The sequence below is a fragment of the Acanthaster planci genome, linkage group LG04 (genome assembly GCF_054643075.1).
Source record: "Acanthaster planci isolate LZ-2023a linkage group LG04, COTS_SCS, whole genome shotgun sequence".
Taxonomy (NCBI): Eukaryota; Metazoa; Echinodermata; class Asteroidea; order Valvatida; family Acanthasteridae; genus Acanthaster; species Acanthaster planci.
In genome coordinates, this window is record NC_141780.1 from 7,290,329 (window position 1) to 7,406,996 (window position 116,668).

A 116,668-nucleotide genomic window follows, 5' to 3' on the forward strand; every position below is an offset into this window, starting at 1 on the left:
CTGTACGTCGGCCTACGTGAATACTGTGCAAGGCATTGGTTAACCATGCATACTATGCTCATAGGTGGCTGCAGAACATGATTGCTTGAAGTGTGCAAAAGCACAAAAGTTGTGTCAAGTTGCGTGGAATGCAAGTAAAACAAATTGCCTAGCCTGGGTTAACAGGGTTATGATGATTTTATAAACAGAAGTACGGCTTAAACTGCCAAAGGCTAAAACTGCATATACATGAGGATACGACTTGAATATGAATGAGATGAGGACGCTTATCAATGACGCTCAATCGAAAAAAACACCAAAATTAAAAGGCGAATTTTCGTGGACATAATTTGACAATTGTTTATTACAAAACTACATTTTTACAACAGAAGTGACAACCTTTGCATTTCACTGATTAATGAAGTAAACAATACTTCATGACAGTAAAAATGTTAACTTTTCGGTGGAAAGTAAAACTTTTTCCGACCAGCGGATTTATTCGAAGAGTACAAAATGTAAGGACACTTTCTCACAGGGAATGTATTGTAAAATCACAGTTGCAAAAGGCATTAAAATATTTTAAATACAAATCTGCCCTCCCACCAATATACAAAAAAAAAATGATGTACACGGATATACCTAAATATTCTTTAAACATCTCATTAAGTTCGAGTGGTATCCAAGGGCTGTGTATAAACTACCTATTCTTCAAATATCTTTCACAATTTTGCCCTCTCAGTACTAAAACATGAAAGACACTGTAAATGCAATATAAAATGATCACCTGGTAATGTTACAAAAATGATTATTTTGAACGGATACATTGGACACATGTAACATTACGTAAAATTGCATATAGAACTATTCAACACTTCATGTGCAACCAACTTACGCACTGTACAAATGTTTTCATATCCTTATAAACAATGAAAAACTTTGATAGCAAGCGGCAAATTAAGCGCACAACAAAATGTTGCTGAAAGAGTTGGCCGAAGGTTTGCTTCAAGATTTTATGTCTTTGAAGTACGTATATGTATTGGTCACAGAACTCAGAGTCTCAATGGCTGCTACTGGTGTGTTCTACCATTACTTGTAATTGTTAGGTAAAGGGAAATTACGCTGATGGCATCTAAAAGGTTAGAGCACGGCCAAGGAAAAAGAATGCTGACCTACTGGTTAAATGCTATACAGCGAGTAAACACAGAAAGGATGTGATAAAAAGATTACAACATTACACCAGCAAATTGCTGCGAGCCTGTATTTCTTCAGCTACGTAATCAAATTCTCCCTTGGTACATACAGTAGCTTAGTGAAAAGGAACACTTAAACAGTCAATATGGTGAAAGTGAGGCAGTGTTATGAGTACTGTATAATGTGCTTAAAAATATTCTGAAAAAACGTGTAGAAGCACACATAGACGTTAGTGTGGTTTTACAAAAAGCTGTTAAAATGCTGAATAATGTATTAAACTCTTTTTCAACGGGGATAAAATAAAAACAATATCTGAACTGACAATTAAGTTCATGGGCCTAAACATTAACTCTGACAAGTACTTGATAAGTCAACTCAGCAATGGCAACTTAATATCAGTGCTTCACAAAACTATGAAGGAAAACACCTAAAACATAATGACGGAACACAATGTTTGCTGCAGTGCATTGTGGGTGAAAAGTGGCGATAGAAATCAAAGATGGCAGACACGATCGTCAGTCATGCAAGCCTTTGCGTGACTTTACAAGAACCAAACTTGCAGTCTTTTGAAAAAAAAAAGGCAGCTCGTAGTGTGCTTTATACATACAATGGCGCACATGTTACCATGAACCATATTGAAAAATATAGGCCTTCTCAATCTCAGGATCTTTTTGACAATTCTCTATGTGGATGATGTTAGGGATAGCGGGCATACTCTTGTCCCCACCTTTCACCCACAGTGCACCACAGTAAACTTTGCATTACATCAATGTGTTTTAGGTCTATAAGGTGTTGAGTAGTTGGAGCATTTCTGTGCAGTGTGCCTAGACACGGCCTGTGACTCCCCGGCAAGTGGATGTAACACCCTCCCATTTATCAGGATTCTTGCGGAAATAAAAGACCGAGCCCGCCACGATGACCACCAGCACCACCAGGGCGATGACCACCCCGGCCACAAACCCACCACTGACCGTGCCCCGGGCCACGTAGGCGCCTCCCTTGTCCACTGAGAAGACCACCTCCCGCCCCTCCACCTCGGCATCCATCCGCACCCAGTTGGTCAGGTCGTCTGGGTCACTGCGGTAGACACCCACCATGTCGGTGTTGGACTCCAACAGCTTGATGCGCACCTGAAACATCCGGTCGCCCACCGTGAACTTCTCCACGGGTGTGATGACCACAAAGTTGGTCTCGTAGTAGGTGCCCGGGAGGCTGGCCTCACCCCCTTTGGCCTGGACAACCTCATGGCCCCGTTCCGGACCCCACTCCTCGATCTTAATGTCCTCCAGGTGGTCCAGAGTTCCTTGAGTAAAGTCCAGAGATCTGTATGTACACAAAAACAATACAAACAGAACATAGAATCAACCTTTCAGATACAGACTAAGTTTCATAATTGAAACCTGGAACTGATCTTTTGTAAGATCAAACCCCTATTTTGAGCAACAGAATCCAATGTACATCCTATATTTTTTTCTTGGGGGTCTACAAAAAAGTTGGGGGGCAAATGACACGATGTCCCACCCACTTTAAAAAGTGGGAAGGCCATGTCCCCTTCCCAACCCCAACTGATTGATGCACATGCCCCCCACAAATTCCCAGTGCCCCCCCCACTAAAAAAGCACAGATGAATGGATATTGAACGAGGCTAACAAAAGCTTGCCCCCAAAAACACGCCACTGAAAGCTGGTGCCCCCTTGTGCCAGCCCACTAGTAAAATCCTTGCTACGCCACTACCCTGGGTATGAACTAGTGAAGGTTATAGAAGCACCATGTGACTAACTCTCTTGGGAAAATGAGTGGGTTATAAAGTGAATTGGTGAAGTGAAACTTGATATTTCGTCTTCAGGAAAAAATGTGAGTAGATAATCCATGAAATCTCTCTCAGCAGGATAAACATGCAAATAAACCCACCCAGTCTGTGACTCCACTTGGCCACCGGTCCAGCCGACGGCAGTGTATGACACAGGCTCACTGCGGCTGATGATGCGCCCCTTCTGGCTCCGGTTGGAAAAGTTATTGTTGCGTGTGCACATGTAGTGGTAATGCCCCGTCATGGTGACGGCCAGCGGCTTGGCGTCGTAAAACGTTCCCGCGTCGTCCAGTTCGGACATCTCCCCCCGGAACTGATCTATGAGCAAAGAAGGAGAGATCACTTGTTATGGAAGGGAAAGTAATGGACGCAGCACTGTTTCAGCAACTGTGATTACAATTATGAATTGGATGACAACAAGGATAGAGGTGAACATGGTGACTGTGGTGACAGAATGACGGTACTTTTGAATTTTGATGGTGATGATTGGGATGGTGAGAGTGGTGGCAATGACCAGAAAGGTTTCAAAAAATGGTGAATGACGATGACGCTTAACCACTTCCTACCAGGTTGAATTTGCATATTTGGGATGAGTTCCCGGGCGATTTTCAAGATTTTCAGTTTTTAAAGTTCTTCAAAAATTCAAAACTTCATTTACTGGATGCTTAAACAAACACGAATGACTGTCTGGTGGCTACTCTAATCTGACAGGCAACCTCCACTGACGGCTAAGTATTGCAGCCGGGCCTGTCGCCCAGTAAAGAGAGCCCAGATTGTGTGGTGTTGCTTGATTTCCTTTGCTCCCTAAATTGGCCAGTGCGTCGCTGAATGGCAGTGGTGTCTTTTCAAATGCAGCCAGATTAGCGTGCAGCGGCACTGTATCACTCATCATTGGAGTGCTGGAGCACTTTTGTCCCCGCTAATAATCCGTGGGCTCTGAATGCCAGAGACAGTGGTATACTGTCTCAAAACAGTGACGGATTACCTACGCTAAAGCCAGCTGAAAAATTATGGCAATTCCCAGCAGCTCAGTCTTTTGTTTCTAGTGCTGTCTTTTGTTACAAGGCCCAACTCCTTTGTCCGATTTCGGGCACCCCGGCTATGCCTAGAAACCCAACCCCGGCACCAAGTGGTTAATACAAATGAAGACAATGATGATGGTGATAAAAACAATTTTTGAGAAGGTAAGGCCAACATGATGATATGATTTTGAAAGTCCAGTGGCAGAAACAGCATGTGAATTGAACATTTGGACATTGAGTAACTTTCAGTAAAAGCAACATGTAAATTAACCCACCAACTTTGGGGCTCGTCTGTTTGAAACCTCCCCACTCGAAATGGTATTGAATTTGTGTTATTCCCGTGCCCAAAGAGAAACAGTGACAGTCAACAATGAATCCGCTTACGACTGCTGAGCACGGCCATGTCCTGCAGGTCTTCTCGACTGAAGCCCAGGAACGTCGTCCCGTCCAGGTAGCGTGGGTAGTTCCTACCCAGGTGGCCGTTCTTGCTGTAGGGGGAATAGTACCCAAGACCGCCCTCCTCATACGTCTGGCTCTCCAGCAGTACGATGTTGGAGCGGTCGGTTCCCGGCAGGCCCTGGCCATCGTTGTTGTTGGGGTTGGTGTTGGAACCAGTCCATCTTGGAAAGAAGAATGAATAATAAAATTAACTGGCATTTTTTGCACAAAATCCTGGTCTTCACTGTTGAAGCCGGTCAGAAATTACCCCTTTACAACAAGTTCCTTGGGACGCCACATATTACCTTGCTGTAACTTGATGCTTGTATGACATTGTCCCAGAATACAAGCACTCGGGACCTATTTTATTCCTTCTTCCTTGTATGCGGGATGTTCTGTTGAGAGTGGTCTCATTATCAGGGTCCAACCACATGTACATCTATCCTGTGGGCTGTTGACTGCTGGCTGAGGGTGTAATGACTACTGCAACGTGTACTTTCACGTACATTTCATTTGTTGCTGTTACCTTGTTCCTTTTAGAATGTGCATATACATGTAAGCCTACATGTGTGTTTATTTTAAATTGGATGTTTTGCCTTTCAATAACTTATATTTTACAAACGAGTCTCTCTCAAATGATGTAACTTCCAAAAGACTGCCACGTTCATCAGCATTTTAGACTTCAATTTTTTTTAACATGCATCGGCTGTGCTGTATTTCAAAGATATCTGGGTGAACACATGCACGAGTATGGAACATTGCCACACCGCGCACACACGGACCTATTTGCATTGTATACGATGTTATCATTTTCCTATAAAAAGGGCGTCTCATGGGAGAGATCTATACTCAGTGTTGCCTGAAGGCCTTGTAGAAAAATTCACAAGCTTGCTCAGAGTGGGATTCAAATCTACCATCTCCTGCTTCACCAGAGCAGAAGTCTCACCGCTCAAGCACCAAGCTTGCCGGTGAGTGTTTAGCAAATCAGAAAATACGAAAAAAGGAAGAAAGACTTACTGAACGTGGATGTACTCCCCGGGCATGGTTTCAATTCTGTTGGGCACAAAGTCATACTCCACAGCTGGGTACACCTGCACGATGTTCCCCCGCTTACCACGCACGTTCAGATTACGGATGGTGGCGGTGGCCGGCACGTCTGCCGGACGCCTGCGGATGGCGAATGTGTGGGACCTACGAGCGAAAATTCCAGGTAGGTTTGAGCATGGCTTGCCAACATCCTCTGGATGACTATGGCAAAAACTTGGACAGTGTGCAACTGGACTCACCACTGACCATTTTCAGCACTATCTGAATTAACACTCCCGTGTCATGAGCTAACTGAAGATCATGTTTGCTTTCTGTGACTATCAAGATTTATGGTACGTGATGTGACAATTCACGTCTCTTTTTGAACTGAAATACAATTATTGCTTTACATTGAGGGACAACATGCCAGGTAAAACAATACAGAAGTACACTTTGCTCAAGGTTTGATGTACTCAGGGCAAGGTTTTTTTAAACTAACTTGCAAATGCATTGTTCACAATGTTGGAAACAGTTCCAATGATTTGAGTACCTGTCTTGAAAAGTTCTGCCCGTTTGGGCTGTGTTGATAGCCAAGCGCAGCTCAAAGTTTTTGTTGGTCCCCTCGACGCTGCCAAAGACGTCAACTTCTGGGTTGTTTTCAAACACGTAGCCACGGTCCTCCCCTGCTTCCAGATTTGCAAATCCATACCTATAGTGATGAACAATGAAAACAGACATGGAAATAATAAACTATTTGGCCATTAGTATTCTGTTGTATAGGGGCTATGTGTGGAGCCATCTTGCAGGACAGTAGGGTACTTTGTTTCACAGGGAAACCTCCTTTGCACAGACCCTATGGAACAAAAGGTTTGGCCTGCAAGATGGCAGCCATGTAAACCCTCTATATTGTACCAAGATACATGTCGTGTTTTCTGCCCATCTGTACTCTGTTATCTGCTTTTTAACGTAAAAAAAACACAAATTCCTCAAGTTCTTAATAGACCAATTGTACCCGTTAAGTCACCTGACTTATGGTGGGTATCCAACATCAACAAACATAGCGTCCTACCACAGTGAATTGTGTTTTAAGTGTTGTTTACCCAAATTACGCTGATTTTCGGTACAGTACTGAGCACCTCAGTAGTCCGAGTACTGTACCAACCCTCGGCTGTATTTTTTGGTAAATAACACTTAGAACACATGTGCTACGAGAGGCCGCCATGTTTGCTACCCACTATAGGTCACGTGACTCAGCTGACGCAATCTATTGATTGTACCACGCTGCAAACTGCAACACTTAGAAGTTTCTTTGTCCTAAAGCCCAATGCAAGTAAAAAACCACTTTTTAATAATGAGCTGATATCATACATCACATCAATGTACATGTATTTCTCAATTATTTCTAGTGTTCCCAATTTTTCAGAAAGACCAACTCACACACTGCTCTTGTGGCTTATTAAGTGAAGGTCATAAACAAAAATACTCAGTGGTACAGTATGTATGTATAAACAGGTCAATCACTATTCTGTTACGATGCCAAACCAAACAACAGCTAGTCAACCTAGCGTGAAAATTAAATCCCGACTTAAAAGTGATTCATTCCTCCATGTGTGAAAATCTTGCAGAAAAGCCAGTCAATCGACATACTTTGTTGCAACATCCAAGGTGCTTTCCTGATTTCTCCGTGCATTGAGGGAGGCATTCACATTGCCAGACCATCCATCATATTCACCTGTTGAAATATTGTACCTGTAGTGGCCAAAACAAACCCAGAGATTGGGGAAAAGAAGAAATTGACATGACAATTAATGCCAGTCTTAAACGAATATGTAAGTAGCGAACATGAATAAGAACCTAAGAGAATCTCTGTGCACGTGCACAACTTGATGAGATCATAAAAATTTCAGAGCACCAGATTAGGTCAACTCGACATCACATCTCCCATAATCCTTTGCCATATGCCGTTATCTCAAGGCAGCCGCAACCAAGCTTTTGTTTTTACCACTGTGTCCTGAAACATGTTTCGGCTCTGGTTGCTGGTCAGGCTTTTGCAACCTCAGTTAAGCCATTTTAATGCAACTGACATGTACAATTTACCATCTATTTGCCACTTAACATATGCACACCTGCCAAATCTTCCGATTTAATTGGCCTGTTCCAAATTTTAAGTTTTCAGACCACAAAAATGGGAACATTCTGATTTCCATAACACTAAAGAAAAGAAAACCCAAAGTCTCAACAAAAGAGGGCACTGATGCAGAAGAAAGAGGACACTATTTCTAAAAAACAGGGTGCTATTTCTTATGCCCAAATGGCAGTTGGTGCAAATACTTTCATACATGTATGTTCTGATTTCTGACTTTCCAATGTCGGCAGGTTAGTGTATGCCGATAACAACGAAAATTTCCAGTAACAAAATTATGGGTAATTCTTTAATGACTATGTGTAGTTTTATTTCTGGTAGCTAGCAAAACAATGGTTGACTTAAATAAGTCAGAATCCTTGGGTGGTACAAGTTCCGCATAGCACATCTCATTAGTCAGGAAAAACGTCAGAGCACATTCTAAAAACACTATTAACACCTACCGTATTCTCATGACGCATCTTTCGTGCTCAATATTTGGCAGGGTCCAGTTGTACGACAGCGTCTCACCATGGACACCGTTGCCCAGGTGATTGTCACGTGACCAGTGGCTCTCCCGGCAGTCCGGTGCCGCGATGCCGTGGGCAGGGGCTTCTTCCCAGACTCCTCGGGTGCCTGTGCCATCCTGGGCATCGGCTGGATAGACAATGGCCTAGTTTTTTTAAGGGGGGGGGGAAGGGAATGGGAAAAGCCAATAAATTTATGTAGAGAAGTCAGTTTTGATTTGGATTCAATGTAAGACACATTTCAAATAATCCATGTGGCATGCAAACATAAAATTAAGCAAGTGTAAATTAAATTAAGCTTGGAATTTAAGCAGTTTAAAGTTTATGATAAAGCCCGGTGTTTAATCATAATGAAAAATCAAAAACGGCTGGCAAATGTTTTCCAGAAATTAATTGTAGAGCTTTCACTTCACTTGGAAAAATAAAGCCCAAACTGCGTTAATAACTTGCTGTGGACATTTTGTAACTCTACTGTAATCCTGGCTGTGAGAAAGGATTCCTGTTACAGCGTAATAACCAAAGCAAATCGATCCCATCAACGTAACAAAAAAATATTTCTACGACGGCAGTGGTACCTTGCTTGTGCATAGGTCACACACACAATCAGTGCTCACTGAATATATAGGGAGCAGGCTGTTCAAGCATTGAAAAACTGCATACTTATGCGAATGCAACATGCGCCATGTGTACAGGGCAATGCTACCCGTATCACCTACACACTGAACGTGCAGATGTACATGTCATTAATTAGCTTCGAACTGCAGCTGGTAGATAACCCCAGTTACATGTACCAGACACCATATCATTAAGAAGCTGCAACTTGGGGCGAAAGGACAGGAGCTAAGGATTGGTTGATGGTCGTAGAGGTGGAAGAATCAAACTTCACTGTCACCAGGAATGACACATTTGTATTGCTAAGTGCATATTTAATATTTCAAAGCACTGACGTGGAACTGCATGTGTGGTGATGATGTTCAAAGAATGAAATTTCAAAGCATTCAGTTACATGTATGTTATACATGAGACGGCAGGGAAGGGCTGAGCTGGCGCTCCAAGTGTTTGCATCTTTTGCATGAAGATACGGTGAGGATCGCTTGCTTGGTTGGTGCATGCATGTATTGGGTCAGGCGTTTACCTCGCATTCTTCCTGGGTGATGGGGATGATCGGCTGACGAGAGTTGATGTTCTCTGCAATCATCTCCCGAGGCAGGGTGCAGACAAAGCGGGACTTGACGTTGGCACTCTCCGCCTGGTAGTAGGGGCACCGTGTAGCGTCGTTTGTCAAGACTGCTATGTCCTACAATTCCAATTTGAAATAAAAAATAAAAGAGCAATGGTGGTTGGAAGCTAAACGACAAGTCTAAACATGCATGAATGTTCCATCAGAGATTTCCATTCACTGATTGAGAATCCAACAACAAGTCTCCCACGGCAAAAGAATTGCCATTCCAGACTTTTGAAAAGTGACTCTGTACATCACTGTAGGTACACGTAAATATACAACACAGACTACAGGAGTTGTTCGAATAATACACCAGGAACTGTAGGTAATTTCACCGATTTTTACAAAAGATTATACCACAAATCATGCATGATGCACACATGTACCAAAACAAGTACAACACATGTATTCAATACTTACACTTAGGTATGGTCCCCATGTACATGTACAGGTATGCATAAAGCATGTGAATGAACTAGACTTGACTTCGGGGTAATTTCAGAAATTAGGGGTCCAGAAGTGTGACATTTTCGTGTCCTTGTTACATCTGACCTTTGTTGTTTGACATGGAAATATCACCGGAATTGATTTTCAACTATTACTATTTGTTTGGCAGGTAATTTGCATTAATGTGTTCTGAACAAATGAAATCATATGTCAAATGTGACAGGGACACGAAAAGAATGGACCCCTAATTTTTACATGTTGCTTGAAAAGCATTTACATGTATAATACAAACTCAGATAAAGGCAGGGGAGTTTCTCTATGCAAGCAAAACAATGCTATGCTCATCAGCCTTCATCTTTAGGCTCTTGGATCAGACCTACTTGTAAGCACAAAGGTAATCTAATGATCCTGTTTTTCCCGAGTGCAAGCCTTCAATGGCAACCTGACAATGCATGCATCTATGGGGCTTATCTCACCCACCCCTCTTTGCTCCAGGTTTATAAGATTACCCACTTACTATCAGCTGTCACATGCTTTGCTGAATGTTTCAGATATCAGTGAATAAATACTCGGGATAAATAGGGTAACTATACCACCATAAATCCGGCCGAGCATTATCTAAAAAAGTACATGCCCATTTGATACGAACAATCCTGAAACTCTTCAAGAGATTATGCTGTGACGCAAAACAAACTGAATCAACCTGAAAACTGTTAACCTTACTTTTACACCTGCACATGTACAGGTACTCATGTAGGCCTGCATGTACCGTATAACTAACACATGTAATTAACCATGTACCATGCTTGATTAAACTAAAGACACTTGTTGTAATGGTGTGAATATCATGTGTGCAGGTGTTTGTTTTCCATTGCCTTGCAGTCGTTTTTACTTTCCAGACGAAAATGTACACATTTTTACACACAAAGAGGAAATATGAACTTCTCCCGGATCTCGCACAATTGAAAGTACAACTTTAAATAACCACAATATCAAAACACTATTTCAAATCGAACTGTAACTAACTTCACTCCTATCCTGATAGCGAGTGTCTTCGCATGCAAGCTACGTGGTAGCTTCAAGAACTCATGTGACACCTGAGTTCTTGGGGGGGGGGGCAGGGAAGGCGTAATGCCCCAAGATGGGCAAATAACAGAATTCATGAATCACATAAAACACTTTTTACAATTTCATGCTTTCCAAATTCTTCTTAACCAAAAGTTTTCCTTGCGGACACAATTTAGTCCAAACCAAAGATTGAAATTTGTAGTATTTGTAAGTTGGTCCCAACAAAGTTTATATGTAATGGCAATAGTTCTTTCTCCTTTGGCATGGTACCAGTAAGATGACGAAAACAGCGCCAAATATCAGGGAACACTGAAAACACTAAAACTACATGTACATGCCTTACAGTGGTGAAGTCATGAGCAACAGGTATCAGGAAACTTTGGCCAATAACTTGTTTACAAATGACTAGGTATATTTCTCAGTGTTCAGCGCACTTTCCTCGCTTTTTGGCTCAACAAATATCAGCGCCATGGCGTTTCAGCTTACCCTCCATGGCGATGGCCCCCAGTAAGGATAGTAGTCCCTCTCCTCTGGGCACTCATAACCCCTCCTGGTGCCCCCCGGGTTCTGGCGGGTGTACCTTGCCGAATTCCCTTTCAGGTTCTGTTGGGAAAAATGGTCAGATGAAAGACTTGACATGTGATTCACCTTGTAATACACTCCGATTTCAGCCTCTCAAACTGTGCCGCTTGTAATCTTTGCCCCTACTTGAAAATCTGTATCCCCCTTTTTATGTTTTTCTTTTCTGAAGGGATTTATGTGTGCATTCTGAATGCTTTAGGCTTTTGCCCCATTAACACATGCATTACAGCTACGTGCATTGACTTGTGTTGTCCATGTACATGTACGTGCTCCCCACGGTGCTCATAATAATGGACCAGTACTAAGTGTTTGTGTTTCTGGATGTACGGTGCATGTTCGATAAATATTCACTACTTCAGATCCCACCGAAATCTGAAAAGCTATTTCCATGACTTTCCAGGTTTTTTCCATGATAAAACTAGACAATTTCCATGACATTTGACACCATTTTGCCGCGCAAAGTTATTTGGTATTATGACCTGGCAGACTGTCACAGCTACTACTGTAGACAGATAATTTATTATCATTCTATAATCACATCAAAATTGCCCGTCAAAAATGGGAACCTTGCAGAATCTCAATTGACAAAAAGGTTTCCAGGACACTCTATTTTCTCCCAATTTTCCACAAGTTTTCCTTGACTTTCTAGGACCAATTTTTAATTCCAGGATTTTCCATGACCCGGGGAACCTTGTGTGATGTTTTCTTTTCAGCATTTGAGCCCAAGTCAATATTTCTGTTTTCCATGAAAGCATTTTCAGTAAACAAAGCATCCCCTATAAAACACGTCCAAATAACAGGAACGGGATATCTGTTACATCACGTTGCCACATGAGGAAAATATACCCACTTCCTCATACATGCACCTGTAACTGACAGGTAACAATTTCCTGTTACATCAGCGTATTCTTCTCAACCACACTGTCTCATCATTAAGAGATATCAAACAAGACCAACAGACGAACAGGGTGGAGACAATATACATTTATCCTATAATCTTAGCACAAATGTGGCCCCTCCTGCTTTCAAGATTTCCAAGACAGGGTAATTACACAATTGACAATTGACAGGGTCAATTACACAATGCTTAAGCAGCTTACTTCAGACTATATTGTATTTTTATTAGGGATTGTGCTGGTGAATAAGGAAGGTTTAACAATGTCTAATGATGTGGTTGACTGATGATGGTACATGTAGATCTGCTTCAGGGATTATACTGAAGGCTGGCTTTGCACTGAAAAGGGATTTGCCTGTCTGGTCAATAGAAAAGCACCTGCTGTACAATGTACTTCCTGCTAGCTGACCTTCAGTGCTGTACTATAGCACAGAATTTTGGGCAAGGGACACTTCCTTATACAAGCATAATATGCACCTTGCAAACTCATGCTTCCTGAAAAAAATCCAATAATGGTGAAATCAAAGAATGTACATTTATTATTTGAAGCTTAAGTTGAAGTTGCATACACCTTATTCAAAATAATCAAGCATCATTGGGACCCTGGCAGGATGCGATTTGATTCTGGTTGTCAATTTTAGTCATTTTGGCAAGGCTGCGGTTAAAGTTGGGTGGGGGTCCCGGGGGGTGACGTCAAGACTAATATTTACAGATGAGGAGCCATCACACGTACCTGGTCAGCCGTGAAGAGATTGGCCTGTCGCTGTCTCAGCTTGCAGTTAAGGTAGTGATCGTAGGATTCGTGCATGCCGTATTCAATGTCCTGATTACAGTCATACTCAGCGCAGTTACTGGGCCACTCTGGTATGGTGCTGGAAGTGTCAATGTTACAGTTAAAATCATAAAAACACAACAGACATGGCGGTATCAACACAACATTTAAGACGGTGGAGAGCAGACAATATAGTTTCCAGTTGCAGTGATCTATCTTAAGTAATTTCTTAGCAGGCAAGAATCTCTGAATAAAAGAAATGTACAAATAATGTTCCGAAGATCCCAGTAACTACATCAAGACATCAAATACTCATCGAGAGCAGATCGTCTGCGACACTATTGTCAGGATTGTGTTCATGGCTGGGGGAAAGGGTTAGCTATGTGCGACACCTGTTGGACTGCAAAGCATGCCTTATTAATTCAAACAGAAGAGGAACATAACAAAGAAACAAGAACACAAATGATTAACTACTTCCCTCAGGGGTCAATGCTTTTCCAACCCAACTCTGTTAGGCCGTGGGCCGAACCCTCAAAAGTGGCACATTCACCTGGTCGTAGATCCATCTCGGACGAGGTCCCCACACATGTACTGCAGGATGATCTCGCAGTGGGAATTTGGGTCAGAGCAGCTGTGCTGGTTGGTCCTACAAGTCACAGAAACACGATATATCTTGAACAGCACAGCTGACTAATTATCCCTGAAAGAGGGGTAAGGGGTGGAATGGGAGGAATCCTCCTGCCTTCAACAATTTTGGGGAATATCACTGCCATGCATTTTTATTTCACGCCAAGCCTTCAGGAGTTTTTCCAGTCATGTCTTTAAATCAGTTTGACCCCAATGTTATCAAAATCAGACAAAGCATTCTTGCAAAATGCCCATTTTTTCAGTATACAGTAGGTCAGCCAAAAATGTTCACTCTTCCCTTTGATGAGCTCAATGCACCTTCAAATCAACACACACATACATGTACATTAAGGCAACATTTTATTTTCAGATGCTTTATACTGAAGATGATCAATCCTAAATACTGTACTGTACATGTACATACATGTACATACATTACATGGGTAATGCAGTAATGGAAAGAAATTTCAATAATACCACCCATTTCAAGTCTTTCCATGGGCACACTGAGAACTACATGCACATGTGTGCACTGTTTCCATCTATCGAAATCTGTAGCCAAATTGAATTGGACTGGCATCAGTTATTACTGCTATAAGTTTGCCACCCAACTGAATAAAAAGGATAACTGTACACACACAAACCCGACAAGTAAAGTGTGTTGATTAGTGCTCGATTTGCTCACAGATGTCATGCATTTTTCTATACGGTTGACAGGCCACGCGCTTTGCTTTTAAATTACAGCTAACTCTTTTCAATGGAGTATTCTACAAAATCTTTCCAAGAGGAAATAACGAGCCCTGCCTACATGTAAGGCAGTAAAAGTATGTACAAAAAGAGGGATTCAGAACAACAGTACCATTCCACTTGCAGCACTGAACCAGCCATGTATGCCAGACTGCCAACATTGTAACCTCCTCGGTTGTTATTCTGCGAGTCAAATAACCTGGGGAAAAGATGGGAAGGGTGTAATTACACATGGCAGACAGCCGGCGACATCCAAGAACTTTGTATAAAATGTCTTTTGGCCCCTACACAATTCCAAATCTGTATTCTCGTGACTGAAGGATTCCTGCGTGTGGAGTGAGAATATCTCATAGCATTTCTAGCAACCAGAGAAAATGCATACTCTCATCCATCCACATTAGTATAATTAAACCCTGACCTCCCTCAGTCCTCAAAAATCATAATGCTGGCTTTTGATGATTTTGCAGAATTGAGGATAAATAGCAATTGAAGCAAATGATGATTTTCGAGAATTGAGGATGAACGATGATTGAAGCTGATGATGATTTAGGAGGATTGAGGATGAATGCATTTTTGAAAGATAGCAATTTGATGATTTTAAAGGATTGAGGATGGTGCCCAGTAATTTGGGATTAGGGGGTTAGGGTTAACAGAGGTGTAAGTGGCCACTTAAAATAAAATCTAAAAACACCTACAAGTAGGAAGCTGAAATGTAAAAAGTTCCCATACTTTTGTACGAAGACCAGGTACAAAAATGCTGAAATTCAGGGTCAACATCTTACCAAAAAAGCCAATATCAGCTAAAAAGCTGAATTCTCACACCCCTGTATAAGGCCCTAATGAAGAAATACAATTTTTACAATCGGAACACGAAGGGCATACAGGCTTACCCACGCAAATAAAATCAAACACTGAAAAATTACCTCCCTTGTGGAATTCCATGTGTGATGCTGAGGGACCACACAGAAAATGACAAACAAATAAAACAATCTGATCCCCCTTTGAACACGATGAAGAAAGTATCTTTTCTAGAATGTCCCCAATCAAACAAACTGAAACTTACAATTAATAATAATCCTTAAGAATTTGAGAGAATGGCAGTGTCAATTATTAAGTTCCTTGGCCCCTGTTCATGATTTTGTCAGTTGAGAGATCACACTGATTCTGACCTGTTTCCATTGTTTCGTTCTCTCTTGGCCTCATCAAGTCGATTATTGCTCCCCCTATAGTCAAATTCACACAGAAAATCCATTAAAAAGATATTAGTTTAATAAATTGAATACATGTACCGACAATGAGCTTTGGTACTCATTAGAATGGCATGTGACACTGTACAGGTATGTCTATGTGTATAAACTGATGCAAGAGAAGTGAAAGGAATCTTTCACTTTCCGTGACTACATGTACGTACATTATTACACTGGTTAGCACAAAGACATGGCATTTTACATTCCTAAACAAAAGTTGGGTTATTAGCTGTTGGCTTTGGGGTAAACCAGAGGAAACCAAGATAATGTGAATTGAACAAGTAACTTTGGTTTAACACTGGTGTATCATCCATGATTATTATTCAGGAAAAAAATCCTAATAAAGTGGACCCTCACAGTTTTTGAGTGTCAACAAAACCAAGTTTAAAAAGGGGCATCATAAATTAAGGGGGATATTAGTGCAAAAATGTGTGGCTTTAATAACTACAGGTACATGTACTTGAAGGGGGCACAAGTTGAAAAAGTAAGGTTAACTTTACACTGCATGGCACTAAAAAAATGGAGTTCCATGCTTCAGGGAATGCTCTGAATGAAACATTCTAAAAATAAGAGGAGTCACAACAAATTAATGAAGACAAATGTAAATTTGTACAAGTGTATCGACTATCAAATGGTTGCAGGCTCACGTTAGTCCTGCACAAATGTCAATGTTAATGAAAAATATACAAGCACAATGTACGTGTATCTGGCTTTATCACACATACTCATCAAGATCCTTTTACTGTAACATGTCTAATGTGCTATAAGGAATTTCGAAAGACCCATAAGGATTGTAAATCTGATGCATGTTTTCTGGTTTTGTTTTAAACTTGAAAGCTTGAAAGAAAAAAACTGAAAAGTAGAATTTACAAGTAACAGTAACATAGACAGTCAGCCAAGAGGGCTTGTGTGGATAGGACATTCATATGAAAAAACGACAGACAATATAACATGTTTTTTATCGTCATTACATACACACACATGTACAGTACATGTACGTAGCATCTGCTTAACAACAGCAACCAATCACTTGAAAACATAATAACGGAAAGAGTTCAACATACGGACAACACTATTCCCTTAAAATACATGTATAACAACAGCCATCAAAAGGTGGTGACATGTCGTAAAAAGCAAAAACTAGCCTGTTAGCTGAGAAAACTCTGAAACAATTTACTTAGAAAACACTTAGGCCAAGGTTTTTTAGGTAAGTCTCATAGGTCTGTGTACAGAGGCATCAAGTGTTGTCCATGTATGGAACTATTTCAGTCATGTCAGTGGCGTACATGTACTGTAGCTAGGATTTGGGGGGCACCAGCTGACCAGCTTTCAGTGGAGTGGTTTTTGGGCATTGGGGCAAGTTTATGTCAGCTTTGTTGTTCAAAATCCAGTCATTAATTTTTTTCAGGGGGGACAGTAATTTGTAGGGGGTACGTGCCCCCAGCCCCCCCCCAGCTACGCCACTGAACTCTTTCCCAAAATTACATTAATTGTATTGATTAATCATATCCATAATCAAGTATCAGATTTGAAGTTTCAATTAATCTAGGCCTATTACTAGTATTAAAAATCAACTGAACATGCTGAAGGACGCCGGACATTGACGCATGAACATGATGATTGAGGATCCAAAGAATCAAATCCTTCATTCTTGTACCTCTCCTTCCTCCATGCCAAGACCTAGTTCATCCCTATCCATAATGAACTGCACAAATTTGTCAACCAAGCTAGGCCTACATCATGATATATGAAATAAAACGTTAAATTTACCTCGGGTTGTGAAGATACATGTCACCATTCACTCCAACCACTGCCATCAAAAGCAACCCTAATACTAAGCTTTTCAACTTCATTTCTGACGTTGCCCGACACTAATCTACGAATTTAATCAACAGGATTCCTTTCTCTGCGAACCAGCGCAGCAACCTCTCCGAGGAATATGATCGGGCCGAACTGCCAGTGCTAGTGGCAAACATGCAAACAACTATTTTTGACCTGTGACCCTTGTGTGCAGTGAGACGTAATACTAATGCTGGTGCGCAACAAACAACAGCTTTTTGTACCCCTCCGCAAATACAGTGCCATAATCAAATACAACACATTTTGCCATTTAGTCATAAAAATCATGTTTATTTCGCTACATGTATGGCTACATTTTAAATGCATACCCGTTTGTATAGACTATCAATTTCTCAGGCTAATACAGAAATTCTGACCTTGGCGGATTAATCTTGAGTAGGTCGTATACGGTTTTTGCATTGACGTAAAGAACCATTTCAGGAAAAGTGAGTCATCATGGAGAGATATAGTTTATCAGGTGGGTTTACCTTTTCCTAAAATTTTAAAGCAAAGGTTCAATGTCTTAAACGTATACACCCGAAATGAATAACTTTTGTATGTGTGACCCATTTTCCCGTAGGTATTTCCGAACTTAAAATCCTGCATCTCTCCCCCACATCATACAAGGGGGAAAGAGGGGTGCAATTCTGCGCCGCAGTATTTTTGTCACGCTTACGTCTGAAACTTTTGTTTTACTTCTCTATGTTATGAAGTAGTAACATTAAACAAGGCATATGATTCAATTTATATTAACAACTTCAACGATCCCTCATATCCTCTTTTTGGTTTAGAATATGACAAATATTTGCCAACATCCAGGAAATGTGGGATCTACTTCATTCCAAACATGCCAAACCAAAGGAAGCAAAAACGAAGTTCCTCAAAATCACATATTTCAATTTAAAAAGGTACATTCAAGAACTTTTCAATCTACCTTAAATTAGTATCTAGCTTATTAATTTTGGTCTCCTTCCGTAGGGCCTAGAATACCACAAACTTGCTTCAGAACCAGGTTTATGTAACAAATTGAAACGTATTTTGTCGTCACTCCTAAAACTAATTGTTCAGTGCGGGAGTAATGATTTCTGTTAATTTAAACATGGGGCTATAAAAAGGAAAGATGCGTCAGTAATATGTCGGTGAACAAAATAAATCCTTATTTGGGAAGCCTGAGTGGCACCCAGCTTGCGCTGGAACTACTTTTTGGTTGGCTTGCAAAGCGCTTGCGTACTACGTACTAATTACTCATCCATATCAACATTGGGCACAGGTGGCTCCGATGCATGAGAGCTTGACATCCGAACTTCGAGGTATTTTGGCGACTGTCATCATCACTGCCAACTGACTGCATCACTACCGTGATGGCATACTAGACGAAGGGGACAGAGTTTGTAAGTACAGTCTTGGTTCACCGTCTTGTTAACTAGTGTTGCACACATAAGGCTAAGCCGACTTCGTCCCTTCAGTTTGTGCAGTAGTAGGCCTATTTGTAAGATCGTTGTACATGGCCTATGGAGAAATTTCTCCATCATAAGATAAACCATGGAGAGAAACCCTTCATCCCTAAATAGACCCTGCGAACTTGACCGAATCCAACAGTTGACAGAGAAAGTGTGAACCCGACCAAATCCAACTGGTAGACATGCAAGCAGTACTAGAATAACCATGACAACAGGCCTCTTAGTCTTGTTTTGTTCAGCACTTACATCAACAAAATCCCACAGAAAGTGACCAGCTGACCAGTGACACTGTACTGTGGGACATCGTTGGGTTTAGCATGGTTTTAGGGTTGAAGTTTTTCCGTTGTCAGTTATTATGATGTATACATCCAAATTTAAAACAATACTGGAAATTGACTTATACACACCTAAATAGGCCTATGTACATATATATATATATATATATGTAATTTCTAACACTAGATACGCACATCAGAACTCAGAGAGTGTTCTTGAACTCAGCAAAAGTTTTATTTAAGGACAGAACCAGGGGTTGTAATAGCAAAATCTTGCCGTTTTAAATTGTGCACACAAAACATTTGGCTGTTTGCTTGTATTCAACATGGCTGTTCCTCTTTACTTGGTGAGAAGTTTGTCTCAAAAGTCCATTTTTGGAGGAAAACACACATGTGAAAATAATAAAATATTACAAAAACAGGGCAGGTGTGAAAATTGGACGGGCTGTCGGTGAACCTGACCATTGATTAATTTTAAATGGCCTTATAATTGCTAATCTTAAATTGAACATCTCCAGACAAACTTGGACTCTCAAGTATGATTAGTTGATCCATGGCAACAACAGTGTGACATATATAACTATATGTATTGCACATTTCACATCAAATCAGTCACTATTCCATGCTTTATTCTAACTCGGCACATTGCGCTTTATGCTAAAAGCAAAACACAGCTGCGAAATGTACTGCAAAATTTCAAAGCTGGCGTGGTTGCAGACATACATGTAGGCCCGTATAATAATGCGCATCAACTGATTAAAGGCCGAGTGGTATACCGGACACAGACACACTACATTATTCCGTGTTCCACTCACACTGGTACATGTACACAAATGTACATGTCAGGCTCTTTGTGATAAGCATACAAACTGCCAAGGATAAAATCTTCTTGCTAAATGTGAAGTAAACTGTTGCAGGGTTGAACTCGTTCGTGTACATTTATGTACAACATATAGCCTTATAGGGGTATTAATGTTCAACTACCTGTATACGGGTACATGTTCTGATACATATTTTCACTTCATACCATTGTCTGGTACATACACTGTAACAGCTTCACACAATTTGTGAGCTGTTTTATAACATTATACAAACTAATAACCAGTACACACAATGTATACATTCAAAAGGCCGTACATGTACACCTTTTGCATTCCTACTTTGTCCACTGCATTCATGAGGCAGGTGAGGTTTAGTTGGAAATAAACACTTGATGTGAAAAAAAAAATCAGTAGAATGTAGTGACATCCATATGAAACAGCAATTTTGTCAACCTAAACCCAACAGTAATGCAAAAACTTCTCCAAAGGCTAGTTTTCACAGAACGTCAATTATTTACATGTACACGTAGATGTTATTATGTCCAGTTCTACTGGGGAACCGGAGTTGGGCATGGCCAACTATGTTGCTGTCCCAGTCTGTTCTGCCCCAAGTGGTAGGCACCATAGCAGTTGTGGTGCTACTGGAGTGATGGTGTCTCCTTAGAAGTCTGTAGAGATAACTCAAGTATCGCCACTGATTCCTTTGAAATTGTGAAAACTTAATATTGGTAGTTTCATGCATTGTTGAGTGTGATTTTGTAGATTTTCTCCTGTTGTTAGTGTGTGGGGCGGGTGGGGTGCAGTACATGTATTATTATTGGTTTATTAAAAACAGAAATATTGCAGCTAAAGGCTGAATTGCATTTTTTCTGTAGAAAATACTCCGTGGATATTCCGTGGATGCAATTTCATCATTACTTCAACATCAGTTGTGTCAAATTTCAGGCAATATCCAGGAAGAGTGGAAGATCCTACTGTACAATCTCAATAGTGTCTGGCACGCAACTATAATCATGATGCGCTGTGTAGCAGTGTTCCTGCTGGTGGTGTTTGTCTGCATTAAGGCAGACGTCTACATGCACAACCCAAGAGGATCTAACAACAGACTTAACGAAAGATCTGCCAATCGCCAAAATGGCAACAGAATGTTTGACTCCCAGGTGAGCGGTAAAGAAACCTCAATTGGTGTTACGGGCCACCCTGAATTATACATTATTTCCCTTTTCCCCTGTCAGAGTGCACAAACACAAGAAGGCAAAAATTATTTATTATCATTTTTAGTATTTTTGAAAGAGCACAAGGCCCATTAACCCTCCCCCCCAATTTGTCCCCATAGTGTTTTGGCTATCCACGTCAACCACAAATGTGTTTCAACATGCGGAGTTCCTGCACTTGTACATTTGAGATACATGTTCACATACATGTATGGGTGTGCACGGGTACATGTATGTATATGAGGCACTGTACCCAAATCTGGGTTCTCCCATCTGTTTGGCTACTGGTTGTCCACTAGTAGGACTAGGAGATCTCCATTGGAGGTGGAGCTACATGTGTACATGTATGTTGTAAAATCTCTCTTGGGCCACTTGATACCAACTGATTTTAAAGCAGTAGAATCACGTCAATGCAGCATGTGAAATAAACTGGACATGGGATGCGCACGCAGAATCTGAGACAAGCCAAACCCAATGCACCAAATTCCATAGGGTTACCATCTGAGGCAAAACAGCATCAGGTCAATTGTCATTTGTAGCCTTTGTTCAGGTATATGGTATGTAACCACAGTGTTAACAAGGGGACAGCAGGTACACACATGATGATCCTGCCATTCCGTCAACAAGGAAGTAAAGTTTCAGAATTAAACACCTGTAAATAGGTGCTACAGATAACTGCTCTGGTGAATTTCCTTGAGGATTAACTGTTCATTTCAAAGGAAATCATCAGCGTACACGATGTATAATTGTTCCAAACAAAAAGGATATTAAAGCTCTGACGTCTCTCCTTCCTGGTTCTTTCCTACTACCTTGACAAAGAAGCCATGCACATGTATTTTAAGGAAGTACACACACTGTAACAGTGCATAACATGTCCTTACGTGGAACTGTAGGTTATACAACAGGCAGTCCTTGGTACATGTACTTCTCGTCATGGTTATTGGGCACCTGGTGTAAAAACAGGAAATGGGTTGTTCATGTGAAATGATTCTGAGAATAAGGAAATTGCCAAATTTATTGTGCTTCATTGCAAAAGTGATCTTTTGTACTGTTGCCGTTTTTGGGTTGTTAGTTTGTCGATTTTTTTTTATTCCTTCAAAGGGTTTTGGAAGTATTGAGAGCTGATACAGGCTTGCAATTTCTGCCATTTTGAAGGAAAGGAATTCCTTTTCACTGAGCAGCCCGAAAGCATTTCTCATGCTGCCATACACAGAAGAGAATTGCAATATTTGCCCGCACCACTTTTTATTTTTGTTGAATGTACATGTACATGTCTTTGTTTGCATCTCAAACTGACGTACTGTTCATCTCGATAGTTTGCTGCAGCACAGACTGTCTTATCATGTTTAGTTTATGGGAAATACGTGACTCAGTGGTACACAAGACTTTGTAGTGCAACCAGCGACGTGTTCCACATGGACAGTGTACATGTACATGTACCTGTAGGTTAAATGATGCTAGTGATGACTTTCTTTGGCAGAAAATGATATTGTGTGTCAACAGTTGACATCTATATGTACATGTACTGCTGTGACACAAATAATGCCAACAGACTGTTTTTATCAAAGTGTTATTGCAGGACACACTAATTTGCAAAAAGTGAGAGATACTACTAGAGAGACAGAGAGGGAAAACCCAAACAGTTTACCCCAACAAGCAGTAGCAGATTTCTACCCAAGTTGAAAGGATTTCTGTATATTGTACCATACATGTACATGTCATACCTGTAGTACATGCAAATGAGTGGGGTTTAAAATCATAGTATGATAGTGAGAAATGTGTATCTTTCCTTAACTGCCCAAAACCTGCCATACTCCAACAGCAGGTTTTGTGAGATTTTGGCAGATTTGGTACCGTACCTGATGAACTTCTTGTTGAATTTTGTGAGACTTAGGATGAAAGGCCCAGGGAGATGGTGTTGGATTCTGTGTGAGTTGGGACACACACGGGCCACTATGTGCAGTGTCTGGCTTGCTGTACCAATTGTTGGACTATGCTTGATTTTGTCAGGTTTGGTACTATTCAGTGCAAGTCATCCTATACTGCATAGACCCATCCAAACCATATCACTCAAACTCCAACGGGCTCATTCTGTTGGAGTTTATCAGGTTTGGTACAGTAACCTGCATGTACAAGTACCGGTACATAGACATGTACATGAACCTTATGGATTTGGTGAGGTTCAGGATGCTTTCTAGTGCAGGAGCCTAGGGGGTTACATGTAGTGTGGAGCCTTCAACGTCCTCTATAGTGCAGAACTACAAGTCAACAAGCCAGTCGCCCTTGCGTTGCACCTTGTTAAAGCTTAGCTTTGGAGGGACACCTGTCTCAATCAAAGTCCTTCTCTACCTCCTGAAGACACCGATTACGTACCTGTAACCTGCCCTACACATTGTACAGTGTAGAGCAAAGGTGGTACAAATTCAAGGCGATGGCATAAAATGAGCAATACATACATGTACCAGTAATTTAAGGTGCCTCTTGGGGATGGTTTTTGTTGTGGGGCAAGTACATGTACAAAAGGTATCGTACATGTACAGTGCACAGTCAACATGCCATGGGACCGGAGTACATTACTGTGCAGTGTACATGTTTGCTTGTCTACACATACATGTAGTGATTGTCTTCGGTAATTTTGTGTCTTTTTTCCCACCCTGATTTGATTTATCAGAATAACAACAGAGGTGGTTACAATGTGGGCGATTCAACAAGCCAAGCATCCAACAATGAAGATCAGCAGTATCGAATGGTAAGTACAAGATTCATGCACCAGTACATGTATGCAGGCCCCCGCTGGCCTGACTGTGGTTCTGCATTGTATGTGATGTACATGTATATAGAAGGTTACCTATATAATACATGTTATCTTCTGATCTTTGTAAGACATAATCTGGTGTTGCCTGATAACCTGTTCCTTGCTCCATGGTGTACATGTACATGTACACTATATGTACAGGTACATGTTCATGTACAGTAGCGGTACATTCCAAATAACTTGGAATAAGAAATTATCTTCGCATTTTTTCTCTTCCAAGGGAAGTCATTCTCATTTTCACAAAATGTGAAAAACTTTTCCCTAAACGATTCTAGTGCTTTTTTCACAGAAGCAGGAAAACATTTTCACCCACGTGGGAAATTCTTTTCACACCCTGTGAAATATCAATGTGAATGTTGAATCTTTTCTCAAAATTTCCTATTCCCACTCAAAGTGTTACCTTCAACAGCTATGTACATGTACCTGTAAGTGTGATCCTTTAAACCCATTGCAACTGCTTTTAGTCAGAGAGTTTTCTTTGTTGTAACACAAACTTATGACACTGATTGTTTACTTTCATTGTGCAAATATGTGACATATATGTATTTAGGAAAATGATGAAATACTGTCTTTCCACAAGATTGCTGTTGCTTGTGTTTTCCATCTGACCTTTGCATCATCAGTTGTTGCTGTGTGCGAGGTATCTGCTGTTTAAACATGTTCCTTGCACTTGTCCCGGCCTCCACAGAAATATTTTGAGAGTGGTCCCTACAAGACCATGGTCGCCAATGGTCAGCTGACCGGCCAGGGACAGAGCCTCATGACCGTGGAATGGACCAATCAGCACGGCTGCGGGGGTGACGAAGACACCGACCCCCACAAGCTCAACTGTAACATCGTCTTGCAGTACATGTGCCAAGACGATGCAGCTACTGCAACAGGTAATCAAGACATGCATTAATGACGCGAAGCACAGCGTGAACCTACGGTCCACTGTCGGACATTGTCTGATCATTTGTATCATTAATTTGCCCAACCCCCAGAAAGCAGAGGTGGTCTGACCAAATGTAAGAGATGTCAAGGTGAAAGCCTCTCAATTAAGCAAACTCCTGTTTTTTAATCTGGTGTCTGTACTTCTGCTGTTAAAGCTGCGACTGAGAGTGTTTTCTCATGTGACCTTGGTACATGTACGTTTCTGGTGAAAACCACGTATTTGGCCTTGTTTGGTGCTCTGATACGGTGTGTGATAATACTTAATAGCACTTTGAGAGAAACATGTACGGTACATGTACAGTTTGCAGCATTGTTCATAACTGCACTACTTGATTCTATGGAAATCTTGACAGAAAGGTATGGTAGCCTGTTGTTTCATTCTTATGTACGAGATGATGGGCTTTTTTTTATGTAACACATACCGGTACATGTACGTAAGTTACGCTCTATAATGGATTTTTGAGATTGAGTCAGCATTGTGGAAGTCAGCTCTATTCGAATCCATTGATAACCGAGCAAAACCAGGTTTTTTTAGTTTGCTTGTGTTTGGGGTTTTTGGGGAAAAGTAGTAATTAAAAGACTAATCTTTGGACGGCATGTGCTAATCGTGTGTCCTTCTGACATTCCCAGGTGATGATGACACAATCCGCAACGGACGCACCACCCAGACCCAGAACCACCAGCGCATCAACAACCTCAACGAAAACCAGAATCAGGCCAACAACCGCAAGAACAACGCTGTGAGGGATGACCGCGGCCTGCACGAGACCTGGGACTGGTATGACAAGTGTTACAACAGGGAACGCAACATGGGTAAGAGTAAATCAAGGTTAAACAACAACTCAACTCAAAACAACACAAATAAATCACATGGAATTCAGTGGATTTTGCCACTTTAATTTACAGTTTTCTTTTTGAATTCTTTGCCTTTTTGTGTTCTCCCTCGGAGATGAACCACGAAGTGAAACTATGATATTATGTTTGCAGCACATGCAAGGTGAATCATGTGTGACGTGCATTGTTTCAACTGTTATGCTGGTTCCCGGTGCAAAATCAGGAGAATGTTTGGTATTTCTGAATGTTTGGTGTAGTGGCGCTCATCATGGCGGTGGGCTGCCGTACATACTTGTACAATATAATGAGGGAAAGCTTTAGTGTTGATTCAGCGTAAAGGTCACCATGCAGCGGGGGGGACAAGACTGGCAACTTTGCCATGGTAGAATGTTATTGGGCACGTCATCTCTATCTACGTCTCTATCTACGTACTCTCTACATGAAAAGGGTTACCATTGTCATGGAAAATCCTGGAAAAAACATTTCCCAGGAAGAACATGGGATATGGGGGGAGGAAGTAGGGTGTCCAGGAATCTTGTCCTAAGAAAAAAGTCATGGAAAAGTCATGGAAATCAAGATCATGCAAGGGTTATTTTTGAAGGCCTGTTTTTGATGTGAAAGTACAATAATAAAGTTTTAGTTACTGTGGTAGTCTTTTCTCAGTAAGTGAAATATCATGGAGATTGTCTTTTCTTTTAGTTCTGGAAAAACCTGGAAAAGGCATGGAATTTGATTTTCAGATTTCTTTTGGAACCCTTCATGAAGCTAATTAAATCCTCTGAACCGGCTGTTCTCTTTCCAGGGCTGTTCACAGCTGACCAGAAGCTGAAAACCAACAACGGCAATGGCTACAGCTCGGCCATCTACACCCGCCAGAACCCCAATGGCAACCGGCGTGGCTACGAGTGCCCCGAAGAGAGGGACTATTACCCTTACTGGCACCCTTCCCCCTGGAGGGACATGGCCCTCCTCGTCAGTAATATGAGTCTGTGCGAGTAAGTGGCCATGGCTCATGTCAGAAGGCTTGGAGAGCATTCCTGTTGCACAGGAAAATAATCAAACCCTTGTTCTAACCACAGTTCAATTTGAATAGATCGACTCAGTAGAATCACTATTCTGTGTCAACCTGAGTGCTGACATCTCCACCTTGCATTTCACATACACTAGACTTCCCATCCTTGATATTTGGAATGCATGCTCACCAATGCAGGGATCCCAGGAATGTTAACTTAGCATTATGCTATCTCAGGATATGGGATTTAGGGAGGAGACTTCTTTAATGATCTCTTACATATTCCTTGATTTAGGATTTATACCGTCAGAAAGTCAAGCCCAAGATTTTATTTAATATTTATTTTTTTTACATGAACAGGTTCTACCAGTCAGAGAGCTTCAATGTCAAGACAAAGTACGAGTGCGTCGAAACCTATGGAAACGGTCAAGCCAAGCACTGGTCCCGGTGGAACAACGAAGCTGACTGCACCGAGAATGGCGGCCAGTGGCTGGCTTTCACGAACTACCTGGAAAAAGCTCCCCGTATGTGTTTCCTGTTGGGTTTGATCAAAATGCCCCGCCCCCAACTATGGCACTCATTGAAATCATGTGCATAGAAGGACACTGTGATAGTATGCTGATTCTATTCTGTGTATGCACATGTACGTCCTTTGTACTGGTTTGCTCAAAAGTTTACGCACTCTTCAACTGTATAGGTTTTATTACAGGGTTTCAGACTTCATCTGTTGGCAACCATTCCTCTTGTATAACTGATCAATCCAGGTGTGTACATGTACATGTGTAGTGTGTACATGTACATTTGTACTGTGCATGCATTTCAAAATGCCATTTTCAGGTTAATCTGAAAATTATGGATTAAGCAGATTAGCTGGAGGATAAGCTGTGAAAAGAGAATCGACTGCCAAGAATTGGCACAGTCTTAAAAATCCATGCCATTCCAACCAAACTGGCTGATTTGAGCAAATGAGTTAAGAGCAATCTAAGAAAGCAGTGTACATGTACATTGTATCCTCCTTACAAAGAAATGCCCTGCTGTATTGAAGACATTCTTGTGTTTGATATATGAGATGACAGTCAGGTGTTAAAAAAACAATGGTAATGACCATTGTGAATCACTGTTTGTGACCTTAAACTGTATCAAAAAGTTAACCGCTGTTTTTTTTTTGGTTTTTGTTTTTATAAGTCTAAATTTTCACCAAAAAGCACAAGATTCCAGACACTGTTACTTGACTGGGTCCATAAACCATCCATGTTCATGTACCGTACACTTTCCAGAGTATAACAACGAGGCAGCCTGTGAAGCAAGGTCTGGAACCGATGGGGTACGGTACGTCTGGGGCCGGCCGGAGGGAGAAACGGCTGAGCAGTGCCTTGTGGCCCTGGACCCTCCAGACTGCCAACCAGCACCCTGGACACGCGTCAATCACCTGGGCAACACCAGAGGCGGGAAGGCCAGCCGCTATGAGTGGACCATACCGTACTTCCCATCTGGCAATGATCAGCGATGCGTCATGCGACTGAGGTACACTTCAGAGACTTATAATAACATCTACATGTATATACCGTAGGCTTGCAGCATATCATCAAAGGTCAGAAGACCAGATTGATCTTGTTTTTTTCAAGTTCATGGCCTCTCTGCAAGTGGTGATGTCAAGTTCTCAAGTGTATCAGACATGAGGCGCTGGGTTGAAAAATGTCTCCAAATCTTGACTGTCACAAATGAGCTTTCTGTTATCCAGTGAGGACGCTTTGAAATATACATGCCCCCATATGATGGCGTGGCACCATCGCATTCTTTTTATTCCAACATTTCCAACAGATCTACAGTTGACATATGACTGTTTCCTGAAAGGTTTGCATAGACTGTCAGCTTGATTACACTGTGGTGAGGTATTTGGCCTCTCTGATTACAATTCCCAGTTGTGGCACATAACAGAAACTGGTTCGAGCATATAAGGGTATTTTTCTATCATAGTTCACAATTTAACCTGTCCGTGCGGGAGGATTTGTAAACCCATGATTTTCTACAAGCACCTGGCAGAGGAAATTTAATCATGGCATGATAGTTCCTGCATACATTAGCACATAGGGTGTACGTGAGTGTGATATAATACAGTTATACTCACCCCTCATGTCCCGTTGGTTTTGTACAAGCAAGAAGAGACATTGATGCGGCAAGAAATGCCACACGCGTCTTGAACAGATCATGTCTAAAGGTGGTCATCTTTCAAGCACATGGAAAGGCTGTTAAATGCCAATGGTTTTGAAAGGCAGGAAATTCCTGAAATTCATTTCTTGCTCAGAACTGCTGCTAATTTTTGAATGGAAAAAGTCAGTCATACATGTACATGTTCTTGGGTATAATTTCCATTGCAGATACAATATGACCACGGATGACTACGATCCCATCAATACCGATGCCAGTCAAAATCAAGACATGTGAGTATAGGTCTAATGTCCCATTTATTTGTAGCATTGTGCAGGCTTAATTCAAATGGTGCAGTGATCATCACAGTTGGCTTTGTGAATGGGTAAAGGAGGGGCATTGCTCTTGTGCCCTTCCATCGTTAATGGCCCTGGCCACGTGTACTTGCTTTTCAGTAGGAAAAACGCTTCCAGTTGTAGACAGTAAAATGTCGCCGCTGCATGGTAGGGCAGATTGACCCCGATTCATTCTGTAGATTGTGCAATGTGAGAAGGCAGCCCCCCCCCCCTTTTAACTTGTGCCTCCTCTTTTGTAATGTTGAAATGTACTCAACCTTTGTAACAGCCACAGTTGACTTGTTTTCATTGACCCCTTGAAAACATGCTCGCCCCCCAGGGTGCTCTATCGGAAGTTCCATCCTTAGTTACATCACAGAACGTGAGAATAGGAAATTTGTATGAGTCCGTTGGGCACACATGACTCATTACCATTGGCTCCAGTAAATACGTGTGCTTTGAGAACATCCCAAACGGTTTTCTTTCCACAGAAATGCTGGCGTACTGTCTCCTATTCAGCAGAATCCATATGTGGATATCGGCGCTGACAGGCTGGCCCTGCGCTTGGCTATCAACACGGCCCAGTATGGCCGCACCTTCCAGGACCGATCCCACGCCTTCCTGATACGGCAGCGCCCCAATGTCCCAGGTATTGTACTCAATCACAAATCACAATAAGAGAGGTTGAATCATATCAAGAAAATGAAGGAAATACCCCCGTTGTACTTGATGTGAAATAGTTCTTGTTTCACTACAAGATGGCATGTTATGGCGGAGTTGGACCTCATTCAGATTAACTCGATCCAGCTTTGGAGTCAACTCTTCAGTTGGAATGGTTGAGTATCGTCCTAGCCATAACCAAAACTTTCCAATGCAGCATCATAATTGCCTAATTGCCGCCCTTGGCAGTAAGAGCTGTGGTTTGCAGGTAGCAGTGATGTCACCTAGTGTTCCGCCTTTCAGTGGGCTGTCAAGTTGCTCAGACAACTGCAAGCATTCATCAGCCATTCTGTCCAATTCTGGCTAAACTGCCCCAAAATTACTCAAGGGTGCAATCATGTTCAGTGCATGTGGACAAATGCATGAAACCAAATCATCGGCTGTGAAGTTTACTGCTTGGAACTTAGGTAAATTGGCAGTGGAAATTGTGCCCTGATGTCTCATATTCATGCGTTGGCATGTAAAATAATTTTTGTAGTTTCCATGTTTGCAGTTGCCAGTTCATAAGTATGACAGTGGAGCAGGTTTCTGGGAATAGTAATTTGTATGGTTCTGTATGGGTGTGGATGTGGGTGTGCCTCTGACATTTATCATTTCTCCTAAATGTGCCGTAGGATAATTGACAATTTCTTCACCTGCATGTATCGCCCAATCCCATTTGCACACACAGACATGGCAGCGGCCAAGATCTACAACCTCAACGTGCGGGGAAAGCGGGGTAACATTGTTCAAGTGTACCCGGCCGTTGAGTACGACTTCATCCCCAACGACCTGGAGATCAACGAAGGAGATCTCGTCCATATGCAGTGGACAGGTGGGTGAAGAGGGAGTTACGGGCGCACTTGAGTTGAACCAAGTAATTGCTCAGCGTGCAGTCCCGAGCCCAGTTGACTTTGATGGACCATGTGTGTGTGAAAATTAGATGAACAGATCAGAAATCAGGCTTTAATTTGACCCCTTGTGCTTGCAGGTTTAGCCATAAGGACTAGGACGTTTTGGCAGCCTACAACTCGGCTTATTTCTTCAGTCCTAAGTGGATGTCTTCACTGCAAACATCTCTTTGTTATCCAACCTTTAGCCTGTGTAGTAGTGGAGTCCATCAGGTCCTTTTTTCCTCCACAAGTCCAGTCAAAAGCATTTCTTTGTCACTTACCAATATGAGTGGTCTAGTGAATGACTTGTGCCATAGTTTATATAAACAGCTTGTGATTTGAGGCTTGGAAATGGATTACTTTAATATGTTGGACATGTGATGGACTTCCGGTTCCAACTCTGCCTCTAACATTCTGCGTACGTTCATTTCATTACTGTGCACTTGCGAAACGCCAATCAGTGGTAGGCGCCCGTTTATGCTTGTTGGTGAGAGACAAATTTTTAAAAGTTATGTGACCGGATGCCTGAAGTTGTTCTTCCTGATGGTCTCGTATGTGCAGGCTCCAACACCCACAACAACAATGCACCTGGAGGGGATGGTCAGACGGGGGATGCTGGCGAAGGAAGAGGAGGTAAGAACGCCACTCGGACCCCTTGAAGGGTTGGCCCACAAGGGAGCCACATGCAAGCGATACACTTCACTTGGAGTGATTCATGGTTCAGCACCCTGTACATGCTTCCAAGAGACCATTTTTCAACTTAAGGGCAAACGTTCTGTCCTTGTGCAAAGTAGTGCTTTTGGACTGGTGGGTGTTTTCACAGAGCTAGTCCAAAGTGCAGGGTAACAATTTCAGTCTGGAAAAAATTGTCAAAATGCATGAACCTTGTAGCCTGAAATTTAGATGGCGAGGCATAACGTGAGAACGGTTTTAAATCCTTTTTGGAGGACGCGTTTGCAGTTGTGGGATTGAGACATTCATTATTTGCTAACATTATTACACACCAGTCTTTTTTGTTCCTCCCATGTATTGCAGGCACGGATCGCTCCAACATTGTACAGATACAGGACAGGCTGGACAATTTCCCCATGCCCTTTGAGCAGACCACCATGTGGACTGGGGCGCAGGTCAGGTGGATATACACAGGGGATGCCAACATAGCACCCATGGACCTGGCAGTCAATGCTGGCAGCTCTGGTTACTACCAGTAAGTCTGTCACGGCATTATACTGTTTAGTTTCTGAGATGAGAGTATTTTGGGGGCTGTGTTAAACTGCCGTGCTGCTGGGCCTAGTAACTTTCTGGCCCACGTTGTGTAAACTCTCCGACGTGCGAAGGGAAAATCAAATTATGGCCTCGTGGAGAATCCAGGATAAGTTTTTAGCCTGTGCTGCTGGCTCTGTTTTAACGAAAATCGAATCTGTGTTCTTTCCCCATCTTGAACATCAATGTCAAGTCTGCTGTTATTGGTTGGGACTTGAAAATCGTGCATTGGGCAGGGAGGTGTCTCAGAATAGGTCCGGGTAACTTTGTGAAGTACAGGTACGCATTTCTTAGATTGTAATTTTGAGCACTTTAAGTTTGGTAAAACACATCATAGAAGGAGAGTGGCACATTAAGGGTGATACAGCAGCTGTTCTCTTGTGTATTCCTACTGAAATGAGAACCCAGGGGAGTTGGCATGATTGTGCATCTTTGCTTATGGTAGATTAGAAACATTGGACAGATTAATGCAGCCAAGCAGTGTTTGGGCAAAATAGATACAGTGTCATATTATGATAATGAGCTGACTTGATGTTTCATAAGCGAGGCATGGGTGCATGAGTTAGACCGAATGACCTTGGATGCACTTCATTATTTACATGGTCTACTGAAACACTGAACAAGCTCATTGACGAGTGGCAAATAATAACAATAATACATGTAATAATTGATAAATAATAATGCGCTGTTTCCATAAAATGACCAAGTGCAGTACGGGTACAAGTTAAGGAATTAACTGGATAGAATTAAACAAGATTAGAATTTAAGTAATGTTATGTCACTACGCTAGAACCCAAACTGCAGTGTGGGGATATGACTGTTCCACCGCCAGAGATATCAATTTTACCTAGACCTAACCCTGCTGGCATCACTGATGTCTCGATCTTTCCCGGAGACACATGCCTCTAACCCAACCTGCACTATACGAAAGCTGATAACCGGACACGGTGACCCTAAAATTACGAGATTACAGCTAAACCTACATTAAATTGAAAAATAATAAAACCTAATGGATGAAACCGATAAAAATCACATATCTTGCAACACAACATCATCGTGCAAATGTCACATTCAAGAGGCAAGTTTTACCTTTGAAAACGGCAAGACCCTGTTTGCTCCGTATGTGCCATGGCAAGGCCTTTCATAACTTGGGAGCAGCCATTGCAGATGCCCTATCACCAGATGTAGGTAATATTTTTACCACTAGGATAACTTAAAACAAATGTTGTCTTCCCTCGGAAAACAGGTGCATGGAGGCTGCCACCTGCAGGGGCGAATCAGTCCAGAACAAGAACAAGCTGAACAACCAGCTGAACAATGCACCGGCATCCTACGAGGGCGCCCTGGTCCAGTTTGCCAAGGGCGAGTACTTCTACATGGGCAGCCGCAACAACAACTTCAGCAACCGCAGCCAGAAGGGGCGGCTGATGATCAAGTAGGAGTGCTCCAGCCACAGCGGGCCGGCACCTGATCCCCACTGGACACTCCGTAAATGAAACTATGCTATGGCTTTGATGAGCGCTGCTCTGCATGTGGGAGCAAGGGTTTCCTCTGGACTACCAATGAGGATGAGGTGGAAAGAAAGAAAATCCAAGTGCATTGCCGACATGGTCAAAGATAAAAGTTTATCATGAATGTATGCTCATAGTGCTTTTATTGTCTTATCACATTTCCTTTAAATAACTAGCCTTGTAGCCTGTGTTAGTAGCCACAGTAATCCAAATTATAAATTACTAAAATTTCACTTTTTTTGTTTTAGTTTTTTGAGATGGCAATATTTGCCCAAAAGACTGGGATTGTTACCAAAGAGTGTTGTCGAGTCCATCACAAGTCATGTTAGTCTTAAGCCAAGTCACATGGTTTTTCCAAATAAAATGAATAAAATGCATTGCTTTTGGAATTGTCCCACCTGCTTCTGGTGACCAGCCTCATGAAAGACAGGTCTTGTCAACATGCAATCGACTTGACTCCAACACTAAGTGAGCTGGGCAACCGTGTGCCTGAATAGGCATGGGAAACCCTGGTGGGAGCTAATGAGCACTTGACTGTCCTAACCGTGGATGGAAGTGTGCCCCCCCCCATTACGTATCTTATCTCACACTGCCAGTCTCTCCCTTTCTCACTGGAGGTGTAGTTCAAGTGGGATGCTGGCATTCGCTAACTTCATGAATAGACCTCTCTACCCATGACAATAAAGATACAACATTTGTGATTATTGTGATTTGTATCATTCACTAACTTCATGAATAGACCTCTCTACCCATGACAATAAAGATACAACATTTGTGATTATTGTGATTTGTATCATTCACTAACTTCATGAATAGACCTCTCTACCCATGACAATAAAGATACAACATTTGTGATTATTGTGATTTGTATCATTCACTAACTTCATGAATAGACCTCTCTACCCATGACAATAAAGATACAACATTTGTGATTATTGTGATTTGTATCTGTATATTTAAGGTCACTTCATCTAGTTCAAGTTGTGAACATGTTAAGTTTAGCACTTTCACGTGTGCCTATTTAAATTGTGTGTCTTTCATATCAGAGTTACTGTACATGACCTTCTAAATTGTTTCAATGTCACGGTTTGCAATAAATGTATAGATTTATAAACATTCCATTCCTACTTTGTAACACTTATCAGCATTTAATATTGTATACCGTTTTTACTACATATTTTTACACTGAAAATGGATTTGTTTATACTTGTAGCCTTTTAGCTGTGAGTACAAATTGGAATGTACTACCCGTGAGGGGAATTTTTTGTGATTTATACAAGTAATATATTTTCATTTTTGTTTGTCACCATGTTTATTAGATGTAATGAGTACTGTGGCAGTGGGAATTTCTTGGTGAAATGTATTCCTGATGCATTGTATGCTGGATTGTTTTCTAATGTTTACATGTAGTTGATAGATATCAGGAACTTTGAAGATATGTTCAGTCTCGGTGTACATGTATACAAAGGTCAACATTTTTTACATGGTCAGGTCCTACAAAACTGCCAAGGAATGCTTATCACAGTTCACAACTGGTGTATTATTGTTAAAAGCAAACCACCCTCAAGCAATGCTCTCTCTAAAATACACGATTTCAGTGTATGGTATTTTTGGATACATGTAAAGTCTGCTGGCTCAGACATTTTGGAGGAAGATTGAATAAAGCAAATACTTACAAAGATCTGTTTTAGTTTGTGGTCGTTACTTTACGAAAGCCCTGTAGTACCATCAGGTACATTTATTCAATAAGTTAAGTGTATGTGTATTTTTCAAGTTCGTTTTTGTGAAAGTAGATTTTTTCGAAATTCGTTTTTACGAAGTGTATTTTTCTCCACCTTTTTTTTTTTAAAGAATTTTGGAAAGTTCGTTTGTTGGAGACATATGTTCGCCATTTTGTTCTTGTGAGATCTATATTTAGAAACGTTTCTTTTTGAAACGTTTTTACGAGGTAGATTTTTGGATAAAGTTTTTGATGAGAAATTTTTGTTTTAATTTTCCATGAGATATACATTTTTAGGTCTGAATTTATTTCTCCCAAAACAAACTGTTACGAAGCCGCCTCCAAAAGTAAGACTCAACATAAATAGATCAGAAGGAAAAGAACACTCCAAGAATTCAGGAGCAGAATCAAGGCTTTGATAAGGGAAAGCGATATGTTTATAATCCTTTTCACTCAAATTAATTGACACTTCTTTGACTAATAAATCAAGGGTAAATGAATTTATACATTATAAAGTAAATAAATTATTGTGGCTTGCCATGGCTGTGTGAGGGGAGGTACCTCCACGGGTGGAATCCTGAGCCTAGACGGCCGCCGGCCGGGTAACGGAAAGTCACGATAGACTTCTTGCCTTGATCTTGCTGGTGAACTTGCGGCGACTCCGACATCCGGACTTGAACTGTGTGGGACGGTGGACAGGTGGCCGAGCCGGCAGGCGGGTTACTGGCTATGCGTCTAGTTGAGCGGGCACGGCTGCTGGGCGTGGTGCGTGAGGAAGGTGGTGATATAGGTTGGCCGGGTTGACACGGAGACGGGTCAATGGCGGGAAGCCAGAGGAGCTACGGCCAGCAACCAACAAGGCTAGTGAGCCCTGTCGATGGGCACTCATTGGGTCCAAAGGTATGCCTGAAACCTTGGCATAACGGAAGAGCCGAGTGCCGCGTCCACGTCCTTGGTCAGAATCCGACGAAGACCAGAATTCCTGAGCCACTAACTTCAACCGGACATTCCTGTGGCAAGTCCACCGTTGAGGAATGTGGAGTGATTCTTGGCGCGATTAACTGGTCAAGTCAAGCGACTGGCCTTAATTAATAATCTACGTAATCTTTACGGACTATCACCATTACAAACTCTTAACAACAAATTGTAACTCCTAAAACGAACTTCGAAAAATCTAGGCCTATCTTGTCACTATTTCCGTCGCCGGTTACTCGCTGCTCCGTCCACCAATTCCCTTGATGGCAAGCTGTACAATGCATATATTAAAATGTGATCTGTTTGTGTAAGCCATGTACTCTAGTTTAAAGCTGCTGAAAATTGAAAAAGGATGATACTGAAAGCTATCTAGTGCACTGTCTTGTGGTTGTTGGTACGGCCCGTGATGGCACTGTGGTTTTCTAGCAAGCTCTCTAACTTGCGATATAGCCCCCTCGATTTATTTGTATGTCCTAGGCACAGTGCCCACTTTGTATGTGGAATATAGTATGTTATCACATTATGCATGCAAGTACACTAAAACGAATCGCTTACCGTAGATAGGTCTACACAACTTTCTTATAGCGATTTTGTTGACTGTCTACAGGCTTGCACGTAAAGTTGAACACTCACATGGGCCAAAACAAGTCGTCGATAGGTCTACACTGCCATGCAATTTTTTTCTTCAAAGTACGAGCATACATGTATTGATAGTTTGATGATACATCATGATAGTTTGGATGAAGTTTTAATGCACATTATGAATTGTGTTTGTTTTCTTCATTTTCTTGCAAAATCAATTCAAAGAAACTGAATCGAGATTTACAAAGTGCGGCAATATGAGATAATGAAACATAATTGAGTGAATTAGGTACATGCGTATCATCTTTTGATCCTATTGTTATTCCATTAACAAGCAGATTAACGCTAACATTACACTGCAATAAACTGTCAGCTTTTAAAGACTTTCAAAATTAACTTCCAATTTTCTACCTTAACTTTGTGAATTTCCATTCCTATTGTCCGTACTTAATAAAGACACGAAGAAATGCAGCTCCAAACGTTATTGTTCAATGAAATTAATGACGGACCCAGAAGCCCGTCGTGAAGAGATTGGAGTCGTGTGAAACCTTCGAATCAATTGAAGTTCCCAGAACCTTAGCATGAAATTTCTCTACTTCGAGTCGTCTTAAACTCTTCGGATAGCAAAAAATAGCGCTAAATATACCTGAAAGTGAACCGATGAACTGTTACATGTGCGGGAGTTCTGAAACAATACACACAAGCGTCTCAAACCATTTTTTATATCGTTAATGTAATTCTGGCTAAATATTATGCTGATTACACAACATTTTTTCCATCAAATAACAGCGTAATAATAATATGATATACTGATAATATAATACAGCATATTCACAAAGGAACGTACCGGTACACACTATTAACTTCTAATCTCATAAAACCTGTTAAGTCAAAGTATAGCATTATAAGTTCTATCTGAGCTAAGACCAGTTCATTCTAAAATGTGAAAGCGAAGCGTCACAAAGTCACAAAGATTTACAGTAAAATTTCGCTCAAGTTGAAATGGGTTCAACTTTCGCAAATTGGCAGCGGGAATCTGTAATTTTGCGTCGTAAATGTGCGTTTGTGTTTGTTTTCGTGCCAAGTATTAACCAGTTTTAGCCTCAAGGCACCGAAAAGTCATATTTCTCAAGATGTTTCCAGATCAACCAATATTCCTGAAAGCTACTGAAGGTTCTACTAGGAAGTGGACTATCGATTTTACATCAATGTGGATAAGACAGGCCTTTTTCCAGACCTATTTTTAAATGACGCGGCAATGCAGTAGGTTCGTAGTTGCAAAATCGGAAGTCGTCCCTTGCATAGGCCTTCAGCCGAAAAAGTTTGAACATTATGAAGTGTCTGCATCCTTGTGCTTGTTTCCACACTGGATTATTGTAACTGTTACTTAAAGAGCACCTGTAAGGAAAACATGTTTTCATTAGAGTTGCTCTTGAACTGGTTTGCTCTTCCGTTTTACATCTTGTTAGCATGCATTTTACAAAGGTAAGGATGGGTCTCCTCACATCTGTAATCATTCCATCCAGTGTACGTGCCACTAGGACGCCACAAACCGCCGCAGTCCTCCCCTCGCCCCCCACCGTTCGGCTCACTGCTCCCCCAATCTTCGTAGCTCATGGACGCCTCGTCACTCCAACTCCAAGCGAAGCTTCCTTCACTTTCCCGGTAGTGGAGACCGACCCAGACGCAGCGCCGTATGGGCCCTGTGTTCGGGACCGCTGAGGTGTTCCACAACTGCCGTAAAAAGTCGTTCTCTGCAGAGCTGTGGATGGACACAAGGTGCCCCTGGCCGTTGCGGGTGAAGAACTCCCGGCAGTGCTCCTCGGCCGGATGCCAGGCCTTGGGTGGACCGAAGAAACGGTAACACTGGTCACCGAAGCGAGTCCAGAAGGGTGGACAGTCCAGATCAACCCCGGCAGCCAAGCCTAGGATAAGGAAGAGCATTGTGCACGAAATCTGTCGGGCAGCCATAACGCTACGTACTTTGTCAAGCTCTGTTAACTTCACCTTTGTCTTAAGAAGAGGAACCAAGATTGCCATTGTGCGTTCTGTGCTTCCTTTTATAGATTTTTACCAATTCCCTAAATCGCGTCAAGTTGCATGTGTGTTTCAGGTTAATCCAGATCTTTGTTATGCCAACCGGACCATTTTGCGCTGATATTTCCGGAAATGACACTGTGTAGAACCATTATAAAGAAACCTGACTTCATAAAAACAACATTACGGCTAGAACGCAGGAACTGTGTTCCAGTTTTTAGTAACCTTGGATTTTTGAAACAATGTTATATCCCCATTCGTCATTTTACCTGTCCCATCTCCTTGACATGGAATTCCATATCTGCCGTCGCCCGCGGGCGCCGGGGGAAGTCGTGCGTCGTGCGTCGTCACGTTGTCAGTCGTGCGACGGGCAGAATTGGGCACAACAAAAAGCAAAGCACATTAACCGACAGGCGTTCAAAATTAATGTACCCATCGTTTGAGAGGGCGAAAGCAACAGATGTTTCAAGATCAACAAAAGCTAGTCCTGAAATTTGCTGAAGGTTCTTTGCGGTGGGGAAGTGTCTAATTTTACATTTATGAACTCAAACTGATAAGAAAGGCCTTTTTCTAAACAAACACAGGGCCTGTCTCTATCATCAATATGGAAGGCAATATGTGACGAACTGAACAACAGTCAAACGTCTTGGTATTAATTTGTCCCTCTATTGAAGAACTACAACAGAAACTGCATGAAAAGCTGCCTTCAAAAGAAAGCTAACAAACCTAAATAGGTCTGTCTTGTTTCTCGTACCACCTGTTATCCAGTATGTACATGTATGTGGCAGCTTTGAAAGTGCGATGTTTGAAGAAAATTGCACATGATGAGCTCATCATTTATCAGGGAGAGTTTGAATTCTTCCTTGAATGATGAGAGAATCAATTCACTTTCCTTTTTGGGGGGAGGGGGAAGTAGGCTTTAGGCCTTATTTTCGTCTTGGTGTTTGTTTTTTGTTTTGAGATTTTCGCTTTAGGACTTTTTTATTCTGCGATTTAACAGCGGTGAGATGATTTAATCAGAATGTGATTTCAAGTACCGGATTGGGAGATTGATGCTTCAATGTCCGTTTCCAAGAATCACGCTTGTTAAACTACTAACCCCCCTCCTTTCAACACGTTTCAGGGCTTTAGAGAGTCAGCACTTTCGAAATGGTAGTACCACCTTTCTTAGTTTCTTGGATAGCGGGGCGAGGACTTTCTTAAGGGTGAAAAAGCTTGGAGACTGGTTTTAAAAAATACCTCCTAACCTAAGACAAGAATATATTCACTCTTATAAAAACGGAGGTCGAACGGCCATCTTGTGATGGAAAACAGTTTCAACATTTCAGCTGTTTTGCAATAAACCCAATTGGAGCTTGGAGAACTATTCAAAGTACGCCACGGGGACCGTATACCTGACATTAATTAAACAGGTTGGTGGAGACTGCTGGTGATGGTAAACAAGTTTGGTTCACTGTAGCCCTTCACAGGAAACCGTGTTACAGTTTGAAACCGCTAAACCCGGATCTTGTAATATCAACGGGATCATTCTGGGCTGACGTTTCCTTAAATGACATTAGAAACCTTTCCAAAGAAAGCCTATTACTATGTTAACAGTACAATGTAATAGCTACAACGGAGGACTGGAGTAAGTGTTCTAGATTTTAGTAACCCATTTTCAAACAATAATGTGGGCCCGTTATGCCCCATCAGTGACCGGTAGGGCAGGGACTCTCCGGAAGCAATCCTTCCTCAGCATTTCTTGCTATGCCTGCATTTTCACTGCAGAGGACAGTTTTCTTCATCAGCATGGGAGGAAAAGTCAGCAGACGTCCAAATGTTAGTTTTACTTTGTTGTGAAAGAGCGGGAGCAGCGATATACACACTTTTGCAGCAATTGTATCACTGCAAATGCAGTACATCTCAGTAGTCTCCTTTTCTATATTTTTTTCACTTTTAATAAGACGCTAAGCCTTATACTAGTCACAGTAATACTGCGGATAAAAGCAAGCTTATATCTTTTTTAATGTTATTATCACTTGGCACAGAAATCTGGGAAATGACTGGGATCATATATACTTACCACTCAGAAAAACCATAAAGATCACACAAAGAAACCCCAAATCTCCCCTTTTATTTCTTTTTAGGACCGTTGCTGCGATATTCGTGCCTCTGATGTTCCCATTTTAAGCCAATTTATGCACCATTTCCCACTCAAATACTTTGCATCCCAAATAGCATAGTAATGTAGCATCCCGTGCCACCACTGCAACCTGGGGCCCGTCATGAATGATGATCATGCAAATTGACCACCTTGCAAGCCTGCCTCAACACAGACTGCTGGAGACTGCTGGTGATGGTAAACAAGTTTGGTTCACTGTAGCCCTTCACAGGAAACCGTGTTACAGTTTGAAACCGCTAAACCCGGATCTTGTAATATCAACGGGATCATTCTAGGCTGACGTTTCCTTAAATGACATTAGAAACCTTTCCAAAGAAAGCCTATTACTATGTTAACAGTACAATGTAATAGCTACAACGGAGGACTGGAGTAAGTGTTCTAGATTTTAGTAACCCATTTTCAAACAATAATGTGGGCCCGTTATGCCCCATCAGTGACCGGTAGGGCAGGGACTCTCCGGACGCAATCCTTCCTCAGCATTTCTTGCTATGCCTGCATTTTCACTGCAGAGGACAGTTTTCTTCATCAGCATGGGAGGAAAAGTCAGCAGACGTCCAAATGTTAGTTTTACTTTGTTGTGAAAGAGCGGGAGCAGCGATATACACACTTTTGCAGCAATTGTATCACTGCAAATGCAGTACATCTCAGTAGTCTCCTTTTCTATATTTTTTTCACTTTTAATAAGACGCTAAGCCTTATACTAGTCACAGTAATACTGCGGATAAAAGCAAGCTTATATCTTTTTTAATGTTATTATCACTTGGCACAGAAATCTGGGAAATGACTGGGATCATATATACTTACCACTCAGAAAAACCATAAAGATCACACAAAGAAACCCCAAATCTCCCCTTTTATTTCTTTTTAGGACCGTTGCTGCGATATTCGTGCCTCTGATGTTCCCATTTTAAGCCAATTTATGCACCATTTCCCACTCAAATACTTTGCATCCCAAATAGCATAGTAATGTAGCATCCCGTGCCACCACTGCAACCTGGGGCCCGTCATGAATGATGATCATGCAAATTGACCACCTTGCAAGCCTGCCTCAACACACTTTTCCTGGTTAATCGGCTCACCTGTCCATTGTCAAGGTGGTCGGCGACAGTGTAAGGTGGGTAATGGTGTGTAATGGTCAACACCATCTTACACTGTCGTTGGACGCCTTGGCGGCAATAGGCTGGCATTAAACCGGTAAAACAGGCTAGGTGCACAGTGATTGACGCTATGCATTATTCCTTTATGTCAGAACTTCCGAATTGTTCTGAAAAGGAGCGCTTTTGCACATTGTTTTTTATTAAATTGGACATCGGTCCCTCCGGCAGTGAGATGGTCCAAAATAATCTGGCTCTTTAAAATTGCAGGGGTTTTTGAAGAAAGCGCTACAAAATGCTAAAAAGTGGAGAGAAAAATGACCATGAAATTTATGCACCTCGTGTACTCTTTTAACGGTCTAAACTCAACGAACACGGACGTTCAGTTTACAGTGCATTGTTTGCTTGTACGGTTTCTCTGAAAATAAATCTGCACGTGAAGAAGCTTTTAGAAGACGCCTAACGCTGTTGTCGTTATAAGTAGTAGTCCTCAGAGTGTACAATTCTTTCTGGAGGATATTTTTAAAGATGCCCAAGGCGGAACAATGGTTGAAGAGAACAATAAACCCATCACATTCGCTTGCATATTAAAGCCTTAAAAAAGAGCTACACAAAGACAACGTTTTCATGCTTCTAAATTCCTAACAGAATATGATTTAATCAATCAACTTGTTTAAACTAAATGACCACTCTACGTCTACGTTTAAACTAAACGATATATGTCTTCGAAAATTTCAGAATACCTGGAATTTCTAGTAATATTTTATTTAGGCCATTTTACATGCCTTGTTCTTCCACATTCCTGGAGATTAGCAGTTGACCTCGGAGAGTAGACAAATTAAATGATCATGTCCATGGCATTTCGCCCCACATTTTACCGTAAACGATTTTCTTATTGAATAGGTGGGCAAAAGTTCTAGGAAATTTGCATAGACATATGTCATATGAATTAGATTACCGAAGATGTCTAAGATATTCTATGAAGCTCACAGAAATGAGGCAAAGCGACGTCCATACATTTTCTCAAGTTGAGCCAGGACTAAAAAAAATTAACAGAAATCATATGCTGCGGTATCTGGAATTTCCACAAATAGAGGGGAAAGTATTTAGCTTACACGAGCGCCCATTGTGTAAAGGACAGTTGGGTCTTTTTAAACTTCCCAGTTTAAAATCGCTAACCGTTGGTCAATCAAATTTCTTTGCTTTCAGGGTACATTTCTTCAGTAATTCGGTGAGTATATCAAGTTCCTTGTTACTTGCAAGTAGTGTGATGGACTGTCTGGGTGCGATGTGCCAATGTAAAGGCAGTAATGTAAAGTATAATTGAAAATAGTGCCTAGTACATGCATATATGCGTTTCGATAATTCTCGCTATAGCTACTCTAATAATAAACAAACAGCAGTAAACCATACAAAACCAAACACGCAATGCAAAGACTTAAAAAGTGAACCACCATCCATAACGTATATATCTGATCATAAACCTGAAACAAGTGCATTTAAAGCTATTTTTATAAAGAGTCAATAAAATACATAGACGTTGGTAACTTAATGTGGGGAACCGTCGATAATTCAAAGAGGTAGATTGATTCTGATATGAAATCTCATCAAATTATTGCAGAGCTCTCGTCAGCAACACCTCCACTGCAAAGGAGTTTCCAAACGATGAACTATCGTTCATGCCACTGAGAAAGTTTGAAAAAGATAAGTATTGAATCAAAAGTGTTCCTGCAATTAATAGCACGATACTATTGTTACATGGCTGTCGCCGCGTTTCTGTTCACGGACGCACGGTGTTCATTGGGTGTGTTTTTCACAACTCCTTGGCATGGCTGGTTTTGTGTCACGTGGTCCTTCATCTGCCAGTGTGCGTTGTACCGAGTCGTTGTTTCAAGTTCATAATGGAAAGATGCAGTGATGCTGGTTGTGGCCACTTTTCAGGTTTCCTTCGATTTACTCCTTATTAATGGGCATTTTGCAGATGTACGGCAAGGTGGCCCTGCATCGATCGTCATTCCATCCTATCACATTGCCGTGGTTCCAAAAAGTGCCACAGTCTTCTCCCTGCCCACTGTTGTTCGGCTGCCCGTCACGCCATGCCTGGTAGTAAAAGCCCGTCCCGTCACTCCAGGAGAAGGTCCCTTCCTTCGTCTGGTCAGTGTGTCCGAGCCAGACGTGGGTATTAACGTAATTTTCTTCTCTTGGGACCAGAGTCTGCCACATCTGAATCAGGAAGTTGTTCTCTTCTGCAGTGTGGATGGACACAAGGTGCCCCTGGCCGTTGCGGGTGAAGAACTCCCGGCAGTGCTCCTCGGCCGGACGACGGGCAGAATTGGGCACAACAAAAAGCAAAGCACATTAACCGACAGGCGTTCAAAATTAATGTACCCATCGTTTGAGAGGGCGAAAGCAACAGATGTTTCAAGATCAACAAAAGCTAGTCCTGAAATTTGCTGAAGGTTCTTTGCGGTGGGGAAGTGTCTAATTTTACATTTATGAACTCAAACTGATAAGAAAGGCCTTTTTCTAAACAAACACAGGGCCTGTCTCTATCATCAATATGGAAGGCAATATGTGACGAACTGAACAACAGTCAAACGTCTTGGTATTAATTTGTCCCTCTATTGAAGAACTACAACAGAAACTGCATGAAAAGCTGCCTTCAAAAGAAAGCTAACAAACCTAAATAGGTCTGTCTTGTTTCTCGTACCACCTGTTATCCAGTATGTACATGTATGTGGCAGCTTTGAAAGTGCGATGTTTGAAGAAAATTGCACATGATGAGCTCATCATTTATCAGGGAGAGTTTGAATTCTTCCTTGAATGATGAGAGAATCAATTCACTTTCCTTTTTGGGGGGAGGGGGAAGTAGGCTTTAGGCCTTATTTTCGTCTTGGTGTTTGTTTTTTGTTTTGAGATTTTCGCTTTAGGACTTTTTTATTCTGCGATTTAACAGCGGTGAGATGATTTAATCAGAATGTGATTTCAAGTACCGGATTGGGAGATTGATGCTTCAATGTCCGTTTCCAAGAATCACGCTTGTTAAACTACTAACCCCCCTCCTTTCAACACGTTTCAGGGCTTTAGAGAGTCAGCACTTTCGAAATGGTAGTACCACCTTTCTTAGTTTCTTGGATAGCGGGGCGAGGACTTTCTTAAGGGTGAAAAAGCTTGGAGACTGGTTTTAAAAAATACCTCCTAACCTAAGACAAGAATATATTCACTCTTATAAAAACGGAGGTCGAACGGCCATCTTGTGATGGAAAACAGTTTCAACATTTCAGCTGTTTTGCAATAAACCCAATTGGAGCTTGGAGAACTATTCAAAGTACGCCACGGGGACCGTATACCTGACATTAATTAAACAGGTTGGTGGAGACTGCTGGTGATGGTAAACAAGTTTGGTTCACTGTAGCCCTTCACAGGAAACCGTGTTACAGTTTGAAACCGCTAAACCCGGATCTTGTAATATCAACGGGATCATTCTGGGCTGACGTTTCCTTAAATGACATTAGAAACCTTTCCAAAGAAAGCCTATTACTATGTTAACAGTACAATGTAATAGCTACAACGGAGGACTGGAGTAAGTGTTCTAGATTTTAGTAACCCATTTTCAAACAATAATGTGGGCCCGTTATGCCCCATCAGTGACCGGTAGGGCAGGGACTCTCCGGAAGCAATCCTTCCTCAGCATTTCTTGCTATGCCTGCATTTTCACTGCAGAGGACAGTTTTCTTCATCAGCATGGGAGGAAAAGTCAGCAGACGTCCAAATGTTAGTTTTACTTTGTTGTGAAAGAGCGGGAGCAGCGATATACACACTTTTGCAGCAATTGTATCACTGCAAATGCAGTACATCTCAGTAGTCTCCTTTTCTATATTTTTTTCACTTTTAATAAGACGCTAAGCCTTATACTAGTCACAGTAATACTGCGGATAAAAGCAAGCTTATATCTTTTTTAATGTTATTATCACTTGGCACAGAAATCTGGGAAATGACTGGGATCATATATACTTACCACTCAGAAAAACCATAAAGATCACACAAAGAAACCCCAAATCTCCCCTTTTATTTCTTTTTAGGACCGTTGCTGCGATATTCGTGCCTCTGATGTTCCCATTTTAAGCCAATTTATGCACCATTTCCCACTCAAATACTTTGCATCCCAAATAGCATAGTAATGTAGCATCCCGTGCCACCACTGCAACCTGGGGCCCGTCATGAATGATGATCATGCAAATTGACCACCTTGCAAGCCTGCCTCAACACAGACTGCTGGAGACTGCTGGTGATGGTAAACAAGTTTGGTTCACTGTAGCCCTTCACAGGAAACCGTGTTACAGTTTGAAACCGCTAAACCCGGATCTTGTAATATCAACGGGATCATTCTAGGCTGACGTTTCCTTAAATGACATTAGAAACCTTTCCAAAGAAAGCCTATTACTATGTTAACAGTACAATGTAATAGCTACAACGGAGGACTGGAGTAAGTGTTCTAGATTTTAGTAACCCATTTTCAAACAATAATGTGGGCCCGTTATGCCCCATCAGTGACCGGTAGGGCAGGGACTCTCCGGACGCAATCCTTCCTCAGCATTTCTTGCTATGCCTGCATTTTCACTGCAGAGGACAGTTTTCTTCATCAGCATGGGAGGAAAAGTCAGCAGACGTCCAAATGTTAGTTTTACTTTGTTGTGAAAGAGCGGGAGCAGCGATATACACACTTTTGCAGCAATTGTATCACTGCAAATGCAGTACATCTCAGTAGTCTCCTTTTCTATATTTTTTTCACTTTTAATAAGACGCTAAGCCTTATACTAGTCACAGTAATACTGCGGATAAAAGCAAGCTTATATCTTTTTTAATGTTATTATCACTTGGCACAGAAATCTGGGAAATGACTGGGATCATATATACTTACCACTCAGAAAAACCATAAAGATCACACAAAGAAACCCCAAATCTCCCCTTTTATTTCTTTTTAGGACCGTTGCTGCGATATTCGTGCCTCTGATGTTCCCATTTTAAGCCAATTTATGCACCATTTCCCACTCAAATACTTTGCATCCCAAATAGCATAGTAATGTAGCATCCCGTGCCACCACTGCAACCTGGGGCCCGTCATGAATGATGATCATGCAAATTGACCACCTTGCAAGCCTGCCTCAACACACTTTTCCTGGTTAATCGGCTCACCTGTCCATTGTCAAGGTGGTCGGCGACAGTGTAAGGTGGGTAATGGTGTGTAATGGTCAACACCATCTTACACTGTCGTTGGACGCCTTGGCGGCAATAGGCTGGCATTAAACCGGTAAAACAGGCTAGGTGCACAGTGATTGACGCTATGCATTATTCCTTTATGTCAGAACTTCCGAATTGTTCTGAAAAGGAGCGCTTTTGCACATTGTTTTTTATTAAATTGGACATCGGTCCCTCCGGCAGTGAGATGGTCCAAAATAATCTGGCTCTTTAAAATTGCAGGGGTTTTTGAAGAAAGCGCTACAAAATGCTAAAAAGTGGAGAGAAAAATGACCATGAAATTTATGCACCTCGTGTACTCTTTTAACGGTCTAAACTCAACGAACACGGACGTTCAGTTTACAGTGCATTGTTTGCTTGTACGGTTTCTCTGAAAATAAATCTGCACGTGAAGAAGCTTTTAGAAGACGCCTAACGCTGTTGTCGTTATAAGTAGTAGTCCTCAGAGTGTACAATTCTTTCTGGAGGATATTTTTAAAGATGCCCAAGGCGGAACAATGGTTGAAGAGAACAATAAACCCATCACATTCGCTTGCATATTAAAGCCTTAAAAAAGAGCTACACAAAGACAACGTTTTCATGCTTCTAAGTTCCTAACAGAATATGATTTAATCAATCAACTTGTTTAAACTAAATGACCACTCTACGTCTACGTTTAAACTAAACGATATATGTCTTCGAAAATTTCAGAATACCTGGAATTTCTAGTAATATTTTATTTAGGCCATTTTACATGCCTTGTTCTTCCACATTCCTGGAGATTAGCAGTTGACCTCGGAGAGTAGACAAATTAAATGATCATGTCCATGGCATTTCGCCCCACATTTTACCGTAAACGATTTTCTTATTGAATAGGTGGGCAAAAGTTCTAGGAAATTTGCATAGACATATGTCATATGAATTAGATTACCGAAGATGTCTAAGATATTCTATGAAGCTCACAGAAATGAGGCAAAGCGACGTCCATACATTTTCTCAAGTTGAGCCAGGACTAAAAAAAATTAACAGAAATCATATGCTGCGGTATCTGGAATTTCCACAAATAGAGGGGAAAGTATTTAGCTTACACGAGCGCCCATTGTGTAAAGGACAGTTGGGTCTTTTTAAACTTCCCAGTTTAAAATCGCTAACCGTTGGTCAATCAAATTTCTTTGCTTTCAGGGTACATTTCTTCAGTAATTCGGTGAGTATATCAAGTTCCTTGTTACTTGCAAGTAGTGTGATGGACTGTCTGGGTGCGATGTGCCAATGTAAAGGCAGTAATGTAAAGTATAATTGAAAATAGTGCCTAGTACATGCATATATGCGTTTCGATAATTCTCGCTATAGCTACTCTAATAATAAACAAACAGCAGTAAACCATACAAAACCAAACACGCAATGCAAAGACTTAAAAAGTGAACCACCATCCATAACGTATATATCTGATCATAAACCTGAAACAAGTGCATTTAAAGCTATTTTTATAAAGAGTCAATAAAATACATAGACGTTGGTAACTTAATGTGGGGAACCGTCGATAATTCAAAGAGGTAGATTGATTCTGATATGAAATCTCATCAAATTATTGCAGAGCTCTCGTCAGCAACACCTCCACTGCAAAGGAGTTTCCAAACGACGAACTATCGTTCATGCCACTGAGAAAGTTTGAAAAAGATAAGTATTGAATCAAAAGTGTTCCTGCAATTAATAGCACGATACTATTGTTACATGGCTGTCGCCGCGTTTCTGTTCACGGACGCACGGTGTTCATTGGGTGTGTTTTTCACAACTCCTTGGCATGGCTGGTTTTGTGTCACGTGGTCCTTCATCTGCCAGTGTGCGTTGTACCGAGTCGTTGTTTCAAGTTCATAATGGAAAGATGCAGTGATGCTGGTTGTGGCCACTTTTCAGGTTTCCTTCGATTTACTCCTTATTAATGGGCATTTTGCAGATGTACGGCAAGGTGGCCCTGCATCGATCGTCATTCCATCCTATCACATTGCCGTGGTTCCAAAAAGTGCCACAGTCTTCTCCCTGCCCACTGTTGTTCGGCTGCCCGTCACGCCATGCCTGGTAGTAAAAGCCCGTCCCGTCACTCCAGGAGAAGGTCCCTTCCTTCGTCTGGTCAGTGTGTCCGAGCCAGACGTGGGTATTAACGTAATTTTCTTCTCTTGGGACCAGAGTCTGCCACATCTGAATCAGGAAGTTGTTCTCTTCTGCAGTGTGGATGGACGCCAGGTGCCCCTGGCCCTTTCGGGAAAAGAACTCTTGGCAGTGCTCCTCGGCTGCTTGCCAGGACTTGGTAGGGCGGAAGAAACGGTAACAGTGATCACCGAAGCGAGTCCAGAAGGGTGGACAGTCCAGATCCACCCCAGCAGCCAAGCCGATGACTAGGAAGAGAGCTGCACACGAAATCTGTCGGGCGGTCATGATGCTGTATGTACTTTGTCAGATTCTGGAACGTGTTTGCACTCTTGTCAAACTCGATACCGAAGAATGGTCTGACTATAGTTCGCTCAATACCGGTTTATATAGACGTTTAACGAATTCCTCCCTTGTGTCTAAAGTGCATCCAATTAAGTAAGTGGAAAAGACGTCCTCTGAGCCCGTGCATCACAGAGAAATTGAGCCAATGCCAATTGGATCACGTCAGGCCGATTTCACAGAAATCGACCAGATCATTTCTTTTCAACCGAACGGACATTTGGCGCAGTAGTAAGATCTATTCCCCAAAGACTCAAGATTAACCGTGTTCAAATTCTAAGTAACTTTTCTGTGTCGTGTCGGTTAAAGCGACTGCCACCTTGTCACTGTTTTCACGAAGAGACACACGTGTGAATTTCAAAGAAAAGCGGGTTTTCTAGATAATCGCAAGAGAATTTTCTTCTATTTTAAAACTGCAAACACTACCATTTCTAACAACTTTGTGTAGTAAAGAAACCTTAGCACGATTCTTTGAAAGGTTCACGTACTGTACATGATGGTACATTATGAACCCACTAACTGGCCGAAGTCAATTAGCAAAGATGCGCGTCCCTTCGTGAAAATGAAAACACATTTTTGCTACATTCAGGCCCTTCTGTGGGGTTTATTTTTCCACTGGGAAGGTGCAGGGAGGCGTATAGGCACGCACAGCTGAGATTTGTGTCTCTTGGTGCGCTAACCTTACATACATGTACCTAGTGTGGACTTGTGAACAAAAGATGTCCACACGATGCAGGAAAGGAAGACGTTCTGTGGACTTACACATGTCCACAGGACGTTTGTCCTTCTCTGAAAAAGACGTTCAGAGGCATTTTGGGGGTTGGGGTCATCTGTCGTAAAAGGAAGAGGAATAGGCCTAGTCAAAGAAACCTTGTACAAAAAGCCAGCTGAAAATCGTGTTCCCAGTTCAAGAAAAATGAGTATTTTCACGGAGTTTTCTAAACTACACAAACAGAAAGGAATGTCCACAGTAGTTGTGTAAGGTATGTGTGGGTTAAAACGAAAGTGTATTTGCCTTTCCAGGCTGTGCGTTTTGCACGTCGTCAAGGGACAGACATGTTGCGTCTCGCAGCAAAGGCACGAAATGCAGTTGTCGTACCCCTCTTCCAAGTTGTCGTTGTTGTATGCCATTAGTTTGTTGTATGACTGAGTGCAAGTGTAGCCCTCACGACGGCTTTGCCTCAGTTTCCTTTTAATACATCCTTGTGGTTTAACCTCTGTCAAATATGCATGGCCCATCATTCTCCATTCCCCAAAAGAAAGTTTAAGACAATGTGGAAGGCATTGGCCTGGGCTTGAGTGTTAGATTGGGTTGGGTTGTAGCGCGGCATTCCTTTCCTGACTTTGGTGAGGAGGACGACACTTCCAAGCCGACGGGAAGGAATCGCCGCTTCACTATACCAGACCAACCAAACCGCTCTCACACTGGTTGCCTGCTCCTCATTTGACACAATCATCCTAAGGGCTCCTGCTGTATTCAATCTTCTTCTCCACCCTTGTTGTCTGAGACCTGGACGGAACTGTTCCTTATCTGTGATGGAACCCACTATCTTCTCGTGGGATTGTTCTGAATCACCGATTCGCGGGACTCCCTCTTTTCTTATTTCCGTTCGAGCACGGTCGTCTCACGGGACTGGACCCTAGTCTGGCGTTGTCCCTTATCAACAACTCCCAAATTTCTTGTTGCATTTTGTAACCTTTGACTGTAGGGCTAACTGAATTAAATCCTTTTTAATTTGAACTGTAAATTTACCTTAAGCCAATTTGTTTAACATTTGATGAGTTTCCGGTGTCGAACCGACTTGAGAGTAGTCAGTTGGGGGTTTCCCTGAACGGAAATATCACAGTTATCCAGATGACTGTGCCTTGCGTCAATAATGGCAAAGAATGAAAGGAAGAGTACGATGTTTAAAACAAAACAATGATCAAATCGAAATAAAATAAACAAAATGTTACATTTGATATTCCTGTATCTTCTTGAAAACGGTGACGGCCTGTGCTCTGTTGATTTAGGTCTATACTAGGAACGATGACGTGGGACTCAAAATATTTTCAGGGAAAAGGTCAGTTTCAATTCACTTTTATCATTTGGAGAATTTGGGATTTCTAGAGTTATAGATATTTCTAAAGTTTACAAGCACATCTGATTCAACAAGAAGTACATGAATGCGAATGTAAATAATCAAATTGTCAAAGAATTTTTCATGTCTCAAAATTTCCTATTTCGCGGGTGGATCCATCATTTAAATACCCTAATTTGGCAATACTTTATAGGTGTAAAAATAAGTATTCAAATTATAGCCTGCATATTTGGGATTGATGTCCCCGTATCCTCCATCGTTGACATGTTGTTAAGCCAGTGCAATTCGATTTAATTCCTCAAGCCCCTGGGAACGTGCAAAATCAGCAGTTTAGCGAAGTCAAGCAGAGGAATCTTTCCAAGTGAATTTGGTTGCATAATCCTTTGGATGGCATTAATTGAATGGGATTGCATTGGATGAGAATGTTTGCCATTACGCCCTACAGGGCGGGGGGGTATGACCCCTGTTTTCCGGCCCCCAACATTATTTCCGATATCGTCGCAGTGCATTTTTTTCTGGAGTTGAGTCTCAAGGAGATTTTAGTAACTCGTTGCGGTCTTTTTGACACCAATTTGGTGAAAATCAATTGTACCGTTCTTGCGCAGCGCTTACTTTTCCAAGACAGGTCAGCTGAACATGTACTGAAAGTCTTTTTCCACTGCGGCTCTCAATGAAAGCGGGCGGGCTCAAATGTAGTCTAGAAATTCAAATGACAGTAACAACAAAACAATAATGTTTGATTGGCTTCAAACGTCACATTTTCAATGTGAAGGAGTGTCTTTACATATGCCAAGTTTAAAAATATACTATGATCGAGCCTAACACAGTCAATTTCTTGAGGGGGAGAGAGATCCTCCCCCACCTGGCTGTTAGATGGGCCAAAATAACCCTGCTGTTTGAGGGTTAAACGGACTGAGCAGGCCAAAACTGAATTCAAAGTAGCCTTTTGAAAGAAACCTAACATCTTCATATTGGTCGTGCTCGTTACTCACAACCTTGATTTCTGTCTAATAACCCAGGATTGTTTTGTCACGAAGAAGATTTATCAATTAAGATTTTGCACAAAAACCGACAGGACAATTCAGATTCATCCACAATGCTGAGTGATATTCTTTGTTGACATGCCACGAAATTGCTCCTGCCTGTCTTCGAGTATGGGTGGCAGGTTTTGAGCCTGCGATGTGTGCAAAAAACGCACATGATAGAGTTTCAAAATTTCTTCGTAAGAGTATAAATTCTTTCTGGAACGATGAGGGAATTAGTGCACTTTCCGCCCTCGTAAGATATTAAAGCTATTTAGCCTTACTGTCGTGTAAAAAAATTTTGTAGGAGATTCCTCGATTTTAGAGTATTTTGTTTTTAATTTACGATTGAACAGAGGTGAGATACTTTAATTAGAATGTGATTGCAAGTCCCAAATTGGAAGATAATTACTTTCCACAAGCCAAGCTCGTTAAATTGCTTATTTCACAACGGACATATTTAAGCACTAAGCGTGAGCATTTTTGAAATGATATTCCACCACCTTTTTAGTTTCTTGGAAACGGCGTCCTGACTGTTTTAAGGATTAGGCCTAAAAAAACTCCTCATTTCCCCGACCCGAGACGAGTTAATCTCCCCTTCAAAATTGAGATCGAATAGCCATGGGAAAGACTTGGGGGTGGTTATGTACTAACTGTTCTTTGCCCTACAACTAATTAGAGCATTCCTGGAGAACCTGTGGTTCTCCAGTCAGCGGATATAGGGCCAACTAGGGACTGAAGTCAACGTACGCCACCCGAACCGTACCTGATGGTAACAGGTTGGTGGAGAATGCTGTTGGCCAATCCCAGGAAACCGTGTCACGGTGCATATGTTGTACAGTTTAAAACAGTTGAACTCTGATCTTGCAGTGTCAACGGGTTCACTCTGTGCTGGTATTTCTTGAAAATAACACCGTGTATGTAAGCCTTTCCAAAGAAACCTGACATCATGTTAATGGTATAATACGATGCAGGACCGGAGTAAGTGTTCTGTAGGCCCGTAGAGCTGGGACGGCAGGCCCTATCACCGGTACCGACCTCACAGCGCTGCAACTGAGCCGGGTTTCTCGCAATCCATGTTTCAGTACTTAATTGATCTTCTGTGAGTTTCATCAATTGGAGGGTGTTTATATACTTCTGATTGAACAGAAACGAAACGATTTAATCAATGTAACTTCAAGTACTGGAAAGCAAGATACTTCAATTTCTGATCCCATTAGTCAAGCACATTTCATCACTGAGTTAAAATCTCTGACATCGTACCCTGTTTCAAGGAATCTGAAGCCTGCTGTATTTTTTAACCAATGGTACTACCAAATTTCTTAGTATCTTGGATTAGGGGGCTAGGAATCTTTTAATGACGAAAAACGTTGGATGCTCGTTCTTAGAAGATGATCCCCATTTCTCCGATCAAAGACAAAAAAATCTTCAAAAATGGAGATTGAATAGCTGTGGGAAGATTTGGGGTGGATGACAATTTATTTAAACATTTAGGCGAGAATTTTTTATAAGTTGTTGCACGAAGTTTTGTTTAAAAAACGTTCAGAGGACGAAAACACAAATAAGCGGGTCTTAAAATTCGAAGGAAGAATGCAAAATATAACCCCCCCCCAATAAAAAAGAAGAAAAAAGGTATCCCTATACCACTAGCACTAGTCGCCAAAGCTCACAAAATTTAAATTGGTGACTTCGCCACCGCCGACATTTTCTTGTCACATTTATATCGGTAAATTGTTGCTCGGTGGATCCGAGATTTCTCAACATAAAAAATTCATCTTTTTTTCCAGTTCTTAAGCCGGAAAGTCGGCGGCTCCGAGCAACAGCTAAAAAATCTCCCGACATACCTGCTACTGGAGAACTGGTTACCCAATGGACCAAAGTCAAAGTACACGGCAGGGACTGTACGTGACAGTAACGGGTTTGTTGAGAATGCAGGCTGCTGGTGGTAAACAAGTTTCACCCTCAGCCCATCCCCGGAAACCGTGTCAACGGGCATATATTTTACCTTTGATCACCAGTGAACCCGGATCTCGTAATGTTGTTAATTAACGGAATCATTCTGTGCTGATATTTCTGAAAATAACACCACTTAGAAGACTTTCTAAAAACAATCTGACTTAAAACCTGACTTCATGTAAATAGTATCATTGTCACAGGATGTTCCATAGGCCATACTCGCTCTCATGGCACTGGTACCCATGTGACACCATTGCCATGGCAAGCGCAGGAGTCAGAAGTTGGTGCCTAAATGGTAGCTACAATCAATTTGTTTGAAAGTAAACCTTTATTCTGTGCTGACATTTCCTTAAATGACCGTGTAAAAAATTGCAAAAGAAATTTGCCTGACAACAGGTAAAAATTATCGTCTCTACAATGCAGAAACGGAGTAAGTGGTCTATATTTTATTCACCCGGAATTTTCAAACAATGTTGTGTGCCCTTCATCAGTTACGGTACCTGCCAACCCCGTCTTTTATTATTGCAGTCGTCGATACCGCGACCTTCCGGGCGCAATCCGTCCTCGGCATTTCTTCTATCTAGTGCATGTACCTTTACTTACGAGAATTATTGTCTTCACCAATATGGAGAAAAGTTCAAGTGTCTCTAGAGTTAGCATACTGGCACCCAAAATGTAGATGTATTTTGTTGTTTTAACGAGTGGAAGTAACGATACACAGTTTTGCAGCGAGCTGTAATTTTATCTTTGCAAATGCAATAAATCTAGGCTCCTTTTCCACCTTTTTTCTATTTAGCTAATCAGACGCTTATAGTACTGATAGCATCCAGTGCCACTGCAACCTGGGGCCCGTCATGAATGATTTTCAATTTGACCACCACCTTGCAAGCCTGCCTCACACCTTCCTAGTTTGCCGGCTCTCCTGCCCTGGTCAAGATCGGCGACAGTGTAAGGTGAATGTGCGTACAATCGTCAACACCATCGTTGGACGCCTTTGGCCAAGGCTAACGATAAATCGGTAAAATCGGACAGGTGTACGTGTGTAGTAATTAGCGTTACGTACATAAGTGCATTTTAAGCTTTTCAATTGGTCGCTAAGAAATGTATAGACTGTTTAAAATTCTTTGACCCTGACATATATCGCCACAATTTATTTTTTAACGCGTAGAGCCTTCAGAAGTTTTTAGTAACTCTTTGCAGTAAGTTTGACACCGATTTGTGAATTTCGAACTGTAACGTTCTCGTGCAGAGCCCATGTTTCCTATAGACACGTCAGGCAACGTTCCACTGTCGTGCTTAGTGCATGCGGACTGGCATGTGTGTGGTCTTGAACTTCAAAAGACCGTAACAACAAAACTATGTGTCGGATTAAGATTGGATTTCGGAAGAATTGTCCTGAAAAAAATTTGCTTTTACATGCACATTTTTCTTTTTAAATTGGACAGCGGCCTCCCCCGGCAGTGACATGGTTGAAAAGTAACCCGGCTCCAAGTCTTTTTCAAATATATATCTTCAGAAAGGAAGCTTTATGACGATACTGGAAAGTTCTCTGAAGAAGAGGGTACAAAACTTCGAAAAATCTGAGACAAAAATGACCATCAAGTTTATTTATCTGCTGTGTATTTTTAACAGGAACAAATGTATAAATGTGTCATGAACATTGCCCTCGCCCGGTGTTATATTGTGTCGGCGCCTCCCCGCCTCTATTTTTTTCAAATTTCCATGGCCGGGCAAGTAATCCCCGGCTACAGTCACCCATCCATCAGTTCCCAAATTCACAGCACTGAATCGAACGTATTGACATTAGAAATCGGAGCTGAACTACGAAGGACCGTATAATACGAACTGATGAGCCTTTGGCGGTGAAAGAGTCTTACCCTTGCTGGCCAGTTTAAAAGAAACCATCTTACGCTACATAATGTTTTAACAGTCTAAGACTCGATGAACACGGATGTTTTAATATCAAAGTTAAGGATAGCGCATTCTTTGCTGGTACCGTATGTCTGAATATGAAACTTCATGTGAAGGAGCTATTAAAAGAAACATACCACCATTGTCATTACGTAGTAGTGTTCAGAATAAACTCAACCCCTCTCCTGCAGATATTTTGGAAAGTTGATTCATGGTTTGTTTCTCTCCAGGGAAAAATTTCTGAGCTTGCTCATAGCAGAACAATTATTTATTAATGAAAACGACAAATCGATCACATCCGCTTACATATCGAAGCTTTAAAAAAGAACTGCACAATGACAACGTTTTCATGCTCCGAAATTCCTAATAGAATATCGATTTAATCAATCAGCTTGTTTGAACTAAATAACCGCTCTTCGTCTATGCCTTCGAAACTTTCAGCATACTGGGAATTTCAAGTAATATTTTATTCAGGCCATTTTACCTGCCTTGTTCTTCCACATTCCTGGAGATGAGGAGTTGACCTCGGATAGTAGACACATTAGGGGCTCGTATATCCCTGGCATTTAATTCGTCCGAAATTTTACCTTAAATGGTTTTCTTATTAAGGTGGGCAAAAGATCTAGGAAATTTTCAAAGACATGTCATATGAATCAGATTACCGAAGATGTCTGAGATATTCTATGAAGCTCACAGAAATGAGGCAAAGCGACGTCCATACATTTTCTCAATCGCATAACCGTTGGTCAATCAAATTTCTTTGCTTTCAGGATACATTTCTTCAGTAAATTGGTGAGTATATCAAGTTCCTTGTTACTTGCAAGTAGTGTGATGGACTGTCTGGGTGCGATGTGCCAATGTAAAGGCAGTAATGTAAAGTATAATTGAAAATAGTGCCTAGTACATACATATATGCGTTTCGATAATTCTCGCTATAGCTACTCTAATAAACAAACAACAGTAAACCATACAAAACAAACACGGCAATGCAAAGACTTAAAAAGTGAACCACCATCCATAACGTGTATATCTGATCATAAACCTGAGACAAAGTGCATTTGAAGCTATTTTATAAAGAGTCAATAAAATACATAGACGTTGGTAACTTAATGTGGGGAACCGTCGATAATTCAAAGAGGTAGATTGATTCTGATATGAAATCTCATCAAATTATTGCAGAGCTCTCGTCAGCAACACCTCCACTGCAAAGGAGTTTCCAAACGACGAACTATCGTTCATGCAACTGAGAAAGTTTGAAAAAGATAAGTATTGAATCAAAAGTGTTCCAGCAATTAATAGCACGATGCCATTGTTACGTGGCTGTCGCCGCGTTTCTGTTCACGGACGCACGGTGTTCATTGGGTGTGTTTTTCACAACTCCTTGGCATGGCTGGTTTTGTGTCACGTGGTCCTGCATCTGCCAGTGTGCGTTGTACCGAGTCGTTGTTTCAAGTTCATAATGGAAAGATGCAGTGATGCTGGTTGTGGCCACTTTTCAGGTTTCCTTCGATTTACTCCTTATTAATGGGCATTTTGCAGATGTACGGCAAGGTGGCCCTGCATCGATCGTCATTCCATCCTATCACATTGCCGTGGTTCCAAAAAGTGCCACAGTCTTCTCCCTGCCCACTGTTGTTCGGCTGCCCGTCACGCCATGCCTGGTAGTAAAAGCCCGTCCCGTCACTCCAGGAGAAGGTCCCTTCCTTCGTCTGGTCAGTGTGTCCGAGCCAGACGTGGGTATTAACGTAATTTTCTTCTCTTGGGACCAGAGTCTGCCACATCTGAATCAGGAAGTTGTTCTCTTCTGCAGTGTGGATGGACGCCAGGTGCCCCTGGCCCTTTCGGGAAAAGAACTCTTGGCAGTGCTCCTCGGCTGCTTGCCAGGACTTGGTAGGGCGGAAGAAACGGTAACAGTGATCACCGAAGCGAGTCCAGAAGGGTGGACAGTCCAGATCCACCCCAGCAGCCAAGCCGATGACTAGGAAGAGAGCTGCACACGAAATCTGTCGGGCGGTCATGATGCTGTATGTACTTTGTCAGATTCTGGAACGTGTTTGCACTCTTGTCAAACTCGATACCGAAGAATGGTCTGACTATAGTTCGCTCAATACCGGTTTATATAGACGTTTAACGAATTCCTCCCTTGTGTCTAAAGTGCATCCAATTAAGTAAGTGGAAAAGACGTCCTCTGAGCCCGTGCATCACAGAGAAATTGAGCCAATGCCAATTGGATCACGTCAGGCCGATTTCACAGAAATCGACCAGATCATTTCTTTTCAACCGAACGGACATTTGGCGCAGTAGTAAGATCTATTCCCCAAAGACTCAAGATTAACCGTGTTCAAATTCTAAGTAACTTTTCTGTGTCGTGTCGGTTAAAGCGACTGCCACCTTGTCACTGTTTTCACGAAGAGACACACGTGTGAATTTCAAAGAAAGGCGGGTTTTCTAGATAATCGCAAGAGAATTTTCTTCTATTTTAAAATGCAAACACTACCATTTCTAACAACTTTGTGTAGTAAAGAAACCTTAGCACGATTCATTGAAAGGTTCACGTACTGTACATGATGGTACATTATGAACCAACTAACTGGCCGAAGTCAATTAGCAAAGATGCACGTCCCTTCGTGAAAATGAAAACACATTTTTGCTACATTCAGGCCCTTCTGTTGAGTTTATTTTTCCACTGGGAAGGTGCAGGGAGGCGTATAGGCACGCACAGCTGAGATTTGTGTCTCTTGGTGCGCTAACCTTACATACATGTACCTAGTGTGGACTTGTGAACAAAAGATGTCCACACGATGCAGGAAAGGAAGACGTTCTGTGGACTTACATATGTCCACAGGACGTTTGTCCTTCTTTGAAAAAGACGTTCAGAGGCATTTTGGGGGTTGGGGTCATCTGTCGTAAAAGGAAGAGGAATAGGCCTAGTCAAAGAAACCTTGTACAAAAAGCCAGCTGAAAATCGTGTTCCCAGTTCAAGAAAAATGAGTATTTTCACGGAGTTTTCTAAACTACACAAACAGAAAGGAATGTCCACAGTAGTTGTGTAAGGTATGTGTGGGTGAAAACGAAAGTGTATTTGCCTTTCCAGGCTGTGCGTTTTGCACGTCGTCAAGGGACAGACATGTTGCGTCTCGCAGCAAAGGCACGAAATGCAGTTGTCGTACCCCTCTTCCAAGTTGTCGTTGTTGTATGCCATTAGTTTGTTGTATGACTGAGTGCAAGTGTAGCCCTCACGACGGCTTTGCCTCAGTTTCCTTTTAATACATCCTTTTTGCCAGTGCAATTCAATTTAATTCCTCAAGCCCCTGGGAACGTGCAGAATCAGCAGTTTAGCGAAGTCAAGCAGAGGACTGAATCTAGTGTACTTTCCGTCTTCATGGGATATTAAAGCTATTTAGCCTTATTGTTGTAGGAGATTTTCCGATTTTAGAGTGTTTTTTTTTTAAATTTACGATTGAACAGAGGTGAGATAATTTAATTAGAATGTGATTGCAAGTCCCAAATTTGAAGGTAGAGTTTCCACAAGTCAAGCTCGTTAAATTGCTTATTTCACCCCAGACATATTCAAGCACTAAGCGTCAGCATTTTTGATATGGTACCACCACCTTTTTTGGTTTCTTGGAAAACGGGAGAGGACTGTTTTAAGGATTAAAAAACATGTTGGAGACTCGTTTTTAGAAAAACCTCATTTCCCAGACCTAAGACGAGTTACTCACCCCTTCAAAAATCGAGATCGAAAGACTTGGATTGTTACATACCAGCTGTTTTTCGCCTTAAAGTATTCCTGGAGAACCAGTTCTCCAGTCAACGGTGGACCAGCTTAGGGACCGAAGTCAAAGTACACCACCGGCACTGTACCAAACAGTAACAGGTTGGCTGAGAATGCTGTTGGCCAGTCCCAGGAAACCTTGTCACGGTGCATATGTTGTACAGTTTACAACAGTTGAACTCTGATCTTGCAGTGACAAGGGGTTCATTCCGTGCTGGTATTTCGTGAAATCACAACGTGTACGTAAGCCTTTCCAAAGAAACCTGACATCATGTAAATGGACCGGAGTAAGTGTTCTGTAGTCCCGTAGAGCTGGGACGGTAGGCCCTATCCCCAGTACCGACCTCACAGCGCTGCCACTGAGCCGGGTTTCTCGCAATCCATATTTCAGTACTTAATTGCTCTTCTGTGAGTATCATCAATTGGAGGGTGCTTTTATATTTCTAATTTAACAGAAACGAAACGATTTAATCAATGTAACTTCAAGTACAAAAAAGCAAGATATACATGTACTTCAATGTCTGATTCCATAAATTAAGCATATTTCATCAGTGAGTTCAAATCTCCGAAATTCTATACCCTGTTTCAAGGAATCTGAAGCCTGCTGTATTAACGAATGGTACAAACAAATTTCTTAGAATCTAGGAGGGGGCTAGGAATCTTTTAAAGACGAAAAACGTTGGATACTCCTTTTTAGAAATCTTTCATTTCACACCGCTTTCGTGGCAAGCGTAGGAGTCTCACATTTTATGTTGGTGGTCCGAGTAGCTGCAATCACTTTCTTTCAAAACAAACCTTCACTTTTGTGTCTAAGAAAATGTTATTTTCCACTTTTAGTTCACTATTTCAAAGGGTATGTCAGCAAATCACCTCCTTTTTGGTTTTTATACTCATTTCCAGATTCATGAAAAACCTTTGATGTCATCCCAAGAAGAAGGCCTCAATATAACACTGGTTTGTACACAAAAAGCCTGCATTTTTGCAGATTTTTCGACTCAATTTTCTCTTCTTTGCTGGTACATTGTTGTTTTACAACAAGAAGAAAATATCGATCCCTCTCTCAGAAATGTTTTTAATAAATAAATTCTGGGTTCGCAATTTGAACAGAAAAATCTGTGCGCTGCACCACGTCTCCCCTAGATGACGTCATAGCAACAGCCCTCAGCTGTCCGGGAAAGCATGGATAATCTGAATTATTTTAAAAGTGCACCTTTCAATGCATTTAACTGAACAGAAATGTAAGATAGTTGCCTTACACTGAAGAAGAATACAAAGTTGAAGAAAAATTGTGTCTAAGAAATTTTCATTGCAGCTACACTTTCAAGTCGCATTCTACCAGCTAGAGTTCCAAACTTTTCTTTACGGACGTAGTTCACAGACGGATTTTGTTGTAAATATAGTAGATGTGCTGAATCTCCTGAATTATATAATCCCAATTGCAATGTTTGAAATTTTGGGAGGAAACGGTTTAATTAGCTCTGTCCGTCAATTATACGTTGTGAGTAACTGGACATGGCAGAGGTCCTCCGAACCAAACCAGTATGAAGGAACTCTCAGGGATGAGTGAAGTGCAGTCTAAATCATCCCTTTTTAGCGAGATGATTTGAGGAACAATTGGCTGTTTTGACTTCTTCGGTCACAGCCAATTACAGGATTAGAACAATATAGTTAATTGTGCTTTTGTGGTTAGAAATGCATCGATTATTAATTGTTAAATGTAAGCTGTTCTTTTATGCACCAATGTATTACAGTTATTACGGACGGATATTAGAGGGCAAAAAAAACTGAATTTTTCACGTGCTTTTGCCACGCGTTAGAGTAAAACGTTTAAGACTTGGTAGAAATAAGGGAAAGGGGAAACATTATCTAATTACACATTGCTTTCTCTGTAAGTACAGAAAATATCTGTTTTCCCACTGGAGACATTATTATTATTATTCTGCATTTAGAGACGCTATTCATAGTGGAAACTATATCACAGCGTTTACAATTATTACAAAACCCCCATTACACTTTACGTCATAAGACAATCTTTCCCTAAACATATTAAATAGGTATCATTAACTAACAGCCAAAAGTACAATTAAAGAGGAAAAATATGTGATTTGAGCGATTAATTAAATGGTTAAGAGAGTCAGCATTCCTAATCACAGACAGTAATTTCCATAGCCAGTGACCAAAATCAACAATTCAGGTTGTGGTCCAGTGATCATGATTCCCCGCCGCACTGCCTCACTTAAAAGAACATTCTTTCGTATTTTGAACCGCTAAGCGTTCGAGAATTAAACATTTAGAAATGGTAGCAAAATAGAAAAACAAGATAAATTTAGTGTCAATAGTGGATAAAACTCTTATGGAGCCATGTAACAAACATTTCATTTTACTAAAGTCCTTGAAATTGTACCTCTGTGTTCCAATTTTTGTTTTGGCATTTTATCTATACTTAGGGGCCACTTGACATATCCATGAGAAAACTGTCATTACCAGAGGCACTGAACATCAATGTTGGATTGAATATTTGTACAAAAAGGGCTAGATTTTGTGTATTTCGCTGTCAACGATTTTCATCCGATCGATCCGCTTTGGAAATTTATTGGTGTATAAGTACATGTATATAGCAATAGGCTATATTAAATAACATTTTCAAAGAGCAAAACTGGTACATGGAATTCTGAACCTAGGTAGCTCAACGAAAACTCCGATGCAAAGAGTCGAGTGTGCCGCACATTCAGCGTGCAGTCAAACATTTTGGGAGATATAGGCCCTGTGTGCATAATATCAAAGTGCAGTGAGTTCTGTTGAATATTGTTCTACTGCCAAGGTCGAATATAATGGAGCATTGTAAATTCTTTCACAGGGATCGTGATGGACTGACGTGTCTGGTGACCCGGGCTTTCTAAGCTATGATATATCACGTGGTGACCTCTTTTTACACTTGATAATAGGCCTTTGCGGTTTTAAAAAGGCCTGTTAGTGGGCATCTTGCAAATGTATGGTAAAGCGAGATCACAGCTGTGGTCATTCCACCCAGTCTGACCGTCGTGTCTCCAAAAAGAGCCACAGTCCTCTCTTCCTTGCCAGTTGGTTGGTTGCCCATCCAGCCATGCGCTGTAGAAAATATCCGTCTCGTCACTCCAAGTGAAAACGCCCTCGGTCTCCAAGTCGTTCAGTCCAAGTGCAACAGAACCTCCGGTGAGATTGTCGTTTGGGACCAAAGAGCTCATCCACATCTGCAGTAGGAGGTTGTTCTCCCCGGAGCTATGGATGGACGCCAGGTGCCCCTGGCCGTTTCGAGTGAAGAACTCTTGACAGTGCTCCTCGGCCGCTTGCCAGGTCTTGGGTGGACCGAAGAAACGGTAACAGTGGTCACGGTAGCCAGTCCAGAGCGGTGGACAGTCAAGATCAATCCCCGCAGCCAAGCCGAGGGCAAGGAGGAATACTGTGCGTGAAATTTGTCGGGCAGTCATAATGCAGTTTGTACTTTGTCGGTTCTGTAACGTGCCCTTGTCGAAAGTGGAACGATGGGTGGGTTGACGAGCTGTTGAATGCTGATTTAAATAGGCTTATTCACCCAGTAGGAGCTTGGAGGCGCAGATCTTGGATGGGGACCAAGAAAGACCGTAGTCCAAAGCAATACAGGGACCGCGCCTATTAAACTGCAACCGTTTGGTTGAGAATGTTATTGATGGTAAACAAGTTTTACCTCAGTGGCCCGATCCATGGAAATTGCGTCACTCTGATTTTTTTACTATTTGAATCCGTCGAACCCGGATCTTGTAATGTCAACAGGATCTGTGCTGAGAAGTCTTTCCAAGGAAACTCCAGCTCACATTAATCGTTATGGCTACGATGCAGGAACAGAAGAGTGTTCTGTAGGCCCTACTCGGTCGTTGACACCAGTACTCATTTTACACCGCTGCCAAGCGCTGCAGTCGCTTTCTATGTTAATGCTGATCCACTGTGCTAACAAACAATATGTCATTTAATTTTAAGCTTTTTCGAACCAAAAACAGGCTAGACAAGAAGCACATTATGGTATATTCGTATAAGCCCTCAAATGTTTTGTAGGCCCAAAATTATAGGTCCTGTAGAGTGGGCACATTGCCTTCTTCGCTATTGGATAATCTACCACAAAGTAATCTTGAAAGTTTAGAAATTCATTTCAGATTATTGAAGTTAGTTCAGACGTATTTTTCACTGAAGAAAGGGCTTCATTATTCCAGACAAATCACAAATCCTCCACACACGGTGCTGTGTTCTGGGTGTTAATACTACAGCAATAAGGCCTTTTCGGGTTAAATTTGAACAAAATCTGGTACATTGTGCTATCTTATTGCCCATAAAAATAACAATTTGAATTCCCCAGACTAAAAACACTGTTGCTATACCTTGTGATTCGGTGCAAGCTTTTGCATAGCGACCTCTATTTCTGGAATGGATTGGTTCTTTTGTGCCCGTCTCATCCATTGAAAACAGTGGATTGGTACGAGACGTCTCTCATGTAACTAAGCAAAGCTTGCCCCGAATCACGAGGTATAGCAACAGTGTCTTTAGTCTGCATCAACGTACCAGATCTCATTCAAATGTTATTCACAAATGGCTTATTTGCAAATCGCACATAGTTTGTGAGCAAAACAGAACTTTTCATATGCTGTTGGCGTAAGATTTACGTTCCTCGTCCTCTTTTACCTGGAAAGGCCGACCCACTAAATGACACTGCGTCGATGAACAATCTTCAGCAAGACTTTTTGCCCTTTAGACGTGGATCACCCTCCGATAAGGAACAGATCAACGGCGCGTTTGTCCATACGTCGACCATCTTTCTGTACTACATGATTGTGTTTGGTGATTGTATTTTGTGACCGAAGTTACCAGTTCTGAGTGAATCTCGTTAGAGGTGATATATCTATTCTATTTACCACAACAGGAGGCCTACACAGTCATCCAGTAATTAAAGATCAATTTATGCCTAATTATGCCGGTTATAACACAAAACTCAAATATCATTACGTTCTCTACATAACAACAAACAGTGCGATGAACCTTGTCCACATTGAAATGATTTGTAACATGAAATGCCGGCATCAATTCAATCCGAGCACTGGAAGGTTCGTTAACACAGGAATCTATCGAATATTAAAGTCGATTGCTTCTTTTAATAATACATGTATCGTAGGGAGACAGCTGTAAATGTTCCAAAAATACTGCCTCCAACTGTAGAGCTAAACACCAAACTTCGCCGGTGTCAAAGTTTAAGAGTCATCGCTTGCGCAACTGAAAGTTTCAGTTGACATGCACCGAATCTGAATGTCCCAATCCATCAAGCGATGAAAATCGCTGTCCCATTTATTTTTGCATTGTGGCTCTTCCACGCCTTGTCTCTGCTTGAGATGGGCGAAATGTTGAATGGGGTAATGTTTTTGACGATTTCGTTTTACACGGAGTTAATCGGTGTAGTTTACCTTGACGAGCTTGCTTTCCATGTTATAGTTACCCCCAATTAAAAGGCATTTTGCAAAGGTATGGTTCAAGTGCCACCCGCCAATCATCGTTCCATCCAACCTGATGGGGGGTTCTTCCAGAATTCACCGCAGTCTTCATTCCCATGATTCTCTGGCCACCTGTCACGCCTTGCTTGGTAAGGCCAGTCCCATCACACCAAGCAAAGGTGCCATCGTTGAATTCAAGACCAGATTTGGCCCTCTTGGACAGTGACCGCCATACTGTTTTTATATGAAACAGCGACCGTTTGTTGCTGCAGTCAATACGGGCGTTTCCCAATAGTGCGTCTCCAAAGAGTTTGCAACGCGTTGGTTAATAATAATGCACGAAATCTGTCGACCAAATGCCTATTTGTAAATGGTGGACAAATTTGGCGCGTTGTGATTGGCCAACGCGTTGCAAACTCTTGGAAGCGCGCTATTGTGAATCGCCCATATTCGCCAAAGCGTCAACTTCACGAGTTTCAACTTCTCTACATGTATGTCATGTTTCTATTTTGGTGGTATTGTAGTAAACATTGCCATTGCACAGAAATGAAAATAACCCCGTCCTAGTAATTGTAATCGCTTCACGTTAATCTTGAAAAAGACGTTTCTTACCTGGATTTAAAAAGTACGTCTACGCTTTCTTTCACACGAAAAAAGCCGCTCTACTATTAAAGATAATAAACCTTGCGTGAAACTAGTTGATTTTATACAGTGCTGTATTTCCAGAGTAGCAAAATCGCGCTTTGTGTCTCGGAAAAATGTGCTCGCAAGGAAAATTTTACTCCTAATTATCAATATAAAGTTTAAACCTATCTTCGTGTACTGTTGGCATAGATTAACGTCAGTCGTCCTCTTCCGTTTCATATCTGGACGGCCCGATTGTTTAAGGGAGCGGGAATAATTATTCTATGGTGTGATAGAGCCACAAACATCAAGTAAGATGCAAAGGAGCCAAACATTACAGTACTTCAATTTAAATTAATCGCTTCAGGCCCACAATCGGGAATTGGTTTTGGAGACGACGCTGAAACGGAGACGAAGATGAGTATTGGAAAACGGCTAAGGCATGTTGGAAATACCATGCGCGGCAAGATCGTATTCATGGGAGCGAGGTTGAGCTGTTCCCAAATAGCCTTGTACTGAGCATGCGCTGTTGGAATACCCAACTGGCTCATTAAAGCTGTATGTTTAAGCCTATAGTTACGCTGGTCATTACACAACAGTCAAATAACGTTCTCCAATAAAACAGCAAACAGTGCAATGAAACTTGTCAGCTTAATTAATATCTGCAACATGACCTACCAGTATCAATTATAATTTTGAGCTCACGCTCGAATGACACTAAATCATTTCTAAAGGTGCCAACTATGTGAAGATCAAAGCAAATCTACAAAAGACCCTGGAGATTCTTCCATAGGTGTAACTACTGACTGTATCACACGGTCAATCTCTTCTTTTATAGATACATCATAAGAGACGGTTTTATGTTCCCGAAATACCGCCTCCGCTCAAACTGGGGAAGCAAACAACGAGCCACGCTCGTGACGAAGTTCAAGAGTTACCGTTTGTGGAACAGGGAAAGTTTGAGTAGATGCGTTCTGAATCTGAAACGCCAAACCTATAAAGGTACCGTTGCAGTGAAAGTCTGTAGTTTCTCAGTTCAATTCAGGGGTATACGTTCATTGGAATTGAATGTGTTGGCACGGATGGGTTTGCCGCATAATCGATCCTTCACCCTTGACGGACTTTTTACGTAATTAATAATAGTTCCTATGTATATTAGAACGCATTTTGCAGAGGTATGGCCCAGATTGGCCGCACGGATTATCATTCCATCCAACCTGATCGTCGGTCTTCCACAACGTACCGCAGTCCTTTTCATCTCCCGCGTCGTCCGGCTGCCAATATTGCCATGCTTGGAAGTAAAAGCTCATCCCGTCACTCCAGGCGAAGGTTCCTTCAGTCAACCGATCGTTAAATCCGAGCCAGACGTGTTGTCCCAGGAAGCGATCCCCATTTGGGACGAGAGAAGTTTGCCACAACTGCAGCACAAAGTCGTTCTCTTCAGAGGTGGAGATGGACGCAAGATGCCCCTGGCCGTTACGGGTGAAGAACTCCCGGCAGTGCTCCTCGGCCGCTTGCCAGGTCTTGGGTGGACCGAAGAAACGGTAACAGTCGTGACGGAAGCGAGTCCAGAAGGGTAGGCAGTCCAGATCAACCCCAGCAGCCAAGCCGATAGTCAGGAGAAACATCGTGCATGAAATCAAACAGATAGCCATGATGCTTCCGTGTGTGCAAACGCGTAGTGTGTATGTCGGTAGAGAGACGATTTTAATGAAGTCTTGATGTTATTTTGTATTAAATAACAAAATGTATAATATATAAACCCGGGTGTGGCTGGAGCTATAGCTGCACTTTGGAGCTTCATGGGTCATGCACTCGTTTGGGCGTGAACTAAGGCGAGTCAACATCAGAATCCTTATCAAACGAAATATGTTTTTAAAGCACCTTACAAAAAAGTGTCTCATTTGTGTAAACACTTCAAATTTAATGTTTGCTCTGGAAAAACCTCTTTATTGAAGACAATGACTTATTTTTGTGTTTTTATATATAGATAACAGTGCCGATAATCAGGATGCTGCCTTTTGGGCAAAACATTGTGTAGAAAGAATGATTTATGTTGTAAAGGTCCGCGGTAGCACAGAGTGACTTTTGTGCGCCCGTGTTTATGGTGTTTTGTAAGGTACCAGAACAATAAGAAGTATTTTACAAGGACCTATGTACTCCATTGGTATTCACCAGTAATGACACGACAAAGATGTTTGGAATTGACTCAAACAGGGATTTTTCCATTTTTCCTATACTTCTTTGTTGCAAATCGAAGTAACTGATAGGAAGTGCAGTCGAGATTTCAGTTCAGGAAAGTGATTCTGTTCAAATGCCCGGGGATTTGAACTGCGCTGTACGCACTAGTTTTTGAACATACGAGAAAGAATGTGTTTTATTGCTCCATAAAATAGGTCTACCCTACAACCATACAAACTGTGAGTGTGAAAAGAAAAGAGGTAGATTCAAGTTCAAGACAAACTGAAGGGATACCAACTTCACTTGAAATCCGCCTTGAGCCTGAAGCACACCCGCATCAGTTGGAAAAAGCCGTATTGCTTTGGAGTTTTCAATTTCTTGGTATAGCGATGCAACCGTAACATGTGCAAAAGGAGCACCCGATGCTAAACCCCCCAAAAATTAAACAAATAAATTAAACCCTTCTCTCGGTCCAGCTCGAGGCTCATTATTGCACACAAATTAATGATTACCTTGTAGCCTTCCCAAGTTCATACCCAGGGCCCAATATTAAAGCGCTGCTCACTGAATTGTTTCTTCTTATCGGTTAACCTGCTCTTTCAAGCATACTCTACCGATCTCCAGATTCAAAACCCGACGCAATCTCTCTTGATCTCCAAGTTGTTTAATAATACATGAGCCTCATTAGCTCGGAGGTTGTGTAGACTTTGTAGATAAGGCCTACCTTAGCTTCTTATTGCAGGAAGTTGTTAGGATTGAAGGCAATGAAAAACAAAAGGATTGGGACCGAAAAGTTTCCTTCTTATAACCAGGATGTTGTAAACATAGTGCTCTAATTAACGAGGTTGGACCGTACTCGTTTGAGAATTCTGGAGTTTTCAGATGTATTTGTATTTTTGACTTTCGCTGGTTGCACGTCCCCTCAACTTTAACTCGAAGATGTTTTAAGTGATTTCTGGGTTCACAATTTGAACCAAAAGTCGTCTGCACTGTACCATGTCTTGCTCGGATCACAGTAACCGCAGCCACGGTTGTCCAGGAACACAGGGATAAATATACTTTGAAATGTTTTTAATCGTCCATAAAGATGTAAAATACGTAGAGTTATGTTCATTAATCAGTAGGCAAAAGTTGTCATTCAAATCCACCGGACTTTCAGATGTACCCATGCCGTATAACAGAGCAGAAAGTCATGCAGGACGCCGGGCTACTTCTGTCCTTTTTTTTTTCAATTTTTAATATGCTAAGATGCTTATAGTCATAAATTTGTTTTAGCTAAAAGGGGCCAATCAAGTTCGGATTTTGATGAATCACAGTTTTAATCTCCATATCAACATTTTTGAAAAGCGATTGTAGATTTAGAACGCGCGGTGAGGGTGAACATAATTTTGTTTTACAAAATATACCAAGATCCAGAGAAATCTATTACCTTCCACAGATGTCTCTTTCTGACACGAGTGCCCCTATGTAAGGCACTGGAGTCTTATAAAACGTCCGGTATGGAAAATTTCGCATGGCATTTGTCCAGAGGTCTTTTCATGTCGAAGAACAGTTTTCTCTATCATCTAACATACCTGTATAATTCGGTCAACAAGAGTTCCCATGTTTATAATTACAAATAATCTGACTGATTCTAGTATATAATATCGGTGTTACTTAAGTTTCTGCACACAGCATTACATAGCCATCAAGCAAATACATGTAAAGATGTTCAAACCTAATTATGCCAGTTATAACACAAAAGCAAATTCTAATAGCGTGCTCTTATAGTGCCATGAAACTTCAACTAATGCAAATAGTGAACTACCACTACCAATTCGATCCAAGCTTATAGGCTTGAAAAGACATCGGCGAAGTACATTTCATGTTTTCTTAAAGGATGTCAAGATCAAAGGGGAATTCATAAGAGCTTACACAGGAAACTATTGAACATGTAACAGAATCGTTACTTCCTTTGATGATACATCATATGAGAGAGCCGATAATGTTCTCAGAATAACCCATACTGCCGAGGCAAGCAACAAACTTCGCAGGTGACGTTCAAGAGTCATGGCTTGCGTCACAGAGAAATTTTGAACCGATAAGAACTGAATATGAAGCGTCCCAAGCCATAAATCAATGAAAATCTCTATCGCCTTCATTTGTTTTTTGGTCGAGGGTATAAAATGTTAAGTGGGGTTGAATGTGCTGTTGACGACTCCGTTACCACGGCTGGTTCTGTTGCGTGATCGAACTAAGTGTTTATCGGTGTAGTTCATCTTGACAACTGTGCTTTCCTTTTCATTTGCTCCTAATTAGCAGGCATTTTGCAAAGGTACGGCAAGGTAACTTCACACCTATCGTCGTTCCATCCAACCCGATTGTCGGGCCTCCAGAAAGCACCGCAGTCCTCTCTCCCTTCCGAGTCGTCCGGCTGCCCGTCTAGCCATGCTTGGTAGTGAAAGTGGGTCTCGTCACTCCAGGCGAAGGTTCCTTCCCTCGACCGATCGTTGAATCCGAGCCACACGTGGCCTCCCAAGAATTCCTCATTTGGGACTAGAGAGGTTTCCCATATCTTTATCAGGAGGTTATTCTCTGCAGAGGAGTGGATGGACGCCAGGTGCCCCTGGCCGTTTCGGGTGAAGAACTCTTGGCAGTGTTCCTCAGCCGCTAGCCAGGTCTTGGGTGGACCGAAGAAACGGTAACAGTTGTTACCGAAGCGAGTCCAGAAGGGTGGGCAGTAGAGATCAACCCCAGCAGCCAAGCCGAGGGCCAGGAAAAATATCGTAAACGGTATCTGACGGAAAGCCATGACGCTCACGTATGCGAGTAGGGTGAAAATCGGAAGGTTGTAGAGGTGTAGGGTTTTTATATTTTGCACCAACTAATAAAAACAGAATAATATTTGCATGAACTCGGGTGTAGGAGCCAGTAGCACTTTGAAGCAATGCCGATTTATTATTTTTTTCTACTCGTAAATTCTCAAGATAGACATGAAAGTTTCGACCGAACTAGAAGACAATTGATATTGGCTCATCGCCTAAATCCACATCTAGCCAAAATCTGTTTACGGAAATTGATTTGTTGTTTACATTAGGCGCATGAAATACAACCAGTTTACAGTAAGTGTCTCGTTTTTATAAACAAGTGAAAATTAATGTTTGTTCTGTCAAGATCTTGAGGACATAGACCAGACGTTATAAAAGCTAACAAGTGCCTACTAACATTTTGTAGTTTGCAGGAAAAAGTTTGTATGGTCCGAAGGTGGTGACTGATGTGATGAAAGTTTGAGGTAGGGCTATCCTACGTGAATGTATGTGTGGATGTATTGGTGACTTGTGGGGTACAGTATCCGAACAAGACATACGTAATTGGACTTTTGGAAATTACTCGAAAAGGAGGTGTGCGCTAACTTAATATACTGATGGACTCGAGAACAAATATCCACACGAGACGGGAAGGGAAGACGTTCTGTGGGCAGTGTCCTCGCTATAGGTTCCCCATCTGAAAACAAGGTTAGGGGGGTCAGAATTTCCATCGTAAAATCTAGCTTAAACTAGTGTCCACTGTGGAAGAAAATGATCATTTTTCATAGTTTTCCAACTGCACAAAAACAAAGGAACATCCACACCAGGTATAGAAGGTAAACACACATGCTGTGAGTAAGAAGCGTGGGATCTTGAAGACAACCCGTGCACTCATAATCGGTACCAAGTCTGGTTTGTTGTAAGTCCAGAGCCGTTTTCCAATACTCAACTTTGTTTTCCGTCGGAGGCTTCGTGTAGGAAACCAATCCCCGATTGTGGGCCTGAAGCGTTTAACTTGAATTGAAATACTGTAATGTTCGGCTCTTTTGCATCTTACTTGATGTTTTGTGGCACTGTCAGACTATTGTGCTTACAACCTCAAAGTCAGGAAGTATGAAAAAAAATATTAAAGTCAGGAAGTATGAAAAAAATATTAGGCTATGTGTTCGCTGTCCGCACTAGTTTTTGAATATATGAGAAAGAATGTGTTTTATTCCTCCATGAAATAGGTCGACCCTACAACCATACAAACTGTGTGTGTGAAAAGAGAAGAGGTAGATTCAAGTTCAAGACAGCTCTGTCCGCTGTGACCAGACATAATTAGACAAACTGAAGGGATACCAACTTCACTTGAAATCCGCCTTGAGCCTGAAGCACACCCTCATCGGTTGGAAAAAGCCGTATTGCTTTGGAGTTTTCAATTTCTTGGTATAGCGATGCAACTGTAACATGTGCAAAAAGGAGCACCCGATGCTAAACCAAAAAATAAATTAATTAATTAAACCCCTCTCTTGGTCCAGCTCGAGTTCATTATTACACAGTGCATTATGTGTTTAAACATAATGCACTGACTAGCAAGTTGTACGTACGCAGCATGCCCACGCTTGAGAAGTGCTTTGTGCATGATGCTGGACCCCCGCACAATGCCACGCGAGTGTCAACCAATCAGTACAATTTGTGTGGGCGGAAAAAAAATAATGGAGTTCTATAGACAAATCCGATTAGACGCCATAACTGCGATTATAGAGGACAACTTCATTCACTGGTTTATCCAAAGTTTTACAACTGAGTTTAGATGCCCCATTTTCAAGACGATGGTGTTCAGTCATGCATGACAGGAGGGATACCATCAAGGAATCATTAGAAAGAGAAAACGCAGAACGCATGCAAGTACCCGGTTGTAAGTTGAAACAAAAGATTGTGTCGCGTAAGATTTTTGTTTGTAACCACCTGTCTTTCTTTCGCCGATTGGGGGTGCACTTCAGCTTGGGCCGGGGCCCAACAATTTACCAGACGGCACCTCCAGAACTTAACTCCGTATTTCACCATGAATATATTGACGTCATTAGCCAAACAACATGGCGAACGAATTTGGGATGTGAGCCTTTCCAAATAACGCAAGGACAGGTGGAGCAACATAATTTGACATTATAACAAATAAGAAGCATATTCACGATAGCTTCAAGTCTGCATAATTATCGATACGGGGGTTGACCCTCTTTTGGAAAGAGATTCCAAAGCCATTAGACGGAACAGGCAACTTGAAAATGGGTGGCACAAGTTCAACGGCAAACATGACTGGCCAGCGCCAGCAGCAGCCAGAGCGACAAGCGTCAAGGAAGATTTCAACGCGGTCGAAGACGGACGACTCCAAAATGAGCGCCGACAACGAGCGGGTGTCGAGATTGGTGCAAGCCATGACTGCTCACCCAAGGAAGAGAAGGCAGGGTGCATGGACTACACAAGCTACTGACGAAGGATTTGATGGATATAAAGTATGTAGATACATGTACGCCTAGCTAGTCTAGACAAGTCCAAAAATACTTCCTACTTAGCGTTTAGGCCTAGGACATGTAGGCCTATGATGTAGTACATGTCCTCTAGGCCTAACGCTAACATGTTTAAGGCATAACATGGCCTAGGCCTACTGCTGATTTTCTAGTTGCAGAACTAGAAAAACGTGAAACGACTGTCTCTTTAGCTGTTTAGTAAACAGTAAATGGTCAGATGGTAAATGGTGTCAAGTTGGAATAACTGACATGTACATTGTAAGTTCAGGAAAGAGTTCCATATGCAGATGCCACTTGACCATGTTGACACCCTAGCTGTGCATTAACCCTTTGAGACAGATCTGAAAAATTGTGTTTTTACATGTACATGTAAGTAAAAAGGAACCGGTATTTTCCCTCCTAAATTGAACTTTTCTGGACATACATGTATTTAATTGTTTTTGCTCACTGATGGCTATTATTAAGTCACTGCAGGGAATACTTTAACTGACGTCGGTTATTAAAGCTGATTGTAGGGTAGTCGTGGTAGTCTGGAAATATGAATGCATTGTATCATCCTTCACGTCCTCGGGCATGTTGGGACCTCACATCACGGGACACAACAGTTGAATTTGACAGACTTGTTTGTAATTTGAAGCGGCATGGAGGTTGCCATGCAAACAAGAATAAACCCCAACAAGTGTGACAAAGTATTCAACCAAGTCTCCTTCCACCCGTGTAATATATGATGGAGTATCACACGTGTTAGAATTGCTGATAACAAACATTGACACAGACGTCATCCAAAGTATGAATATTTTGTAATCACTTTACATGTTAGGTAAACAAAATAAACTTGTATCATCTCCTTTAATAATGAATTGACTCACTGTTAATTTTATCACTTTTAAGAAGGCCTTTTTGTTGTTTTCTTTGATATCTGTGAAATTTATACTCAGTTACATGTACTTCCCCCGACCTTACTTGGATTAGCGTGATTTCATTTGATTGGAAACTCACTGTGACATTGTGCACTTACTGGGACCTGGCCCACATAACAACAGGCTCAGCCGGTTAGCGGCTCACCCACTGAGCCTGTTGCTTGGGCAAGAAAGCGTGGCAGCTCATCAAATGATTTAGACGTGAAGGAAAATCGATAGCATTAACTTTATATAATTTGGCTGAATATATGTACATATGCATGTAGTTCAGTGACATTATTGCATGTGGGGGCAAATTAGCCTTGTGAAATAAAGGGTGTTGATGCCTATTGCTGTTGACAGGTAAATTAATGTTACAGATTTAATCCATAAATGCATGATATTTTGACCCAGTTGGGCACCAGGAGTACCTCCAATTGATTGTCCATGTACATGTACATGTATTACCTAGTAATGTCCATGCCCACCTACAGGTACATGACATCACGGGTAAACATGAGGGAAGAAATCAAACATAGGCTTTGTTGTCAAAGAAATAAGAATTAAATACATGTAACTTAATATAGAAATAGCTTATAAAATTCAGTTAATTCCCATCCCCCCCAAAAAATTATCATCACCCCGTAAAAGCCAGCCGCCTGGCAAGTTGATAAAAGTTTATAACAAGAAAACAGATGAACCATTCTAAAAAAATCTAACTTGTTTCCTCATTCACAATCAGTGCAAAACCTAAAAATGCCAAAAATTGCATCAACTTTGTCAATTTGCACATGTACATGTATATACTGCATGTTTTCATTATGAAGGTTTCAGTGTGATGTGCCATGTGACAATCTTTTAAAAATCAAGGTCATGAAAGCTCTTTGTGCACCTTTAAATTACTATTTAATGATATTTCATATACCCAATGGAATTTGTAACTTTACCTCATTACTTGAATTTTAGGAAAACAGCACAGGAACTCAACCAAAGTCAGTCACTCTGTTTGTGGATTCAAAATATTCAAAACATATTGTTACATCTGGCATAAGGGAGAGATGTGGTGTTAGGGATCTCTCTGCAGTGGGGTCTCATTCTGCAATGACCACACAAGGCCAAGGTACATGTATCATGTATGTCAGTTTAAGTGCGGTGGACGGGGCAGAACTACTCCAATTAAAAAAATGGGGGGAGGGTACAACAGTGTGCCTCCACCACTTGAGGGGGGAAGCAGATCGGGTCCCTACCTTATGACAGACACCGACATGTCCACAGACAAGCCGTGTAGTACATGTAAATGTTGAATTCTGTTTTGTTCAGGAATTGCAAATTTGTTTACTGTGCCTTTCTGCACCACTTTAGATGATCTTTTAATTTCTTCCGACCTGTCAGGGATAAATTTTTTTCTGCTTTTTGCAAAAGGAAAGCGTCTACATCCTGAAGCAGCTGTACAAGAAGATGGACCCAGCCGTCATGAAAACGCTGGGTGATGCCAAGGGGGAGGTCAAGTTATCGCTGAAGTATGATCAACACAGACAGCTGCTCATGGTCAAAGTCATCAGTGCGCGGGACCTGAGTGCGAAGGACTTACGGGGAAAGGAATCAGACCCTTACGTTAAGGTAGGCATTTGATTTTCCTTATCGTTCAAAGTCCCACAAGACTTTCCCCGTAGATGTTGCGTACATGTATATGTACATGTAAACATGCAGGGACGTCCTGTGTTGTTTTGTTTCACAAATCCTGACCACTGAGGTTAAGCATTTGTAGAGTCCAAGCATGTAAACTGCCATGGCTGTGATGTCTTGCCATAAAAAGTCGTTAATTTTGGTGGATAAATAAAACCATGCTCAGGACAGGTTCTGTGTGGAGTAATAGCATCGATAAGTGATGGAAGGAGGGTACCGGCAGAGGGCAACCATGAAGGGATTGTCTCTGAAACCTTGCTGTTGCATTATAAAGTATAGTTTACACCCATGGAAGATACACGTATATGTACATGTGCTGGTATTGCGGTTGTAGCTAATCCCTATGTCCCTAGCACTTTTATGATGCATGCTCATTTCATTCAGATGTACATTTAACTTGATTTCAACGTACATGTACAGTATGTACATTGAGTTTGGTGCCTCTTAGAAGTTCATGGTACAGTTGCAAAGACTGTGCCTTGGAACTGATTCCAGGGCAAACTAGATTTGGAAAGAATTTTATATTAATTAGCCCTAACCCCTTTGGGCTGTTTTACTAGGGCACATCCTCACTCCTCCAAAATCCTTCAACTGCCCAACTTAAAAAACTGCATTCATCCTCAATCCTCCAAAACCATCCCGGAGGATTTTGGAGGATTGACGTGGGTTAGGGTTGAGGACGTTCAAAGATGCCTCAAATGGGAAGAAGTGTACATGTACATGTATATGATATTGTTGTCCATGCATTTTTGAATATTAAAAAATAGCCTATTTTTTTCCTCATTTGCAAGTCTCTGTCATGGGCTGTTCCAGTTTTGGTTCAGGGTAACGTATCGTTGGATTCCATTGCGTACGTGTGCATTCAATATGAGCTAAAGATTTCTAAGTAATGCATAATAGGCACACCTGTGGATGGTCTGGTTTCCACCTGCCTGTCCAAATTTGTTTTTGCCAGTCCTCGAGACAGGTGGCCAGGTGAGACACTGCATGTAAATTTCTGTGTTTTCTGGTTCAGCTGGATCTTATCCCAGACAGCATCACCAACGGTTCCAAGAAGACCAGTCATGTAAATCGCTCACTCAACCCAAGCTACAATGAGATCTTCACTTTCTCGCTGGCAGACAAGGACGTTCCAAATAGTCTACTTCGCATACAGGTAATTATCAGCAGTGATTAAATAGGATGGAGATGGAATCAGCCATCTACATCCGGTTGGCCAAGCATGACTGCAATCCTCATGATGGCTTACAAGTATTGTCTTTCAAGCGTACTTGTATTCTGGATCTGGATTGGCCAACTCATGGCAACAGCTGTGCAATATTATGCTACATTGTATACCACACAGTCTGTACCAAAATCAGCGTTACTGTACCGAATGTTGTGTATTTGCACTATCCTAAACTTAAGCGAAACATAGAAATGCACAGCATGTGAGGAGGTGTAAATTTTGAACATGGCGATAGTTCCTTTGTGCTGCATTGTGTTTTGCATTGTCAGATATACGCGTGAAGTTAACAAAAAATTATGCAGAAAATACATACGGGTTGCAAGTACGTGTAATTGCCAATATTTTACAGAGTGCTGTATTCACTGCACAAAGAACACCACGAGCTTTTTTCCTGTGGATACAAGTCACTGTTAGGTTTTTCCTTTGGATACAAGTCACTGTTAGGTTTTTCCTTTGGATACAAGTCACTGTTAGGTTTTTCCTTTGGATACAAGTCACTGTTAGGTTTTTCCTTTGGATACAAGTCACTGTTAGGTTTTTCCTTTGGATACAAGTCACTGTTAGGTTTTTCCTTTGGATACAAGTCACTGTTAGGTTTTTCCTTTGGATACAAGTCACTGTTAGGTTTTTCCTTTGGATACAAGTCACTGTTAGGTTTTTCCTTTGGATACAAGTCACTGTTAGGTTTTTCCTTTGGATACAAGTCACTGTTAGGTTTTTCCTTTGGATACAAGTCACTGTTAGGTTTTATCCCAGGATCAGGGTTCACCATCAAAGAAGTGACAGTATAGTTAGTTTCCAAGATGATCAAGGAACAAGCAGTCCTCCACATGCAAAGGGCTCATTATTTGAATTACATTGAAACATCTTTTTGTTCCACTTTCTATTCATCTTAAATACAACAAAACTGTCTGAAATCGTTTACCTGCCTGGAGCAGAAGCACCCCCTCCCTCATCAGTTGAAAAGAGTCATGTTGGTGGGGAGTGTTCATTTGGTTGGTACCATAGAGGTGCGACCGCAATGTGTGCATTTCATAGTAGATCGTGTACCAGTGAAGGGAAGTTCCCACCTAAGGAGCCTCTGTTGCTTGGAAAATTGTGCCCTCTCTTGGTCCCACTCGGGGCCCCTTGGTTGGGCTCAGTGTGAAGGGCACTTTTGAAACATTTAATTTTTTCATGCTTTTCTGCTGTGGTGTCCTATTTGGGAGACAAACAGTAGTTCCCTTTTGAAGATTTTTTTTATTCAGATTGTGAAACCGAAATTTGCTCACCAAAGAAATTGGTTAGGAAGAACGCTGCTCATTGGCCTACTGTTATGATGTGAAACAATGAGTCACTGAAGCCAATTGCGACAAAATATTCAACATTGGGATAGTGCTAGTGCTTGCATTGCGGTTTCTGCCTGTGATGACATCACAGTTTTGCTCATAAATATGCAAATTCATTTTTAAAAGTAACAAGTTCCCTTAAATGGACATGAGAAATATTGAAGAGCAGATTAAGCAGGGTGTGAGTATTTACAAGAATTGCATTAAAAACAACAACCTTGCTTAGTCCCTTGATCACACTGAAATTTGTTCCATTGAAGACAAATCTGATAAGACTCCATTCCGAGGGGCCATTTACACTCACGCAGCTGTCTCAACCTGAGCGCGTGCGTACTTCAGCAATTTACTACTGCTTATTGCTCAAGGAGGAATTTCACGCGCACGCACCACCTGCGTGCGAACAGGATGGCCCCTTATAATGGCATCTAATTTTGGTCACTGGATTTGTCTATAGGGTGAAAAACAAACAATCATTGGTTCATTAGAGCAAAGAAGACTAATGGCAAGGCCCTTGGGAAAAAATATTGAAAGTTTTAAAGGAAAAAAGGAACACACTCACCAACAGCAAATGTGATGGAAATCTCCAATTTGAACTAAGATGCTTTGTCATCGTTTTATGCTGCTGCTGAGTGCATTGGTCCCCCCCAAAAAAAGAATTAGCCCCTTGGCACAGTTCTCACCCATTCATGCCATTGCAGGTTTTGCAGAATCTTCTTTAAAACAAGCCTCAAATGTGTTGTGTTCTTTTCGGACTGTCATATTTTTCCTCTGTCCCACTGTCCAGGTGCTCAGTCATGACCAGCTGGGCAAAGATGATTTCATGGGGGAGAAGATCATTGAGCTGGGCCAGATGGACTGGAGTGAGATCACAACTCGATGGTTTGAACTTGAAGCCGAGGTAAAGACTTTTTTTCTTGTGGGCGCTGCCTGGGCTTGATTTTGGCCCAGATTCAATGTGAAATTTGGCATGCAGGTTCGGAATAGGCCGTTTTTTTGTTTCAAGCCTTACCTGTGGTAAGCTGTTCCTATTTCAGTGTGGGGGCTGCATGTTCATTTGGTCAGTCCGTAATAACAGATTCACTTCACACAGTACATCCAGAGAATTCATCCAGATTTGGAAAAAAATTAGTCCATGCGGACTTGGCTACATGCATTCTGTTACATTGACCCACACCGACCAATCTTGGCATCCTTGATTTGCACTGGCATTCCAGCCAGTCAGTACAGATTTTAGGTGGAGACTTGCTGTGGCCATACTGTCCTCCACCCCCCCTCCCCCCACGTACATGTATATGTGGAGCTCTGTCACCTTGGATTTGGTTTGAAATGAGAATCCCTTCCAGTCTCCTTCGTGAGCAGTTTGAGAGGGCGGGATATTCTGAAATTTTGTGTCTGCCTGCTAAAATTTCCTGTGTTCTTTTTTCTAATTTCTTTGTGTATTTTGTGTTTCTTTCCGAAAATCACCTACTTTATATTTTAGCCAGGCCTTTGTTATACTTCAGCAAGTAACAAATTACATACATGTAGGCCACCGCAGGCCTCGACATTAAGCTTTTTTGCTTGCCAAGCAAGTTAACCAGTGTTTTATTGCTAGCCTGTAGGAATTTTCACTTGCCATCTGGACATTTTGTAGCAAGAGTGACTTTGGCTTTTTTTAACTTAAGTTCTCAGTGCCCCTGTTACAGTGGAGTCCTACTGTCAATTTAAACCTAAACATGGAGGATTCAAACTGCTACAATTAATAATAAGATTCAAAATTCACATTTGTTTATTCATCTTTACAAGTAAGACAGATTATAATTTCAAGTAGGAAGGTATTTTAACTACCCTACCGTGCAAGGTCAGGAATGCATCTTACTAAACCGCGGCACTTTTTATTAGACTTGGTACACTGGTGTAGTGGTAAGTTTGAAGCCATTACTATTGGTGTATTACTCAATGGGTTCTGAGTGTTAACAAGTAAGCATGGATGTAACTTTGCTTTACATGTACACATAGCTAAACATATAACTGGAATTTTGCCAGAAATTGTTTCATACTGTCTGTTGAGGAGTTGCCCTTAAATAGATCTGTATTCTAGCCATTTAAATGCACAAGCAGAAATGACTACCGTAAACCATGTCTCGTATTCTCTTGGGATATTTCAGACTGACCTTGACATCAGCGGGGAACTTGAGATCAGTCTGTCCTACAAGCTGCCAGAAACACTGCAAGTGTTGATTCACAGAGCAACAGATCTAGTGTGTAGGGAGAAGAACAGGCCACCACATCCATACGTCAAGGTATTTCTTTTTTTCAGTTCTCCTGAAAGACCATCACTAAAAAGGTTGTGTTTTCTTTTTCCTGCCAGTTTACTAATCAGGTCATATCTGTTACTTCAGTACAAGGTGATGACATTCCAACTTCCAGAGAAAACTGGTCCAAAATACGTGTATATCTCCATCTCCTTATATACACTCCAGAAAGCAAATTGAAATCCTAAGCAACTTCTGTTGAGTTTTTCGGTTTCTACATGTCATGCATGTACGCACAATTCTACAAAAAGTCCATGGATGTTATTTTGCACATTCAACTCTTTCATCAGTTGTAGGAAGCCTGTGACACACTTTGCTGTCGCTGTACATGTACATGTATGCTGGTGAAATCATCAGCAGGGTGCCTTAACCACTTGTGGGCAATATGAAATTTTCCAGTCCCAGTAATGTGTGTGTCTGAAAATACTGTCCTCTATATATGCAGACTTTGTAAACTCTAGCTGTTGTTGGACGGTGGCTTCCAGATTTGTAGGGTCATATCGTACCGCATCGTAGCTGTTTCAAATTTGACACAGAGTGATGAATTTTGCAATGACAATTGGTTAATTCTAGAAATAAGTGGTCCATTTTTTTTGTGTCCTTGTCACATCTGACATGTGATTTTGTAAGTTCAGAACACATTTTCTAATTTCCAAGAGTGCTGGATTAATGCAAATTACCTGCCAAACAGATAGTAATAGTTTGAAATCGATTCTGGTGATATTTCCATGTCAAATAACAAAGGTCAGATGTACATGTAGCAGGGACCCTACTTGAAGATATGTCGTCAGTTACCAGGGGATGGGGACAGCTAGAGGATTAGTACAGTAGCAACCGCTACATCAAGATAACTTGTAGCGTCATGAATCCATCTTACCTTGTTAAATCTGATAAAAAGGACTTGGAGTTTCAACAGCAGAATTCACACTGTTGCTGTATTTTGATGGTTTCTCTCTGCTGATCTCCCGAACTAGATCATAATTCCTGGCATTCCCAAAGTTGAAGAGACCAAGGTCATCAAGGCCAGCTGTGAACCAGAATGGGAGGAGATATTTGAGTTCAACGTCCCACGGGAAGAACTGATAGACAGGTGAATGTCACACATGTTATTGTTTGGCACAAAGGTCATTTGTCACTCTACCTGAGAGACACAGGTTCTGTTGGTTTCACACAGATCTGAATCTCGATCAGGGATCCCAACGCCGGTTTGGTCCATCTTTGGGTTTTGGTCTCAGCGAACCAATGACGGATCACTGGTCATGATCCAGATTTGTGGGAAACAGTCAGGCCTTGAGTTTGACCCTCCTGGGAGTAGGCTCCAGTGAGGGTCACTTCCAGACCTGGGGGTGGAATAGACTGCCACCAGTGACTGAATGATGCCTGTCAGTTTTAATTACGTGTTTTGCCCTTACACTGGCATATATTCATAACACCGCATACTCAGTGCATGTCCAAGAGCTTTCGAAAATATTCACAAGCCTACTCGGTTGGGACTCGAACCTACAACCTCCTGCTTACTCATGCAGATATATTAACCACTTAACCACCGAGCTTTCCGGGGTCGGCTGGCTGGTCCAAGTCAATTGTAGCAGCGGGTAACGCAAACTATTTGAGGATGTATTTTGTTTCGGGAAGATGTAAGGGCAAAAACCTGTTATTAGATCCATTAAAAAAGAGGCTTTTCTTCACACTTGTGCGACCATGTCTAGAATATCATTGCCGCTTAAAAATCCATACAGAGTGGACCAAACGTGACCTTGTGACAAGGCTTTAAGGAGATTTACCAGATTGGTTTGTAGGAGTTTCTCAAGAAACAGTCGGTGGTCTACAGGCTTTTGCTAACATGCTGAGAGCCTTAAATTAGGACAACTTCTGAATGAAGCATCGTTACCACCAGATTACAACGCTGGTTAAAGTCGCCCTTCACATTATCACAACAGATTCTAGTCACATCCTGAAACCAAAGACGAGGAGGTCAAGTCAGGGAGGCATGCGCGTGCCACAAATTGTATAACATAGTGACATTAATGTCAGTTCTGTTTAACAGTATTTGCTTGCACTATTTTAGGGGATGAACTGCAGATACATTCCCCCCCCCCCGTGCATGATATCCAATTGACAAGGCATTTGGACAGCATTCCATAGATATGGACAGATTGCTAGATTTGTCACTGTGGATAGATATGATCAACTAAACTCCACCAGATGTTGAAATAAAGTCCAACAGATGAGTCGGTGCTGGCAATTCTGTGAAGGAAATGGATCATGTAAATTGCAAATCAAAGATGTCTGTATTTCCATTGCTTATCCACCCAGAATGGGAACAAGACTAGGGCGCACCTTTGCATAGCAAAGATTATTTGTAGGTGGGAACAGTTGATCTCGTTTGTAATGGAGATCAATGGCAGGAACTAGCTGGGTGTATGCACAGGTTGATATACGTGCCTAGCATATGCTGTTAACCAGATGCTGCCAGGTTTAATTTGAAGTTGCATGACCTATTCCCGGGGGATTTTCAAGATTTTCTGTATTAAAAATTCTTCAAAAATTCATAACTTCATTTACAACTTCAATCTGACAGATAACATCTATTAATGCCCGAGTATTTCAGCCAGGCCTGCCGCCTTGTAAAGAGAGCCCCGATTGTGCAGTGATATGTAATTTTCTTTTGTACCCGAAACTGGCCCAGTGCGTTGCTGGCATCTTTTCAAATGCGGACCAGATTAGCATGCAGCGGTATTGTATCGCTCAACCCTGGAGCGCCGGAGCACTTTTGTCCCCACAAACAGTGCTATAATCATTCAAAACAATGACAGATTTCCTCCGCTATCAACAACTGAAAAAAATGTTGGCAATTCCCAGCAGCTCAGTCTTTTGTTCCGAGTATGGTCTTTTGTTACAAGGCCCAGCCCTTTTGTCCAATTTCAGGCAGCCTGGCTTTGCATATAAACCCAAGGAGCCCGGTGCGGGAAAGCCCAGCACTAAGTGGTTAAAATGTTGCGTGTGCGTCAGGTGCATACAGGAGTCCAGTTGAAAAGCTTCCAACTAGCCTTTCTCTTCTTTGCTATGTGGGTGCACATCAACTCATGGTGACTTCAGTTGCTGGCTCTAAGGTCAGGCAGAGTGCCAGTGAGTGATAATGATATGGTAATCTTTTCCATGCTAGGTTTTTAGTAATGCTCCCTTTTTTTCCCTTTTATTTGTTGGTGTACTAAGGTATATCGTCCTGCATGTGTTGGACAAGGCTTTCCTCGGCAGTGCTGAGGCCCTGGGCCAGGTCTACATTGACCTTGCAAACCTGGATGTTAACGAGGGTTACAAGGGCAAGTTTCCACTGGCAGACTTGGTGAGTAAGGATAAGTCTAGGGCAGGCGCATGGGCTTAATACCTCATGAATGGTTCTCAAATGCTCAACACTCAAACATGGGAATAATTATGTTTTCCTTGTGCTCTGAGGTTGTGTACATTGGTCTGTATTTATGAGACAGCAAGGATTAGGTCGAAGGTTTTCCATCCACTATCTCTTTGTCCAACCCTTGCACGACAAGTGAAAAATGCGTCCAACATTTGTTTGACACCGACAATCAAATCTCATGAATAAGAGCACTGTTTATGCAACATTCTGCTTGTAATAAAGACATCTTTAGGTCCCAATTCTTTGTTCTTCACTGGTTTCATTCCCAAAGGACCTCTTCTTAACCCTTGCTCTTGTTGACACTCCAATGCACTGCAATATTCCCCTTTAAAAAAGTGGCTATGTTTATTACACGGCCCTCCACTAACGGCCACACCACTTTAAGGGAGAAACTGTGTACACTTCAAGGAATTGCAAAGTAAACTGGAGGTCAACTTGGTCCAGCTGTAAACGCCTAGTGTATTACATTGATCAGCAAAGCTACATGCCACAATCCTCTGGAGTGCACTGGAGTGTACTTCTATTGGGCTGTGGAGTAAAATACTTAGTGCTTGGAAAAACTGACTTGCTGGAGGCTGCCTAAGTAAAGACTACTACTCTGTACTTTTTTATTTACTCTGTACTTTTTTATTACTGGTGGGACCAGTAAGAGATTGGAAAATGCATATTTATTTTGTTTGTTTCAGGGCTCAGTCTTACAATCATTGCCCCAAATGAAAGTACCTTTTTATTTCTTTTTTTTTTTATCAGGAATTGGTTTCCTCTGTTCCTATTTAAATGTATGCTTTTTCTTTCTGATTAGGAAAAACACTACTTTTCTGTTGCTTTACATGCCTTTTATTTTTGCTGAATTGACTGTTATCTGTGGCAACATTTCTTATGCTTAACATGGAACACCTTTGGCAGCGTGAAACATCAGGAAGCATTCTGCCTTGCAAAGATGTATGTTGCAGCTTGTGCAACCAGTTCGCGTGACAACATTCCTTCCCTTGGCTGTCTTCTTGTTTGTAAGTTTGCACTGGATGCACATTTTGGGGAACTTCCCTGGCATTCTGACACACTGGTGGTTTGGTCCATTGTAGATAGGAACCGGCTGGAGTTTTGGCTGGTAGGCCGGTGCTCCTTCTGCAAATCCCGCAATGAGGGAGGTTGCAATGTTGACGGTGAACATTCTGGTGCTCATCAACGGGCTGTCTTCTGCCTCGCGATGATGCTTATAGCATATGTAGGCATTGACGCGTGAAACGTCAATCAGGTAGTAGAGCAACTTCTTCCACCATGACATTGACTGTCTGCTGCATGTGTGGTAGGAACGGAGCTGGTCTGCCCTGTCCACTCCGCCCATGAACTTTGTGTACGCAATCGCCTGGGGCGGGGCTGGTACATCTATCTTCTGTGCCTTCTTCTGTTCTTGTTGCATCACTTTTCTTGAGACAAAATCTGTTGCCTGATCACGATACCCCTGGTGGCAGGTGGATAATAGCGAGACAACCTTAGTGTCTCGCCATAGTACCGCTGTCATCTGGCCTTTCTGGCGGACGTACATCGTCCCTCGTGGCGTTTTCTTCATGCCTGTCATGTGTTTGTGCATGGCAGGATTGATCTTAGCAGAAGTGCTGAAATCAGTTGGTAGGCCAACTGATGATCGCTTCACTGCTCCACATATGTAGGTTTTCTCCTCGAGAAGTGCCTCTGCAAGAGCAGCTGATGTGTAGATTTTGTCACAATAGAACCGGTGGTACCTGCCGAAATATGGCTCTATCATCTGGAGACTTAGATCTTTCATTTTCAGTCCCTTTTCAGTGTGGACATGAAAGTGGTGAGTGTAGCCAGAGTTGGACTCACACACGGCAAAGATTTTGAAGCCTACTTTGGTTGGCTTCAGGGGCATGAAAAACTTCCGTACATTGGATTTGTTTCCCTTGTATTTGACCATGGCCTCATCCAGTGCCAGATCCCGGTGAACGTTGTAATTCTTACTACATCGCTTGGCAACCTTATCCCACACAATCTGTAGAGGATAGAGAGGGTGACGCTTTCGCCACATATACCGATCTGCCTTCCTCTTGATTCTTGCTGGTCCACGCTGTGGATTTGAACATGCCAAGGATTCAGAGAGCTGGTTAAAACGAGCCATTGTCATTGTTGAGGAGATGAGATTGTTGCGTAGTCCTGGATGCGTTGACCAGTCATCCTCTGCATTTTCCTTGCCGTGGACCCCTTGCAACATTCTAATGCCAAACCAAGCTCGGATTTCAGCTGGAGTTGTCGGTTTGGTGAAGTTTGGTTTAGGTTGGCCAGTTATGTTTGTGTACTTTGAAATCTTCCTGAAGAGGAATAGAGGAAAGTACGACAAGAAATATTCCAATGGGTCATCATTGTCTGGGCGAACCTGCAGAGGACCATAAGGTTTCTTCCCTCTGAATTTATGGATGTGTACTTTTTTCAAACTTCTTGTCCAGCCATGGCGGTCTCTTGGATAGACATGGTCCCCATGTCTTGGTTTTCTCTGGTCATTGTCGGACAAAGGCTCTAGGGTTTTCGTCTTTTGCTTCTTAGGTTGGGTTGGGCCCGGGATTGGCTGAGACAAATCATCTTCATCCTCTTCCTCCTCGTCATCTTCCTCCTCATCTTCCTCCTCATCTTCCTCCTCATCTTCCTCCTCATCTTCCTCCTCATCTTCCTCCTCATCTTCCTCCTCATCTTCCTCCTCATCTTCCTCCTCATCTTCCTCCTCATCTCCAGATCCATCTTCAGCCATTCCCGCCTCCTCTTCTGTCTCATAATATTCATGGTCAAAATTTCCTCCACCCTTACTACCATGGGTAGCACCACCACTTATAACCTTGCACTCCATCACTGTTATCGTATCAGCTGGAGCCAGCGATGGTCCTGGCTGGGAGCTGTTTTGCTCGTTATCCAAACTGCATTTTTTCTGACATGTTTCTTTCTCATGTCTCTTCCTCTTTCTGCAAAGAAAAATGGTAGAGTAGATTTTATTCTTTGCATGTACATGTATGTGTTACATGTATAAATGAAACAGAGGGAAATCACTGATATGTAGTAGTCAACTGAAAGAAAAAGCATACATTTATAACTAGGAAAAAAGGCCAAGCATCGGTATGTAGAATGTGCACATACCTTCCTTCACTCATTTTGACAGCAAGGCTCTCAAACAGGTCTCGCTCCTGACCTCTCAAACTTGACTGGAGGTTCCACACATCCCGTTGACTCATGTCGGCAATTTAAGGACTCTCAACTTTATGGAAAGGGGATGTACTCTGAAAAAACCTGTTTTTGCAGGTCTTATATAGCCTTACCAACATTGATGTTATGTAATTCTAAGCAATTTCATGCTATATTATAGTGTCATGCTAATTCCAACTCAAGTGTTATGCTAAGTAACATTTTACATCATAAAATGTCACTAATAATAAAAACAGACTATTTTTCCCTCCTAGTGCCCAGTAAAAAAATCCAGGGCTTTCTTTCATTCGTCACATTTCATAGTTCACTGTGAACTGACAGTGCCAAGGGCGTCTCAAAAGTAAGTGAACCACTTTACCAGAGAACCCAATTGTCCTCCCTGGCACTCCAGTTGTTGGCATTCATGGGACAACAAGGTTATCCTCCAATGCACTCCACTGGGAGTTTGAAAATCACTCCACTGGTAATGCAAAGAATCCTCCAATGCACTCCAGCTGCAGTGCATTGGCAGGTACTACTGACTGGCAGTAAATTGCACTCATAGAGCAAGGGTTAATGAGGTTTGATTGTATTTTTCATCAGTCATGCAATACTTGGAGTAATTGGAGTACAGTGTGTGTGATCTTTATTTTACTTTTCAACCAGTGCCAGATACCATTGGCCATAATGAATTCAAAGATGAACGTCAATATCGATCATTATTATCAATAATATAATCTTGCCATTGCGCCAAATAAAAAAAAAACTTGCTTGTCTTACTGTCTCCAGTGGGCTAAAAACTGCGTAGAAAGTGTAGAGCTAGCAACATGGACTGACTGACTCAGCTGAAATGCTTATTTCTGTTGTGTAAGGGCAAATCCAAGGGGAGGGGCATTAGTGGCTCTAGTCCCACCCCTCCTCAAAGGCCAATTTTAAATTTAAAAAAAAAGAATGAAAGGGGGAACATTTAGGAACACCATGTACATGTGAAAGGCCCAAATAAATTTCCAAGTACTTTGCCCCCCTCTTGAAAACTTAGTTAAGGATCTGCCCTTGATATTGTGATACCCTTCTTGGATCATTCTTGTCACTCAACAATGTTTCCATATTTAATTAAAGTTTAGCTGCAATGAATTTTTCTTCTCTGCAATTTGTCTGCAACCTTGTACTTTTCCTCAGTGTATGAAAACTCTTTTACATTCATTCTTGGTTAAATGCACTGAAAAGGGCTTTTTTTCAACACTTAAGGTTATCAATGTTTTCCAAGACACCTGAGGGCGCTGTTGCCGTGATGTCATCCGTGGAAGACATGGTTTAGTGCATCGATTTTAACAATTGTGAACTCAGAATATATTTCATGAAAACGTTTTCTGAGTAAGGGATTGATTCTGGCTTGTTTTTCACATGTACATAAACAACAATGAATCAGCAACGAAGCGAAAATTTAGTCTAGCAACATCTACAAACATGCAGGACTATGTTGTGTACACACAATATTACACTGAGGCTTGCTTCCTAGGATGACATCACAGTTTTGCTCATGGATATGGAAACAAGCAGTAAAAATACTCTTTGAAACAGTGGAACAAAAGTTGAAAATAAGGTTAACTGAGACACCAAGGTGCATTTAGAAGGTTTGTATTGAAGCAAATTGATTGCAGCTGCCCTTTTATAATTGTTTGTGCGCACATAGTGGCATTTCAAAGTGGAAACCAATTGCCTCATCGTCAGTAACCGAGCCATCACACATTCCTGTCTGCAGTTTTGTACACTGTTCATTGAGATGCTGGCTCTGTCCAAACCTTTTGACAGAAAAACTCTGACCGTGTGCGCACCAAGTGGGCCCAGACGGCTACTGTGCAGGAGTTTCGGGAGGCCATGTATGCCCATGCTGTCTACAGATACCCGAAGCTAATCTTTCAGAACCACCAGGGAAACAAAGTAAGTGGCATCAACCAGTTGGGGATGGTACTGTTCCACAATGAACTTTGCCTCAGGCGCAGTGTCAATTTTGCCCCAGAATTCTGACTTTTTAAACGACAAGGTACGGTAACCGCATTCCTTTACTTTACAAAGTTGGACTTTATAACTGCTGATGACCCTTTGTGATCATTTGTTCAAGATTTGCGTGACTTTCTTACCCCATTACCACTTGTTGAAAATTCTTGTTTCAACACTCAGCCATAGTTTACAGCCTCTTGAGGCTCCCTATTCAGTCAGCATCTGTGGACTAAGTTGAACGTCAGTGTGTACAAGCTTATGTGAATCACTCCAGTTTATGATTAAATGAACATCATTACTTGGCTGATCAGATAATGGCAACCAGGCTAGCACTGTCATGCAACTTTACCGTGAGGTGAAATAGGTTTTTTATATTTTATCTAAAATCTCAGTCCTGTTTTGATGAGTTTTTGTTAAAAGCCTGAACACAAATATAAGCCACTATGCATTGTTTGGCCTTTACAGGTGCTGTCTGTGCACAGTAGGAAAGCTGGCTCATCTGCAAAGATTCGGATTTTAAATGGAGTGCCGACATGAAGGAAGAATCCAGAAAATGTGGGAAGTTTTTTTTCTACTTGCATTTTGGGTAACTCAGTTTTCAGATTTAAGATATGTGGAATTTTGGAGTCTTCTATGAAACCTCATATTCTTTGAGGTTTCAGTGAGTATAGAGGCAGTTTAGTAGTCAAATATGATGTGAAGAGCAATGTTGGACCAATTTTACAGAGTACCATTCAGAGTTGAATGCAGAGGCTATTTTTGCAGTGTGTTTTTGGAAAAGGCTTGATGTCCCTGCAGTCCCTGATGTCCCTGGGTCAGATTGTCACCAGACTAGACACGAGACCAGTCGTGAACAGGATTTGTCGTAAGACCAGTCACAAGTAACCGAGCCACAGTGAAACAGGAGTGTCTTTGTTGCGGTTCATTTGAAAAGCTTGTGACTTGAATTCAGACAAGATCTTGTAGGGGTCTTGAGCAAAAAGGAAGATGTATGTTCATGTATTTCTCAGAAAGACAAAGATTGATTGCATGGAAAAAATTCCAAATTTTGTACCTCACCCAAAATTCCCCCCACAAAAAAAATTTGTTCTCAGATCCGCCCTTGTGGAGTGGCATGTACATTGTCAATTGTGGGAGTGGAGCGTTTTCAGAATGTAGTACAGCATTTTGACTGTGCATATATTATGTAATTATAAGGGACAAAATGGCCTTGCGGAAGATGAGGTTTTAATCCTTAGATTGTAATCATAGAGCTTGAAAGTTAGCCCCAGAAGGCGTGCTTCTGGAACCCTTGAACAGAAAAACAAATGACATGCAAAAGTTTAGCATTTGCAATTATTTTTCGTTCATTTGCTGCTTCAAAATAAAAAATCACCTCCAGAAAATACCTTCCCACAATATTTGATTGAAGAACGTAAAGAGGAAATTGCAACATGAGCGGTTACTGGGCAGGCAGAAATCATTCTGAGACTCCTACAAATTATGAAACGCAAGAGGGCAGCTTCATGTAAAATCCGCATAGGCGGACTATGCAAGGGTTCTGAAAGTGCACTATGCGATAGTTTACTTGCAGGCTCTATTGTACGTGTACATGTATTCGGAGCTTTAAGGCATTGCAGTGAGTGAGTTGTAGTGTTCTTTTAACAGTGATATAACCAAGGGTGGAGGATTTGGCAGGCTGTTTTGAAATGGAGGTATCATATCCTAGACAGTGGGCAACAACATGTACATAGTCCCATGTATTGTAGTCTTTCATGTACATGTATATATGGTGCAGCTTTGAAATCATATTGCTGTGCTTAGAAAATAAATAAAAAAATTGTATAATTTATTCCGTCCATGCTTTTATTCAACTTGTCTTAATTGTAGAGTCTAAATTAATGCTTGTACCATTCCATTTTTATCAGATTTATATGAAAATCTACAGAACTGCTGTTTGTTCACGAGTTACTTAGATTCATATATTTTGGAAGAGGCGTGTAAAAATAAAATCAACTCGATTTCATACTGTAATAGCTTTCTGTGACAGTTTCTTTGTTACACGGGTCGGAAACAGAGAAAAACAAGAATAAAAATAGAAACCCGAAACACAACAAAAACAAACTAGTAGGCTTTTCAGCTTGTAGAAGATCACGTTTTTCGTCATGAGTTTGCCGCTTAACATATTTGTAGTGCCCTTGAGTTTGATCAGCTGGCGGGATTTCATCCATAGACGATATCTGATTAACTTTCGCACTGGACAGCCATCACTTCGGCAAGGCGATTGTGACTCAAGGATGAGCGAATGATGTGCAAGGCCAATTGGACTTTGCTCATGCCCAAAGGACCTCTTTTACCGGCTTTATTTCCTCCGTACGTTAACCTAAGCGATCATCTATTTACAGCCGACTCCACAAGACCGAATGCTCACTCCGCGTTGCATCTCCGTCTTCAGATTTGAGTTGACTTCGTGTGATTTGAGTGTTGATGAGACTCAGGACCCACTAACGGCAGTAAAAAAAAAAATTATCCTCCGCTCTGTAATATGCCGTACCGTGTGATTGCAATAATGTTACCCTCAAGAATAAGACAAAGATGGCAAGCAGAGCCTTCTGTATTGCTTTCACTTTGATGATACAAGTTGGTAACGACTGACTAGCTATGTTCTGAACGCATTTCTAACTTTAATGAGCCTCAAGCTGTACCAAGCGAGGGCGCTATTTTCCGACAGAGGCTCTTTTGGTCGGAACTGAACTTCACTGGTTCATGAACGGCTAGGAAATACACGCGTCACGGTCGCATCGCTGCCAACATTCCCGACCAACGCGGCTCTTTTTAAAGCAATGAGGGGTGCTTCTGCTCGAGGCAGATAGGCAGAAGGCGTGAGAACTGGATACTGCAGTATACTGTTAAGTTACACTTACACAGTTCGTCATCTAGCCATCTTCAATTGCGACTGCCACATATGGAATGTTGTCATTCCACTTGTCGGATGGCCGGGCTGTGAATACTCATGTCAATAGAATCCTGCCACTAGACGGGCACACCCCCAGTGATTTCACGTCCCAGGAAGGGAACTGGTATTTCCAGACCGAAAATGAAAGCCTTACTTCATCCCTTTTCCAGAGATTGTCGGGTTCTCTTGCAGGGGACAGGCTGTGTCTGCCACGATGTCTACGCAAGCTACCCGGAGGGGTACTGGAAGACCTGAGTAATGCTCCAGTTCATGTAAAAGCCCAGGCTTTCACGAGTCTGGTTCAACCCCACCTTGAGTAGTGTGGCTTTGTATGGACTCCACATACAAAGATTGAGGCTGTCCAGCGCATGCGCAGGGCGGTGCGTACTATCATTCAAGATTGTAGTAGGACCAGATTTGTTCCAGCAATGTTAAAAAGCTCAAACTTCCCCTCCTACAGCAGAGAAGATGGTACAGCAGCTTAGTCATGCTGCACAAAATCATTCATCACAGTGTTGACCTGGACATGAGAGGTTTCCTTGACTTGCAAGAACCTCCATCCGCTCTCACACGAATGAACACTAGGAGCTGCAAGACAAATCAACTTGTCATTCCACAGTCTGTGTCACAATCCCATCTTCATTCATTCTTTCCCAAGATTGCAAGAGATTGGAATAAGCTGCCAAAACACATGACTTCTATGGAGAAAATATCTAGCTTCAAAATAGCACTGCATAACCATCTCAAAGCTGGAATGAACAACCACCTTGTTCCGTTCTGAGTGATGCTCATTTAGAGCTTTTCAGAGCATTCATCCAGATCCAGAAGACGTTCTGCCAGTCGACATGGAAATTGAAGACTAGGCTGGACCGTGTTTCAGAGATGAGATCAAGCGTGATGTGCGAACTTCAACAGGACCTAGTACCTGGGACGAGTACAAGGCAGGCTTTGGCAGCCCTTGATGAGTTCTGGATGCATGGCAAATGACAACTTGCTCAACCTGACCACTGCCCAATCGCTGCCTGGCCCAGAGTGGAAGTTGTGGGTCGATTTAGGGGGTTAAGAGCGTAATACGAAATGGGTGAGTTCTCGAATTTCAAACTCTTAGGCCAGATATTTTGTCTCCATTTTTTTTTTTTAAATTTATTTGACCCCATCAGCACGGCGGACGATTCTCACCAAATCCACAATGACCACTCTTTCTCAGCTTGGGATGAAGAGTAATGATGGCTGGTGGAGAACAAACTTAGGCCAAGACTAGACACTGTGCTTCTGCTGTGCCGAACTTAAAATCTGGGAGACAATAACCTGGCAATAGCGCTGCAGTTGCGGTATATCAGCCAAACTGCCAGCGAATTGTGGGTTTACGTGTCACGCATGAATTTTGGTACACTTCAGGTCTATCTCCTAGGTAATGTGAAAAGTTGAGCCACTCTGAAAACGTCCTTTGTGGCCTTTGGTGGCCATTTTGAAAAATGGCTGCCAAAGATATTGGCACAAGGAACCGACTATTGTAGGCCCTACTGTAATTTAAGAAAACGTCCCCTGTAGCCTTTCGCGGCCATCATTTGGGAACGTGACCGTCAAATACCATATTTGGCACAAGGAACGTACTATTGTGCTTGAAGTAAGGCCAACAGGTATTCTGAATGCCATCCAGATGATATAGAAGAGCTAGGCTCATTTTTCATTGTACAAATGCCATTTGTTGCAAAATTGACTGGAAATATGTCGGCCGTATCCAAAATTGCCACCAAAGGCCACACAAAGGTCGTTTTCAGGGTTGCTCCACTTTTCAAAACATTGCCTAAGACGTAGTCTTGATCTGTGCCAGTATTCATGCTCTTCCCACAAATCTGCCTAACTGTAAATGCCAAAATTAAATGGAGCAGCATCGTGGCACTATACCATTTGGAACGATGATAGCGTGGCATATACCCTGTCGAGCTAAAGGGCTTGCCGTGCGGAATTCAATTTGCCGAGCCAAACTCAGTGCGCCGAACGCCGTGCTGTTGTCATGCCGAACTTTAAAGAATTGAATAATTTAGAGTTCGGCGCGGCAGTAGCACGGTGCATAACCTAGGCCTTGTTAAGCCTTTATTCTGGGATAATTTTTCAATGTTACACAGGCGTTTAAGTCATTGTCCAATGAGTACGTGCATACACTGCAGTAAATTAAATTTTATACTAATTAACTCTCCATGTGTAAAACAGTCACCACGGTTTCATGCTCCATATTCCACAAATTCACCACCCCACCGGTTTCGGTTCCACCTTACCAGTTTTTAAATCAACGTTTCTTCAAGATAGGTAATTCAGCCCAAGGTTATTGGTCATGTTATACAAGTCTTCAATCCCTCATTTTGTGATTATTTCGTCATATTATAGACAGTTGTTCTCTATAAACCTTCACTGCTTAAAGTATGCAACTTTGATAATTATCAGTCACATAGATTAGATGCAACCGAAATGTTAATAAGTCCTCTCCCATAAAGAACAGTGTCTAATTTTTACCACAATCTATATTTGGACATCAAAATTGTGGGGAAACGACAAAAAGAACAGCATAAACCTCTGTGATTTCCGGATTCGATATTCAGTATTTATTTCAATTTTCACCTCTTGACATTTGAGAAAAAAGGTCACCAATCAGAGACAGGCAAACCATTTTTAAAATGAATAGAATTAATTTTTATCACGGCCACGGATCATGGAAAGAATTGCTTGTACCCACTCACTGCCATCAGTCTGGCTGTATCTGCAAAATATAACGGGAAAAACAACAGGTAATCCGTCACAAAGATAATCACAGACAAATCCCCATTGCAAGTGAATATCGTTGAAGCAGTAATAGCATTCTGGTTGTCGCCTACATTTGGCATATTCTTCCCATAAAGGTCGGAGCCTTACAAACCGGATTTGCTTCTCCTCAAACGCTCCCCTGGGGTCAACTCCTCTTTGGCCAGAGGATAAGATGTTTTTCGTCTGTGCCACCAACAAAGTCTCCACGGCATTTTGTATTTTTATGCGATTCATGTTTACTTGTTTAGTTTTCTTTCTTTATCTGCATCTAAGCCAGGATTTTGGGGGTCTCTTAAGTTGGTCCGTTTGACATCAAGAACGAACACTGAGGTCCAAATCTCTCACCTGTTCAGTTTCCAATGTACAGCATCTTGTTGGGGGAGCCAAGGCCAGGGTTAGACACAACGTTGGAGGTAGAGCTGGCCAGCATTGAGTACTTCAGGTAGGAGGGGCTCATTGAAGGGTTCATTCCGAGCATGACAGCGGCAGCACCTACGGTTTAGGGTTGAGGGATGGAATATCAGTCGGCATCAGTTATTCCAGACGACAATCTTTCACTGAAGGATTTTGGGTTCTGAGAAATTTTGGATGCGTTACCGGAATTTTTTGGCACTGACATTCCTCATCGGTTAAAGAAAAAAAGACTAGCTTTTGGTGGACTGGACAGCATTCGAAGCTCGGGACACTGGTCAAAAACGTATGTATTTATGATTGGTTTATCTACGAAGACCCGCATAACATGTCTTACCAGAGACATGAGGGCAAGCCATGGAGGTACCACTGATGGTGTTGGTGCCCCAGTTGGAGGTGTGCCAGGTGGAGGTGATGTCCACACCGGGGGCGAAGATGTCAACACAGCTGCCGTAGTTGGAGAAGGAAGCCCGGGCATCGCTGCTGTCAGTAGCACCTACGGTGATGGCCTGTGTGTAGAGAGTAAAGGAAAATGATTCAGTTCATCTGAAGTAGAAACTTGCAGGACTTTGAGATCATAATAATAGTAACAATGCCCTCCTCTTCTGATGGTGATTATACGTACATGTATATGTCACACTATCTTCAGACTAAGGGATTCAGAAAATTTTAGTTGGTTATTAGGAGTTTATGATTTTGAAGAAGCCTGGAATTCTCACGTGGAAGGTTGAACTTTTGTGACATTTCGACTGATAAGGAACTTCATCTAGCCTATTGTTATCACAATGTAGTCCATTAGTCTTTTTGTCTATTTGAACTTTGTGATATTATTGCAAGGCCGACATAGGGTTTTCTCTTTGCGACCTTTTCTTTGAGCAAAAGAGGGAAGGCCATCAGGCTTTAATGGGTCTGTTTTGTCGTCCTTGCTGTCAGTCTGAACTGTTTGGAATGAGACAGTGGACTTACGTCAGACACTCTGGCGGGAGAGGAGTTGCATGCATCGACGTTCTCATTACCGGCAGCCACAGACACGGTGAATCCCAGGTTGATCAGGTTCTGGACGGCGTTATCGGTAGCGGTTGAGGCGCCACCTCCGAGAGACATGGAGACGACGGCGGGCAGCTGACCGTTCAGACCGACCTGGTCAATACCTATGGGTTTTGGAACGCAAGAAAATTGGCGAGAGAGAATAAACTTTGTGGTTTCGATCATGAATAGCCAGGAAAAGGGGTATTTAAATAATTCAAAGACAGCTTCGGTGCAGCTTGTGACGTGTGTCAATGAAATAAATATAAATTTGTGTGCCATATATCGTCTTACTCTTCACAGGTCATTGTTGGTCACTTTTCATAAAATATCTCATTTCTTTTCTCGTTGTTTAATTAACCTACCGTCAACAACACCACTGTTGGAGCCAAATCCTAGACAGCTGAGCACACGGACACCGTACAGGCTGGCGCTGGTGGCCACACCGTAGCTCCTGCTGCCCACGGTACCGGCACAGTGGGTGCCATGCCCGTTACAGTCGGTCCCCGATCCACCGATGGCGTCGTACCAGGCGGAGGCGCGTCCGCCGAACTCCCAGTGAGACGGGTTGACCCCAGTATCCACAACGTACACGTTCACGCCAGCGCCGGTACCTTGGGAAACACGGAGACAGAGATATGGGCTTTGCTGCTTATTTCTGACCTTATGTACAAGTATACAAAAAACAACATAACCAGTAGCGTAAATTTGTGCGGGAACTGGGAGATGGGGGATTGTGGAGGGGATGACCTACCCGGCCATGAAAGTGTGAAACAGTGGGGGGGGGGGGTGGATACAGACACCACATGACACTACATTCATGATACAGATGTACACACTGTAGCCTACCTTACATCAAAGCGGCGTACTTGTTGATATCAAAATTTGTTCTCCTTTTTGACTACTATAGTTGTCTACTGCTGGACACATTTTGGTTTTGGGGGAAGTCTGAATAATTCTTCATAATCCGCCTCATTTTTTCCCACCACAAAAGTGTGTGTGTGGGGGGGTGGGAAGGAGGGTGATTCAAAGCCCACCACCCCCCGTCAAAAAAGTCGGGGGGGAATCGGATATACCTCCATCCCCGGGATTTATGCGCACGACAATTGAAGCCATTGATTTGATATCTGTATTTTCACTTGTTTCAAACCACCCAAATACATTTTAAGTCATCCTCGGCCAAAGTTACACGTGCCGGCACATATACTATACGCCGTCAAGATTTTCACGATTTATTGCTTCATTTTCGTCACCGTCACTGAAGAGTTAACTACGTTTGTTCTACTGAGAAACGATGGATTGTTTTGTCAATACGAGCACCAGTTTTCAAGTGCGCAAACATGAAAAAAAATACATCAATTATTTTTTAATGTACATGCAATTGAAAAAAAGATGGTTCTTTACCAGCGGGTCTGAAGGAGCCATCCAACGGGAGGTAGCGCTGATCTACACGGTCAAGACCCCAGGTGACTGCCTGTGTCTTAACAACACCATCCTCTTCCACGTACTCGATGCCATCGAAGCTACGGATCTGCGACAGTTAAGCCACATTCATTTGTGATTACCAGTACTATGCCATGGTGAATGAAAGGATAGAGGCCACCTTAAAAGAATATCACCGAGACCCCTAGGTGTGCTTGAGTGCTGCTATTTAAAAAAAAAGGAGACCATTTGTACAGCCAATCCTCATCTTCCTAGCAGTCAGCAAGGTCAACAGAGTGCACTCTTATTTTGCAGTTACTGCCCACCTCACATTTTATGTGTCTGTTGTCTGGGGATAACTTTCAGAAAAGGTTTGCGTGGTAAGTATATTGTCGTCTTCAAGCCAGGTGAATGCGAATAAAGGTTAACCCCCCCCCAAAAAAAACCCACACACAGCCGTGGTCGTTCATTTAGCATCGTACGATGAAAGTGACAACTTACAGAATCGATGAAACTGTCGGGGATGTTAGCCACGAAGCCGTTTATGACCTTGCGGAATTTCGCCAAGACAGCGACTGGGATGTTCAGGCCCCTGGTGCGGGTCTCCAAGCGGTCAACAAACTCGTCCAAGTTGGAGCCCTCCTGGTGGGGGAAAACGGCATTGATTCACACAGGATTATAATAGTCACCTGAAATCTCATTTCATATCCACTACAGTAAGCATCTCATTTTAAGCATTGATTATTTAGTAATTAAGTATTTATTAGTGCTGTTCAGTTAGTACTCTTTACGTCATTGGCCCACATGCTGAAGGTTAATTAAAACAGGGTTTGCAGAACTTTTATGTATCCTTTATAAATAATTATTTGATTGTATTCCGTTTGCATGCGGTACATACAGTCAACCCGATCTTCCATCTTTCCGTTTTGCCAGTGTGTAACTGCTGAATTTTCTATTGTCCCGTTTCAAATGAGCCATGCAAAGATTTTTTTATATTCACTTCTTATGCCTCTTTATACTCTTCTTCAATTGATGAAAACAGTTTGACATCCTTTCGCAGATAAGCGTATTGAGAAGTGTCATTTTTTACACATAAAACTTGGCCAAGCTTTTTCACAGGAGTGAGGGCGCTGTTGCGGTGCTGTAAATCAGAGAAGCCACTGTTCAGCTCTCGTTTTCATGTTCACATATTAACCCCATATTTGTTCTTTAAAAACATTTCTGGGAAAGGGTTGCTCGCTGCCTTGTTGCTGCATAGTTACACAACAAACTGCCAAAGAAATACATAAAAATATGTTTTGTTTTTAAACCCAGCGGTTGTTTGTGTGCACAAATCAATGCAACATTGAGGTTTAGTGCCTTGAATGGTGTCAGAGTTTGCTAATGAATATATTCAAACTTTCGGTGGCATAAAAAACAACAAGGTTCCAAAATATCAAATTAAAATGTCGAAATAGACATAGAAAATAGGGTTTAAAAAGTCAAATAGGCCCTAGGTGTAATTTCAAGGGTATGTTTCCTTGACACAGATCTATTTGTGTAGTGTGACACTCATTTCCTTACCTTGATCTTGATGATGTATCTGTTGGGGATGTGCTGAGACACCTTCCTGAGGGGGGCCAGGCCAGCGCTGGCCGCAGCGAGGCAGAGGCAGAGGACGACAAAAGTCTTCATGGTGCGTTCGGTTCTGCGTTTAAACAGAATCTTTTTTTTTACACGTGAATACCGCATGGAGGCGTACAGCGCACCACCCAGGAAAACAAAATAACGCCCACATCAGATCTATCTTACGGATAGATACTTCCATTTTGAAAAACAGCAACAATAACTTCAAATAAAAATAGCACGAAAACGTAAGAGATCAGATCATTTCTGCATCACACATTATGTTCAAATATCACAATTCTCACCTGTCCGAAATTTGTATACAACTTGATAAAATTCAACCACAGCATGGTAATCGTGCGGTCGGAATCCGCAACTCCAGCGCTTTGAACATGTAGTAGGTGAAAAGTAGTTTAGAGCGAGTCATAGGGGTTTCTTGGTCGTACACCCCTTGGTCTTCAATTGCCTAGCCTATGATAAACCAATGGGACATTCAACCCCAATGGCCCGTATGAACATACTAGACATTTTTTTTCTGTTCACCTGTAAAATAGCGAGTATTTGCCTGGTATCATGCAGTAAAAATTACTTCCAATTGAAGCTTAAGGAGAGTAAGAACGAGTTCAATTCATTTCTCCGCAAAAGATACGGCAACTTCTCACTTTGCCCGAGTCATGCATATATATCTTTCTTAGTCTGTGAGTGGTTGTGAGGTACTCGAACATCTTTTCTCTCCATTGTTGGGAATAATGGCAGAAAGACACCGGCTGAGTATAAGGCCGTGTCCAAAAACGGGCTTGCAGAGCTACGGCTAGGTCTAATGTCTACGCATCTCTGCACATTTCCAATGGAGGGAAGACCTAGACCTAGCTCTAGATAACAGATTCGGATGCAGCCTAAGGAGGGAACGTGAAGTGTTTCAAGACATCACACTTCGTGCCCCTGCTAAAGACACTCCCCAACCCCGTCACTTACCTGGTCGGTCAGGCTAGGAACTGCTCATTGATCTCCCTGCTCCCTTCCACTGGCTTTTATAGCCGTTTGGTCTAAACCTGCGGAAGTATATTTTCGTCACTGTAATCTAAAATTCCGGCTTAGCTTGCGTAATGGAGGTCACCAAATCCACTTCCAAAAATCCTGAACCATGTGCCGAAGTTCCCAGCCTTTGCTCAGTTGTAGGTAATTGTGGCACGATATATTTGGATGTTGAGGCAAGCGCGGTTTTTAAATTTAGAGCTAGAGGGGTGGCATTGAGAACACTCCCCATTCTATTACGCATCTGTGAACCTTGTTTCGAATTTCCTCTGTTATAGAAGACGACATTTCTCGAATTTTGGCATGATGAAATACACTTTCTGTATTATTTCATGTTATGAATATCATTTCCCTGAAAACGATCCCCCTTCCAACGCAAATGTTTAAGTGTAAAGGCATGCAATCAATGATCAGAGTGTAGATTAAATGCAATCATAGAGGGTCTTTTCAAACATATAGCAGCATGAAGCCGACCGGGGTGGAATAATTGGAGGAAAGGCGATTGGAGATTTCATTTCCTTTCCATCTCAAAAGCCCCCAAATCCCTCTGAAAGGTGTACAGCCTTTGAAGAGTACAAAAGAAATTTCCACCCCGAAAAATTAATTCTGGTTCTATCCTGAGTTGAACATGAAATTTGAAAGACTGAAGATGGTTAAACTTATACCATCAACGCAACCACTGTCACACGCATGCACATCTTGTATCGACGTTGCATACCTGCAGGTGTAGAGAATGCCTTTATTTTTGTGCAGATTAGAGAAATCTTGATGAAAATTCCCGTTTTTATCGCACTCCTAAACACTGTTTTAAGTTGGTTTTCCGTTGAAAGCCTTCTCGACATAGTTTCTCTTTCTTCAGGTTGGTATGCCTCTGAAATTATTTTGGAGAAGACTAGGGCGAAACATTCCATGCGCCTGGGCAAGCCCACGTAACCTGGGAGGGAATAAGTGTTTCATTGGCTATTGGGCCCTAAGGCAATGAGGTGCCAGTGTTCCGTAGGTCCTATACTCTGCTCCAATCACACCGTCACCAGTTTCGGGGTAGAGTATCGCACATCATGTTGATGGGACGCACCGAACGATAGCTAACTGAAGATTACGATTTCAGAGAAAGACCAATAACTTTGGAAAAAGTTTAGTCCGCATAGTATGAGTCTTTTTAATGGCACACTGCATTTCTTAGTCCCTCACAGTTTTCTTCAATACCCCCCCATTTCTGTTAGGCCCTGGGCACAGTGCCGACTGCGCCTATCGGATAATCCGGGCTTCACTCCCTTCGTTGTGGGGACATCTGAGTGTAACTTGACAACCAGAATAGAACAATTCACTTGTAGTAAATTCTCATTCATGTGAGCATGCGCATAAATGGCAAGTAGAGGCAACAAGCTTGAACGGCCCATTGAAAATGCACTCGAGGAACTGTAAAAATATCAACGTCATTTTCTCTTAGCTTTTGCACTTTTTCGCTTTATAGATACTACTTAAGTTTTTTAGTCTAATAGGATTGACTTTGCAGTATTTGAAAAAAAAATCAGATTTTGCTTCCTTCCCGAGCGCACGAGGTCAACAGATATTAGCAGGGCTCCTTTCCGACCATGCCCAATTAAACAGTTTTGTATCTCAGGGTACTATGCACCACTCTCTTATGCAGCACATAATTATACATGTAGGCGTACGTACCGTGAATCAGACTTGCAAAGACTTTAAAAAGGGGAGTTACTGAATACAGCGGTCACCTCACACAGGTATACTCCCTTGATGGCACTCGTCAAATGAACCATTATTAATCCTTCTAACGTTACATGTTTCGCCACTTACCGGCACATCACCAACGGAGAATGGTGGATGGTACTTTAACGTATATCGCACAATTTGTTGTATAGCCGAGCAGAACCCTACTGGTTTCTTTCGACTTCGAGCGAATGAATTCGTTTCAGTTTTTATTTTGTTCTCCTAACATTCCTCTCACACCAGAAAGTAACTACTGTAATGAGGGTTTTGTTGGTTTTTGAAGACAAAAGTGAAAAAAAGTGCAATTTGTGTCCCTAAACATTTGCAATGGGCCGCTCAAGATACTTCCACTTGCCATTTATGCGCATGCTCACAAATTAGAAATTATTAGTGAAAATAGTTCTGATTCACTCTTTTCTTCAACCGCAATGATAACAAAGGACGTTCCGCTCCCAAGGCCCCCTACTTCCATGCCCTTTCCACTAATGCCCTTTACAATTATAAAAGTCATTTCATTAGCATTCGCTGTCTTACTAATGGCAGGATTTTGAAAATTCACAGAATTTTTAGAATGTTTCTCCCCCCAGAAGAAACCGTGCTGTTTTGTCCGGACTCATTAATATCACACTCACTGACCCGTGTTGCAAGATACAGCAGAATGACAAATTAAAAATATACATTATAATCGTCAGTATTTACGACACAATAAGCAGATAAAGCGGCTGAGAGATAACCTAATCCGCTGATAAATAGAATGATTAATATATATAATTAACAAAATAAAGAGCTTAACTTTTCCTTCATAAGAGCCATTCGCGGGCGTGCATTCTGAGAGAAAAAACTTACTCCGGATTGTTTGAATCAGTCAAATTTGGTTTATTGGATTTGGTTTATTGGACATGAAAACAGTCCACAGACACCAAAACCTGTACAATTTGAGACAAGGATGAATTATATTCTGGTCACACAAGAGATCTGCAAATGTTAACGGTCAAACTCATCTATTGCCCTCTTTTTCAGACAGCACTCCTATAACCACACTTCTTTCAGTTATGTGGGAGCTTTTTGGCTCTTTGTCAGTTGAAATTCGAACAAGAATCGAGCATACCCATGACGCAGAACATGTTTCCACATTTATTTCGATGCAGTATTTGATATGCAAACACAAGAATGTTATACATTGTAAGATTGTCAATACACATGTAATTAAGGTTATCCGTACATAGTTGGGACCATTAAGATTGGCAACATAAGGTGAAGCTAAAGATTCAGCTGGTGTTATACCAGTTATGATGATGCCTTAAATAAAATTGTGCAATATTCCCATCCTCCAATCTCGTAGGATTTCATTATGTCATATATTTGGTAGCTTACCCTATCACTCCAATCAATTCCGTTAGCGGCTGCCAGCAACCAACACAATCTTGATCTTAGGAATTCAAATAAACTTACTATCCCTAAAAGGGTCACAAAACGGTATCTCAACAGTCCAATGCCGTTTTATGTTCAATTGTTAAATGATCAATTATTTAATTAATTTAATTCTATTTTTAAATTTTAATTTTTATCCTCTCTTCTTGTCAATTTTGGGTCTCTTTGAATTGTATGTTTTTTTTTTAATTGACGTGTTTTAATGTTTCATGCTACGTGTTTGATTCTTCCTTATAACTAATCACTCAGTTCAACTATTTAGTTGCAATGTAATTTTTAATAAACCTTTAATAATGATATAATATATATATAAAATAGTCCCTAGCCTGTATACAGAATAAACCAAAGAAAAACGTACTGTAGTGGACAGGAAGCATAATAAACCCTCCCAGATTTAATTCATTAAGAGTTAAAATTTAGAAGATGAGTTTTTATTTTTCTAGTGAAACAGAGAGAGGGTGATGATTTCAAAGGATCATCCGGAACGATTCCATGGGGTGCCGCGATGGTTTGGTATTTTTGAACTTTTTGAGGTTGTGCCATAACAAAAATGTTAGCGGTACTGTGACTAACATAGATGTGGAGGATGATCAATACCGTACGCAGAAATTGTCAGGGTGTGTTGATTTTTCTTGGGGGGATGCTCGGACGGGAATACCCCCCCCAGCTCATGAAGCTCAAGCCCCCCCCCATGTTGCGTCCACAACACGGAACTTGAATGTACTGCTACATCGGAGCTGACAGTTTAAGAGTAATGTTGAGACAAACAGGTAATGCATGAATCACTCAAAAACACCCGAGACAGTTCAGACATTCCTGGAGAGAACGTCACGTGGCTGGTCGTAAACGATAAAGCGCCGGCCGGTTGGCTGGCTGGCTGTGCGCCACCCCTACGCACTACCACATGTAATAATCTCCAACAGGTTTGCTTCTCGCTTGGGGCCAGAGGGATGTTCGAATCTATGGTTGGAAAATTACAATTTTAAAGACTTGTTTTGATTTTCTGACTCCTAAGTCATTTGTGGATGAGAATAAATTCACATTGTGTTGTATTGGCCATCATCAGCGTCCTTTCTAAGCACATATTTATTTCCTTATTGTATTCATTTATTTATTATTTTCCTATAAAATGAGCTGGTGCAGATCAGTCAATTTCAACAGTTTCAGCCAGCCAAATAAAGGAGAGGAATGTTCACAATATTCTCTATTTGTATTAGAAATTAAACAAACAGCTCTCGTCTGCAAACAATACATTGCATTAAGAAGTCGACTAACCTCATGTTAGAATTGAGTAATATAATATGTGGTAAAACCAAACGAGTTAGACATATGACGACACTGAAAAATAATAAGTTATTTCAGACGGTTCAGTTTACCAATAAATTTTGATATATTAGATGTTATATCTATCCTACCATACTAACGTCTCGTCACATTCCAAAGATCTTTGTAATTTTTAACTGCTTCAGATCTTTACTTTTGAAATTAAAGGAACAGATTTGGTACACTTCTGCTGATTTGCACTAAATGTTACAGTTTAATTTGAGCAAGCCTTCCGCTCTTTTACGTGTGCTCACGGACAGCGAATGCAAACTTGGGACAGTGAAGAAAAAGTAAGTATAAATGCCAAAATGATTTCAATGGAAATACTATGCTACAAAAAATAACAAATCTACTGTGTTTTTTTACTTATGTCTTCATAGGCTAATTAATATGGTTTTGCCCGTAAACAGGACATATTAACACATGACGTCATATAATATAGAATGCTTTCCTCAGGAGCCGTTATTTTTCTGATGAGTTTGTTTGAGTTGAGTATTTCTCTCTTATTTTGGAGTCTATGTTTTGGACACAGGTGCATGTTGGCGGACTGTAATGAGGACGTGAATGCCTGTTGTAATTAGCCGTGCTGTTACATGTATTTCGCTAAGGATATTTTCTCCCGTGCGTCCGGCCTTCTGTATCAAAACCGATTACATTCAGGGAAGTACGGAAGGACAGAAGGGGCAAACAAAATTTTAAAAAATCAAAGTGCTATATCACCGTGCCAAATTATTATCGTCAGGGCCGGGCGAGTTATTTTTGCTCTAACTGCAGCTCGCCGTGGAGAATGTCTCAACAGTATCAGGAGTCCGACATAGCCTGCCACTGTTCTTCAACCTATCGTTAGAGAGAGATGCCTTGACCGAGAGGGGTCTTTGAATCACTTTTGAACTCCATTTCCAATAAAAGGAAATCGTCACGAAGTTGTGAGATCCAGGAGCGTGATATCCCCACCCCTGGGGTGGACTAGCTGACTACCTGGTCATTCCCTCACACTTATTCGTGGTGAAAACCAGGTATACATTTGGAATTTGAGTTATGTTTGAATTCTCCAAAGGCTAAAATATAGCGAATAATATTGATTAATACCTACAACTATTTGCAAGTTTCTATTGGTCGAGAGCCCAATCCGCCACGAGTTGAAGGGCACCTTCATCAGCAAAGAAGAGACAGGCTGGTAGGAAGCTTGTCAACCGGGCTTGTGCCGGTTCATACTTTGCGCGAACACAAACGCGAATTTGTGAGGGCAGATCAACTATTTGCGGTGCAAATTCGCAAGAGTTGAACATATTTCAACATTAGCGAAATTTCGCAGCAAATCTTTTTGCGACGACAAATTCGCTTCATTTTCGCATTTACCTATAGTATTAACCGGGGCCTTTCACTGAATTTGGTCGCTGGTACTCAGTCCGTCCCACACGCACACTACCAACGGACCATTTTCGGTATACAAAAAACGCCCTCTCTTGTATTCGCTCAAAGAGATAGTTTGATGAAAGACCAACCAACAGCAGAAAGGGCCCCTGAACAATTGCATGTAGTACTTACATGCATATGCATTTCTACGTCTATGCCAGATTCAGTGCTCGGGATGATACCACAATTTCGACTCCCAATCTATTTTTGGTGTGAAATCACTGTTTTGAATATAATGCGTTTATTTTAATCAAAAAGCTAAAAATTAAACCAAAATTGGGATTTAAATCCCAGTGAAATTAAGAGTATGAGAAACTTTATTTTAAAAATCCATTTTTAAATGAATTGTGATTTAAAACGACTGCAAAGATTCATCGGCTAAATGTATTTTCTTGTAAAAGTTTTAATGTGCTCATGAAGAAAAATAAACGCACTGCCCCATATTGAACTCTGCGTTTAGGCGTTACGTATTCTCTTTCCCGTTTCCCCTTTTTCAATATTTTCTGGCTAATTCGCTGCAGCAAAGCAGTAACGGCGAGATACCGTAACAATAAAATAAACACGCTTCATCGAAATAGTAGCTCGTCACCCAAGCATGGGCCTTATTTACAAGTCAGCCATACTGACTTAACAGTGGGGCTAACTTGTTATATTTGGAACTTGGGAATAAAGGGAAAAGCAATTTTATAAATTTTCATTTTCGAAATATTGTCATTTCGTCTCTATTTTCACGAAAAGCAACATATGTAAATATTGAAGAAAACCTGGTTTTCGAGAAATCGCCCGAGCCAGAAGCTTCTCCTATTTCAAAACTGCAAAAATACCAATATAAAACAAGTTTATGTGGTAAAGACCCCTCAAATGATTCTTTGAGAGGTAAACTTTTGCCCGAACCAAGCAATTACAATGAATTTCCAGTGGATAATTAGCCGAAATCAATTAGTAAAGATGTGCGTCCATTCGTGAGATCGAAAATCCAGGTTTTTCCCTTTTTCCGGAATGTCCAAGGTATTTTTCCACAGGGAAGTCGCACTCGTGTTTATGCGTGCGCCGCTCTGAATGTGACAAAGAGGCGTGGCTCTTAGTGAAAACGAAAAACTTACTTGACCTACTTTTCTGCCTTTCCATTCAATACGTTGTGTACGTGTACGACGCTATGAACATCTAACAAAAGAAGTACCGTGCAATAACAATGGACGCTTATTGTTAGTGCACTGTGTTTCTTTTGTTAGATGCTTGTAGTGCGGGGGGGCAGTAATATTTGTGTCACTTCGTGAACACGCAAAATGCACTTATCAAGATTTTAGCCCTCAACAACATAAATACAATCAAAATTGAAAATGAGGTACTATTTTGGATATATGTGGCTCGATTGTCGTGAAAATGGTGACGATTTAATCCCGTTAATTTGTTTTTAAGCCACATTAAAATAGAAAGTGAGGTTTGAAACCCGAAATAGTCTAGTATCACCCCCATTTAACAGATTACACTGACTAAGATATATATAGATCCTTGGAACACGGTAAAAATGGCTTCCCTTTCAAGAAGGTCTACTGTTTGTGCTTGTGGCTTTATACGCTACTGTAGAAGCGCATGCGATTTTAGTTGCGTCTTTTTTAGGCTTACAAATTGTAAATTAAAATTAGGTCTTCATTTCTTCTCCATTTTTCGGTACATACATAACACGAGGTCTTTATTTAATAAACAAAATAAACAAAAAAAGTCAAAAGTAAGTAGCTGTGGTTACTTCCAACCAACGTCAATGTTTCTACTCGAAGTACCAAACATTGTTCACCTGGTCCGGCAAAGCTTTCATAATGAGCTATTCAATGCAATAAAAGCGAAACATCTCTAATCATTCTATTGCAGGTCCTCTGCTCAAGATTCGCCCTTCAGGCTTCTCATCTCTGCGCATTCTTGTATGCACAATAGCCACATTGTCGTCAATTAGTCGAGCTGTGGTTGGAACTGACAGCTCGGGAGAAACACTCACGGTGGATAAAAAAAAATCGAAGATGATTCCTTTCAGTTTCTTAGACTGTCCTTTAGATAAAGTAAATTTTAACAAAACAATCGAAGTTTTTCTTTTCTTTACAGTCATCCAGTAAAACTACAGACAACACTAACCTTGCTTTTTTTTCCTGTCATGCGTGGTTACATGAAATCCTTTTCACTACCTTCCATATTTGCTATCAGCATTGAAATTATTTTGAAAGCAAAAGAACTTTTTTGATAAAAAAGCGATGGGCAGATGTTGAAGATTGAATTACCTTCAGTCAGTGCGTGTCTCGGATGCAGCTAATGTCAATTCAAGAACCTCGCTGCCGAGGTCAAAAAAAGAATCAATTCTTTTTCTCTCTTTTAATTCTCAACAGCTTATGCATGAATGCAATGCAGGGACCCCCGCTGCGACCCCACGGTGGGGGGGGGGGGACTCATTATGCGTGGTGTCCGGCGAGCAGGTGACTTACACATGTCATTTGCCGGGATGCAGCATACTCGTGACTGCCCTGCACTCGAGGCAAAGAAAGTGTAGCGTCTTCTGTAAAACAACGTCGTGTGCGTCGAGCCTCGTAAACTGTCGGAAAGGTGCATGGATGACGCGTTATTTGCTCAGCTGAAGTCAAAAGAAGAAGGTGTACAGCAACTTACACTCCACGTCTGAGATTGCGCGGTACGGACCAGGAGCGAAGCAAAACATGAAGTCCAGCAGCACCGTCAACGGGCTCGACCGGTCACCCCCTCCCTGGTTCGATACAGTCCGGGTTTCCATGCTGTCCATCACCCTTTTCCTCATCCTCGCTGGTAACATCTTCTGCTTCTTCGTCATCCGGAGTTCCCCACAGATGCGCAAGGTGAGCCGCATATTCATCGTGTCGCTGGTCATGGCGGACCTGTGCGCTGGAGCATTCCCCGGTAGCTCCCTCCTTACCACGGCGGCCGCCGGACACCTGGTCCCCGCCGGCGTCGCGGAGGGGCTCTGTAAGGCCTATTTCATGGGCGGGATTTTATTCAACGGAGGGTCCTTCATCTCTCTCTTTTGTCTGATTTGTGACTGCTACATTGCCATCGAGAAGCCCCTTCGATATCCGTCCTTGTTGACGGCGAGACGGGCGTATAACATCATCTGGTCCTGCTGGCTGTTGATGATCACTGTTACCGTGGCGTATGGTGTGTATTTTGGAACTCTGCCGCACCACCAGCCAGACTGGCGATGGTGCCTTGTAAGAGTCAGTTCTCTTAAAAAAGACCCTTATATCTTGGTACTGCTAGTCCACACCAGTGTGACCGTGGTATTACCCTTAACAGTGACGTTTGCCTTGTGCGTAAGGATCCGGCTGATTGTTCACAAGCATGAGATACGCCTAGCCCGCTTCACTCCACCCGGTCACCCTTGTCGCCACCGTTCCAGCGATACCACGTCGCTGACAACTTTCCTGATGGTGAACTGTGGGGCTGCGTTAACTTCTCTACCCCTGAGCGTGCTCCTGGCCTATTCTTACTGGACGGGTGATTTCTCTATGTATGGCATCAGTACAGCCATGATAGTCCGGTCTTGTAGCAACCTACTGAATGTGCTTGCCCACACCAGACGGAACGGGGAGTTCCGAGCAGCCGCTGCACGCATTCTGAGGCTACGCCAGGGCAGAAACTCTCACAGGAATCCAGCTGCATCACGGGTAACCAACACACAGCTGACTTGCTTGGCTCCTTCAACAGGTGGCCGGGTTATAATGCACAAACGTTGACTACTCACTGTAAAGTTATGCCAACACTTTTTAAACCTCAGCCCAAGAGTATGTAGTTTTCACATCTCTAGCTCTGTCATATTCACGTTTTTCACATGCGTGAGTCCCCAGTGTCAGACTTGGTGACACGGTTGACTGATTTTGGTTTGACCAATTTTCCTCGACATAAGTTGCTCCTTACGGGGAGGCACCGAGAAATTTGGCGCAAAGCAGACGCCCTGAACGCCCTCATTCTGATCGTGTAGACAACGACATTGATAAAACAGCTGCTGTACAACGACAACCTGGAAAACTCGACGAGGAAAGAGTCAATTTGATGGGGGGAAAATTTCATGTATATCACACAAACCGCAAATGGTAGACTGGATGCGGAATAGGATATCGTGATGATGAGGACCGTGATCAGTGCTTTTTTATTGACCAGAAAACATTTACAGAGTCCGCGGCACACTCCGCTGCATATCCCGTGGTGCGACTTTTTGGCACCGCTGGTGGATGGCCAGTCGGAATCACGCGACGAGAGAGTCAGTTGCTTTTGATACTCGGTGTGACGTTTCACGATGAAAAGGATGCGTATCGAAGCGACAAGACTGACGCAAGTAGGTGCGAGGAGATACAAGATCACGAAAAACAGAAAAGCGAAAACGGATAATTGTGGAAGTGTGGTGATGGCACACCTCCACGAGAATTCGTTGAATGCTGTTATCCCTTTCTCGGCCGCCGCCGACATCACGACGAAGCTGGCCGCCGGGACGGCGCTCAGGAGCCAGGAGCAAGCAACTATTATGCACGCCCGGCGAGCCGTCATAATGGACCGGAACCGGAGCGGGATCTCCACGGCCAGGTACCTCTCGATGGTGAGAACAAGCACCCCAAGGACCGAGGCACTACTGGCGAAGATCTCCAAAAAGTATGAGGCATTGCACAGACGGTCAGAAACGGTCCAGGGGCTGACGCTTGAGAGCCCGATGATCTGCGGCACGACCTTCAACGGAATCACAACAACGCCAACAAAGATGTCGGCAACTGTCAGTGAGATGAGAAAGATGCGAGTGCTTCTCTTTAGAGTCTTGTCCTTCGCGATAACAAAGAGGAGGAAACAATTTCCAAAGACAACGAGGACCAATAGAGCAGTGTAAAGGACGATATAAATGACCTGCCTCCCTGTGGAGGCTTCGACATCCTCATAAGTAACATTTCTAGATTCAACCATGTCACTTTCTGAACCCATCGTTAAGGCGCTCGGAGAAGACTCAGTGAACAATTTAGACTCAAACGAATAGCGGCAATTTCGCCTGATGAGTTTCAACAATAGCCTACCATTCCCCGAACGTTAGCGTTCTGTAAACATTTTTACATAACTGCTTGCAACTGCACTGCTTCCAAATTATGTCTGACGCTAATGGGTTGCAACAGTCAAGCGATCTCCCCAAAGATGCGTAGGCTCACATGACAAAAGTGATGACGCTCCCAATTCCAATCTATGCGTCACTAATTAGTTGCCCCATTAAATAAATGCAACAAATCCTTCACATGTCAGTTTCGGTAAACACACTTCGCTGCCGAGGCACTACTCCAATTCAAAGTACACATGTAACGGTTTTTGACAGTCATGCTAACCTAATGCACAGCCTTAATGAAAAAAACCCCAAAAACAAAAAGAAAAGCGAGAACTGACCGCATCTAGCCTGTAATTATACTTGTGGAGGATTAATGGACACGCTAATAAGATCTGTACCATCGCTATCCCATGCATTATCGTGGTTAATATTGCTGGTGAGCTACACGTCTCAGGTTGAGACGTATGCAAACACAAAGTCTGCTGTGCATCATAAAATCAAGGATCCGCACAGGAAGATGCGGGGTATTGGCAAGTTTGCTCTACTGCCATTCAAGGCACACGTGATGTACTACCTTTTCCATCAGAATAGAAAATCTCAACAGTTTAACTAATTATCTTTAAAATGCATGGGACAAGGACTGAGTTGTTCTAGAAGCAAACTTTAAATTCAGTTGTGGACATAAACACACAAAAATTCAACCCCTTCGTCTCAAAAACACAAAAAGTGAGCATTTTTCACCGTCCAGTCCACAACGTAGTCCGAACCAACAGACTTTATTTTTGCGGAAGCGAATTTTGATCACATTCCACGAATCTACCTTATTCAATGTAATCTGTTAAATTGAGTGGTGGCAGACTATTTGGAATTCCATGCCTTACCTGGATAGTAGATATACCACGAACCGTCGTTCTGTGTGTACAAAGTCTATGGGTGGGATGTCACTTTTTGGTGCACCAATCGTTTACATCACTTCGTCGTGCAACCAACGAACTGATCACAAATTTTAAATTCTTAATCGGCCTAAATGCCGTTAATTTTGGATGAAGGTTATTCTAGTGCTTTCATTTTTATTCTCAGGTGCTAAATAAATAAACTAGCCAAGCCTTCAATTCAATATGACCGACTTGAAATAAGGCAAATCCACCGTTTTCGAGGGGTGCCAAATTTCAGTCGTATTCCTCAACGTATTGTATACATTTAAAACCCTTAATGTGATCATGGTACCAAGTAATTTTTTTCTTCCTATACGAAAGAACCGATGGAAAATGTATTTATCAGCTATAGTTAAACTTTAATGCTGGATATTTTTTAGTGAGTTCTGAGTTGGGATTGAGTGCAGATTTTTGGTTTCCTAGTTTGTTTTTTAAAAAAAAATGATTGTCCATACTTAATCCACATAGGGATCCTCACTCTCCCCCGACAAGAAAGACGATAACACCGTTTCTGTATAGTGTTAATGCTGTCAATTTTTCTAATAGCAACGGTGTCCGTAGGGGCAACCTGGTCCGTGCCTTCTGCCTTACGGATACGCCACTGAATTGGGGATGCGGTTCCAAATGCTTTTTTGTCACGAGAAGATCCCATACCTCATGTGTCATGACATCTTGATTTATTGCTCCATTCAAAGGGCTCCTTGCAATTTGGTTTTTGTTAACAATCAAGCGCTGTGTTCAGCTATAAATTTTAAAAGCCATTCGCATATTAACAGTAGATAAGAGAAATATAACAAATGACTTTCACTCTCAGATTGAAAGGGTTGACATGTGCTCTATGGTTTCAAATGCTTTTTTGCCACGAGAAGATCCCATACCTCATGCAGATGATGCCCCCCAAAAAGAATGGAATGATTTGATATTGACACATAACCAGAGTTGTAACGAGTCACTAATTTATGTGACTTGAGTCGAGTCTTCGTAATGTAGTTACTCGAGTCGAGTCAATTCATTAGACAAAAATGTCGAGTCGAGTCAAGTATTTAGCTTGAGTCAATTCGAGTCAACAATATTTGAACACAGTACGATATATAAAAGCAAGAAGGACATTTTTTGACATTTTTAAGTTTACCCTTGGGTTTCTACATATGGTCACACCACACCTGAACCTTGATGATAAGAACACGTGATTTTTTTCCGAAAAGAAATTTGCGTTTGTTTGTTTTTTTGTTTTTGTTAGTTTTGTTTTTTTGGACTCGAATCTTATTAACTTTCAGTCGAGTTGGGTCTTCTTATAAGGGACTCGAGTTGAGTTGAGTCATTTGCTCTCAGCGACGTGAGTCGAGTTGTTTACCCGTCGGGACTTGAGTCGAGCCACCAAATATTGTGAAAAACTAGAAACTTCCACAGAGCATTCACATGGCCAAGAGGCGCAATTCATAATGCTGTTTCTTTTTTCCAGTAAATATTGTTGGTACACATAAGCGAAATTGACATTGAGTTTTAACCCCAGTCTCTCTCTCTTTTTCTTTCTTTCTTTTCTTCCACCCTTCCCCCTTCTTCAGAGGAGGACCGATGACCACTGCCGTTCTTGGTTTTAACTAATTTGAAATAAGAATGCAGAAAAGTAATGGCTATAGAGAGGAACGCTTGAAAAATTATAAGAACTATGCATTGTCACGATTGTATGTCTCCCCACCCACCCCACCCCACCCCCCAAAAAACAAACAAAGCAACAACCCTACGATAAGATTTGGGGGGAATCCAATCCAATTACAATTTTGATTATTTTTGGAGTCTCCTTGTCCAGAAATGTTTTCAAAATGTCAGATATCACATCTATTGGCAAATCTTGCGCGCTGCTCTCTGCACCAGACACATACAACGCTGCCATGGAGGATTTCTCTGCCTTTTCAATGGGCGTTCTTCTGTCACAACTCCATCGCACTCCTCAGAAAACGACGCGGAAATATCATTAACAGACAATAGCATTGTTGATGTCTGTTCATGACCATGTACTGTTTTGTGTCATGACATCTTGATTTATTACTCCATTCAAAGGGCTCCTTGCAATTTGGTTTTTGTTAACAATCAAGCGCTGTGTTCAGCTATAAATTTTAAAAGCCATTCGCATATTAACAGTTGATAAGAGAAATATAACAAACGACTTTCACTCTCAGATTGAAAGGGGTGACATGTGCTCCATGCAATTCACCATCAGAAAATATATTTGATAGAATATTGACTGTCAAATGCCGAAGAAGGAGGCGCCTTTATATGCGACATTTCGATGAATATTTCTTGTCTTGGTTTTCAAAAACAGCCACAACAGTCATCTATTAAATTAATACAACATCACTTTTCCGAGGAAAGGTGACCGACCCGGCGCCTGTTAACTCTCCCGCTTACTGCTAGAATTGAGGGAGACCAATTAATTTTCTTATAGCAATGCTTAATAATGATCACATCCGTTGAAAAAGTATCGCCTACCAGAATACAAGACCCCGCGAAATATAATTATTGTCTAGGGGTTTAGAAGGAAACAACGTGTTCCAATGTACATATCAGCAACCCCTTGCCTGTTGGACTACGTCCCGAGGAATAAGCCATTTGCGAGTTAAATTTGAATAAAATCTGGTGCTCTGAATTATCCGATTGCACGTAATCATGACATTTGAATTCCTCATACTAAAGACACTGTTGCTATACCTCGTGATTCGGGGCAAGCTTTCGCATAGCGACCACCATCTCTGGAATGGACTGGTTCCTTTGTTACCTTTTTATCCATTGCGAACAGTGTGTTGTGGCAAAGCGATTGAAGTTGTTATGTTCACGTGAATTTAAAGAACTCAGTGTACCAGATTTGGGCCAAAGTTAACTCGCAAAAGGCTAATTGGAGAAAGGGAGTACTCATGTGAACGCATGTGTTTGTGGCGTTCATAACTGAAATATCTTTTTTTCTGTTCGCTTTTTTCCCGCAAGTCGTGTTCACATGCTAAAAGCATCGCTGCAGAGAACAAGAAGTGTGACAGCATTGGGTAAAAAATGTACTGTCAAAAAGTGTAAA

At 41.8% G+C, this 116,668-nt stretch overlaps 8 protein-coding genes and 4 pseudogenes across 8 annotated transcripts; 3 read left to right on the forward strand and 9 right to left on the reverse strand.

Annotated features, from left to right (window-relative positions):
• Positions 1-313: 313 nt before the first annotated feature.
• On the reverse strand, positions 314-17,663 carry LOC110987732 (protein DD3-3-like). Its single transcript, XM_022250747.2, has 14 exons — positions 17,493-17,663; positions 15,645-15,698; positions 14,588-14,674; positions 13,652-13,747; positions 13,063-13,201; positions 11,339-11,455; positions 9,251-9,412; positions 8,053-8,261; positions 7,114-7,215; positions 6,017-6,175; positions 5,458-5,631; positions 4,387-4,622; positions 3,082-3,298; positions 314-2,493 (listed from the first exon to the last, which is right to left on the reverse strand). Exons 1-14 carry the CDS (start codon positions 17,573-17,575, stop codon positions 1,995-1,997), a joined length of 2,334 nt encoding a protein of 777 aa, XP_022106439.1. The 5' UTR covers positions 17,576-17,663; the 3' UTR covers positions 314-1,994.
• Positions 17,664-18,797: 1,134 nt separating this feature from the next.
• Positions 18,798-35,455, forward strand: LOC110987734 (protein DD3-3-like). Its single transcript, XM_022250749.2, has 14 exons — positions 18,798-18,952; positions 21,063-21,277; positions 24,003-24,080; positions 24,835-25,027; positions 25,710-25,892; positions 26,716-26,908; positions 27,286-27,449; positions 28,203-28,449; positions 29,304-29,366; positions 29,900-30,057; positions 30,799-30,942; positions 31,562-31,633; positions 32,036-32,207; positions 33,510-35,455. The coding sequence occupies exons 2-14, from the start codon at positions 21,131-21,133 to the stop codon at positions 33,700-33,702; spliced, it is 2,007 nt and encodes a 668-aa protein (XP_022106441.2). The 5' UTR covers positions 18,798-18,952; positions 21,063-21,130; the 3' UTR covers positions 33,703-35,455.
• Positions 35,456-35,908: 453 nt separating this feature from the next.
• Positions 35,909-39,175, reverse strand: LOC147799338 (echinoidin-like). Its single transcript, XM_087135864.1, has one exon. It carries the CDS (start codon positions 39,089-39,091, stop codon positions 38,507-38,509), a length of 585 nt encoding a protein of 194 aa, XP_086991990.1. The 5' UTR covers positions 39,092-39,175; the 3' UTR covers positions 35,909-38,506.
• Positions 39,176-48,176: 9,001 nt separating this feature from the next.
• On the reverse strand, positions 48,177-50,143 carry LOC110987742 (echinoidin pseudogene; annotated as a pseudogene).
• A 6,563-nt stretch (positions 50,144-56,706) lies between these two features.
• On the reverse strand, positions 56,707-59,186 carry LOC147799339 (echinoidin pseudogene; annotated as a pseudogene).
• A 2,696-nt stretch (positions 59,187-61,882) lies between these two features.
• Positions 61,883-66,630, reverse strand: LOC147799340 (alpha-N-acetylgalactosamine-specific lectin pseudogene; annotated as a pseudogene).
• Positions 66,631-67,260: 630 nt separating this feature from the next.
• Positions 67,261-70,173, reverse strand: LOC147799341 (alpha-N-acetylgalactosamine-specific lectin-like). Its single transcript, XM_087135412.1, has one exon. The coding sequence runs from the start codon at positions 68,579-68,581 to the stop codon at positions 68,060-68,062; it is 522 nt and encodes a 173-aa protein (XP_086991538.1). The 5' UTR covers positions 68,582-70,173; the 3' UTR covers positions 67,261-68,059.
• A 1,074-nt stretch (positions 70,174-71,247) lies between these two features.
• On the reverse strand, positions 71,248-71,958 carry LOC110987745 (echinoidin pseudogene; annotated as a pseudogene).
• A 1,855-nt stretch (positions 71,959-73,813) lies between these two features.
• On the forward strand, positions 73,814-92,453 carry LOC110987740 (synaptotagmin-7-like). Its single transcript, XM_022250763.2, has 9 exons — positions 73,814-74,388; positions 76,725-76,922; positions 78,004-78,144; positions 80,329-80,442; positions 81,692-81,826; positions 82,813-82,928; positions 85,055-85,184; positions 90,252-90,380; positions 90,906-92,453. The coding sequence occupies exons 1-9, from the start codon at positions 74,161-74,163 to the stop codon at positions 90,975-90,977; spliced, it is 1,263 nt and encodes a 420-aa protein (XP_022106455.2). The 5' UTR covers positions 73,814-74,160; the 3' UTR covers positions 90,978-92,453.
• A 3,499-nt stretch (positions 92,454-95,952) lies between these two features.
• On the reverse strand, positions 95,953-101,654 carry LOC110987746 (uncharacterized). The gene is made up of 9 exons (XM_022250770.2): positions 101,617-101,654; positions 100,600-100,723; positions 99,538-99,678; positions 99,019-99,145; positions 97,980-98,228; positions 97,555-97,739; positions 96,926-97,097; positions 96,523-96,669; positions 95,953-96,133 (listed from the first exon to the last, which is right to left on the reverse strand). The coding sequence occupies exons 2-8, from the start codon at positions 100,708-100,710 to the stop codon at positions 96,527-96,529; spliced, it is 1,128 nt and encodes a 375-aa protein (XP_022106462.2). The 5' UTR covers positions 100,711-100,723; positions 101,617-101,654; the 3' UTR covers positions 95,953-96,133; positions 96,523-96,526.
• An 8,622-nt stretch (positions 101,655-110,276) lies between these two features.
• LOC110987747 (adenosine receptor A3-like) lies at positions 110,277-111,326 on the forward strand. The gene has a single exon (XM_022250771.2). It carries the CDS (start codon positions 110,277-110,279, stop codon positions 111,324-111,326), a length of 1,050 nt encoding a protein of 349 aa, XP_022106463.2.
• On the reverse strand, positions 110,737-113,923 carry LOC110987748 (uncharacterized). Its single transcript, XM_087136248.1, has one exon. It carries the CDS (start codon positions 112,555-112,557, stop codon positions 111,418-111,420), a length of 1,140 nt encoding a protein of 379 aa, XP_086992374.1. The 5' UTR covers positions 112,558-113,923; the 3' UTR covers positions 110,737-111,417.
• Positions 113,924-116,668: the final 2,745 nt, after the last annotated feature.

What these genes read in the sequence shown, in the direction of transcription:
- LOC147799341 (XM_087135412.1), bottom strand. Translation starts at nt 68,581, where the DNA reads ATGGCTATCTGTTTGATTTCATGCACGATGTTTCTCCTGACTATCGGC.
- LOC110987746 (XM_022250770.2), bottom strand. Translation starts at nt 100,710, where the DNA reads ATGAAGACTTTTGTCGTCCTCTGCCTCTGCCTCGCTGCGGCCAGCGCT. An exon ending in GATACATCATCAAGATCAAG is followed by an intron (nt 99,679 to 100,599) that starts GTAAGGAAATGA and finishes TTCCCCCACCAG; the next exon opens with GAGGGCTCCAACTTGGACGA. An exon ending in CCGACAGTTTCATCGATTCT is followed by an intron (nt 99,146 to 99,537) that starts GTAAGTTGTCAC and finishes TAACTGTCGCAG; the next exon opens with ATCCGTAGCTTCGATGGCAT.
- LOC110987734 (XM_022250749.2), top strand. Translation starts at nt 21,131, where the DNA reads ATGATGCGCTGTGTAGCAGTGTTCCTGCTGGTGGTGTTTGTCTGCATT. An exon ending in AAGATCAGCAGTATCGAATG is followed by an intron (nt 24,081 to 24,834) that starts GTAAGTACAAGA and finishes CGGCCTCCACAG; the next exon opens with AAATATTTTGAGAGTGGTCC. An exon ending in GGCAGCTCTGGTTACTACCA is followed by an intron (nt 32,208 to 33,509) that starts GTAAGTCTGTCA and finishes CTCGGAAAACAG; the next exon opens with GTGCATGGAGGCTGCCACCT.
- LOC110987748 (XM_087136248.1), bottom strand. Translation starts at nt 112,557, where the DNA reads ATGGGTTCAGAAAGTGACATGGTTGAATCTAGAAATGTTACTTATGAG.
- LOC110987732 (XM_022250747.2), bottom strand. Translation starts at nt 17,575, where the DNA reads ATGAAGTTGAAAAGCTTAGTATTAGGGTTGCTTTTGATGGCAGTGGTT. An exon ending in ATGTATCTTCACAACCCGAG is followed by an intron (nt 15,699 to 17,492) that starts GTAAATTTAACG and finishes ATTTGACTATAG; the next exon opens with GGGGAGCAATAATCGACTTG. An exon ending in ATCTCTTCACGGCTGACCAG is followed by an intron (nt 11,456 to 13,062) that starts GTACGTGTGATG and finishes TTTTCCCAACAG; the next exon opens with AACCTGAAAGGGAATTCGGC.
- LOC110987747 (XM_022250771.2), top strand. Translation starts at nt 110,277, where the DNA reads ATGAAGTCCAGCAGCACCGTCAACGGGCTCGACCGGTCACCCCCTCCC.
- LOC147799338 (XM_087135864.1), bottom strand. Translation starts at nt 39,091, where the DNA reads ATGGCAATCTTGGTTCCTCTTCTTAAGACAAAGGTGAAGTTAACAGAG.
- LOC110987740 (XM_022250763.2), top strand. Translation starts at nt 74,161, where the DNA reads ATGGGTGGCACAAGTTCAACGGCAAACATGACTGGCCAGCGCCAGCAG. An exon ending in CACCACATCCATACGTCAAG is followed by an intron (nt 81,827 to 82,812) that starts GTATTTCTTTTT and finishes CTCCCGAACTAG; the next exon opens with ATCATAATTCCTGGCATTCC. An exon ending in CGGGAAGAACTGATAGACAG is followed by an intron (nt 82,929 to 85,054) that starts GTGAATGTCACA and finishes TGGTGTACTAAG; the next exon opens with GTATATCGTCCTGCATGTGT.